Source organism: Anomaloglossus baeobatrachus, chromosome 5, assembly GCF_048569485.1.
Source record: "Anomaloglossus baeobatrachus isolate aAnoBae1 chromosome 5, aAnoBae1.hap1, whole genome shotgun sequence".
NCBI classification, from domain to species: domain Eukaryota; kingdom Metazoa; phylum Chordata; class Amphibia; order Anura; family Aromobatidae; genus Anomaloglossus; species Anomaloglossus baeobatrachus.
In genome coordinates this window covers 51,517,211-51,661,389 of record NC_134357.1, presented here as the reverse complement: position 1 = coordinate 51,661,389, position 144,179 = coordinate 51,517,211, and the positions used below count along the sequence as shown (strand labels likewise).

Here is a 144,179-nt window from a genome sequence, read left to right as displayed (position 1 = left end):
TGATGAAAATGTTCACAGTGTTCCATGGTACAGTGCCTTGCGAAAGTATTTGGCCCCTTTGAATTTTTCAACCTTTTCCCACATTTCAGACTTCAAAAACATAGAATGTAAATTTTATGGTGAAGAATCAACAAGTGGGACACAATTGTGAAATTGAACGAAATTTATTGCTTATTTTAAACTTTTATAAAAAATAATAAACTGAAAATTGGGGCGTGCAAAATTATTCGGCCCCTTTAGGTTAATACTTTGCAGCGCCACCTTTTGCTGCGGTTACAGCTGCAGTCGCTTGGGGTATGTGTCCATCAGTTTTGCACATCGAGAGACTGAAATTCTCGCCCATTTTTCCTTTGTAAACAGCTGGAGCTGAGTGAGGTTGGATGGAGGCGTTTGTGAACAGCAGTTTTCAGCTCTTTCCACAGATTCTTAATTGGATTCAGGTCTGGACTGTGACTTGGCCATTCTAACACCTGGATATGTCTATTTGTGAACCATTCCATTGTAGATTTTGCTTTATGTTTGGGATCATTGTCTTGTTGAAAGACAAATCTCCGTCCCAGTGTCAGGTCTTTTGCAGACTCCAACAGGTTTTCTTCAAGAATGATCCTGTATTTGGCTCCATCCATCTTCCCATCAATTTTAACCATCTTCCCTGTCCTTGTTGAAGAAAAGCAGGCCCAAACCATGATGCTGCCACCACCATGTTTGACAGTGGGGATGGTGTGTTCAGGGTGATGAGCTGTTTTACTTTTACGCCAAACCTATCGTTTGGCATTGTGTCCAAATAGTTTGATTTTGGTTTCATCTGACCAGAGTACCTTCTTCCACATGTTTGGTGTGTCTCCCAGGTGGCCTGTGGCAAACTTTAAACAACACTTTTTATGGATATCTTTAAGAAACGGCTTTCTTCTTGCCACTCTTCCATAAAGGCCAGATTTGTGCAGTGTATGACTGATTGTTGTCCTATGGACAGACTCTCCCACCTCAGCTGTAGATCTCTGCAGTTCATCCAGAGTGATCATGGGCCTCTTGGCTGCATCTCTGATCAGTCTTCTCCTTGTTTGAGATGAAATTTTCGAGGGACGGCCGGGTCTTCGTAGATTTGCAGTGGTATGATACTCCTTTCTTTTAATATGATAGCTAGCAAAGTGCTTCTTGGGATGTTTAAAGTTGAGGAAATCTTTTTGTAACCAAATATGACTTTAAACGTCTCCACAACAGTATCACGGACCTGCCTGTTGTGTTCCTTGGTCTTCATGATGCTATCTGCGCATTAAACAGAACACTGAGACTATCACAGAGCAGGTGCATTTATACGGAGACTTGATTACACACAGGGGCATTATATTTATCATCAGTCATTTAGGACAACATTGGATCATTCAGAAATCCTCAATGAACTTCTGGACTGAGTTTACTGCACTGAAAGTAAAGGGGATGAATAATATTGCACGCCCCAATTTTCAGTTTATTCTTTTTTACAAAAGTTAAAAATAAGCAATAAATTTTGTTCAACTTCACAATTGTGTCCCACTTGTTGATTCTTCACCATTACATTAAAATTTTTATCTTTATGTTTGAAGCCTGAAATATGGGAAAAGATTGAAAAATTCAAGGTGGCTGAATACTTTCGCAAGGCACTGTATGTCTGATGTCTTGGAAAAATGCTTGCAGCTCCTCCTGACTGATAACTTTCAACAATGAGTTCCCTTGCTGTGTTGTAAGCTGTTTACAGACCATGGCTTTTGTTGTAAAATGCAAATAAAAGTTATCTGGCAGATCCCCTTTGTCCCCCAAATCATTAGCATGTGTTTATTTTTGTGTTAACACCCTGCTGAACGAGCCCTTTGCACAGCAGAAATGATTGCAGTATATGGCAAAAAGGTTAAAGGGAAACTGACAACTGATACATGCTGGCTGATCCACGGGCAGCATGTATTAGACACTGGCTGCATTATTTCAGTCATATATGTTTAACTTTGAAACACTGCAGCATTTCAGAGAAAAGCATAAAATATATTTTAACAGCCGCCCAGGACACTAGGGACAGGAAGGTCCCGGGTGGTTTCTCCCTTCCTGCCAACAGTAACTGACAGGTCTATCCCTGGGTACACTTGTAGGGAGAGACCTATTACTCCAGGGCAGCCAGCGGGCGGGGAGAAGTCACCAGGTATCCCCCTGTCTAACTAGTCTCTTGTGCAGCTTACTACCTAGTAATTAAACTATTTTTCTCTGAAAAACCGCAGTGTTTCAGAGTTAAATAAAAATTGAATTTATGCAGCAAACGTCTGATACTTGCTGCCGTGCATCAGACAGCATGTGTCAGCCATCATGTTGACTTAAAAAATCAGTTTCCAAAATGCTAACTAGTCAAGGGTACTGTCATGATTCTTGCACGGCTTTGCCGTTCCTGAGCCGGTGCATGTATCCTGCCTCCAGGAGGGGCCTGTTTGTTCTGGCCTCGTTCCGGGGGTCACACCGCCATATCTTGGTGCTGCTGCCTCCGGGACACTGCCACTGATATTTCCGGCTCTGCTGTGTGCTCCGTTCCTGTGAAACGTTCTCTAGATCTTGTCCTTCTACCTGATACTGTTTGTCCTGACGTCCGCTCCCATTGCCTGACCTGACCTCTGTTCCCTCGACCTGACCTGACCTCCATTTCCCTGGCCTGTCCTCATCTCCGTTCCTCCTGCCCATCCGTACCTCCGTCTTTCCTACCCATCATTTTTTCCATACCTCCCTGTCCTCTGGTCTCCTGTCCTGTTCTGTGTTCCCCACGTCCTCTCCTGTGCTTACTTGCTCTTCGGGTTCCGACCTCGGCTCTGTTCTTTGACTTTGGCTTGTTTACTCCTCAATACCGATGTGACATCCCGGCACTGAGACACTGACTGATCGACCATCCCTGCTCTTGTTAGCGACCTCTAGTGGGCATCTGTCTAACTATACTCAGGAGTTCTTTTCCTACCAGAGTCCCTGCGCCACCTAGTGGTAGCTTCACAGGTACATTGATTTCGCCAAACTAGAAAGTCCAGTAATAATGTTACTGCACACCTGTGGTTGTGACAATATGATTTGCAAGAGCCTTTCTCACTGCTGGCTCTCCGCAAGTCTTGCGCAGTTGTCACGGGCGGAGGAGGGGACGCTGCGCTCACCCACTGCTTGGGTCCGGCTGCTGTTGCTCGGTGGTGGCTCGAGCGGTGGGCCGGATCCCGGGGACTCAAGCGGCGTTCCTCGCCCGTGAGTGAAAGGGGGGCTTGGTGTGTGGTTTGGGGAGATATTGTCCGTGACGCCACCCACGGTTGTGGTGAAGTTGTGACACCACCGCTGCTCTGGACGGGGATCCCGGGATCGATGACAGGGAGCAGCTTGGATGTTGGTTCTCCCCTCCGTGGGTAGGGGGTTGGTTGTCCCGGGGCCCCGGTGAGGGTTTTAGGGATGGCAGGCGGGTTACAGAATCTGGTGAGGTGCAGGGTCACGGGGGCAGCGCTGTGCCGCACGGCACGGTGGTACTCACTCAGCCAGTAATTCACACAGAGTCTCTGGTCAAACAAACGGCTGGATGGACAGGTCCCACAGGCGGCTGCGGTTGTTCTCCTCCCTGCAGGTTGATGGTGACTGCCTTTCCCTGCACCTGTGTTGTGTTTACGGTTCCAATGGCTTCCCACCGGTAACCCGCTCCCCAGCTTGGATGGATGCTGAAGGATCCCCTTTTGCCCGCAGGCTCTGGCCCTGGGAACTGTAGCCTTGGCGGTGACTGTGTTTCCCTCTACGGTGTGAGCTGTTGCCTTCAATCGGGTCTTGGCTGCTGGGAAACACCGGAGGTTCCCTTCGCTAACAGATTTGACCGGTTTTACGGCGACTCCTAGCCTGGTCGGGGTTCGTAAGCCCTGCCGGATGGTGCTGGCTTCTCTTTGCTCCCCGATCCGGTACTGTCGGGCCACCGCTCGTCCCCGGTCCTTACGGTTCACTCCAATCAGCCTCTCCTGCAGACAGTCACCACCGTCTGCCAACCTTGCTGTATGTCCGGGCCACACACCCGGACACGGTCAGTCTCCTCTACTACCACTTCACTCTCCAAAACTCAACTGAAACTCTTCCCGCCTCCAGGACTGTGAACTCCTCGGTGGGCGGGACCAACCGCCTGGTCCACCCCCTGGTGTGGACATCAGCCCCTGGAGGAAGGCAACAAGGGTTTGTGTTTGACTTCGGTGTGCCTAGCCGGGGTGTAGGGTGTGTTGGTGTAGTACCTGTGACGACCTGGCTTGTCCAGGGCAACACACATGCGTGTCACTGTCATCATTCCATGGCAATGCATAGTGAAGTGCATAGTTGAGGTGTACAGAGAGCCAACAAATCATGCTATCACACAAAGAGAAGCGCAGTAACATGATTACTGGGATGACTAATCTGTGGAAACCAATGACCCCTTGACTAGTGAGAAACGAATCCATAGGCACTTATTATTCAAAATACGGAAGAGTCTAGTGCATGCTGCGATTTGTTTTTAAAACTGTCACCTTTATAGCCCCATTGAATATTACTGGTTCCTGTCATGTCTGTTTGAGGTTGAGTTTTTTCACGGACAGCACCGTAAATACGATTGTGTGAGCGTATGCAAAATTTTAGGACTAGGACTAGTTGTTTCATAGAGGATGAAGAGTCACCTTTTTATCAAAAATATGCCACTGCTGTGGCCAAGAAACACTGATGTAGAAAGTGTGGGAACAGTAGTGGATGGGGTCTAAAAATATCTACTGGGTTCTTCCATTAAGGCCCCTTTCACATGTCAGTGATTCTGGGACGTTTGTGCTTTTTTTAAAACGTACCAGAATCACTGACATACGCAGACCCATTATAATGAATGGGTCTGCTCACACGTCAGTGATTTTTCACTGCACGTGTCTCCGTGCGGCGTACCCGCGTGTGCGTGATTGCCGCACGGAGACATGTCCATTTTTTTTCTGGCATCACTGATGTTCCACGGACCACGCAGTGGTGTGGTCCGTGAAACACGTGCCAGAAAAAAACGTGCTTTTAAAATAAAAAAACATTTTAACTCACCCGGCGTCCAGCGATGTCCTCTGCAGCCCGTGCAGCCTGCTGCTTCTGAGCCGGCTCATTATTGTCACGCATATTCATTATGCGCGACACAGCCGACCCGGAAGCAGCTGCTGCGGGGGTCACCGCCGGCCGGATGCTGCACCGCGGGAGCGATCAGCACCATGGACAGCAGGAGCGCGCACAGGTGAGTTGTTTTCTAAGTGCAATCACGGGCCACGGAGAACGGAGCCCGGATTGCACTTAGACAACCCATGTGTGCCGTGATCACGGCACACGGAGGGACATGTGCGTGTTTTACACGCCACTGAAAAACGTCACTGTTTTTCACTGACGTGTGAAACGGGCCTGAAGTGAATACTTTTTCTAAAGATCTCTTTATCTATTCTAGTGTATACAGGGACAGTTAGGCAGGGATTAGCAATATACACCCAGAACTGCTCGTGGTTCTGGGTGCATATTGTACCTGACAGGTTCCCCTTAAAAAATCTGATGATTTTACATTGATGGCCTCTGCACTTTGTGTTAGGCCTCCTTCACATGGCTGTGTTTTCTGGTACATCCATTGATGTACATCCATTTCTATCACAGATACTACAGATACCCATTATAACCTATAGGGCTGCTCACGTTTGTTTTTTTCACGGATGACAAAAGCCAATCTAAAACTATGGGTCCATAAAAAACACATACAGCACATATATGGCATCCATCTGCTGTATGTGCTTGATATTGAAAGTATAGTAGAAGTTTTGTAATATATTTTTCTTTAGTCAAACCGGAAAAACATGGCTGGCACATGAATGACACATTGATGACACACTGATGACACCAGTACCGGTTTTACAAGTATGCTTTTATATGCATGTGTGAAGGGTGCCTTAGTTTATGTGCACACGATTAGGACCCGCTGTGTCTTGGACGCGGTGGGTCCTGACCTGAGGAGCCGCGAGTCTCCTCTGCAAAAAACTGTAGCTGCTTGTGTGACGCCCTGGACTAGTCAGGTCGTCCCAGGTAGTCACACACACACACACCACCCCCCTCCCCGAGTAGGTGACAGCAGCCAACCAAGAAACCCTTGTCACCACCCTCCAGGTTTGATGTCCACACCAGGGGGCAGAGCCAGGCGGTTGGCTCCACCCACTGAGGAGTTCAAAGGCATGGAGGCGGGAAAGACATAAGTTCAGACAAGTCTAGAGCAGTCTAGAGAGTAGCCTTGACAGTGAAGGAGGGAGGATGAGTTCAAGGACAGACCTGTGACCAGGCCTGCCAAGAGTCTACTCAGGTGGCTGGGTCGGAGCCCAGTCATCTTTGGCAAGGAGGCAGACGGGGGAGGCCGCCTGCAGGTGCTAAGATTACAGCGAGTAGAACCGTAGGGACCGGGGTCGGGCAGTGGCCCGCCGGTACCGAACCAGGGAACCGATTGGAAACCGGAGCACCAGGAGGGGTACTCAGACCCAGTACAAAGCCCCGAACTGACAGGGCCGAGTCAAATTAACTGATTGAGAACTGGACTTTAGGACCTATCCCACACAAGACCCGTTAGAAGACAACAGCCCAACCATACAGGGCAAAGCCACCGCCAAGGCATAGAGACCCAAAGGGCCAGCGTCTGCGGGCAAACAGGGCTCTTCCAACAGCCAGCAAGCCGGGGAGCGGACTACCGTTGCTTAGGCATAGGAGTAAAACGTTCATATAAAAGGTGCAGGAGAAAGGTGGAAACTACCAACCCGTTCCGGGAAAAGCTGCAGCCGGCTGCGGGCCCCGTTCATCATCCCGTTTGGTTTACCAGAGACTCCAGTGTATTGTGTCATAGTGAGTACACCAGTGCCTTCGGGCCGCGCACAGCGCCGTACCACTTCAGCATACACCCGCACCCGCTCCCACGCCTCAGCACCTCCCTCGGGCCCCCGGGACCATCGCTCCTCTACCCACGGAGGGGTCAACACCAAGCTGCGCAACACCATCCCCGGCAGTCCGCCCAGCTGAGGAGGAGAGCGCTACCCGGAAGAAGACCCAGAAGGCGAGGCAGGCCGTTCCCGGGTCTCGGGCCTCGGCTGAGGTCCCGCGGGGAGGCCGCTGCAAGGCAGCAGCGCTGGCCGCGATGCAGCGGGGTTCCCCCCAGAGGGTGACGGTCGTGGCCGCCACCGGGGAACTCCAGCTGAGCCAGACCCCCACCCGTAGAGACCCCAGGCACACAGACGCCCCATATTGGGAGCGGCAGCCAAACCAACTGGGCCGGGAGATCCAGGCCTGTGAGAGGAGGAAAGCAGAGATCCTGGCCTGCACAATCCGGGAGAAAGACAACCTGCGGAGTGCTACTTACCGGGTGCGGGGCCCGACCTTCCAAGGCCAAGTCCGCCGGTTTGACCCCCAGCATGGATGGGGGTTCATCTTCGAACCGGGCCTGGAGGCCGAAGTGTTTGTTTCCCAACGGGACGTCAACTCCCACCTCCCGTTGGGTCATCCGGATCGGGATCTGGTTCCAGGGGACCTGGTGACCTACACCCGGCATTGCGGGGAGAGGGGCTGGTTTGCCCTCAGTGTTGAAAGGAGGGTGCGCCAGGATGTCCCGGAGCGCTCCCAGTCCCCTCTCCCGCCGTACAGCCTTGCAGTGACCGTTGAGGCTGAATACGAAGAAAATGAAGACCAAAGTTAAAGGCAGCGGAACCCGGCTACCAAAATGATCAGTTCCCGTTGGGACCATACTGCCCTGTTTTTGCGCTCGTTTTCAAAAAGACAAGGCCAAGAACTGGCAGGCCACCCAAAAACTATTGGACTTGTAGATAACACCTTCCCTTAACCGGACTTCCGGTTTCACAGCCTCCGGAGAGGCAGACTGGAGGATGGGCCTGCAGGAAATAGATGGCCGAGGACCGCCACCACTACAACCGGTGGCCATCCTCCCAGTCAGGGATCCCCTTGGATGTGGGGCCTCTGAAAAGACAGGCAGTTGTGAAACCTGCACCCGTCACGTTGGAAAACACCTGGGCCCGTTCCTGGACTGGGGAAAAGGGATGCTGCCCACTTCTTAGGGGCAGCATCAAGGTTCAGGTTGTTTGGGTAGGTGACTGAAGGACCCGGTCTCGTTCCCGTATTAATAAAAAAATTTTTTTTTGTATTAGTAACGTTCAAGTATGTGCCTCCCGTAAAGGAAAGATCTGAAAAGTTAATATTTGAAATTTGTACAACTGTTAGTATACTTGTACTGTGTTCCCGTTTTTTATCTTTCAGAAAAGCAAAAATAAACCGGTGATGGATGGGCAGCCTGCGGATGGTCTGCATTAAACCAAGGGGGAATGTGATGCCCTGGACTAGTCAGGTCGTCCCAGGTAGTCACACACACACACCACCCCCCTCCCCGAGTAGCTGACAGCAGCCAACCAAGAAACCCTTGTCACCACCCTCCAGGTTTGATGTCCACACCAGGGGGGCGGAGCCAGGTGGTGGGCTCCACCCAACGAGGAGTTCACAGGCCTGGAGGCGGGAAAGACACAAGTTCAGACAAGTCTAGAGCAGTCTAGAGAGTAGCCTTGACAGTGGAGGAGGGAGGACAAGTTCAAGGGCAGACCTGTGACCAGGCCTGCCAAGAGTCTACTCAGGTGGCTGGGTGGGAGCCCAGTCACCTTTGGCAAGGAGGTACCCGCCTGCAGGAGCTGGGATTACAGCTGGTGGAACCGTAGGGACCGGGGTCGGACGGTGGCCCGCCGGTACCGAATCGGGGAACTGATTGGAAACCGGAGCACCAGGAGGGGTACTCATACCCAGTACAAAGCCCTGAACCAACAGGGCTGAGTCAAATCAATTGATTGAGGACTGGACTTTAGGACCTATCCCACACAAGACCCGTTAGAATACAACAGCCCAACCATACAGGGTAAAGCCACCGCCAAGGCATAGAGACCCAAAAGGCCAGCGTCTTCAGGCAAACAGGGCTCTTCTGACAGCCAGCAAGCCCGGGAGCGGACTACCGCTGCTTAGGCATAGGAGTCAAACATTCATAGAACAGGTGCAGGAGAAAGGCGGAAACCATCAACCCGGGAGAAGCTGCAGCCGGCTGTGGGCCCCGTTCATCATCCCATTTGGTTTACCGAAGACCCCAGTGTACTGTGTCATAGTGAGTACACCAGTGCCTTCGGGCCGAGCACCGCGCCGCACCGCTTCAGCATACGCCCCCACCCGCTCCCACGCCTCAGCACCTTCCTCGGGCCCCCGGGACCATCGCTCCCCTACCCACGGAGGGGTCAACACCAAGCTGCGCAACACCGTCCCCGGGAGGCCTAGTTAACGGCAGCGGTGGTGTCCATCTATTCATCACAACCCGTGGGTGGCGTCACGAGCTTACTTTCCAAACCAAACCACCGCGGCCCCGGCCGTGGAACCTCCCCGTCAAGTCCCAGCGTGAAGCGCCAACCCCCCTTGCAGAGCGACGTGACACAGGTCACGTCGAGGCTCGAGCCACCACCCACCATACGAGCACGGATCCAAGCGGCTCGGCGGTCTCAGCCGAGCCTGCGGGGCAGTACACTTGTGCCCACCATCTGAGCTCAGGCAGTGTGTTCTCCCTGCGGAGAACGCTTGCATCTTTACAGTAAATGTGACGCCCTGGACAAGCCAGGGGTCACAGGTAATGACATCACCACACCCTACACCCCGGTTAGGCACATCAAAGCTAGACCAGAAATCCTTGTTGCCTTCCCCAGGGGCTGATGTCCACACCAGGGGGTGGAGCCAGGCGGTTGGTCTCCACCCACCAAGGAGTACACAGTCCTGGAGGAGGGAGAACACAGGCAGTTAGAGGGAGAGTTCAGCTCAGGCAGAGCTTGAATGCAGAGGAGTTAGTTGGAGTTAGAGTTTGGAGGAGGAAGTGAGAGGAGTTGAGTGGTAGAGGAGCAAGTGTGAAGAGAAAAGTGACAGCAACAGAGCCTGAAGTTAGTCCGGGTGTGTGCCCCGGACGGAGACAGCAAGGTTAGCAGACGGCGGTGACCGTCTGCAGGAGTGGCCTATCGGAGGTGCCGTGAGGACCGTGGACGGGTGGTGACCCGGCGGTACCGGACCGGTACACAAGGAGAAGCCAGCACCATTGGCAGGGGCCTTTCGGATCCCGGCAAGGCTAGGAGTCGCCGTGAATTTGCCAAATCCGTCAGTGAAGGGGACCTCCGGGTTTCCAAACAACTAAGTCCCGATTGAAGGCAACAGTCCAACCGTATGAGAAAGACACCGCCACCGCCAAGGCACCAGTTTCTCAGGGCCAGCGCCTTCGGGCAAAGAGGGGCTCCTCCGGCCCATATCCAAGTCGGGGAGCGGGTTACCGGTGGGAACCCATCGCTACCAACATTACACAAGGTGCAGGGAAAGAGACAGTCACCGTTAACTACCGGGGAAAAGCAACAGCAGCCGTCCGTGGGAACCGTCTTTCCAGCCGTGTGTTTTACCGAGAACTGTGTCACCGTCTCAGGCTGAGTGAGTACCACCGTGCCGTGAGGCACAGCGCTGCCCCCCGCGACCCTGCACCTCACCAGGCCCCGCACCTGGCCTGCCATCGCTCATCCTCCACCCCATCACTGGACCCCGGGACAACCAACCCCTACCCACAAAGGGGAGAACTAACAACTCTGCTGCTCCCTGTCACCGCTCCCGGGATCCCCATACAGAGCAGCGGTGGTGTTACCAAAAATCACCACAACCGTGGGTGGCGTCACGGACAATAAATCCCCAAAATCCAAACCCCTTTTCACTCACGGGCGAGGAGCGCCGCTCGAATCCCCGGGATCCGGCCCATCGCTGGAGCCACCGAGCAGCAGTGGCCGCAGCAGCAGCAGCAGCCGGACCCGAGCAGTGGGAGAGTGCAGCGTCCCCTCCTCCACCCGCGACATAAACAATTGACATGCTGCGGCTTGGGAAGCCGCACCGCAGGTTAGTTTTCACTGCAGGAAAAACAAGCACACCGGGCAGGAGATTTCTAGAAATTCCATCAACTGTGCTTGTACTGTACAACACAGTATTTTGGACGCAGCAAAAACACACTGCATCCAAAACGGTGTGAACCCTGACCATGAACACGCACTCTAAAGGGGGCTTTACATGCAACGACATCACTACCGAGATATGGTTGGGTCACGGAATTCGTGACTTTCATCCGGCCTCGTTAGCGACGTTGTTGCGTGTGAAACGTATGAACTACCGTTAACGATCAAAATTACTCACCTAATCGTTGATCGTTGACGCTTCGTTCTAATCCCAAATATTGTTGCTGTTGCTGGATGCAGGTTGTTCGTCGTTTCTGAGGTAGCACACATCGCTACGTGTGACACCCCAGGAACAAGGAACAACACCTTACCTGCGTCCTCCGGCAACGAGGTGGGCGTGACTTTCTTTCGGCTGCTCTCAGCCCCTCCGCTTCTATCGGACGGCTGCCGTGTTACGTCGCTGTGACGCCGCACGAACCGCCCCCTTAGAAAGGAGGTGGTTAGCCGGCCACAGCGACGTCGCTAGGCAGGTAAGTCCGTGGGACGGGGCCTAGCGATGTTGTGCGCCACGGGCAGTGATTTGCCCCGACGCAAAACCGACGGGGGCGGGTGCTTTCATCAGCGACATCGCTAGCGATGACGCTGCGTGTAAAGCAGCCTTTAGGGTGTTTGACATGAAGAAGCCCCACTGACCAATACAATGCTTACTGCAGTACTATGAGCACGCAGGTGTGTGGGGCTGTGTCTTGTACTGCGGGCACTGCTTGAAATTAGAGAGGGCTGCAATTCTTTGAATGTCCTGAGATAATTTTGTGCCGTTGCTGTCTCACACCAGTGAGTGTCGGATGACTTTGTTTCCATAAATAAATATAGTAATATTTCCAAACTGTGTTATGCGTTTACTCAGATTTCTATTGTCTAATGTTACATTTTTGTGTAAAGCACAATTTAAATAGATAATTTAGGTGTGTAAACACATAGTCACACTTATTTTGCAAAAGAGAACAAAAATAATCATTATTCTTTTGAGGCTGTGAGATATTTTACCACTTTGGCATAAATAAGTTAACAAGGAGTGCAAAAAAAACCCCCCGCACTATTTATTAGACTCTGCATTTTGAAATATGTCTCCAAAGAAATGGAACTCGTGGAAAACAAATCCGCTAGAGAATGTATGCAATATAATAGAGTCTGTTTGGTTTACATTTTGTGCACGTTTTTTGAAAGAAACAAGGTGCACAACATATGTGTAAAGGGGTTTTCCATGTTAAAAAAAAGCTGCACCCAGCCAACATTGCAGGTAAAACCCATTGTATCCCTACAGCTCCAGCACCGCATCCCTGATCCTCCCAGCTGGTCTTGCTTACAGTGGTCATATCTTATATATGCTATGTGACCGATACAACCAATAAATGGCCTCAGCTGTGCGCTGATGTAGTAATGTACACTGCTGAGACCTATAATTGTCTGCAGCGGTCCCATTTTTCAACACGATACTATTTTGCTTGTAATACTATGATCAACCTGTTTAGCCTAAACATGTTATCATGGCCTGCAGCATCTCCAGACTTGTCTCCAGTTGCGCACATCTGGGACGTCAGTGGGCGGCAATTGAAAAGGGAGCTGCCAGCAGTGGATCTTGATGATTACATGCCCAAGTGTGGCTGAATATTCCTCAGACAATCATTAATAAACATTTTGATGGCAGCCAAGGTGTGTAGGTGTGGGTATTTGTCACAATGTGACTGTAGGAAAGTGATGAATAGGGGCTCCTATACTGTCCCCATGCTAGGGGTACCTAGGCTATTCCTAATCTCAGGGTTACCCCCTAATGGTGGAGATGTCTGAGTCCTGTACCTGGCTATGCTCCTGACCAGAACTGATCTGATTCTCCTCTCCCACCAGGAAAGGAATGGGAGATAGAAACACAGATTTAGACAGACAGACGAAAACCAAAACTCTGACACAGTGCACACACACAGGAACTAATAATGAGAGACTCAGGAGAAAAGCAAGAGCAGGAAGGTAGCAACAAAAAGACATCAAGGGTTAACTCTACAGCTGCATACAGCAACAAGTACTCAACCACCAGTTAGTCTGGATCACAACACATCACCAGACAAGCTAAGATAAACCACACTGTGTGCAGAATTATTAGGCAAATGAGTATTTTGATCACATGATACTTTTTATACATGTTGTCCTACTCCAAGCTGCATAGGCTGAGAGCCAACTACCAATTAGGTAAATCAGGTGATGTGCATCTCTGTAATGAGGAGGGGTGCGGTGTAATGACATCAACACCCTATATAAGGTGTGCTTAATTATTAGGCAACTTCCTCTCCTTTGGGAAAATGGGTCAGAAGAGAGATTTGACGGACTCTGAAAAGTCCAAAATTGTGAGAAGTCTTGCAGAGGGATGCAGCAGTCTTGAAATTGCTAAACTTTTGAAGCGTGATCACCGAACAATCAAGCGTTTCATGGCAAATAGCCAACAGGGTCACAAGAAGTGTGTTGGGCAAAAAAGGTGCAAAATAACTACCCATAAATTGAGGAAAATGAAGCGTGAAGCTGCCAAGATGCCATTTGCCACCAGTTTGGCCATATTTCAGAGCTGCAATGTTACTGGAGTATCAAAACTCACAAGGTGTGCCATACTCAGGGACATGGCCAAGGTAAGGAAAGCTGAAAAACCACCACCTTTGTACCAGAAACAAGATAAAAAGTCAAGACTGGGCCAAAAAATATCTTAAGACTGATTTTTTAAAGGTTTTATGGACTGATGAAATGAGAGTGACACTTGATGGGCCAGATGGATGGGCCAGAGGCTGGATGAGTGAAGGGCAGAGAGCTCCACTCCGACTCAGACGCCAGCAAGGTGGAGGTGGGGTGCTGGTATGGGCTGGTATCATCAAAGATGAACTTGTGGGACCTTTTCGGGTTGAGGATGGAGTGAAGCTCAACTCCCAGACCTACTGCCAGTTTCTGGAAGACAACTTCTTCAAGCAGTGGTACAGGAAGAAGTCGGTATTGTTGAAGAAAAACATGATTTTCATGCAGGACAATGCTCCATCACATGCATCCAACTACTCCAGAGCGTGGCTGGCCAATAAAGGTCTAAAAGATAAAAAAAAAAAACTTGGCCCCCTTGTTCACCTTATCTGAACCCCATAGAGAACCTGTGGTCCCTCATAATATGTGAGATCTACAGGGAGGGAAAACAGTACACCTCTCGGAACAGTGTCTGGAGGCTGTGGTGGCTGCTGCATGCAATGTTGATTGTAAACAGATCAAGCAACTGACAGAATCTACGGATGGTAGGCTGCTGAATGTCATCATAAAGAAAGGTGGCTATATTGGTCACTCATTTTTTGGGGTTTTGTTTTTGCATGTCAGAAATGTTTATTTCTAAATTTTGTGCAGTTATATTGGTTTACCTGGTGAAAAAAAAAAACAAGTGAGATGGGGAAATATTTGGTTTTTATTAAGTTGCCTAATAATTCTGCACAGTAATAGTTACCTTCACAAACAGATATCCTCCTAAGATAGCCAAATCTAAAAAACCCCTACTCCAACTTCCAAAAATATTATATTATTGATATTTATGAGTCTTTTGGGTTGATTGAGAACATAGTTGTTGATCAATAATAAAAAAAATCCACTAAAATACAACTTGCCTAATAATTCTGCACACGATGTATAGCAGGCACTAATGGAAGTGTCCAGCCAGGAGGGGAGAGCAGATTTGATTGGCTCCCCCACAACATGTGATCAACGATCACTACAAGCAGACCAACAGAGATTAAAGCGGGCTTTACTGGTGAAAGAACCTGCCCCCGTCGGTTGTGCGTCACGGGCAAAGCGCTGCCCGTGGCGCACAACATCGCTCGGACCCATCACACATACTTACCTGCCTAGGGACGTCGCTGTGGCCGGCAAACCGCCTCCTTTCTAAGGGGGAGGTTCGTTTAGTGTCACAGTGACGTCACTAAGCAACCACCCAATAGAAGCGGAGGGGCGGAGATGAGTGGATCGAACATCCCACCCACCTCCTTCCTTCCTCATTGCGGGCGGCCGCAGGTACGGTGTTGTTCGTCGTTCCTGCGGTGTCACACATAGCGATGTGTGCTGCCGCAGGAACGACAAACAACCTGCGTACTGCAACAGCAACGGTAATCGGGATTACAACGACTGAACAATGATCAACGATTAGGTGAGTAATTTTGATCGTTAACGGTTGTTCGTGCATTTCCCACTTAACAATATCGCTAACGAGGCCGGATGTGCGTCACGAATTCCGTGACTCCAACGACATCTCGTTAGCGATGTCGCTGTGTGTAAAGCCCCCTTTACTCTTGCTAGCTTGCCTATCAACTACCAATCTGTTGGTTGACACCAAAGTCAGCCTGGGCTGCTAACAGACCTAAAGAGAAGTTATTAGGTGGCGTATCAGAATCAGTAGTTTGAACAGATTCCGCTGCCGCCATGACAGTTGGCCGTGTTTGTAAAAACCGTCATGTGACAGTATTTCTGCACATGGTGCTTATACCTGATACTGAATAAATTGAAATGTTTCTAAAATGTTGTTTAGATTTTATTCATAATTTGCATATCATTAATGTGGCGCCCTGGACAAGCCAGGGGCCACAGGTAACTACACCACCACACCCTACACCCCGGTTAGGCACATCTAAGCCAGACACAAAAATCCTTGTTGCCTTCCCCAGGGGCTGATGTCCACACCAGGGGGTGGAGCCAGGCGGTTGGTCTCCGCCCACCGAGGAGTTCACAGTGCTGGAGGAGGGAAAAGGAACAGTGAGAGTTAAGCTAGGGAAGTGAGAGGAGAGTTGGAGTTTGGAGGAGAAAGAGAGAGGAGTTTGGACAGTGAAAGTGGAAGGAGGAAAGGAGTAGAGAGAAGAAAAGTGACAGCAAAAGAGTCTGAAGTTGGTCCGGGTGTGTGGCTCGGACAGAACAGCAAGGTTGGCAGACGGTGGTGACTGTCTGCAGTGGAGGCCGATTGGAGTCTACCGTAAGGACCGTGGACGGGTGGTGACCCGGCGGTACCGGACCGGTATACAAAGAGAAGCCAGCACCATTGGCAGGGGCCTTTCGGACCCCGGCAAGGCTAGGAGTCGCAGTGAAGTTGCCGAATCCGTTAGTGAAGGGGACCTCCGGGTTTCCAAACAGTCAAGTCCCGATAGAAGGCAACCGTCCAACCGTGAAGGGGAGATACCGCCACCGCCAAAGGCAATCCTTTCCCAGGGCCAGCGCCTGCGGGCAAAAGGGGCTCCCCCGGCTCACATCCAAGTCGGGGAGCGGGTTACCGGTGGGAACCCATCGCTACCAACATTGAACTTAGGTGCAGGGAGAGACCGTCACCACCAACCTACGGGGAAGAAGCAACCGCAGCCGTCTGGGGGACCCGTCCATCCAGCCGTGTGTTTTACCGAAAACTGTGTCATCGTCTCAGGCTGAATGAGTACCCCCGTGCCGTGCGGCACAGCGCTGCCCCTGCGACCCTGCACCTCATTAGGCCCCGCAACCCGCCTGTCATCATCCCTACCTACCCCATCACCGGGCCCCGGGACAACCAACCCCCTACCCACGGAGGGGAGAAATAACAACTCAACTGCTCCCTGTCACCACTCCCGGGATCCCCGTTCAGAGCAGCGGTGGTGTCACAAAAATCACCACAACCGTGGGTGGCGTCACGGACAATATCCCTAAAACCCAAAACCACCCCTTTTCACTCACGGGCGAGGAGCGCCGCTCGAGTCCCCGGGATCCGGCCCATCGCTCGAGCCACCGAGCAGCAGCAGCCGCAGCAGCAGCGGCAGCCGGACCCGAGCAGTGGGAGAAGCGCAGCGTCCCCTCCTCCGCCCGCGACATTAACACGTCTATCTATCCTGTGATTGCCATAATTCCATGACTTTTCCTTCCTAATGATGCAATTTCAATGTTGAGGCGTGTATTGTACAAAAAGCACATGCTTCACTAAAATCTAATTTCCATTTATTTATAATATATGAAGGGAATTTGAAATACTTAGTGGATTGAAACGTATCCACACTGATGTTTACATTTAATTATAGCATATGACTAAGCTAATTAACCTGAGTATGTAGCTGAGCACCAGAAACCAGGCTAGGGAAGACATGTCACACTGAAGAACTGGATGTAAGATAATTCTAAAACATCCAGCCCTATTTCCAGATAGAAAGGAAAAAAGATTTACAAATAATTCAATATGTTTTCTAAAACATCAATAATTTGCTTAAAGGGGTTGTCTACTACTTCCCACATCCCCTTCATGTGAACTAACTGCCATAGATAAGCACTATACTAAATAACTTGTTTTGCCAAATCCTGCTCTTTTGGGGACCTGATTTCTGCTGATGTCTTGTCAGATTCTCCCTTGGTTCCGGTACCTGAAAACTAACAGCCACATGGGTGGGCGGGGCTGCATTCAGCAGAGCTCACTCGGTTTCTGTTAATGGAGCCAGCTCTCCCTGCAGACCCAGCTCTCACTAGCATCTGTATGTATACAGCATGGTGTATATACATGTACACACACATTCTAAATGTAGATTCTGTCCTGTCTCAGAGGAGAGCTGGTGATATTGTAGAGCCTCTGAAGCCATCAGGAGCTACAAGGAACTGCATCCTGTCAACGATGCAGGGCCTACCCCAGGGACCCAGAAGATCAGTGCCGGTAACACCACAACACATATATAATCCCTGTTTTCTCCCTTCTCCGAGGACTGGTGACAGGCTAGGGTTAGACTCAATGGATGGCCACCTAGGGGTGGAACCAATCCAGTCCACTAGACGACAACCAGGGAGGAGGGGTCAGACAGTCAGTAAGTGGAAGTGAAAGGAGACAAACGTAACCGTACTGACGGTAGTGTGTAACAGTGACCTGTCAGGCACAGGCGTGTGGTTGCCGAAGGAGTTCGGTGGAGTACTCTCAGAACCATAGCACCGATGGGGTACAGAGCCCTAGGTCAGGCAAACTCCCCTGGCAGACCTGATAAAGTCTGCACGGTGTGGGGACTATCCAGGACCTCACCGACCATAAAGTCCGGGGCACCAGCAGTGACGGGAGAACTAGGGACCGGAACAGAGCACAGACCCTACAGGGTTTAAACTGTCCACCGTACGGACTAAAGACTGAAAGACAACCAGGAGGGGACCCCCAGATGTTCCAAGTCATGGAGACCCACTAACCAGAGACAGGTGCAGGCTAAAGAATTCACCAGGTTACCACACTGGCACTGGGACTATGTGGACCAGTGGTGAGGACCAGCCTTCTTCAGGTTGAAAGCCATAACAACACTGTGAGTAAAGAAACCAGTTACACTGCAATCCCTTGTGTGGCCTACCTTCTTTCCATGCCTAACACCATCACCTACCCCCTGGGGCCTAGCCCTTATTGTGGAGGGCCCAATATCCAGGCTGCCATTAACATCAGCAGAGACTGTGCAGTGGCCCCCCTTACCTGCGGGACCTCACCCATCATCGCACAAAGTAATGATGAAGGATGGAGCGGAGTGCTCCTTCTGTGCCTGCACTCGACGTCCCAGTGCAGTAGAGTGCGGTGACATCACTACTGCGCGTTGCTGAGCTGAGATTGCAGAGCGCGGGACACTGACTGGAGCAGTGGGGGAAAGAGGAGAGGTGAGGACTTGTTTGTTTTTTTTAATCAATGACTACACGGTGGCCAGAGGCCTATGGGGTGCATTAAACAGTATGGAGGTTGCTTAATACAATATGAAAGACACCTCATACATGGACTATGAGGGTGCATTATAATACATGGAGGACTACGGGGCTGCATTAAATGGTATGGGGGCTGCATAATATAATATTGAGTATTATGATGCTGCATTAAAATATATGGAGGACTATGGGGTGCAGTATAATATATGAAGGACTATGGGGAAAATTATTATACATGAAGGACTATGGGAGGTGCAATATAATAATTGGAGGACTATGGGGCTGCATTATACTACATGGAAGATTATGGGGTTGCATTCTAATTTATGAAGGGTTATGTGGGACCCATTATACTATATGGAAGGCTATCTGGGGGCCATTATAGTATTTGGAGAGCTATATATGAGGGGGGACAAAGATAAAAGCACGGGATCAGAAAGTTTTGTTCTGACGGAATGAGGCTCTTTCCCTCAGCACCCAGCTTTCCCATGCTCTGCTATACATCTTTCCCTTTGCACACAGCTTTCCCATGCTCTGATATCATGGGAAAGCTGGGTGCTGAAGGAAATATGTATATCAGAGCATGGGAAAGCTGCATGTTGAGGGAAAGAAGTATAGCAGAGCATGGGGAAGGTGCAAGCTGAGGACAAGATGGATATCATAACATATGAAAGCTGGGTGCTGATAGAAAGAGGGATTTTAGATCATGAGTGCTGAGGGAAAGAGCCAAGTGTCAGTGACACTATCCTATACCCTGAGTGTTTGTGTCATTATCCTGTACCCTGATGTAGGTGTCATTATCCCATACCCTGAGTGTCGGTGTACCGTTGGGGTGGGGGCCCAGGTTCAAACTTTGCACCAGGGTAAATCAAACTCTAGTTACTCCGCTGGTCAGTACACTACAAAAATAAGAAGTACAGATAAGTGTAGTAGACTATGCTATTCCATCTTGTGGAGTCCAAGAAAAAAAAACCATATATGTTAAAAGTATATGTTCCTTGACCTGGAAGTCTAATAGAGTGACAGATGCTATTGTATGGCTGCAAACAAAGGCATCCATTATGAGCGTTTCATGACATGTCTGTTAAATGGATGCTTATTATACCCTCATGGGTGATAAATGCTGGTGACTGATGTCAATCACTGCTACCCATAGGCTATATTGGCATAGATGAAACCTTTTGAAAGTTCCATTGTATGGATTCCATTATAGTTGATGGGTGACAGATGCCATTGTTAGGCATTCCTCACAGTCTGCAATTAACATATAATTCTGCAGAGTTTACCAACATATAAATGGAGACAAGGAACATAATGTGAACAGAGCCTAAGCTATGTCTGAATTCAACTTTACAAGTGTGTCTAATGCCTACACCAGCATCCCCGCATTGTTCTGCCCCCCTCCTCTGGCGGGGAAGTCGGGCCGCTCCATTCCCATCCCGTGCTGCTGTCTCCCGGAGGCTGTGTACTCACAGCAGGTTTCCTGGTTCTGCCTTAGGGACTCACGCACACGGCTATGCCCCTTTTCTTAAAGGATCAGCATTCCTTTAACCCAGAAGTGCCTCTCAGGTCAGCTGGGAACCTGCAGCTATTTAAGGTGCTTTCCCCTTTCAGAAGGTGTCTGGGCAACAAATCTAATTCGTGGCTAGTTCTCAGGTCTCCTAGCACTGTGCTGCTGCAGCTGCTGTTACATTGCGCTAGTTTATGTTGCTGATAACTGTTTGTGTTACAGTGTGCTGCCGCCATTATCCCTAACCTGACGCTGCTGTTACTAGCTGCCATGCCGGCCGCCAACCATGATACTTGCTGCTGCAAAGTATCTTCACCAGCTGCTGCTGCTGTATCCATCCATCCCGGTTGAAACCTCGACGGCTGCTGCTGCTCTCTATTTTCAGAGATTATGGCTCCCATTCCTCTGGAGCCAGCCGTCGCAGCACCAGTCTTCCCAAGTGTCACCCGGTCTCACACCTGCAGCGTAACACTCTCACTGTTAGAGGGTCTGTAGAAAACCAGGTGTAGGTTCCGCAGTCAAGCCCTTCTGGGTTTTCCATGTGCTGTGACCCAGTGGATTCGCTAAAACTTCTACTTGCCCGGCGAGCATAACAGTCTGCCTGACAGGTTATTTTGGATAATTTCATCTTGGCACAATATAGCCATGTAATAATTTTTTAGGGTCTAAGAATATCCGGGCATTACAATAAGTAATAAATACCACGGAAATACAAAATTAAAACATGTTTCTTTGAAGGTCATGCTGATTCTACTTTTACATGAATCACAATAGCTTCTTTCACATCATATCCTTTTTGCACGATAATTTTCAGTCTCACAGATATGAAATAACTAGCTAAGGGTAAAAAGCAACTGATATAGGAATTGGATTAGACTCTCCTTCCAGAATAAACGCCTTTGTTCTGAGAATTGTTTCCATACCGAGCCTCATCATGATATTAAACTCACAAGAATCTCACATTACAATGCACAATTATCTAAAATGAACAATAATAACCCAGAAGGAAAAGGTAGATTGAAAAAACTGCAGTACATTCACTTTCTCCTAAACCTACACAGCTTTCAACAAATTAATTACCGGAAAGAAAAATACCAAACATCATTAAATACATTGTTTATTGTGTTTACAATTTGAAGACCGTGCAGGAAATCTAGCATTAGAGTAACTTATTGTTTAAAAAAAAACAAAAAAAACCTAAAGCACTTTCATGGAAGTATTGTTTATTTTCCCCGATGACAGTATAACTGAAAAAATCATCTTTCCTTTAAGTGTGTGTCCACTAGAATTAAACACTTCACCCCTGAGCCTTTTTTCACCTTCATGACGTGGTCAATTTTTTCAATACTGACCGGTGTCACTTTATCAGGTTATAATTCTGGAACGTTTTTAATTCTGAGATTTATTTTCATGACATATAAAATTAGGATGATATTTTTTGCATTTATTTTTGAAAATATTAGATATTTGGCAAAAACTTTGAAAATTCTGCAATTTAACAATTTAAAATTTTTATTCCCTTAACTCCTTTACGATTAAGGACGGAACTGTCATTCCTGGTCACCTACTTCCGATTACCACGGGCTCCGTCAGCAAGTCCAGTAAACCTCACACATGTCTGCTGATCTGATCAGCAGAGATGTGTGGTTAACAGGCACAGGTGGATCGGAGATATACCCCTGTCAAGGAGAAATACCATAGTTTTTGGGAAATCTCCTTCTTAACAGTGAATCTCTGCTGTGATCTCAAATTAATAGTCACTGAGTGCTAGAGGAGAAATACAGACCACACAGATTATCTGGTATGAATTCCTTCTCAGTGAAGGTACACAAGAATTTTTTATAGAACAGTAATGGGTTAATCTTTTAGTAAAATTCCTAAGTATACCATTGGCTATATTAAAGCATATGTAGAAAACCTGTGACGTTTATTCATTTTTTGGGACTTCCCCTCCAGCCCCTCCTATGTTCCAAATCCATATCTTGCAGAGTTTTTGGCACGTAGTACCTCAGCCATAAATTTGTTATCAACATCTGCATTCCATTCCTTTGTATCAGTCTTCAGCTGATGACCTTGGCATAGACATACTTACAATCTCTTGTTACTTATATAGAAAAATAGCTTAGTTGTAGAAAAGGCATTGTATTTTCACAGTAGAAAAGCACATAGAAAAATATTTTGTATTCTCACACCCCCACCTGTTAACCTCTAAGATCGCACTTTCAAATACTGACAGTGGGACTTAAATGGCCAAGGTGGGGATTGCGCTATTCCCCGCCGCCATCGACCAAGGTTTAGATCTCAATCCACAGTTCAGAGAAAGGACTAAACGCTTTACTAATCACACATGGAAAGTTAAGGAGAATTTAGGGACTGCATTATTTAAACTTTCTTATAATGTGTAAGACTTATGTCATCACCACCATCTCTCAACTTGCTTGTCACAAGCTACCACTAGAGGGAGCCCCAAAACAGCTGAGTACAATTTATGAGTCACCTACAGAGACAATTAAAAAATACATTACTAGTCTGGAAAAACTTAATACTCAGGGATCTCTAGATGAACTGCAAAGTTTTCAGCAACTTGATTTTGAGAGACTGTAGAGTACGTTATTAAGTCTATGACGGGGCAAGAATTTCACAAATACCAGAGACGTCATCTCACATTTCTAGATCCACCAAGCAGTCAAAGCGATCATCTAAGTCTCTAAGTCACGCTCTTCAAAATGTTCAACTCTCAGTGAGCAGCTTATGAGAGTACGTTTGGAAGCCGAGGCTACTAAGATACAAGCTGCCTTTACGGAAAAGAAACCTGAGACGAAAGCTGAAATATGACTGGTGAACGTATATCCAAAGGGTCAACCAGAAAAAAAAACGTAAGGGTGTACGTCATGCTGGATGATAGCCACCAATTACTTTCAAGGTCAGAACTCTTGATCTGTTTAACTTAAAGGGAAATGCTTACCCTTTCACCTTATAAACTTGCAACGGTGTTACAGAGGTTTCCTGAAAAAGAGCCAGTGGTCTTATAGTAACGTCTATTGAAAACACTGTGGAGATACCCTTACCTACTCACATCGAGTACAACCAGATCCCATCGAATAGGAGAGCGATTTCCAATGCCAGCGACTGCTCTTTATCATACTCATCTGAGGACTATAGCCAACAATATACCAGACCTTGACAACAGCAGAGACATTCTATGGGTTGCACAAGGTACATCAGCAAATTAACGGACCACCTGATGCTCCATTTGCCCAACGCTTTGATCTCGGCTGGGTAATTATAGGGAATGTCTTCATAGACAAGATGAAGAGACCTAAAAAGTTTTATTCCTATAAGATTCATTACTTGCCAAATGGTCGCAGCACTAACAGTTTTCACAAAAAGTTACGGATATTTGGCTTTTGGGTGAAATTTCAGGATGCACGCTAACCTTTTCAGATGAAATGAATGTGACTTTTCTAAGCTTTTGAATGCACATGTGCAACTGTTCAATGTTTCAGTACTTTTTGCTAACAAGGAGCTTAATGCCAAAATTCACAACAGGTGTTTGATCCATGAATCGCCTAATAAATTTTAGGGTTCAATTAGAATTGGTATATAAGCAGTCCTTCTCATCAAGCTGGTCACATTTTGACATCAAGAGACAATTGTTCAACAATACCTTGCCATTGCTAGGCTTCAAGCAGGATATTCTCAGATGGAAGTGGCCCCTGAGCTTAGAGAGTCACAGAGTGTGATCACCAGGTTGCAATAGAGATACAGAGAGACTGGAAGACTAACAGAAAGGCATAGATGTGGAAGTCATTTTCCCACATCCCACACTGATGACCACTTCATTGTGAACAATGCCCTTTGGAACTGGATGATAAATGCCCCACAACTGCAAGCACATTCAAGGTAGGTGGGAGGCACTCAAGAGTCACATCAGACCATTCGAAGCGGTTTACATCAACGTGCATGGTCTGTGTGCTAGATGACCTGCAAGGATACCTGATCCTGAGGAACCTGTCTTTCCTCCTCCTCACTCATCTCCTCCAACAAGCCTTTCCATCAAACTTGATGGTTGCTCACTCACCCCAGTCTCACAAGCTCGTTGCCTTGGAGTGACCCTCGACTCTGCTCTATCCTTCAAGCCACACATCCAAGCCCTCTTCAACTCATGCCGATTACAACTCAAAAATATCTCCCGGATCCGTGCTTTCCTTAACCAAGAATCTGCAAAAACATTAGTGCATGCCCTCATCATCTCCCGCCTCGACTACTGCAACCTCCTGCTCTCTGGCCTACCTTCCAACACTCTTGCACCCCTCCAATCTATCCTAAACTCTGCAGCCCGCTTAATCCACCTCTCCCCTCGCTACTCCCCAGCCTTGCCACTCTGCCAATCCCTTCACTGGCTTCCCATCGCCCAACGACTCCAGTTCAAAACATTAACCATGTCATACAAAGCCATGCACAACCTGTCTCCTCCCTACATCTGTGACCTAGTCTCCCGGTACCTACCTGCACGCAACCTTAGATCCTCACAAGATCTTCTTCTCTGCTCCTCTCTTATCTCCTCTTCCCACAATCGTGTACAAGATTTCTCCCGTGCATCCCCCATATTCTGGAACGCTCTACCTCAGCACATCAGACTCTCCACTACCGTGGAAAGCTTCAAGAGGAACCTCAAGACCCACCTCTTCCAACAAGCCTACAACCTACAATAGCCCTGAGTCCAGTAGACCACTGCACAACCAGCTCTGTCCTCACCTATTGTACCATCACCCATTCCCTGTAGACTGTGAGCCCTCGCGAGCAGGGTCCTGTCTCCTCCTATACCAGTCTGTCTTGTACTGTTAATAATTGTTGTACGTATACCCTCTTTCACTTGTAAAGCGCCATGGAATAAATGACGCTATAATAATAAATAATAATAATCCCATCACTAAGCACAGGCGTAATTGTCTTGCTGGACAAGTGACCAGTGGGCCTCAGTGCTGTTCATTGATTAAAGTCGATTAATGCTGAGCAAAAATTATGCCTGCCAACAATGTTAGAGATGTTAAGGAGAACGCTATGCATAAGCTACTGTTTCACCAGTTGACACTTTGGTGGTGGTGGTGTTAAAGTTTTGGCAGGTGTGTCTAGTTAGTACAGAAATGCTCCATACCTTATGATTGGTACACAATTAATCCAGTCATTGCATCTCTAGATCTCTAGATCTCCGTGTGCTATCACGGATAGAACACGGAGAATAAAAGTGTGCCAATATCACGGCACACGGAGGGCCATACGCAGCTTTAACCAGTCCAAGAAAAACGTGTGTGTTTTTCACTGACGTGTGAAAGAGGCCTAAAAAACAACAAAAAAAAGGAAACTTTCTGACAATCGAGGAGTTAGGCATCTAGGAGCCTTGTCGTTTTTTAAGCAGTACTTATGGAGAATAAATTTTAGGGAAAGCTCACTGCCTCTCCAATCATATCAGCTGCTGATAATCCCATACAGAATCAATTTAGAAAGGTCTTGAACTCTGCTTTACACATGTTTTATGATGGCTGGAATAAAGTGTCACACTGCATTGTGGTTTAGCTGTTAAAGCTTATCCCCCTGGGCTTGGAAACAGCAATTTAAAACACGGTTACTAATAGTTTTTAATCCCCAACAGTTGTTTTCAATTTAAGCTTTCAGTCTATGTTCTGTGTTTATAAAGGTCAGAGACAAACACTGAATTATTCACAGACAAGGTGGATATGGAAGTAATTTTTGAGAACCTTACAAAGAGGAAAACTCGAAGAGAGAAGTTTGAAATTATTTTTGATAAATATTGACAATACAGAGTTCTAAAATCAATCAATTAACATTTTAAGAACACTTCACTTTAAGAACACTTAATTCTTTTGGGCCTAAAAGGGGTTGGAGACATTTTTTTTTTCTTACTTAAAGGGGTTTTCCCCATTAAGTTTGTTTTAAGGAATAGATGTTTGAATAAAAATAATTTCCACAATTGGATGTGTTAAAAAAAAAAAATGTTCCTGAGCGGAGATAATCTTAAATATGTGTCCCTGCTGTGTAATGGCTGTGTCTGACCGTACAGGGACATGGTCTGATCATACCATATCTCCTAGGCAGGGAGGATGCAAAAGAGTATACAGCACAGTTATTATAGCACTGGATCACAGATGATTCTTTTTGTGAAGCAAAGCAATTCCCTGCTTTTTTGAAAAAAAAAAATGTTTTTAAGAATTATTTATGATCCCATGCGATATTGTTTATATATTTTTTTTTTGGCATCCTCCCCAGCCCGGGTGATGTGGTATGATCAGACCATGTCCCTGTACTTATTGAAGAGTTTTTAAAGTAAACAGATAAGTACAAAAGAAACAAAGAAAAGGGAAAGAAGGAAGAAAGGAGGGTAATAGATGGGTAAGGATTAGGAAGGAAGGGGGTGGCAATTTCTTCAACCCATCCATACCACATTATACCACGTAGGAAATACCTGAATGCAATAATTAAAGCACCACTCCACTGTTTTTTATTTCAGTGCTAGAGTGTTGCTTTAAATCTAAGGCGGGCTTTGCACACTGCGACATCGCAGGTGCGATGTCGGTGGGGTCAAATTGAAAGTGACGCACATCCGGCATCGCATGCGACATCGTACTGTGTAAAGCCTAGATGATACGATTAACGAGCGCAAAAGCGTCGTAATCGTATCATCGGTACAGCGTCGGCGTAATTCATAATTACGCCGACGCGATGGTCCGATGTTGTTCCTCGCTCCTGCGGCAGCACACATCACTGTGTGTGAAGCCGCAGGAGCGAGGAACATCTCCTACCGGCCTCACTGCGGCTTCCGTAGGATATGCGGAAGGAAGGAGATGGGCAGGATGTTTACATCCTGCTCATCTCCGCCCCTCCGCTCCGATTGTCCGCCTGCCGTGTGACGTCGCAGTGACGCCGCACGACCCGCCCCCTTAACAAGGAGGCGGGTCGCCGGCCACAGGGACGTCGCACGTCAGGTGAGTGTGTGTGTGAAGCTGGCGTAGCGATAATTTTCGCTACGCCAGCTATCACCACATATCGCTTCTGCGACGGGGGCGGGCACTATCGCACTCGGCATCGCAGCATCGGCCCCTGCTCTTGTCCCGTGGCCCCATCTTGTGCTCGTAACTTCTGACTGGCCAGAAGTCAGAAGTTACATCACAAGCTCTAAGTGCAAGTCTACTAGAGCCAGAATGAGGCAGAACGAGGCTCTCATAGAGATGCACTTAATGTTAATAAGATAAGCAGAATTTATATGTGTATCAGTAAGAGCGTTATCTTATTAGTAGATGGAAGGCCAAGGTTAAGGGGGCTTTACACGGTAGCGATATCGCTAGCAATTTCTAGCGATAGCGACCGTGTAAGTACCCGCCCCCGTCGCGCATGCGATTGTTTGTGATCGCTGCCGTAGCGAACATTATCGCTACGGCAGCGTCACACATACTTACCTGGTCGGCGGCGTCGCTGTGACTGCCGAACAATCCCTCCTTCAAGGGGGAGGGACGTTCGGCATCACAGCAACGTCACCGCAACGTCACTAAGCGGCCGGCCAATCAAAGCAGAGGGGCAGAGATGAGCAGGACGTAACATCCCGCCCACCTCCTTCCTTCCGCATTGTGGCCGGCGGCAGGTAAGGAGACGTTCCTCGCTCCTGTGGTGTCACACATAGCGATGTGTGCTGCCGCAGGAGCGACAAACCACAACGCTAAACAACCCTTACCGATTTTTGACTTTGGGACGACCTCTCCATGGTGAACGATTTTCACCATTTTTGAGGTCGACTAAGGTCGCTGGTAAGTATTACACGCTGCGATATCGTTCATGACGCCGGATGTGCGTCACTAACAACTTGACCCCGGCGACCAAACATTAACGATATCGTAGCGTGTAAAGCCCCCTTTAGGGGAGAAAAAGAAAAAATAGAATGAGCAGGTGGGTCGGTGATTTGTGCAAGAGTTCTGTGCGCTGTATGGTGTAGTAGATGGTTTGGAGTGGTTCAGCAATGTGAGTAGAGCCTGAGAGCTGCACATGGGAAAGGAGAGGAGAGAAGGACTGCTGTGGAGAGAGTGTACAGAGTGTGGACTAGATGGTAGATGTAAAAGAAAGCAGCAGTTAGGATACAGATGAAGCAAACAGGTATGTAAAATAAATTATGCAGCACAATTGAATAAAAAGCATGGTTATTTGAATATATTGTATAGCTTACCTGTCTCTTGTCCTGTCCAACTGCCATGTTTAACTGCAGCCTATGTTACATAAATACTTTGCAACCTAAAGACACTGTTTTTGTTGCATGGAATTTGCTATTGAATGCGGACCCCTTTTCTCGCTTTTTTCAATAGATATATAGATAGATGAGTACGGTATGTCTCCTTTATTATCTTTCTGTATAGCTAGTGCTGTACTATGTTATTTTCTATCATCTCACAAACTGTCTTTTCTAGTGTCAGTCCTGTGTCACCTCCACGAGGTGCAGGCCGGGGCACACAGGAGACATTTCATCATGTTGTTTGCACAGTTAGGTGTATAAAATCATTTCCCTTCCAAAACCTGTAACCTGCAGAAAGTCCTTGTCTCCAGACACCTCATATTAATAGTAATATACTGCGCCATCTACATATCATACAGAGAAAGCCTTCATTAAACTGTCCAAGCATCACTCACCTAATGGCTCCTCTATGTGCCCGATGTCAGCGCAGACAGTCTGCTCACATACAGCCATTAGTTCTCGCTCTGTCCTATATTTTTCTTCATCATCTGATGACAGGAACACTAATGTCTTTTCTTTACACTCTGAGCTGTTATAAAGCTGCTGTAGCTTCACAACATAGATACAGCTGATAGAAAATGGTGGGAAGCATGCCTGGCAACAGCACCACTGCCTAACTCTAAATTAATGGTGGTCCTGTGCTCTAACAAGATATAGTCATTAGTAATAATTACTTTTAAGGGCTCGGACATTTTCCACTTGGTAACTGACAAATGGTTGTTTCACATTTCCTCACAGGTAACTAGGTACTAGGTAAACCTCCCTTCATATCACATGATGCAGTAGTTGGAAAATGGCGGGAAACGTTCTGAGGTAAATACAACCTCCTTACAGTGGGTACAGGAAGTATTCAGACCCCTTTACATTTTTCACTTTTTGTTTCATTGCAGCCATTTGGTAAATTGAAAAAAGTTCATTTTTTTCTCATTACACTCTGCAACATCCCCCATCTTGACAGAACAAAAAACAGAAATGTAGAAATATTTGCAAATTTAATAACTGGAGACTACTAAAGTGGCCAGCAATGAGTCCAGACCTGAATCCCATAGAACACCTGTGGAGAGATCTCAAAATGGCAGTTTGGAGAAGGCACTCTTCAAATCTTAGGGACCTGGAGCAGTTTGCCAAAGAAGAATGGTCTAAAATTCCAGGAGAGCATTGTAAGAAACTCATTGATGGTTACCGGAAGCCGTTGTTCGCAGTTATGTTGGCTAAAGGTTGTTCAACCAAGTATTAGGCTAAGGACGCCAATACTTTTGTCTAGCCCATTTTTGGAGTTTTGTGTGAAATGATCAATGATTTGATTTTTGTTTCATTCTCTTTTGTGTTTTTTCATTGCAAGCAAAATAAATGAAGATAATAATACAAAAGAATTTGAGATTGCAATCATTTTGAATAAGAAACTGAGTATTAGCTGACAGAATTGCAGGGGTGCCAATACTTTTGGCCAGCACTGTATATATATCTCAAAGATAGTGTGAATCAGTTTACATGATACGCTCCATCGATCACATCCTGGATGGAATCCCTGAAAACCGCTTCTTACCAATCCGCAGCTCTTCTTTTGATTAACCGTCTCGGTGCGACATCATCATTGCGAGGTAACATACGTGATGTCACGTCAGGCCAGCTAATTAAAAAACTAGCAGATGAGGTTAGATATGAACCATTGCTCTCAGGGCTCCAGATCAACATGCAGAGATTACTAACGACACCGGTAAACCAGGTTGTGCAAATCGATTCACACCAACTCTGCTTTTTGTTGCATTTTTTGAAAAGGAACAAAAAATGGCAATTCTGGCCTTTTCGATTTTTTTTCTTTACAGGGTTCATTAATTTTAGCTTTTCGTCGTGCAGATGTTTTCCAGACACATCGATGCTAAATATTTTTTAGGGGACTGGAACCCCTCTCCCTATAAGTGCATAATATGTTTAAAGGGCACCTGTCACCATTTTTTTGGCGTATAACCTGCCATATGGTCAGTCAATACCATAAGTAATGTACTCCACCGCAATGGTCTCCATTCCAGACGAGCCCGTAAGGTACCTTTACTTTCAAAGCGTCATGTCAAGGCTCGTCTACAGTTTGCTCATGATCACTTGGAGGACTCTGAGACAGACTGGTTCAAGGTTCTCTGGTCTGATGAGACCAAGATCGAGATCTTTGGTGCCAACCACACACGTGACGTTTGGAGACTGGATGGCACTGCATACGACCCCAAGAATACTATCCCTAGAGTCAAGTACGGTGGTGGCAGCATCATGCTGTGGGGCTGTTTCTCAGCCAAGGGGCCTGGCCATCTGGTCCGCATCCATGGGAAGATGGATAGCACGGCCTACCTTGAGATTTTGGCCAAGAACCTCCGCTCCTCCATCAAGGATCTTAAGATGGGTCGTCATTTCATCTTCCAACAATTAAACGACCCAAAGCACACAGCCAAGAAAACCAAGGCCTGGTTCAAGAGGGAAAAAATCAAGGTGTTGCAGTGGCCTAGTCAGTCTCCTGACCTTAACCCAATTGAAAACTTGTGGAAGGAGCTCAAGATTAAAGTCCACATGAGACACCCAAAGAACCTAGATAACTTGGAGAAGATCTGCATGGAGGAGTGGGCCAAGATAACTCCAGAGACCTGTGCCGGCCTGATCAGGTCTTATAAAAGACGATTATTAGCTGTTATTGCAAACAAGGGTTATTCCACAAAATATTAAACCTAGGGGTTGAATAATAATTGACCCACACTTTTATGTTGAAAATGTATTAAAATTTAACTGAGCAACATAACTTGTTGGTTTGTAAGATTTATGCATCTGTTAATAAATCCTGCTCTTGTTTGAAGTTTGCAGGCTCTGACTTATTTGCATCCATCTTATCAAACCTGCTAAATCTGCAGGGGGTTGAAGACTACTTGTAGGCACTGTATATCATTCTAACATGCTGTATATAAGAGCCCAGGCCGCTGTGAGAACATAAAAAACACTTTATAATACTTACCTAACGGTCGTGCGGTGGGCCATATGGGCGTCTCCGTACTCCGGTGCCGGCACCACCTCTTTCGGCCATCTTTGCCCTCCTTCTTACCTAGCCGCGGTGAATGACGCATCCGACGTCATCCACACTCGCCCGCATTCAGGTCCTGAGCAGGCACACTTTGATCTGCCCTGAGTAGGTCAAAGTATTGTAGTGCGCATGCGCAGGACCGGCGAGTGTGTATGACGTAGACGCGTCATGCACGCAGGCTTCAGAAAGAGGACGAAGATGGCCGAATGAGGAGGCGCCCGCACCGGAGAACAGAGACGCCCATATGGCTAACCGCGCAACCGTGTGGTAAGTATTATAAAGTGATTTTTATGTTCTCACAGCGTCCTGGGCTCTTATATACAGCATGTTAGAATACTGTATATAAGAGCCCGGTGGTGGTGGCTGCAGCTTATAGGCCAAAAAAATGGTGACAGGTTCCCTTTAATCACGTCACGATGTGTAAAAGGATTTACTGAAGCATGCATTTAGAACTCCCTTACTTCTTTTTACGCTTGTTTTAGGCATTTTTTACGTTTGCTAAAAACAGCCATACATTTGCACTATTTTTTCTCAGTTTGGTAAATGTAGTGTAAATTACATCTCCTTTTCTCATTTTTCACTCCAAAATTCTCTAGTCAATCTACAAATAATTCTGCAATAGTGTCAAATGTTACTTTTAGCCTGTAAAATCATGCAATTTAAGGTAAGCTAGGTTTTTTGAAGATGAAAAACTGTAAAAGAAGAAAAAAAATTAATGCATTTTCTTTTTAATACATTTACTATTGTTGAGTGGTTTTACGATGATTGATGTCAGCAGTTACAAGTTATAGAAAATCACGTGGCAGAAACCACATGAAGAAATCCATTTTGCTGTTGTAACATGTAGCAATTATTACCATCAAAATGAATAGAGAGAAACTGTCAAAAATCGCTATTTTAGACTAAAGTCTGTAAACATCAGAGCCTCTGTCAGAGATAAGTCACATTTGATGGGGGAAAATAGCTTTGTATGCAACAACCTAAATGCTTTGGTCTTATCTGATAGATATTGCCATAAATAGACAAAGTGCATATCCCTTTATTTAGAAATTATGTTACCTTGTACCTGAAAAATCACTTCAAAGTGTCCATCAATTTATGCCAGATGGAATCCATCCCTAGTAGCACAGACACCAAGTTGGATTACAGTAAATGGGGACGGGTCTTTGTTTTTCTACAGGAAGTGGGGATGGGTATTTGTTTCTGTACAGGAAGTGGGGGTAGGTCTTTTTTATGCACAGGAAGTGAAGGTGGGTCTTTTTTATGTGCCGGAAGTGGGGGTGGTCTTTGTTTCTCTACTGTTTCTCTACAAGAAGAGGAGGCGGAGTTTTGTTTCTGTATGAGGAAGTGGGGGAGGATCTTTGTTCCTGTATGAGGAAGTGGGGGCGGATCTTTGTTTCTGTACAGGAAGTGGGGGCGGGTCTTTGTTTATGTACAGGAAGTGGGGGGCAAGTCTTTGTTTCTGTACAGGAAGTCGGAGCGGATCTTTGTTTCTGTATAGGAAGTAGGGGCAGGTCTTTCTTTCTCTACAGCAAAAAGGGCGAATTTTTGTTTTGCAACAGGAAGTGGGGATGGGTCTTTGTTTCTCTACAGGAAATAGGGTGGGTTTTTGTTTCTCTACTGGAAGTGGGGGTGGGTCTTTATTTCTGTACAGGAAGTGGGAGTGGATCTTTATTTCTGTACAGGAAGTGGGGGTGGGTCTTTATTTCTGTACAGGAAGTGGGAGTGGGTCTTTATTTCTGTACAGGAAATGGGGGTGGGTCTTTGTTTCTGTACAGGAAGTGGGAGTGGGTCTTTATTTCTGTACAGGAAGTGGGGGTGGGTCTTTGTTTCTGTACAGGAAAAGGGGGCGCGTCTTTGTCTACAGGAAGTGGGACAATTATTTTTCGTTCTACCCCTGCTTTCTTGTTTGTCAATCTGTACTATGCATGCATAACAACGAGACTAGCTTTAAGTTAAGTGCAGGCAAGCCTTTGGCAGCTGCAATGCATGCTTAGAAGTTCCTGTACATATAGAACTAAGTGAATGATGATGAAGAGGAACTGCTGATACAAATAGCTGCCTATACAAAGTTACAGAGCATGAGAATTGGGACAATTCCTGAACATGTTACTCTGGTATGTGAACCAAAAGCAGCTTTAACTTGTTAAAGGGTTATTCACGTCTTCATAAATTATAATTATCACTGCTTATTAAATATTTTTAGCAATTCTTGAATTCTTGTTTCATTTCCAGCTTTGTCCATTAAAAAGAGACTACCGCTGGTACACATCAGAATATCTACGCTGCTTACAAGCTCTATTCTATTGAGTGGCACTAGTGATGGGCGAGCACTGAAATGCTCGGGTGCTCGATCTTTAAGTCAAGCAGGTCAGACGCTCTGAAAGGGCTCAACTCGAGTAATGGGTATAATGGAAGTCAATGATTGGGCAGTTGGGTTCTCTGCCCACTTCAGCTAGCCATAAACAGAGCGTTTCTGGGGGAAAGGAAGGGTAGGGTTTTTTATTTATTTCCCTTTGACACACTACATCCAAAAAAGTAGTTTTAACCCCAGTGAGGGCCATTCAGAGACTATGAATGGATCTCCCTGGGGTGCCTACACACATCATGCAGTAAAGTAGTAAGCCTGTGCTTTGTGTTTGATGTTTCACAGATGAAACATCAGAGCACCAGCGATATTCGACTGAGCACCCTCAATACTCGGCTGAGCTCCCGCGATACTCAGCTGAGGACCCTCGATACTCGGCCAAGCACCGTGAGTACTGAGCACCCTGTACTCGATCGAGTACCGAACAGTGAAGAGCACTTTTGCTCAACATTAAGTAGTGCTGTTTTGCCAGGATCATTGCTGCACACTGTTATCTCCAGATTCTGGTCAGCTTTCACTCAGTACAAGCTAGACAGCAGCAGTGGTCGGTCTCCTAAGCAACAAGCACTATCTGATCATGTACATCCATGAAGACGGGTGCCCTTTATGAGTATAAGGGAAGCAACATTATGCTTTTTTTAGAGGTGTTATGTGAGAAGACATGTTCATGCCCTCATCTAATATATAAAGCTGAATGTGTGTATGTGTGTGTGTGTGTGTATGTGTGTATGTATGTCCGGGATTGGCATCCACACCGTCGCAGCTACAGCCACAAAATTTTGCACACTCACACTTATGGACCCCGAGAGCGTCATAGGCTATGTTTTGAGGGGAAATTTTAACCCCGCTCTTTACAGTTATTCAACAAAAAACCTGCCTCCATTAAAGCGAATGGAGCTGGGAGCCACAGTGCAGCCAGAACTTCAAAAGAATGCGCAGCCACGCCCTTATATGGAATGTTGGCGTGTCACAATGCAACCAGGGAAAGAGAGACACAGAGCCACGCCCTTATATGGAATGTTGGTGTGTCACAATGCAGCCAGGGAAAGAGAGACACAGAGCCACGCCCTTATATGGAATGTTGGTGTGTCACAATGCAGCCAGGGAAAGAGACAGACACAGACAGGGAAAGAGGCAGACACAGACAGGGTAAGAAACAGACAGACAGGGTAAGAGACAGACAAAGAGACAGACACAGACAAAGAAACAGACTGACAAGGAAAGAGACAGACAGGGAAAGAGACAGACATGGAAAGAGACAGACAGGGAAAGTGACAGATAGATAGACAAACAGGGAAAGAGATAGATAGACAAACAGGGAAAGAGATTGAGACAGACGGAGAAAGAGACAGAGATAGTCAGGGAAAGAGACAGACAAAGAGAGAGAGACAGAGAGATATATACAGAGGGGGAGACAGACAGAGAATGGGAGAGAAACAGAGAGACTGTTACTATCCCGGGCAGCGCCGGGTGCTATGTTGTGAGGCGAAATTTTAACCCCGCGCGTTCCAATTTACCAATCAATTTTGCCCCTATCTACATAATGGGGAAAAAGTGAAACGAAAAGTGTTGGGGGCAAATTGACAGCTGCCAGATGTGAACAAGGGGGACTTAAAGAATGAGAGCGATGGCGCCAAAGAGTATATACCGTAGAGTTGCTAAGGTGGGGCCCCGACATGGGATACTCACCACACTCGGGGATATGAACACACACACACACAAAATGCACCACACACTACCACGTGCTTGAACACATATACCACCCTCAGCACACATCTCACCACACATACACCAACCTCGCCACATAATAGCCCTAAAACACACACAAGTCTGGTATTATCCTTCAAAAATAAAAATCTGATTAATAAGCAGCCAAGCTACAAGAACAACAAATGTACCACTTAGGAAATACGGCCGCTGTCAGTCACATGATCTGTCTATATGTGTATGTGTGAGCTAATATATACTGTCAGGGGGAGGGCTTTCTGTTGCCTGGAGATTTATCAGGCTGCCAATAGCAACCAATCACAGCTTAGCTTCTATTTTGCTACAGTTAATTAATCTGAGCTCTGATTGGTTAATATAGGCAACAATTTAATAATTACATTTCTATCTTATTTGTTTTGTGGTGTTTGTGTGCAGAATACATTTTTGTTAATACATTCTATTTTGTTAACAGCAGTTATTAACCCGGGCGAAGCCGGGTAGTACAGCTAGTAAACTATAAATATGAGGTCCATAGTGCTGTGCCTCAACCTTACAGTATCTGTAATTCATTGTAATGCTGGGGGGCTGCTTCTTGGTGCTCCCCCTCCCTTCTGGGACAGTACATCACATTTCAAGGGCCTTGCCTGCTCCTGGTGTCTAGTAGCTGCCAGCCCACTGATAATATCGGTTTCCATGCAGTCCAAGAACAGGGGGCACATCAATGCTTCCGTCACACCCCTACCATGCCCCCTGTTTTCTTACTACAGGGTAACAGATATTATCAGGGAGCTGGATGTTACTAATAGCATGGAGCAGGCAAGGGCCCTGATAACGTCCCAGAAGGGAGGGGGAGCACAAAGGAGCAGCTTAAACATCACACTATGGATCTCATCTTTATAATTTAAGGGCATGGATGACCATTGAAATATTTTCCCTGGAATACCCTTTTAAGTGAAAAATCTGCATTTTTTTTTCCCTTACACTAAGACCATGTACAATTGTGGAGCATTTGAAGTGGATTTTCAATGTAGACTGGTGTGGACACACACAAGACACACTCTATCAGTCACCTATTTCTCGCAGTGAGTTTTAGCCATTGCAGTGCACAGGATGAATTCCATGGAAATATCTGCAGTAAATGTATATAATGAATTTCAGTTCAGAAATCTCTACAGCTGGTTGTGAACAAAACCTGATATAAGTATATTTATTTAATTACACCTGGTGAGTCCCATATTTCCTCTATTTGATGACTGAGAAACCGGTTTCAAGCCTTGTGGACAAGCAGAGACAAACAAAAAAATGAGCAAATGTCTATAAGGGAAATACAGCCGCCCATACCTAAGGCAGTATGCTTAAGATTTGACCCTGAACTCCTTTTAGTCAGACATTAGTAATTCAATAATGGCTTCTGGAGTATTCCAGCATTTGATGACTGACGTGACACATCATGAGTCTTGTCTAATGGTGCAGAATGTCAGAAACAATAGACAAAAGTTTTTGGAAGTGACCCAGACGTATAAGCCCCCACCTAATAGCAGAAGGATGGTCATTTTCAACATGAAGTTGGTGCAGCAACTCGTCTGTACAAGTGGCTATGCCGGATACTGCAGAGACGTTAATGGCCTGTATAAATAACGAATAGCAGGTGTCCACTGGGGTGTTATAGCCCCCTTCATTTTACTCATTTTCTATGGGGCTTATCATATTTTAGTAGAAAAACACAAAGAAAGTAAACATTCCAGCTCACCAATCTGTAGGTCTAGATGTCCATTTGGGCCATTGCCCGGTATCTGTGGTTGGCTTCCACAGGTGTAGCAATTATTGAAGGGAGGAAGGGGTATAAAGAAATCCAGCACTGATGTCCATAAAAAATTGTTTTTCTTTATTTCAAATTCATCATAAAAATTAGAATGGATCTATCCTTCCAAAGGCCCTGATTACGCCTTATGCGTTTCAGAGAAAATACTCCTTACTCATAGGCAAATGCCTATGATTAAGGAGTATTTTCTCTGAAACGCGTAAGGCGTAATCAGGGCCTTTGGAAGGATTGATCCATTCTAATTTTGACTGTGTTCACACGGAAGTTTATGATTAATCTGTTTTTATTAATTTTTCACACAGTAAACAACAATATTTTAGAGAAAAAGAAAGCAAGATTAGATAAAGGATTCGTGAGAGCGGTCTCTCCCTAAACCGGCAGTCTTGCATATACCATTACATATAATAATTGAACTATACACTTGCTCTTCATATTTGCTCTATATTAACGTTTCTCCTCACGTAGCCAAGTACCAACTATTTCAGTTTCCCATTCCTTGCACTTTCGTATGTACTTCAACTACTAGGTCTTACTTCAAATTATCTCCTTTTTCTGTCTAACGAACAACCATGTCTATACTATTTTCCCATTTTTCGGTCTGAGGGGGATCCAGAGCGTAGCTCCCTAAGTTGCGGAATTTCTCACTTCCGGCCTGGACCAGGGTGGGCCCCTTCCAGTGTTATGCTTCTGATTAGGGAATATGCTCTACACCCTCGTTGTCGCTTACTGAAGATCCACGTGGATATGTTTTGCGTAGGGAGTGTAAGAAGTTTGCAATATAAGAGACAGATTCTTTAGTGTGCTTGGAGAGAGCGCTAGATGAGAAAAGTTAGGGGAGAACGATATCGGAGATGAAAGCTTAGGAGAGAAAGAGAGAAAAGAGAGGAATGTACTGAGGAATGAGAAGGAAGAGAAGTGTAAAGTAGAGAGAAAGGGAGAAGGAGAAGAGAGAGAGAGAGAAAAAAGAAAAAAGAAAAAAAAAAAAGGGGGGGGGGGAGAGGGAGAATGTGTAATTTGGGGGGGTTATAGGATGAAGGGAGGATTAGGGGGAAGGAAGGGATTGGGGATAGAGGAGGGGGGTAATGGGGTTAGGGGCATTTATGCCCCACCGGCCCCCAGGTCCACCCCTCTACTGAGCCAGTAACCTTGAGAAGTCCTGGGTTTCCTTAAACATAATCCAGGGCCGCCAAGTCCGGGTGTGGGAATCATTTGTGTCATTTTCTATTGCAGATAATTCTTCCATCAGGGCTATGTGTGAGAACTCATTAAACCACTCCCCAACGGGTGGTGTCTCCGACCTCCGCCAGTATCTGGGGATTACTGATCTAGCTGCAATCAGGCAAAACCTGAGGAGGTCTCTTTTTCGTGCCCCAATGGAGCCTGGCAACATGGAAAGGATCGCCACCTGAGGGGTGGATCTGACCTGGGTTCCTGTGATCCTTGTGTAAGCCCCGAATAACGCGATCCAGAAGGGTTTAATTTTTTCACAGTCCCACCATATGTGGGACATTGTCCCTTTTCTGTTCCACAACGCCAGCACTCGTCCGGGGACGAAGGGAAAAGTTTATGAATTTTGGTTGGGCAGAGGTACCACCGAGCCAGAATCTTGTAATTCTTTTCCTGAGCGAACCCCGCCACCGACATTTTGTGTGTAAAGAGGAAGGCTTTTTGCTTGTTCCCCTCCGAGAACTTGGTACCCAGTTCATTTTCCCATGCCTGTACATAGTTCGGGTCCGAATGGTTAGGCCGTCCGTTAAGGTGTTTATATATCACTGAGATCAGGTGGGGGGGTGGTGAATTCCCTAGAAACAAGCCCTCAAATGGTGTGAGTGACACCGGGAGAGGGCGTTGTCCCTCCACTTCCCATTTCCCCAAAAAGGACCGCAGCTGACCATACTGCAACCAAGAGAGTTTCATGGGAGGATCCTTTTCCTCCAACTGTTCCCGTGTGGGGAAGTGTGTGTCCTGTAGTAAGAGAACCACCCGGAGGTCCGAATTTGGATACCATCGTAGAAACCTCTCCCCCCCATCGCTGGAGGGAACTCCGGGTTGTTGAATATGGGGGTTAAGGAGCTAGGGGTCTTAGTTAATCCGCTGTTTCCTCTCAGTCTATCCCACAACGTCAGCGTCGCCTTCACCAATACCCCCTCGGGTTCAATGTGTAACTTATCTCTCTGTCCTACCCATGGAAGGTTCTTCAGGGGTGTCTGGGTGCAACCTTGCTCCAGTTCTACCCACTGTTTTGCATCCGCTTGGAAGTGCCAATCACATAATCTGACCAATACCGATGCTTGGTGATAAAGTTGTACATTTGGTAATCCCGCCCCCCCCCCCTCCTGTTTGTGTCTGGTGAGGGTTAAATACTTTATTCTGGGTTTTGCTTGTTTCCATATGAATTGTATAAGGGCGGTTTTCATGGACTTGAAAAAGCTTATTGGAGGGTTTATGGGGACAGCTTGGAATACATATAAGAATCTTGGGAGAATGTCCATTTTAAAGGTGTTAACCCTTCCGAACCAGGTTAGAGGTTTTTTATTGTATGCATTAAAGTCTCTAATGGTCTTATCTAGGAGATTTTGATAGTTTAATGTGTATAGTTTATTTAGATCAGTAGGTATCTGAATTCCCAGATACTTTATTGAGTGTGTCTGCCACCTGAATGGGAAATTGTTTTGGGATCTCTGGACTTCTGATACCGGCAAAGAGATGTTTAGGGCTTCCGTTTTTTTGTAGTTGACTTTGAAGTTGCTAAGATTCCCGTAACGTTCGAATTCCTTCAGGAGTGAGGGGAAGGAGATATGGGGTTCTGAAATATATAGCAATAAGTCATCTGCATACAGAGCTGTTTTATATTGTCTACCATCCAAGCTCAGACCTCGTACACTGGGGTTCTTCCTGATAGCCACTGCCAGATGCTCCATAACAATGGCATAGATTAATGGGGATAACGGGCATCCCTGTCTAGTGCCATTACCGATCCGGAAAGGGGTTGAGAAGGAGCCGTTTGCTTTGATCCGAGCTGTAGGTCCAGAATAAAGGGCCATTATTTTAGCTAGAAAACCTCCCCCCCAGATCAATCTGTTTAAGGGCCGCCTCCATAAAACCCCAGTGCACACGGTCAAAAGCCTTTTCGGCATCGATTGCCAACAGGCTCACTCCCCTCGGGCACGCCCCTGCCCTGGCGATTAGCGATATGGTTTTGCATACGTTGTCCCTCGCCTCGCGTCCCTGTACGAATCCCACCTGGTCCGAATGTATTATGTCTGGGAGTATCGGTGTCAGTCTATTGGCTAACAATTTCGCAAAGATTTTGATGTCTACATTAATCAGCGAGATTGGGCGATAATTGGATACCATCATGGGGTCTTTCTCTGGTTTGGGTATTACAACTATATGGGCCTCTAGTGATTGAGGGGCGAACCCATTGGAATATGTGACTGAGTTAAACACCTTGGTTATAAAGGGTGTGAGCCTGTCTCTAAAGGTCTTAAAGCAGGGGGGAGAACCCGTCCGGTCCAGGGCTCTTTCCACTGGGTGTATTATTGATGGCTTCCTCTACCTCCGCCTCCGTGAATTGTTCCTCAAGCTGTGCTGAAACTTCATCCCCTATTCCCGGGAGAGCTGTGTCTATCATGTATTCGTCTATCCGCCTCTGAAATTCCTGGGGATCCATGTCCGAGAATTTTCCTTTGATGTTGTATAAATTGGAGTAAAATGTTTTCGTAATGTCTAGGATTTCTACCGGGTTGTGTTCCTCTGTCCCATTTGGGTGCTTTAATCGGGGAATGTATTGAGTCTGTGTACGGGGATGAAGGAGGCGCGACATCGGGCGACCACAATGTAGTTGTATAGAGTCTTTTTGAATTGATTTTTGAATCTAAGGTAACTTAAATTTAGGATGGCTTTCAGGTCATCTCTACATTTAGTGAGTTCTATCAATGTTTCTGAGGATGGTATGCTCTTGTGTTGAGTTTCTAGTGTTTGAATTTTGGCCAGGAGTTCTGTCACCCTAGCCTCTTTTGCCTTTTTGATGCGTGCTCCCTGTTTTATAAAGGTGCCTCTCAGGACACACTTCAGTGCCTCCCACATAATGGGATACGGTGTTTCGTCCGACGTGTGTACTCAGAGGAATGAGTCAATAGAGTCCCCAATGTCCGCCACGCACGTAGGGTCCCGGAGAAAAGTGTCATTAAGTCTCCAACTCCAAGTTTGTTCCTGTCTATCCGGGGGGGACAGTTTCAGAAAAATTGGTGTGTGGTCTGACCACACAAAGTTGCCTATGGAGGTGCTTGGTCTCCACTTGAGAGCATGGTGACTTATTAAAAAAAAGTCAATCCTACTATAGGAGTTGTGGGGGTTTGAAAAGAATGTGTAGTCTTTTCCCTGGGGATTCATTATTCTCCAGATGTCCACTAGTTGTAGTCTATGTATTTCATTTTTCAGTGTCCTCAGTGATCCCTCCGGGACAGCACTCCTTCCCGATGTGGTATCCATCCCCGGGTTCAGTGTCAGATTAAAGTCCCCTCCTATCACCACCACCCTCTCAGCAAACCCGGACAATGTCTTCAGGAAGGAAATGCACGCCTTTGCTTGATTCTGGCTCGGCGAGTACCATCCCGCAATTGTATAAAGAGTTGAGTTGATTCTGATTTTTATCAGAATGAATCTGCCATTGGGGTCTGTGATTGAATCAACTACCGAGTGACCCAAATTTTTATGGATCGCTATGGAAACCCCCCTTGAACGCGATTCCGAGTAAGAGCTATGGTACCATTCGGTGTAATACCTGTCCTTAATATTAGGGATGTGACCCGTTTTAAAATGTGTTTCCTCCAGTATCAGTACCTGAATCTTTTGTTTATGCATACCATAGAGGACCTGTGATCCCTTCTGTGGGGTATTAAATCCCCGGATGTTAATGGATCCAAAGTTCAGAGATGCCATCCTCTCCGATCCTTTTCGTGTCCAGATGATATAGCTCCTGTGTGTCTATTGTCGTGTGTTGCAGGCTGGGGGGTGCGGGTAGGGAGGGAGAAGGGGCCGATAGAGAGGGAGAAAAAAAAAAAAAAAGGGGGGGGGCCGAGGGGGGGGGGAGAGAAAAAGAAGAATAAGAGAAGAGTTGTTAGATAAGTAATAGAAGGAAGAAGAAAGAGGTCAGGAAGTATTTAAGTAAACTAGGAGAATAAAGCATTTAGAAGGAAAGTAGTAGGGCGCCCTCTATTCGAGGGGTACCCCTAGAATCAAAGGCAGTAAGGAAAGAAGATTTCCTACTGTACCACGTCCCGCTGGGTAGTACTCCCTTTTTGGGTAGTGAGCTTTCCACCGAGGAGATCTCCCCCCAGACCGACAGAACCACAATCTGAAACTCAAAATATATCAACAGTTAACACCCGATCATTAGATCCACGTTATCATATACAACCAAGATTTCCCCCACTGCATGTCCAAACCCCCATCATAAAGAAGTGGTCGCTCTCCGCTATTCCTCCTCCCCCCTCCCTCTTCCCTAATTATGCTCTGGTGGCAATCGACTGCTCTCAAAGTGGGGGGGGCATATCTGTCTCCATGAGAGTTTTTTCTTCTTCGGTCATGCCGATTGCCACTGCCCCTCGATCCCCTTCTCCAGCTTGTCAGTCTGATCGTCTGCCTCCGGGAGGCATATGGGGAGTGTCCATGTGACAAAACTTGTTATTAACTTGAATAGCGGGGAGTTCTCAGCTCACATCTCTAAACTCAGTTAATATCTCCCCTTCTTCTGGGATCCCGTCTTCTTTGGGGCAGCGGGAGTGCAGGTTGTGGGGGTCCCTCTCCCAGGAGACCCGAGGGTAGCTGGGGCCAGTCCCTGATTTCCACCGGCGGCAGTCGTAAGGCATCAGTAAAGGCGTTGATTCCTCTGGGATGGCTGAGGGTGTGAATTCTCCCGTCATGGCGGACCCGTAGGCGGAATGGGAACTTCCATGTGTATGGCATATTGTGTCGCCGGAGAGTGTCCAATAGGGGTCTTAGTGCCTTCCTTTTTTGCAAAGTCCATCTAGAGAGGTCTGGGAGGATCTGAAGCTGCTTGTCTAAGTGACGGATGGAGCCAGAAACATGGGCCCGTGCCATGATGGCGCCTTTTAGTTGGTAGCGATGGACTCTGCAGATCACATCTCTGGGGTATTCTGGGTCCCTTGATTTGGGTCCTAAAGCTCTGTGGACTCTATCTAGCTCGAGGCTGGTATCCAGGGGAACCTGCAGGAGTGAATTGAATATGTGACGTGTTGTTTTATCCAGCTCACTCGGCTCAACTGATTCTGGGATTCCCCGTATTCTTATGTTATTTTGTCGCACTCTATTTTCTGCGTCGTCCATTTGATCCGCCAGGTAGTGCAGTTGGTAAAAATGGATTGACAGGTCAGAGGAGTGGGTATTCAGTGTCTATGACATGGATGTAGTAGTTGCCTCCACGGTGGTCACTCTCTCTCTCACATGCTGTATATCATCTTTTAGGGCCACCAGTTCAGCTTTATATGCATTTTCTAATTGGGCAACATAGTGCTCCATTTCCTCCCTTGATGGCATGTTTTTAATCCTATTACTTAATTCCCGGAGATCTGTCAGGGCTGCCATTCTCACAGCCCTGGGACCTTCGTTCCCCAGCTGCATCGGCTGGTCTTGGATTCCCTGTGGGGAGTAAGCATTTCCCTGGGGGAAGTCCATGTGATGACGGTGGGTTTCATCTCCCTGTTCATGGGGTCCCCTCCCCTGATTCCAGGGTATTTGTATTTCTCCTGAGGCTGGGGTTGCCCCTATGCATATTTAGACGGCGATCTGGGGGTCTCTCATCTGGACTATTGTGGGGGATGGCAGCCGTTCCCCCCTTCCTGTGCCTCCCCCTCCTTGTGATTCCCAGCCAGCTCTGACCTCCTCTTGTGCCTCTTTAGCTTCACGTTGTGACCCCTGCTCTGAGGACCCTGATTGTGACAGAACCTGGGCGCCGCCGTTATCTCTGTGCCCCGTCGGGGATCCTCCCTCCCCCTCTGCCCATGCTGTGAGGCCTGGCGCATCTCTGTCTTCTACCGCGGTGCCATCTTGGTCTCGTGGTGTGTGTCCCGGATCGTCCCCATCTCCCCTGACCTGAGCCCAGATCTCTGCCTGGCCGTCTCCTCTCTATTCCGTCGCTCCTCCGCTGTCACATGCTGGTCCGGACGTAGCTGTCAATAGTAAAAAATAGAGTCTGGCTCACTCAAATATGATTGGTGCCTCCGAGAAAAACAACTAGGTAATCAAAAATAGACTCGGGCACACAGAAAAGGTAAGAGTCTGAAACAATGCTTCTTTTGAATTTCAGTAGACTTTTTTATTGATGCAAAGGACTAGACAAAAACTCTGACGTTTCGGCCTGCACACATAGGCCTTCCTCAGAAATGGTCTGTGATACAATATTTACAGAAAAAAGAAGAACAAAATTAGAACATGTACAAGTATACATACAATAAACCAATATCATGGTGTAAGATAGTAAATGCTAGCATCAATAAGCCTATATGCACTGATACTAGAAAAACAGATAAATCACAAGAAAAAATGTCAATATCATAGAAGGTATACCGTGAACGAGGATATATCTTGTTAAGAGGAGGTTTACAATAATGAAGACCATCCTAACATAGGCAGTATGGAAAAAAAATTGGGGCATACCTATATGAGAGGTGGAAGAGCTCTGTAATTGAGTTAATGCTCAAAGAGAAAACATCATATTCGGTAAGAATGCCTAAAAATAGAAATATGTAAATAAGCAAAGCCGGCTTAAGGTGAAAAATTTAGGGAAAGAGTTGTAAGACATAAGTGCAGACACCTTTGTGGCAAGGAGTAATGAGAAATCAAGGAAGAAGAATCAACCCAGAGAGGGGAGCAGAGGAAAGGGCGGGAATTGTTATAGAACAGGAATGAGGACTAAGAGAGAGGAGGCGAGTCCAGAGAACGGTGGTAAAATAGAGATCAGGAATAAAAAGAGAAAAAGTGAAGGAAAGAAGAAGAAAAAGAAAAGAAAAAAGAAAAAAGAAAAAGGAAAAGATTGGGTGCTGCATATGCGCAAATGAAAACTGATGCTCAGGGTACCTTTGTAAACATCAAATGCTGCAGTGGGTTACACTTCAGTAGTATATAGCTACCAGCGGGGGTCAGTATTTTTAATACTACAAAGAGAGATGTATCAGTTATGTACAATGTCAAGAATCCACCGTTATAAGATGTGACTGCTTATGGAGTTTATACATACCCACTCAAAGTTTATGTGATAGCAAGACTATCAATCCGGCACATGCAGGTGCCCTTATGTGTGGTCTAAATATGTGAAGGTAGACGGAATCCACTAATGGTAGCCTTCTATAATGGAGGGATCATACCGCTGAGAGGTCAACACATACCGCTCAATGTCACTACTTAGCAAGAAGATTCACTGACTCTCTAGAAGTCGGGCCGGTGCCCAAAAATGCTCGGTACTTAATGTTAGTAATCTGTAAATATACAAACAGATATATGGTGGTAAATGTATGTCATTTGTACCAATGTCGTATAAAAAGAGGACTAGTAACATATGACCAACCTTGATCCTAATTTACAATGAAGCCAGTCAATCCTGGAGCAGGAAATACGATAAGGAAAGTAAAATAGGTTCCTATGAGGATAAAGCAAAGGGCAAGATAAAAGACCAGATGATAGCAGAAGTGATAGGAGAGGAGTGATCAGTACCTGGTGCCGGAGAAACTCCAAAATGAATGCCGGTATGTGTCCTGCCTGCGGTGCACATGGTGACCAGGAAAGAGGCCTATTTAAGGAGGGGCATGATTGGTGAGATGAATCACCTGTTTAATGAAAGCCAGGACCAGACACTAGAGCCGTTGGGGTTAAACCGTGAATATGAGGTTTTTTATTAAACATCTCATTAAATAATGATTTTCTTAATTTTCACATGTCTCTTATTCTTATACACCTTCCTGTCATTTGGCTTTTCCGTTTATTCATTAATCTTAACCTTGTGCTTCTTTCTCCTATATAGGGCTTCCCTGTATTCATACATGGGTTCTTATTTTTGTCTCTTTTTGTTTCAGGCGCTGTAAATTCTTCACCCACGAGTCCGTCACGGCACAGTTTCCCTATCAGCAACATTCACCATCTCTGGACGTCAGTGTGCCCGCGCGTGCGCGGTCTCGGCCGGCTCTCCGGCCGGTCTGCGCCTGCGCTCGGCCCACTCCCTCCGTATTTCACTTGAACACAGGGGCCGCCACTTGCGCATGCGCCGAGCGGTCCTTTGACCCCTCTGCGCATGCGTGACTGAAGCGTTCCACGTTTGCGTTTCACGCCACTTCCTGTTCCTGTCTATCAGCGGTCACATGCACGGACCGGCTGTGGCCTTTATCGGCGCCTGCGCTGAGTGATCTTCACGGTCTCTCTGCGCCGGGGCCGCTGACGTGCCACAGTCCGGTCCTGGCTTTCATTAAACAGGTGATTCATCTCACCAATCATGCCCCTCCTTAAATAGGCCTCTTTCCTGGTCACCATGTGCACCGCAGGCAGGACACATACCGGCATTCATTTTGGAGTTTCTCCGGCACCAGGTACTGATCACTCCTCTCCTATCACTTCTGCTATCATCTGGTCTTTTATCTTGCCCTTTGCTTTATCCTCATAGGAACCTATTTTACTTTCCTTATCGTATTTCCTGCTCCAGGATTGACTGGCTTCATTGTAAATTAGGATCAAGGTTGGTCATATGTTACTAGTCCTCTTTTTATACGACATTGGTACAAATGACATACATTTACCACCATATATCTGTTTGTATATTTACAGATTACTAACATTAAGTACCGAGCATTTTTGGGCACCGGCCCGACTTCTAGAGAGTCAGTGAATCTTCTTGCTAAGTAGTGACATTGAGCGGTATGTGTTGACCTCTCAGCGGTATGATCCCTCCATTATAGAAGGCTACCATTAGTGGATTCCGTCTACCTTCACATATTTAGACCACACATAAGGGCACCTGCATGTGCCGGATTGATAGTCTTGCTATCACATAAACTTTGAGTGGGTATGTATAAACTCCATAAGCAGTCACATCTTATAACGGTGGATTCTTGACATTGTACATAACTGATACATCTCTCTTTGTAGTATTAAAAATACTGACCCCCGCTGGTAGCTATATACTACTGAAGTGTAACCCACTGCAGCATTTGATGTTTACAAAGGTACCCTGAGCATCAGTTTTCATTTGCGCATATGCAGCACCCAATCTTTTCCTTTTTCTTTTTTCTTTTTTCTTTTCTTTTTCTTCTTCTTTCCTTCACTTTTTCTCTTTTTATTCCTGATCTCTATTTTACCACCGTTCTCTGGACTCGCCTCCTCTCTCTTAGTCCTCATTCCTGTTCTATAACAATTCCCGCCCTTTCCTCTGCTCCCCTCTCTGGGTTGATTCTTCTTCCTTGATTTCTCATTACTCCTTGCCACAAAGGTGTCTGCACTTATGTCTTACAACTCTTTCCCTAAATTTTTCACCTTAAGCCGGCTTTGCTTATTTACATATTTCTATTTTTAGGCATTCTTACCGAATATGATGTTTTCTCTTTGAGCATTAACTCAATTACAGAGCTCTTCCACCTCTCATATAGGTATGCCCCAATTTTTTTTCCATACTGCCTATGTTAGGATGGTCTTCATTATTGTAAACCTCCTCTTAACAAGATATATCCTCGTTCACGGTATACCTTCTATGATATTGACATTTTTTCTTGTGATTTATCTGTTTTTCTAGTATCAGTGCATATAGGCTTATTGATGCTAGCATTTACTATCTTACACCATGATATTGGTTTATTGTATGTATACTTGTACATGTTCTAATTTTGTTCTTCTTTTTTCTGTAAATATTGTATCACAGACCATTTCTGAGGAAGGCCTATGTGTGCAGGCCGAAACGTCAGAGTTTTTGTCTAGTCCTTTGCATCAATAAAAAAGTCTACTGAAATTCAAAAGAAGCATTGTTTCAGACTCTTACCTTTTCTGTGTGCCCGAGTCTATTTTTGATTACGGACGTAGCTGTCGGCGGTTGTTGTTCCTCATTCTCGCTGCCTGCCTGCATCGCCATTATGGGTCCGGATCCACGCTGATCTGCAGGGCCCGCTCCTGACATGAAGCGGGAGATGTCCTGTGATAGGGGCTCCACTGCTCTCGCCGTGCTGGTAGGTGCTTCCTTCTTTCTTTTTGCGCCAATAGGTGTTGATCTGGGTGCTGTGATACTCTGTTTTTTTTTGCTATTCTGTCGGCCCAGGCTGGGAGCTTAGCAGACGTGCGTCTCTACTCCTCCATAGCCAGCCACACGGAAGTTTATGAGGGACACCAATCCGAAAAGTTTTCCAAGCAAAAACAGCTATAGGAAACAATTCTTTTTTAAAAAGTACTTCTTTGCTTGGACTTTTTCCAGAAAAATTATTTTTTCCCTGAAGTGGCTTTTGCAGTCATTTAATATGACAGTACCTACTTTGAAGACGTTTCCTACAGAATCTGCTTCAAAAAAGTAAGATGTAGGGTTTTTTTCCCACCACATGTTTTTCCAAAATGTTTTTCAGGAAAGAGAAAAAACAATCAGAAAATTACTCATATGAACAAAGTGGATTTGGAATGGGGAGAGTTTTCAAAGTGTTTTTGAGAAGGATTTTTAAGGGAATGCTTTAAAAACAAATCATGCCTGTAAAATATTCTGTGTGAAAATAGCCTTAAGGCCGCTTTACACACTGCGATATCGTTACCGATATCGCCATCGTGCGTACCGGCCCCCATCTGTTGTGCGACACGGGAAAATCTCTGTCCGTGTCGCACAACATCGCCCAGACCCGTCACACGGACTTACCTTCCCTGCGACATCGCTGTGACCGGCGAACCACCTCCTTTCTAAGGGGGTGGTTCGTTCAGCGTCTCAGCAACGTCACAGCAGCGTCACTGAACCATCGCCCAATAGAAGCGGAGGGGCGGAGATGAGCAGGACGAACATCCCGCCCTCCTTCTTCCTTCCACATTGCGGCCGGGAGGCAGGTAATGGTGTCAAGGTAAAGGTGTCACACGGAGTGATTGTGTGCTGCCACAGGAACGAGGAACAACTTCGTTACTGCTGCAGTAACGATATTTGAGAATGGACTCCCATGTCGCCGATGAGCGATTTTGCACGTTTTTGCGACGATCCAAAATCGCTCATAGGTGTCACACGCAACGGCATCGCTACAGCGGCCGGATGTGCGTCACAAAATCCGTGACCCCAACAAGATAGCTGTAGCGATCTTGTAGCGTGTAAAACCCACTTTAGAAAACCTCCCCTAGTTTTTGGGGGTTTTTTTTGCATACACATGCATAGGTAAAATTGACACAAATACTAAAAAAAGAAAAAGTCTGTTTTTGTTTTTTTTTGCAATTCAAAATATTTTTTTTTACAAACAAATGTTGCACAGATCTTTCATGATTTTCTAATGCACTATGCACCTCTCTTGTGGGGCGTTATCATTGAGGACTGTGCCCTCTGTGTGCAGCTTCTTTGTCAGCTATTTAGTCACTTTCTGTAGAGATAGGTTAGTGGACGTAGAGATTGGCGAACCTCAGGCTCGGAGCTCGGAGTTCGGAAAATGCTGTGAAAATCAGCCAGGTGAGTATCGCTCTGTGCTGGTGCCATGAGTGGCCCATATGAGCAACATCCATCTACAAAAGAAAAAAATACATTCACCACCTCCGATCACTAATAGAGATAAGTGAACTTTACGCTTGGTGCTCAGGCTCGGAATATGATGTGAAAATCAGCCAGGTGAGTATCGCGCTGTGCTGGTGTGTCTGAGTGCTGCCCTGCATTGTTCGCACTGCAAATACTGTTTCTTTGGCTCAAATTAGGCTTACATTCATTGTGCTAAGATGTGTAGTTCACGGAGAATGAAGAAAAAAAAATAAAAGCACCACCCACACACCTACGGAAATGTTTTGCTTTTGGCCCATAGCAAAACATTTACAGAGGTGTGTGGGCAGTGTTTTTTTTTTCATTTTCCGTGAACTACACATCATAGTACACTGAATGTAAGTCTAATTTGAGCCAAGGAAACAGAACCCACAGTGCGCACAATGCAGGGCATCACTCAGACACCAGCACAGCGCGATACTCACCTGGCTGATTTTCACGTCATATTCCGAGCCCGAACCCCGAGCGCCGAGCCTAAAGTTCGCTCATCTCTATTAGTGATCAGAGGTGGTGAATGTATTTTTTTCTTTCATAGATGGATGTTGCTCATATGGGGCACTCATGGCACTAGTTATAGGGAAATTCCAGTATTTTGTATAACAAAATTGGTCTGCGATGTCCATGATATGCAGTGCTAATTTATTTTTTTTGTTTTTCATTTGCTACATATATTTGAGTCTTTTGAACTATCCTTCCTCTTCGCCTTTTTCCTTCTATTCTTCCAACTATGATGTCCTTCTCCAGTGATTGCTCCATTGTAGGCACGTCGTAGCCAAAATAGGCAAGTCGTAGCTTGGTGATCCTTGCTTCCAGTGACATGTCTGGCTTGATTTGTTCCAAAACTGATTTGTTTGTTCTTCTTGCCATCCATTATATTAATACATCCTTCTCCAGCACCACATTTCGAAAGTACTGATTCTTCTTCTGTCTGGTTGCTTTATCGTCCAGATTTCGCATCTATATTTTACTCCAAAAAAGACCAGACCAGATGTTTGCAAGAGAGCCAGAGAGAACGGTACAGGGGTCGTCTGATGACATCACCGACCTTTAATCATCAGCAAAGGAAAAGGAAGGTAGAAGGAAGGAAGGAAGATCAGGAAGCAGGTGCTTCTATGAGGTCTTGGGAGATGAGCAACTATGGATAATATTAACCCCATAAAAATGGTCCTATATTATTTTTTCCAGTGTGCTTGATCGATTTTTGGTCCGTTTGTTTTTACAATCAGTGTGCCAACTGTTTTTCTCAAACAAAAATAAATAAATTCAAATCATCTATTAACCACACAGTGAAAAAGATTTCTGTTTTGTTTATTTGTCACACTCGTCTCATTCATTTGCTTGGATGGCTGATTCAAAAATGTGAACATTTTATTTTTTGTTTTATTGTATTGTTTATTGTTTTTTTGGAGGAAAACAGTAATCTAATAAAAAATAAAACACAAAAACCACCTCACATTTGAATATATTACGCTAATTGAGACGAATGTGTCTGTGTTTAGTCTAAAAAACGGACGGTACACATACGACATAAAACAGTCACGTGTGAATGAGCTCTAAGGATTGATTTAGATATCCATATTCCGTGTTTTGCAAAGGCAGAATCTGTATCCATTATAAACTATGAGTCTGTTCACATGTCTGTTTTTTTTTGTTTTTTTTTGGGTTTTTTTTGCAGAGTCCGAAAATAAAAACAGGCATGTCAATCTGAACTAGTCCAAACAATTTTATGGGTCCTTGAAAAACTTGGGCAGCGCACGATGACATAGTTGCATTCTAGTGTCTATTTTTTTCACTAACCGTTTGCTGGGAGAAAATTGAGAAAACTCCATCCGTTTCTTTTCTGCATAAGAGAAAACCTATTTAAAGGGAACCTGTCAGGTCCAATATGTACCCAGAACCACGAGCAGTTCTGGGTGCATATTGCTAATCCCTGCCAGACAGTCCCTGTATACACTAGCATAGATAAAGTATTTCTAAAGATCTTATATCGTATGCTAATGAGTGCAGGGACTAGTCCCCTGGGCGTTACTTCCCTTGGCTAGTCACCCCCATTTGCATGTTAGTACGTCCCTGTGGTTGGGCTAACATGCTAATGAATGTGCAGTGTCAGAGGATCATCTCACTCATTGGCGTCTGACGCTGGATTTTGGCTCAGTGCGCATGAGCCTGGAGTTTGGGTCATGCGCACTACTTCAGTTTGAAGCCAGGACACGTAAACCCGGCTTCATAGTGCGCATAACTGAACTTCCGGGGGTCATGTGCACTGAGCCGAAATCCAGCGTCGGACGCCAATGGCGGATGAGAGATGAGTGAGATCATCCTGTGATGCTGCGCATTCATTAGCATGTTAGCAGGGACGTACTAACATGCAAATAGGGCTGACTAGCAAGGGAAGTAATGCCCAGTGGACTAGTCCCCGCGCTCATTAGCATACGATAAAAGATCTTTAGAAATACATTTTCTATAGATCTCTTTATCTATGCTAGAGTATACAGGGACAGTTGGGCAGGGATTAGCAATATGCACCCAGAACTGCTCGGGGTTCTGGGTGCATATTGCACCTGACAGGTTCCCTTTAATACTGATGGTAAAATCTGACAGACTGACTAAACAAGGATTCAGCAAACTGATGAATTTATCTTTTCCACAAATAAGAAATATCACAGATGTATGAATTAGATTTAATGCAGTTTGCACCTCGCTGCAAATTAAAATCCAAGTACAGACTAATCACAAGTCATTTGACCCAAACTAAGCACTCAGATAAGCAGATATGAGGCAATTGAATTTGGATCAGTCCAGTCTGTGAATCATGAGTTGCGGATTTGTGACCCAAACCCAATCCCTATATTTCTTTAACGGCCTTCAGCTTGATCTTGAGCCATGGAGACTTGATGAATGAACACTCTGTAGGAAGATCGATTTTGTGCAAGCCAAGATAGGTCCACCAGGGTCTTCTCCACTGTTATCTTGATAGTATCAAGCCATCAGGTTACTGGTCTTCCTCTTCGCCTTTTTCCTTCTATTCTTCCAACCATGATATCCTGCTCCGGTGATTGCTCTCTCTGTATGATGAGTCCAAAGTAGGCAAGTCGTAGCTTGGTGATCCTTGATTCAAGTGACATATCTTGTTTGTGGTTTTATTTGTTCCAAAATTGATTTTTTTGTTCTTTTTGCCATCCATTCTATTGATACATTCTTCTCCAGCACCACATATCGAAAGTATTGATTCATCTTCTGTCTGGTTCCTTTATCGTCAAGAGTTTGCGTATGTCACAACAGAAAAGAGAAAACCAGATATTTCCAATTAACACAAACTAAATGTCATGAAAAACTAAGGAGAATTTTACTGTATTAGGCCCCTTCACACATGCATATAAAACACGTATGTGAAAAAAATGGTACCATTGTCATCCGTGTTTCCCTCAGTGTGCCAATGTGTCATCCATGTTTTTCCGGTATGGCTAAAGAAATAAAGATATTGCAAAGCTTCTCCAATACTTTCAATGTTAAAAATGTGTCACATCCCCACCAGAGTCCGCTCCTGCAACTTCTGCTCCGATCGGCAGACGACGCCATGTTCCCACCATGGATAGTGCTGGTGATGGGAGGAGTCGGTGCACGTGGCTCTGCGGAGCACAGGCTCCGCTCATCCACTAGGCTGGGTTTCCCTAGAACCTGCAGTACCTCTGGCTGACTGTAGGTGGCGTGTGTCTTCCAGCTGAAGTTGTCAACATTCACCTGCAGCCAATGGAAAGACACCACACCCTTCTTATTCCCCCTCCTGTCATATGACCACTGCCAGAGATAGTTCTGTACTCCTGGTTCATGTGCTGTTTGTATTTTGATTCCTGTGCGCTGACCTTTGCTTGTTGTTTGACTACCCTCCTGCCTGTCGTTTTTGTACCTTGCTGCCAGTTCCGAATTTGACCTCTGCTTTGTCTCCTCACTACGCCCTTGCCTGCTGATTCTGTTCCTGTTTAGCATCTCCTGGTTTTTGACCCTGCCTGACAACCACGGACTACAGCCTACCACAGGTAGTGATCTCTGAGGCTCTGTGTAATTCCAAATCCCTGTATAGGGGTTAAAGGGTTGCAGAGTTCTTGGGGTCCTGCTTTGTGAGCGGCTTTTCTCTAGACTCCCCTTACAGCCAGTCTGAGTCTGTGGTTCCAATCAGGCGTTACAAAACGTACAGCACATGGATGGTACATAGATGCCATTTGTGTGTTGTACGTGTTTTTCACAGACCCATAGACTTGTATTGACAATTGTCACCTGTGCTGCTAGAACAAAATGGACGTTTCCGCGTGTTTTATACGCACAGACGAGCTGTATAAAAATACGGACATGTAACTAGCCCCATAGCTTCTAAAGGGTACATGTGGTATCCGTGAAAAAACGGATACAACATGTACTGGAAACATGGACAAGTGAACTAAGCCTACGCTCCCATGATGAGTAGTTGGTCAGTTTTTGATGTTGCAGAATTTGTACATTATTTCTGCACCTATTATTTAAATTAGGCTAGTTGCATCTTTTAGCCCTTTATTTTGCATCGTTTTTGTTTTGCTGTGTTTTTTTGGCTCTTTTGGTATGTCACGCCTTAAATAAAGCTGCTTTGTTTTTGATACTTGCTAGTACAGGTATTTGGCTTTTACACAACTTTATTGCTACAGTCATGTGCAGATTGCACGCTTTTTTTCGGCCCCTTTCACACACGTCTGTGATAAAAACCATTCGTTTTTTCACAGTCCGTGGTGTGGGTGCGTATATGTGTTCCGTGTGTTCAGCGTGTGCGATCTGTCATAGCACATGGACAGCAGGAACTTTTTACTCACCTGTCCCCGGCGCTGCTGTCTCCGGTGCTGCTGCTGCTTCCGGGTCCATGGTGCAGTGAATATTCATAAACATAATGAGCAGGTCCGGAAGCAAGTGACAGCAGTGTCGAACACAGCATCGCTGGAGACAGGTGAGTATAGAAAATAATTTTATTTCAAAGACACGTGCTTTCTCCGGTACAGGTCACATCAGTGTGGTCTTAGTGACACCCGTGATGCTGGAGAAAAACGGACATGTCGCCGTGTGGATCACACAGACACGCATCCATGAGAAAACACAGATGTGTGCACAGATCCATTGATTTTAATGGGTCTGCGTATGTCCGTGCCCTTGGTACGTATGAAAACGGACGTCATATGTACCGGAATCACTGACGTATGAAGGAGGCCTTAACCTCTGGATTTTCTGCACCTAATGCAATTCTGAGGACAATCTGCACATAAAACGCAAGAGAAATTGAAATGAGTAAAAAAAACAAAAAAACAAAAAAAAAAAACAAAATGGCTGAGATTGCTATAAATCCCATCCATATTAAAGCACCATATTAAAAATATATTACACTGATTTTACAGACTAGCGCAATCTTCAATCTATTTTCTTTTCTTCCGTCTTTCCAACATTCACAAGTAGTGACATCATAAAGATCAGAGATGCATATCTTCTAATTTGTAGTCATCTCGGTGCTCTCTGTTAATCTGGAGACAAAGAGCGAGACGGAATAATACATGAAGATATATTCAAATATAGTAACTGTACAAAATGCATTCCGTTTTAGCAGATTAGGTATTAGAAGAGCTTTGCATATAGAACATTTATTTTCCTTCTTGTAATCAATCCAGTTCTGCACCATCATGTGACAACGGAGATGTCCTGTGCAAAAATCCACGTGAGTTCCTGAATATTTCTGACCTCCGTACATTTCTGAAAATGTCGTCGTCTTCCTTTTTTTCTTCTATTTTGTTGCACTGATTGTATAAATTATAGCACATTACAAAAGGCCACTGAAATATATTAAAAAAAAATTTAAAATCTGATCTGTAATTGCATCCTTGGTATTTCTGATTCATCTACGTCTTAGTATTTAAAGAGGTTGTACACTACTTTGACATTGACAGCCTGTCCTTAGGATAGGTCATCAACGTCTGATCAGCCGGAGTCCAACACCCCACACCACCGCCGATCAGCTATTCTCTGTCCCAGCGACGGTCTTTAACCTCTCCCTGCTTTGCGTATATAGGTATAACTAGCCCCATTCCTTCCTGCTCACTGTTTACAAACTGGTGCAATGTCACATAAAGATGTTCAAAGGCTGTGGTGGCCAATTACTGCCTATAGTAATGTGACGACATGGACTCTGTCAGTGCCTAGCATGGGTTAAGTTTCTTAAAATTCAGCCAGACATGATGATAGTTTGTAAACAGGGGATAAGCCTCTCATTGTTTCTACAAGACTTTTAGGAGTCTAGTGTTAAAGTTCTTGTTGACTCATGTAATTGCCTTGGCCAGTGAAGGTCAGATACCCAGACAAATCAATTATGCAAACCTCCCATTGTATTGCTAGATGCCATATAACTTAGCTGTCTCTGCCAGAGACCATTACTACTAGGGATATTTTGTATATGGCTTGAAATCTAGCCAATAAGAGTCCAGTGTTATCCACCAATTGTGAAGACCCCCAATGGTCTGAATGGAGAGCTCAAGGGTATAAGAAGGAGGACTGTCCATTGCCCGGAGAGACTCATGCTACATGATACCAATCTAGGATCTGCGGATCCGATTGGCAAGCCATAACCGAACCTGGATTATAATACTACATGGACTTCAGCAACGAATGCCAGGATTCGGCTGAGATATCAAGGACTACCTAAGGAAGAAATCCAGCTTGGGACAATCCAGTCACCTGACTACAGCTTTACGGTCCTCAGCCAGCTTCCTAAATCCGGCGTTATTCAATTCTCGGTGGGTACCCGCCGAAAGCGGGGTGCTGCTGGTTTGGAGTAAGTAGCCCTGGAAGCTCTGAGGCACGGACATTCTAATCCCTGGTGAGCCAGCGGAAGGGTGAGAAATTGTTGCCGTTTACATTCTGTGGGTTTGCTGGTTATGTGTTGTTAATTGTTTGGAGATCCAATAAAGTCTAAATATTGTGATTCCCTCATCCTGTGTTGTCTGAGAAGTGTTTCGCCCACAGTTAAGGAGATCGCGCGTTCAGTTGGGATAAGCCCTGGGCCATGCGGTCTTTCTAAAGGCGGCCGGATCAGCGGACGAGAGCACCCACTGACCCCCGTGTCTCCACAAGTAACATAACCCTCTTACAATATTATTATCATCACTATCATTATGAAAGTTGCACCAGAAATACTGAGTAAATAGAAAGTGCAATATGTCAGTGTTACTGCCGTCCGATTTGCAAAAAAATCTCAAAATGTTCATCAATTCATGATTAAAACATTTAACTTTGACCAACTCCGACCCATGGAATGGATCTCCGCTGATACAGTAACACCTAATACTTGTTTTGGATTCATAGAAACAATCTAGCTGAGCCACTTTCGGCTGTTATCATAGCTTCACCTTCAGTGGTCAGAGCTTCACCCAATTATGTCTTGGTCATGAAAAACCAAAATGGAACTAATAGGGATTTTTTTTTTTAAAGTAAAAAAACCCATCTTCTTATCCTGCATGACTAATCCACTGTTTACCAGTACACAGATTAGATACACATGAATTTCACCTTCTTACACTAGCCCTACCTGTTATTTGTACGGCTATTCCGTTCGTGCAACTTTTTATTCCTTTAATATATCTTTATCTCCTCTAAGATAAATTCAACAAGACTGATACTTTGTATGTTGGTCTTGATTCAGAGCCTGCAGGATTATTATGCCTCAGATTCATCAATGGCGGACACAGACAAAAAAGGCCCCCTGTGCAAGAACAATATATCGGCCCTGTGCAGCCCAAGAACTAATAAAAATGCAAAATTGTACCTGATTTGGAGGTAGAAATGGGCCCCCTGACCTCTTGGGCCCCTGTGGAGCTGAACAGGTTGCACCAATGACGTCTCCAGCTCCAAGATTTCTTAAGAAGCTTAAGTTCCAATCACTTTCCAAAACTTTGGTTTAGGCGGCATAAAAACACCAAGAGTCTTTTTTCTCATAAAAATTGCTTCCAAAGTTCCCCTCCCACCTAAATGGCAGCTTTGAGAAAGCCCAAAAGTAAAATGGTTTGCCAGACACATTGTAACATTCACAGCACATAATTTCAGTATGTAATCTTTACCAACTACATACAAGTACATCTCAATAAATTAGAATATCCTCAAAAAGTCAATTTTTTTCAGTAATTCAATACAAAAAGGGAAACGCATATATTATATACAGTCATTACACACAGAGGGATCTATTCCTATATATTATATAGAGTCATTACACACAGAGGGATCTATTCCTATATATTATATAGAGTCATTACACACAGAGGGATCTATTTCTATATATTATAGTCATTACACACAGAGGGATCTATTCCTATATATTATATAGAGTCATTACACACAGAGGGATCTATTCCTATACATTATATAGAGTCATTACACACAGAGGGATCTATTCCTATATATTATATAGAGTCATTACACACAGAGAGATCTTTTTCAAGTGTTTATTTCTATTAATGTTGATGATTATGGCTTACAGCTAATGAAACCCCAAAAGTCATTATCTCAGAAAATTATAATAAATTACCACAAAACACCTGCAAAGGCTTGCTAAGCCTGGTTCAGTAGGCTACGCATTTATGGGGAAGACTGCTGACTTGACAGATGTCCAGAAGGCAGTCATTGACACACTCCACAAGGAGGGTAAGCCACGAAAGTTCACTGCTAAAAAAGCTGGCTGTTCACAGAGTGCTGTATCCAAGCATATTAATGGAAGGTTGCGTGGAAGGAAAAAGTGTGGTAGAAAAAGGTGCACAAGCAACCGGAATAACTACAGCCCTGAAAAGGATTGTGAAGAAAAGGCCATTCAAAAATTTGGGGGAGATTCACAAGGAGTGGACTGCTGCTGGAGTCAGTGCTTCAAGAGCCACCACACACAGACGTATCCAGGACATGGGCTACAACTGTCACACTCCTTGTGACAAGCCACTGATGGCCAATACACAACGCCAGAAGCGTCTTACCTTGGCCAAGGAGAAAAAGAACTGGACTATTGCTCAGAGGTCCAAGGTGTTGTTTTCAGATGAAAGTAAATTTTGCATTTCATTTGGAAATCGCAGTCCCAGAGTCTGGAGGAAGAGTGGAGAGGCCACAATCCAACCTGCTTGAGGTCTAGTGCGAAGTTTCCAAAATCAGTGATGGTTTGGGGAGCCATGTCATCTGCTGGTGTAGGCCCACTGTTTTTTATCAAGACCAAAGTCAGCGCAGCCGTCTACCAGGAAATTTTAGAGCACTTCATACTTCCCTCTGCCGACAAGCTTTATGGAGATGGAAATTTCATTTTCCAGCAGGACCTGGCACCTGTCCACACTGCCGAACGTACCAATACCTGGTTTAATAACCACAGTATCACTGTGCTTGATTGGCCAGGAAACTCGCCTGACCTAAACCCCATAGAGAATCTATGGAGTATTGTCAAGAGGAAGATGAGAGACACCAAATCCAACAATGCAGATGAGCTGAAGGCTGCTATCAAAGCAACCTGGGCTTACATAACACCTCATCAGTGCCACAGGCTGATCGCCTCCATGCCACGCTGCATTCATGCAGTAATTCATGCAAAAGGAGCCATGACCAAGTATTGAGTGCATTTATTGTACATACTTTTCAGTTGTAGCCTACTGAACCAGACTAAGGGACTATTTTAAATGCTAAGGAAGCCTTTCTCTTTGGTGTTTTGTGGTAATTATTTTAACTTTGAGATGATTTTTGGGTTTTCATTGGCTGTAAGCCATAATCATCAACATTACCAGAAATAAACACGTGAAATAGATCCCTCTGTGTGTAATGACTCTATACGATATATACCGCTCTGTGTGTAATGACTCTATATAATATATAGGAATAGATCCCTCTGTGTGTAATGACTATATAATATATGCATTTCCCTTTTTGTATTGAATGACAGAAATAAATTAACTTTTCGATGATATTCTAATTTAGTCAGATGCACTTGTACAGTATTTTTTTGGACTAAGATGCACTTTTTAGCAAGAAAACAAAAAACCTTGCTGAAAAGCACGTGCGTCCTTCCTGATCATAGAGTAAAGCAAGCAGCGCCACAGTTCTGTCTGCTGCAGTCCAATACTGAACTATCTGATCGGTGCAGGGCAGGAGAAAGATACCAGAATCTGCTCATCAATAAAGCTGTATGGATGCTACAGATCCTAGCTAGCTAAAGGACCTTCCAGGTTATGTGAATAGTCAGTGTTTGTGTGTGCTGATGTTGTAGCACAGCTGTGTCTGCATGAAGCAGTTGTGTGTATACATGTGAGCAGTGCAGAGTGTGTATAATTTGTATGCTATGAATCCACGTGTGTAAAATACACACACACACACACACACACACACACACACACACACACACACAGCATCTCTTATCTCTTTATTATTCCCTACTGCATTTAAGTTTGTGATATTGATAACTCCATTCTACACAAGTATAGAAGTTTTAGTCAACAGGAAATAGGTTCTATTTTCTGCTGTCTATGCTGGAGTTGTGCCTTTTAGTGACGTACAAAATATGGTACATGTAAAAAAAAAAAAAAAAAAAAAAATAATGTTCAATAACTAAGCTTTATTATTTTAATTTTTAAGAATTTTTCCTGCTCTATTTTAAGGTAGAAAAGACTTATATTCAAATAGAACCATATCTTGAATGCATTTTTATAAAACCACTGACATTGCTCGAATATTGCTACTAAATTTCTAAATAAAAAAGGACCACTAAGAGTTGCCAATCTCATTTCAAAAGAGGATTTGCCGTGGGCGGGGGCACAGACCAGGGGGGCTACTCGAGACTCTCTGATCCAGGATCGTGGATGTGGCTCGTGCAGCAGCCCGTCACCCACAACTTAATAAAGGGTATATTTACAGGGGAGAGTTTGTCAGTCACGCCACCCGTGGGTTGCGGTGATAGTTGGTGACACCGCCACTGCCTTGGTATGGGGCACCCGGGGCTGATGGAGCGGGACAGCAGGATGGTATCCCCTCCACGGGTAGGGGAGGTGCTGTCCCAGGGAACAGGTGTAGGTGGAGTGGAATGCTGGGACACAGTCTTCAGGCTGGACCGGATGATACCGGTGTACTCACTGTTTTTGAATAAGTCACAGAGTCCAAGTAGTAAACCAAGTGCCGGATGCCGGTAGCCTCCGGAGGGGTGTGCTCGGGTCCCGCACACCGGTGAACAGAACAGGGGCCCTTCCTCCTACACTCTAGTTTGGTGTCACGTGTGTTGACTAGTCCGCATGAAACAGGAAAAGTCCACTCCCGGTGTCTTTGCTGTGGGAGCTGTTGCCCGAGAGAGCTGACCCTTGGGATTTTTGCAGGCACTTGCAGACGCCTGATCCCCCACGTTGGGCTTCCGTCTCGCTCTATCTGGGCTACTAGTGGGACAAGACTTGGAATCTTGTCCCCTGCTGGCTAATTGACAAGGTGCTTGCAGCTGTTCTCACCCTGGGGTCCAGGTACCCAGACTGTGCACGACCTCCGAACCGGATTCCCGCTGTTGGCACCAGCGGGCTACAACCCTGCCCCGGTCCACTTAAGGTCTCCCACAACCGGATCTCCGTCACCTGTGGCCCTGCTCTGCCGTCTGCTATCTAGTCAGCTCAAGTAGTCCGGGAGCTAAAACCCCCGACTACCACTTCACTCCTCTCACTTCCTCTGTCTAAGCTTATTTGACTTGTTCCCTCCCCTGACACCTCAAGAGCCCTAGGTAGGCGTCACCATCTGCCTGGCCCCGCCCACTGGTGTGTCCCTATTGTCCTGGGGGGGGGGGTGACTAGGCTTTTGTGGCTGGTGTATGTACCTGTGTGTGTGGGGGGTTGTGTTGGTAGGCCAAGGAGGAGGGACTCCTGCATCCAGAAGATGGATGCAGTCTCCTGTGACAACCTGATTTTGTCAGGGCATCACAGTTTCACTCCACAGTCTTGAGGCTAGTGTCACACTTGATCACTATAGCCAGACTACAATGTCCAGTCGGTCTGCAAGTCTCCTGCCCTAAACTTCACATCTGCAAATATGTTTATGACGCTGTTAAGTTCATGTTAGGAAACCTGCGCCGATGCACACATGGTGGTTTGCACACAGACTGTGAATATATGAAACCAGTCTACAACAGTTCGCGCTGTGACAGGGATTGACAGTGAAAGTGCACCCCCCCCCCCCCAAAAAAAAACCGTCTATTAGGGAGTTTATATAGAAATTTTCAGAAGGATCAGCATACTATTTCCACCAAAATGAGAAAGATCCTTAAAAAGAAAAAGAAAAAAAAAAAAAGCGCTAGCAGGATTTTTTCAGGATGCTCAAAGTAAGTTCCCCCCACCAAAAAAAAAAAAAAAAGACAATTTGAAGTGTCCAGGCAACAATATATGTAAAACAGTAAAATCAGTTAGGAATAGAATGAAAGACAGTTTGACCCTTCACCAAGTTAAGCAGACACCCCCAAAAGAACAGCACTCAAAAGACCCCACGAGATGACACAAAGCAATAAAGGTTGCACGTGTCCGGCTCTCACATTCACACGCATTGGATAGTCCTGATAGAGTCACTCCACTCCAGAACCCATTACATTCCCAGGGGGCGTCACCTGCTACACTTGATAATAGTGGAATGTGGAAAAGACCAACTGAATCGCCAAAAGGCCTGAAACAGGAGAGCAAAGGCTTTGGTCGGACTTGGGTCATGAGTATACAGTGGAACCTTGGATTAAGAGTAACTTGGTTGGAGAGCTTTTTGCAAGACAAGTAAAGCTTTCTAAAAGTTTGTAACTTGGTTTAAGAGCAATGATTTGCAATAAGAGCAAATACTCACCGTGCACACTTCTGGTTCCATCCTTTCACCGCGCTCTGACCTGCTCTGGAGGTAACTTTCTGTACATATATACTGTATACTGTACACAGTATATACTATATAGCATATCTATCAATTTCCATTTGTGGATACAGTATTGTACTTGCTTATTAACCAATTGCTTATACTGTACCTCCCGCACACCAACAATTCTATTATAAGCGAACATGCAGTTTAATTTTTTTATATGGTTGTACTGTACAGTATGTTGTATTAGTCACTGTAATAATTATATATGAATACAGGACATTATTTTGCATTACTGTAATAAGTTTGTATAAATACAGTAAATATTTTTGGGTTGTGGAACGAATTGTCTGCGTTTCAATTATTTCCTATGGGAAAATTGGCTTTGATATAAGAGTAACTTGGTTGAAGAGCGCACTCCCGGAACCAATTATGCTCGTAATCCAAGGTTCCACTGTATTTGAATAAATATTGACTTTTTTTCAAGAATTAAAGTATCATATTTTTTCGGATTATAAGAGGCACATTTCCTCCCTCTGGGTTGGGGTACGATATGTGCGTCTGACATTCTGAAAATGGCAGCGGTGCAGGCTTTAAATAATGGTGCCTGGAGACTCGGCTCAAGATCTCATCTGCGCAAACACTGCCTCCGGCCCCCATTGAGCTCCCTGAAGCGGACTTAAAGGGGTTATCTGGCTTATTTTGACTTTTTTTTTTATCATTTCCCTATTGGGCTACATTGGGGCAGGTAAGTAGATAGTGACCACTTACCTGCCCTGCTCTCAGCCCCTCTTCCCCGCCTCAGAGTGGTCATGTGACCGCTCCTGCCGCGATTTTGCTGCTTCTGGTCACTTCATGTCAACATGGGCAGGACCATGTTGACATGCAAATCTGGGATCAGCATGTTGCAGCCCTACTGGGCGGCACACTGCGTGGAGTCCCTACACCCTCCCACGGCACTGCTGTGAGGTTTGTGAGCTGAGGGGAGGAGCCTGGCGGCAGCTGCCGCGGTGTCACCGCCAGCACCGGGGCCCCTGCTCAGGATCGCACATTCAAATGTATCTGCATCATAGATGCCGATACATTTGAAAGCACTGATGAAAGGGAGCGCAGCGCTGCTTCTCATCACTGCCCGTGCAGTCTGTGTCCCGCTGCCTGCCAGCCCCGTGGCTGCCCACACTGCAGTATCAGCAGTTTCCACACAGCACTGCAGTATCAGCAGTTTCTCACACTGCAGTGTGGGCAGCCGCAGGGATAATGAGCGCTGCTGTCAGGAGGTTAGATGAGAACATTGTGGCTGCGGGGAAGGAGGGTGCTGCGGTGGAGCGGGTCATCGGGGGCACGAGCAGGCTGCAACAGCGCCTGCCATGACCACATGGGCCCGCTCATTACATATGCACGCCCATCCTCCCGCACCATCTTTCAGCGGTGAAGCCGGCGCTGACAGGTGGGCGGGGTGAGCATAATTAACAGCCGACGCGCATGATCACCCCTGGCAACTGCAGCCTAGAGTGATCATGTGTGGCTGTATTCACTGCTCCCTGTGCATCATTATCAGCGCGGAGTGCAGTGAATCAGTGTGCTCACCCGTCACCGTGTGTGGAGCAGTCCCCCTGCAGCATCGCGATGTCTTCCAGTCTGTGCCGGTCAGCTGATCTGTGTAGAGAGCGGTGAGCACAGCGATGACGTCATCGCTGTGCGCGCCGCTAGTGTCCACACAGATCAGCTGACCGGCACAGACAGGAAGACATCGCGATGCTGCAGACAACGGTGACTGCTCCACTCAACGGCGCTGCAGCTGAGACAGCGAGGAAGATGATCGGTGCTGCAGGGAGTGAGGGAAGGCGAGTATAAACGTTTATTTTTTTTCTGTGCCATAGGATACAGGCCATATACCAGGATTGGGGGATATTATGAGCAGGATGGATGGGGCTATATGAGCAGGATCATATACAAGGCAGGAGGATCGTTACCAGAATGGGGTACCTTAGTAGAGAATATGGGGACATTACCCCCATAACAGTGTCAGCAGCAGATCCTCGCCCCATAACAGTGTCATGACCACATTTATTTAGTTAAAAATTTTCCTATTTGCCTCCTCTAAAACCAGGGTGAGTCTTATGGTCCGGTGCGTCTTATAGTCCGAAAAATACGGTAAACAAAGAGCTGCAGAGAATAAAGGGATAATTCAAGAGGAACAAAAGTTAGAAAACAAAAAATAACAATGTAGGGATGTTTTATATGACAATACAGCACAGATTAGCTTACCAAAATTTTTTGAGTTATGTCGGACAACTCCTTTAAGGAAAATGGCGTCCGGAGGTGGTGCGTGTGCGGATGATCGGATTATAAGACAGACCCCATATTACCCCCCCCCCATCAAATCCTAGAAGGAAGAGGGGCACTCACCTAAAATAAAATGCAATGCCCTTTATTTCATGTAGACATACGAGGCTAGGGAGAGGATGCGGGAAGCGAGGACGATGGCTGCCGTTTCAAGCTTAGAATAGTGCTTCTTCGGGTTGAGTGCCTCTCTTCCTTCTAGGATTTGGTAGACCGTACCTTTATGGCCTGTTATTGGCACCCCCTATTTTTTTTTCATGTCCCAGCTCTCTGTTCCAGCTGGTAATTTCATGCTGCGGGTATTACTCTCAGTGTAGTCTCAGTGTAGCCAGGAGTGCTGAACTCTTTTTTTTTTTTTTCCTGTCTATCAGGTGTGAATAATTATATATAGAGACAGCAGAATATAATATATAAGCCACATATCACATTACCAGTTATAGTATATCCAACCAGAGTATCGGTGCGACGGCCCCCACGAACATGGACACGTGTTTCGCAGCTACCGTGCTTTGTCCAGGAGTGAGATTTGACATAGTGGAGTGGAGTAGAGTGACATTTTCACCATAGGTGCCGTGTTCCCCATGTGAATTTTTTCCATCCATCACTTGGGTGGTCCATTCGAATGTTTTATAGATGTATAAACAATTGTTAATAAAGTTTTTTGAAGAAAAACCTTTGTAAATTATCTTGCTTTGTGTTTTGTGTTAGTGTTAATATATGATGTAGCAAGTTTTCCATTGTTGTGGTATTGGTGTTATGTGCCGTTACCCATATTACACCCCCTTTTTTTCTCTAAATTTGGGGTGAGTCTTCTAATCCAATGCATCTTACAAAATGAAAAATACGGTAGATTGTTGTTCATGTAAAAATAAGTCTTAACACATCTTTTGGAGCAAATAATATAAGAATCTGTCTTATTTTCGGGAAAACACAGTAGTTCTGAAAACAAAGATGTCCTATAATTGGGGAACGCAAGTATTTACTAAACCATGTTAGGAGAACTGGAGTGCTGTCTTCAAGGGTGTTACATTAAGGGGTACTTTGCACATTGCGATATCGCTAGCGATGCTGAGCGCGATTGTACCCGCCCCCGTTGCACATGCGATATCTTGTGATAGCTGCCGTAGCGAACATTATCGCTACGGCAGCTTCACACGCACTTACCTGGCCTGCGACGTCGCTCTGGCCGGCGACCAGCCTCCTTCCTAAGGGGGCGGATTGTGCAGAGTCACAGCGACATCACACGGCAGGCGGCCAATAGAAGCGGAGGGGCGGAGATGAGCGGGACGTAACATCCTGCCCACCTCCTTCCTTCCGCTTTGCCGGTGGAGGCAGGTAAGGAGATGTTCCTCGCTCCTGCGGTGTCACACACAGCGATGTTTGCTGCCACAGGAACGAGGAACAACATCGTATCGCCTATTGGAGCGACATTATGAAAATGACCGACGTTACACAGATCAACGATTGACGCTTTTGCGATAGTTTATTGGCGCATCTAGGCTTTACATGTTGTGACGTCGTTACCGGCACCGGATGTGCGTCACTTTCGATTTGACCCCGACGATATCGCAGTAGCAATGTCGCAGTGTGCAAAGTACCCCTTAGTCTAGGGCTAGACAACAACTACACATGTCCCTCTCTGTGCTGCTGGTACACGGCTACATAATGCAGGAGACTCGCGTTACATTGCCACCCGCAAGGAACTGTGACCAGCAAGTTACAAAAATCCAACCAGTCCTGACTTGCTTGTTACGGTAGCATCCACTCACCTATGGTGATCTAGCAGTGGCACACGGCCATCTTTGCCCATGGAACCCATGTCATTACCAAATTCACCGTCTAACCGCACTGCACTGGCAGCACAAAATGTGACATTGGAACATTTTGTGCCTTTAGGCACATATAAATTGACCATAAATATATATTAGTATAAAATAACATCCAAAAGAAAAAAAAACCCAAACTAAAAAGCATCTAAAAATAAAACTTTTTTTTACTAACTTTAGGGGGCAAAAAAAAAAAAAAAAAAAACAAACAGACACCAAACAAAAGTTTGAAAAACTTTCATTTACATTAGTGAATACATAAAATTCACATTAGGATTTACATAAAATAAAAAAAAAATCCTAAAGCCGTTTATTAAATAAATAGTTTTAAGAGTTGAAACTACAGTTTCCTTTGGTAAAGATTTCAGAAAAGAAACATTTTGTGCAGAAAGAAACTTTTGCAGTAATTTATGACTTGTTGACATAAGAACTTCATGATGCTTTTTGAGAGTTTTTTTTGTAGGTTACAATTAAATACTTTTGTCTCATAGTGTTAGGTTTCATAGCTTTAGTCTATTACCTGTAAACTACGCAGCAGCAAGATTCATTTTTTTTTTCTGTAGTTTAAAACAAAAAAAAAAAAAAAAAAGTAGAATTTTAATAAATTAAGTTTGTGGTGGTTTGCTGTTCCTACGCCCTTTCTATAAAGTAACAGAGCAGATCTATTTCTGGCTTTAATGTCCTTGAGATCCCCATATGTCAGCTCTGTGACAAGACTCCATGTCTGGGTGACGACTATCCTTCACAGATGACCAGAAAATGCATCTTGCTGTCAGAAGTGCGGCCACGGTCGGAGTCTCCAGGGGACTTCAAAGGATGTTTATAGACAGTGAAACCGGAGAACAGCTGGGCTCTGATCAGCTTATCTAAAAAAAGGAAAAAAAAATAGGTAATACAGTATATTAAACTATCACAGCAAACAAATCAATGATTGAGAACGCTCCTGGGAACAGCGACAAGGCACAGTCTATGTTCATTCCGGAACAGCAACTTTCTTATCTAAAATTCTAGATATAACATGCATAAGATGCTGAGTAGCGTTGTTAAAAGAGATGAGCAAAATTGATTTGTGATGAAATCACATTTGATAACAATTTCCAGGAAACTTCAGCTATTCTGGTGAATTTGTGCTTATTCGATACAGCAAAGTGTGGGTTAGCTAGCTGCTGAGGGCTGGGAAAGGGTTAATATTTATCACACACATACATATTTTATATATATATATATATATATATATATACACACACATACATATATTATATACATATATTATATATATATATATATATATATATATATATATATATATATATATATATATATATATATATATATATATATATATATATATATATATATATATATATATATATATATATATATATATATATATATATATACACATACATATATATATACATACATATATATATACATACATATATATATATATATATACACACACATACACATACACATATATATACATACGTGTGTGTGTGTATATACATATACACACACACATACACAAAACTATGAATTAACACATGTGGAATGAAATACTTGAAAAAGTGTGAAACAACTGAAAATATGTCTTATATTCTAGGTTCTTCAAAGTAGCCACCTTTTACTTTGATTACTGCTTTGCACACTCTTGCCATTCTCTTGATGAGCCTCAAGAGGTAGTCACCGGAAATGGTTTTCCAACAGTTTTGAAGGAGTTCCCAGAGATGCTTAGCACTTGTTGGCCTTTTTGCCTTCACTCTGCGGTCCAGCTCACCCCCAAACCATCTCGATTGGGTTCAGGTCTGGTGACTGTGGAGGCCAGGTCATCTGGTGTAGCACCCCATCACTCTCCTTCTTAGTCAAATAGCCCTTACACAGCCTGGAGGTGTGTTTGGGGTCATTGTCCAGTTGAAAAATAAATGGTCCAACTAAACGCAAACCGGATGGAATAGCACGCCGCTGCAAGATGCTGTGGTAGCCATGCTGGTTCTGTATGCCTTCAATTTTGAATAAATCCCCAACAGTGTCACCAGCAAAGCCCCCCACACCATCACACCTCCTCCTCCATGCTTCACGGTGGGAACCAGCCATGTAGAGTCCATCCGTTCACCTTTTCTACAAAGACACGGTGGTTTGATCCGAAGGTCTCAAATTTGGACTCATCAGACCAAAGCACAGATTTCCACTGGTCTAATGTCCATTCCTTGTGTTCTTTAGCCCAAACAAGTCTCTTCTGCTTGTTGCCTGTCCTTAGCAGTGGTTTCCTAGCAGCTATTTTACCATGAAGGCTGCTGCACAAAGTCTCCTCTTAAGGCCGGCTTCTCACTTGCGAGTTTCTCGCAGTAGTGCAATGCGAGAAAAGTTCGCATTGCATTCGGACACGTTATTCAATGAATGAGCTCTCATCTGCGTTTTTCTCACTCCAAATCGAACGGAGGTAAAAAAAAAAATAAATAAAAATCGCAGCAAGCTGCTATTTGAAGAGTTTCTCGTGTGTCTCTCCAATGCAACACTATGGGAGCGTGAAAAAAAAGGATGTCACACGGACCGGCATTCACACCATCCTAGGGACATCCGTTTAATACATTTATCGCATGTGTCACAAAGTACTGGAAATGAGTGAGGTCTCAATGTTGGTCAATCTCTATCTCTGTCAGTCGGTCCCTCCCTCTCGGTCTCTATTCTCTGTCGGTCTCGCTCTCTATCCATGTCAGTCTATTTCTTTCCCCCCCTCTCTCATACTCACCGATCCCCAATCATCAGCGCGACGCTGCACGGCGTTCACACTGCTCCGGCAGCTTCTCCTCTTTTGAAAATGCCGGCCGCTCATTATTCAATCTCGTATTCCCTGCTTTACCCGCCCACCGGCGCCTATGATTTGTTGCAGTCAGACACGCCCCCAAGATGAGTGACAGCTGTCTCACTGCAACCAATCACAGCTGCCGGTGGGCCGGTCTCTATCATGCATTAAAATAAATTAAAAAAAAAAAAAAAAAAAAAAAAAAAACACGGCGTGCGGTTCCCCCAATTTTAATACCAGCCAGGGTAAAGCCACACGGCTGAAGGCTGGTATTCTCAGGATGGGGAGCCCCCCAGCCTAACAATAACAGCCAGCAGCCGTCCAGAATTGCCGCATCCATTAGATGCAACAGTTCTGGGACTGTACCCGGCTCTTCCTGTTTGGTGCATTGGCAAACGGGGTAATAAGGAGTTAATGGCAGCAGCCCATAGCTGCCACTAAGTCCTAGATTAATCATTGCAGGCGTCTATGAGACACCCCCAATGATTAACCGGTATTTTACAGTTAACACACACAGTGAAAAAATCCTTTATTTGCAATAATAAACACGAACAAATACCCTTGTTCACCACTTTACTAAGCCCCAAAAACCCCTCCAGCTCTGGCGTAATCCACGGAGGTCCCACGTCGCTTCCAGCTCTGCTACATGAAGGTGACAAGAGGTGCAGAACACCACCGCCGCTCCTGACAGCTCCACACAGCAACTGGGGCGATGATGTCACTCAGGTTACTTGCGGCCACCGCTGGATCATTTAACAGTGACAGCAAGTCGCCAGAGTGACAGCGATGAGGTCACAGGTGAGTTGCGGTCTCTGGTGGAGGATCCAGCTAGCCGCGGGTAGCCTGAGTGACGGCAGTGCTAATCGCGCTGCTCATTTCAGTCACTCAGGGGATTAGCGGTCACCGGTGAGTCCTTCAAGGGTGACCGCTAATCAGGACACGACACAGAGCCGCGGTATGACAACGAAGTCGGGTGAAGTTAATCTGACTTCATTCTGATCGTGCGGCTCGGTGTCTGCTGTCTGCGACTATACAGCTCTGCTGAATGGCAGATGACATAGTAAAAAGGGATCCCATATGTATCAAACAGGCATTGCATACGCTCTGCTAGTCATTAAATAATTAAAAAAAGCATCCCACTTGCATTGCACACTGACCTAACGTGAACTAAAGTCGGCCGAGTTTTTTTTTCAGGCAAGTCGGACCGATTTTACACGCATAAATGTGTTTCCAGCCTAACAGTTGTTCTAGAGATGTGTCTGCTGCTAGAACTCTGTATGGCATTGACCGGTCTCTAATCTGAGCTGCTGTTAACCTGATTTTTGAGGCTGGTGACTGGGATAAACTTATCCTCCGCAGCAGAGGTGACTCTTTGTCTTCCTTTCCTGGGGAGGTCCTCATGTGAGTCAGTTTCTTTGTAGCGTTTGATGGTTTTTGCCACTGCACTTGGGGACACTTTCAAAGTTTTCCCAATTTTTCCAATTGACTGACCTTCATTTCTTAAAGTAATGATGGCCATTCGTTTTTCTTTACTTAATACAAATTCTATGGCAAGAAAAAAAAGCAGCTAACAATCTATTCAGTAGGACTATGAGCTGTGTATCCACCAGACTTCTGAACACCACAACTGATGGTCCGAACCCCAATTATAATGCAAGAAATCCCACTTATTAAACCTGACAGGGCACACCTGTGAAGTGAAAAACATTTCCGGTGACTACCTCTTGAAGCTCATCAAGAGAATGCCAAGAGTGTGCAAAGTAGTAATCAAAGCAAAAGGTGGCTTACTTTGAAGAACCTAGAATATAAGACATTTTCAGTTGTTTCACACTTTTTTGTTAAGTATTTCATTCCACTTGTGTTAATTCATAGTTTTGATGCCTTCAATGTGAATCTACAATTTTCAGAGTCATGAAAACTCTTTGAATGAGAAGGTGTGTCCAAACTTTGTCTGTAATGTACATACACACGTACATACAAATTATATATACATACATATACACATATATAATTCTGTGTACCAGAGATGAACGTGCTTTGGTCAGACATGACCATCATAAATAACAACCAAAGAACAAAAGCAAAAAAGACCTGGTGAAAATGCTGGTGGAAGCTGGTAAGATTGTGCAGTTATCCGCAGTGAAACGAGAACTGTATCAACATGGGCTGGAAGACCACTCTGCCAGGAACAAGCCATTACTCCAAAGATAATCAGGAAGCAAATAAAAGTAGACATATTCTGTACTGTTGTAGAAACGTGCACCGCGCCCCGTATGAGGCCTGGTCAGTGACAGACCAGAGGCAATGGCAGAGAGCTGTGGTGGAAGGAGAGTATAATCTTTATTATTTATTTCTTAACTCCTTCCCTATTCTACTTCAGGGTCTGGAAAGACCATGCCGCCTTCGTGACTGGGCAATTTTCCGTGTTCTACGTCTTAATATTTTTATCCTTTTATCCGAGACGCAACTTTTTTTTTTTTTTTCCCTTTCCTTCCTGTCGATACAGCAGTGTCAGGGCTTGTCTTTTGTGTTGTAGGACAAGGTGTACTTCTTAAATGACTACATCTATTTTAATGATGTGATGATGGAAAAAAAAAAAAAAAAAAAAAAAAGTGGAGGTGAGCAAACTGTTCGGTGCTCGGTAAATGAGTATCGAGCATCAAAATTCTCGTTACAATTACCGAGTATAATGGAAGTCCATGCAGAACGTAAGCATTTTTTTTTTTGTCCCCCGGAAGATTTTCCAGAATAATGCTCAAGATCTACATGGACTTCCAATATATTCAGTAAATGAGTCCAGAGCATCAAAATACTTGTTACAATTACCGAGCACGGAACAGTTTGCTCATCTCTATTAACTTTTTCTTTTTTTTTTAACCAATTTACGAGCAGATGTGTTTAATTAGCACGGGCAAACATGCCATTAGTGCAACCTGTGCAGTCGCATAGGGATGCTCTTCAGTTAAGGCTGCTTTACACACGATATTGCTAGCGATATAGTTAGCGATGTGACACGCCAGATCGCAGATACGATTTGCCGAGATCGCACATAGGTAGTTTTTTTTTTTGTAGCGCCGGTCACAAAACGACCTATGAGCGATCTCGGCAAATCGTATCTGCGATCTGGCGTGTCACATCGCTAACGAGATCGCTAGCAATATCGTTGTGTGTAAAGCAGCCTTTATGCATTGCAACATTGGCTGTCAGACAAGTATCGGGGAGTGCTCAAAAGGCACCGCTATCCGTGCTGTGAGTAATGACTAATTGCTACATGAACATCTGAAATGACTGAAAGCTGGCAGCTCCTGGTAGAAAAAGTTCATTTTCTCCCAGATGCTGAACTTTCAGTACTGTGGTTGGGCACCCCTATGACACTATTAACTTGCAGATTAAAGGGGCTCCATCAGCACGTGACGACTGTTCACACCAAGTACAGGCGCTTGTGCACCACAGCGTGGCCAATCAATTTTCCTCCTGCTTGTTTTCCCTCCATCTCCGCCTCTTCTCTGGCTCTATGAAGTCAGAGCCGCCAATCAAAGAAGAGGGGGAGGGTGGAGACAGAAAACAAGCAGGTGGGAAGGGGCATTTAAATATTTGGATACACCATGAAGCACTGAGAGCCTGTACTTGGTTTGAACAGTCATTCTGTGCTGACAGTCACTTTAATCGCATATCTGCAGGTTAATAGTTATCGGACCGGACATGTCCCCTTTAATGAGTTTTCAACTTGCATATGAATATGATCATGAGCTCCTGTTTGGTATAATTAGTTACTCATATGCTTCTTGTCTACAATCTTAGCAATTTTGTAACTTTGTACAGCTGTACCTAGAACAATTGTTTATATTTTGAAGGCACTGGGCGGTCACAGCTAACATTGATTTGATTTAGACTTTTCTATTGTTCATCGACTTTGCAAATTTAGTAATGGATAACAAAAAAAAAAAAAAAACAAAAAAAAAAAACAAAACTTATTTGTTAAAGCATTATCTGCCTGTGGTTGTGACAAATGCTACTGCAGCAAAAAACGGATGTTCACAGCCTGGGAACACATGGTAAACTGCACACCCGGCATGATTTCAGCTTTTTATTATAAATATATATTGAAATGTAGTCCGTATTATTTTTACATGCACAGGCGGCACGGTGGCTCAGTGGTTAGCACTGCTGTCTTGCAGCGCTGGGGTCCTGGGTTCGAATCCCACCGAGGACAACATCTGCAAGGAGTTTGTATGTTCTTCCCGTGTTTGCGTGGGTTTCCTCCGGGTACTCCGTTTCCTCCCACACTCCAAAAACATAAAAAATAGGGAATTTAGATTGTGAGCCCCAATGGGAACAGCGTTCCTGATGTATGTAAAGCGCTGCGGAATATGTTAGCGCTATATAAAAATAAAGATTTATTTTTTTTATTTTTTAAAAAGGACTTCTGAATAAGGCTTTAGAGAAGACATTCTGTGCCTATGGGCTCCTGACATGTAAATCTGCTGCAGTCTGCATCAACACATGGTAATTTGAGGTCATTCCAGAGAGAAGAAACTTTAAAAAAAAAATAAAAAAAATACAACAAATTCTTACCTTTGCAAAATTATAAAAAGATGTCAGGACAACCCTGTAACCATAAGCCCTGCTTGTAACTTTTCCGTATCGCGTCGCATAAAATATTTACACAGATAGTAAGTGACATTCATGTAGTAATGGAAAAACATTCATTTAGTAGTCACAAATTAAATTTCTGATCTATATGTAAGGGTACGTGCCCACGATCAGCTTTTGCAGTATTTTGGATGCAACGTTATTTTGATGTGTCCAAAACACTGTTCTACAGTACAAGTGTCTTCAAAACAGGAGAGAAGGGGTTAACGCCATGCATTCGCCAGAAAAGACGTAGAACTGTTAATTAATAATTATTTTATTCCATAGATATACGCGTTTCGAGGTATGGAACCTCTTCCTCAGGAAAAAAATATCAACAATACATCTTACATCTAGTGTTGATATTTTGGTCCGGAGGAAGAGGTTCCATACCTCGAAACCCATAGACCTATGGAATAAAAGAATCAATCAACAATTCTACATCTTTTCTGACGAATGAGCAGCATTAAGTCCTTCTCTCCTGCTTGGAAGACACATCCACGTGGGGCTGCGGCAGCCACCATTATCCTATGTAATGACCCTCACAACCACATTAGGTGAGTGTATATTTTTATACATTTCCCCTCTGTTTATCTGGTGAGACCCCATCAGCGCTTCTGTTTCCTAGTTATATATCATTGTACAGAATAAGCACAGTGGATGGGATTTCTGGAAATCCCGTGCCCACGGTGCGTGTACTACCCGCAGCGAAAACTGACCTGCGGTGCGGCTTTTTGTGCCGCAAGCTTGCCAATTCTTTGCTGTGGAGTTGCAAGCATTCTCCATAGGGAATTACAGCAAGGAGACCGCAGCGCCCCGAACCCTGATCAAGGGCACAGGTAGCTGCGCTCTTCTGCAGAGGAGACTCCCGACTCTGCAGTTCAGGACCTGCCGCGTCCAGGATGCAGCGGGTCCTGATCGTGGGCACGTACCCTAAAGAATGCATTTTATAAATTGTGCACATATAGGTTTATTAACATACGGTCTTAAAAATAAATTACAGCAAACAATGCCCAATTTACATTATATGTTCCCAAGCTGCGAAAATTAAAGGGAACCTTTCACTTGATTCATGCTGCTCAAACCACAGGTATAACACACTATAAAAGAAAAAGACATGGATCGCACATCCCAAAAAATACAATGATCTAAAGCCACTAGGCAAAAAATTAAATAGAACATGAGGCTCTTTTGTTACCATTCTGATCAGATTGTATTAAGCCCACTGCCACGTCACGGCAAACCTCTTGAGTGGGTCCCTAAACTGAACCTTTTTGTGCGCCACTGTGCACTGACCACTGCTGCAGCGACAAAGCGCCAGCAGGGCGGGCGATCTGGTGCCTCACAGCACCCATGCTGCAAGGCGAAGCCCCCAAGGCTCCAGGCCGCGCCGCCCCACTGACACGACACCACCACCACAGCGGCCACCACACAGCACCAGCACACAGTGAGAGGAGCTGTGCACTCACCTCCCACTGGCTCCCATATGTAGACTGGGAGCAAAAAGAAGGCTGACCCCTCTTGCAGTCTCCTGCTGATTAAAATCACCTGTGCCAAATGGGGGGAGTGCAGATCCAAGCAAAAAAAGAGGGGAATAGAATGTTGTATAACACACTATGAAGAAAAAGAAAGTTGTTGTCGCTGCAGCAGTGGTCAGTGCACAGTGGCGCACAAAAAGGTTCAGTTTAGGGACCCACTCAAGAGGTTTGCCGTGACGTGGCAGTGGGCTTAATACAATCTGATCAGAATGGTAACAAAAGAACCTCATGTTCTCTTTAATTTTTTGCCTAGCGGCTTTAGATCATTGTATTTTTTGGGATGTGCGATCCATGTCTTTTTCTTTATAGTGTGTCAAACCACAGGTATGTTCTTCTCTGAAACGCTCCATGTCAAAAAATATGGGGATCCAGCCAGGGATCATAGTCAGAGAGGTGACTAGTCTGACGCCGCTTCAACCCGGCTTGTGTCTCTGCAAAGTTTCGGGGAAAACCCATTCCTGACTGTACTTGTTCATCCCAGCTCAGTTACATGCTGCTCATAGTTTGGGCAGCATGAATCAAGTGACAGGTTCCTTTTAATGCCTGAGAAAATATATTTATATTTTATAATTTATAAGACAGACAGACACAGACAGAGAGACAGACAAACAGAGACAGACATACAACATTAAGTGGATTTTCAAAGAAAGTACACCAGCCTCATCAGGTCGAAGATCTATTTAACAATGTATGGAGTCCATATTATAAAATCTGGTGACAATTCCTTTTTAAATACTAGTCCTATAAAAGAATCTTCCCCCACTGAAGCAAACATTCATGTGGTTTCTGTCTCCCAGTTTTTCCTGCACACACACTTCTAACCACCACCCAAACATGACACATGGCATTATTATTTAAGATTCCCGTATGATGACATTGAGGAAGAGTGTGTAATCAGCAATGAGAATCAGCACAAATGTTTTTGAGTCATCTTCACAAGAAATATGTTCAGCCTCATAGTGTGCACAGTACACAATGTATATTGGCCGATGGTTTTATGGAGAAGGAAAAAAAAAAAAAGTGAATGATCGTAAAAAAATTAAAGGGAACCTTCACCAGTTTTTTAGTGTATGAGCCAATTCCACCACCTTCCTAAGCACCTATGCTGCATTCTAAAAAGTGGTATATTAAAGCCCTGCCCCCCCCTGTATATACCCCAAAAGCCTTTTGAATAGCTCCCACGCTGTATGCAAATGAAACTGGTCCGATGGGAGTCACTGCAGCGGTTCCTGTAAGCCGGTAATCGCCGTCCTCCTGATGTGATTGATGTAGATGACACGCCCTATGTTGCCCACATAGCCGGACAAAATCTTGTGCCTGCGCAGGGAGATCGCGGTTCGCTCAGGTGCACTTTGCTTTGCCCTAACTGCGTATGCATCGGCAGCAACCCAGAGCAAAGTGCGCCTGCGCAAACCGCAATCTCCCTGCGCAGGTGCAATATTATGTTCGGCTGTGAGGATGACACAGGACGAGTCATCCACATCGGGAAGACAGCGATTACTAGCGGGGAGGAGGGACAGGAGCTGCTGCAATGACGCTGACCGGTCACATTTGTAATTCTGGCCACCTCTAGCTCCCAAGATCAGCTATTCCTCGAGTAGTTCTGTCATATGGGTCTCTTACCACTTGTGGGAGCTAGTCAAAAAGGTTTTTAGGGGAATATATGGGGGGGGGGGGGGGGTCAGGGCATATGATATCCTTGGTTGAAGAATTGTACAAGGAATAAGATTTGTGCAAGAAATATTATAAAGTCACTGTATGTGGATTAGGGCATCTATATCTGTGGAGTTTCTGCACTATACCAAAAGGGGGTATTTTTTTGTATCCATTACAAACACAGCATTGCTTAATCGAAATATTTAATACTTACTCACCAATAAAGAGATATAGCTATAGATCTTTTTATTAATTCCAAATTTCGACTCCAAATAGTTGCACAATGACAAGTCAAAAGGCACAATATTGCACAACCAAAGTCTGAATATGCCTTGCCTAAAAGGTATACTCACCTAAAGTACAGCAGATTTGTTGCATGAATGTTTGTGGCTAACAATCAAAACACACAGTGTCTGCAAATTGAGGTTCTGATCCGGCATAAATCCTAGGTCATATGAAAAGGCTTGTTAAAGAGCCCCTTTTGACTTTTAGGATTGCCACCTACAATAGGTGGCACCAGAGTTTGTCTCCTTCCTCCCTGAAGAGACAATCTGAATACCTTCCAGTTGGAAACAAACATGTTGGAAGACGCCAGTCCTAGTGTATTGCAACAAACTGTGAATACACAGAAATAAAACTGATACAATCTAAAAGAAACACTAAACACACAATGTGCCACTCAGTCATTTATTTCACTCAACACTGCTAATAAAAAAAAAAAAAAAATTATATATTCACACATACACTAGATTAGATTATCAGCATTACATACATACATACACACATACACTAGATTAGATTATCAGCATTACATACATACATACACACATACACTAGATTAGATTATCAGCATTACATACATACATACACACACACATACACTAGATTAGATTATCAGCATTACATACATACATACACACATACACTAGATTAGATTATCAGCAGTACATACATACATACACACATACACTAGATTAGATTATCAGCATTACATACATACATACACACACACATACACTAGATTAGATTATCAGCATTACATACATACATACACTAGATTAGATTATCAGCATTACATACATACACACATACACTAGATTAGATTATCAGCATTACATACATACATACACACATACACTAGATTAGATTATCAGCATTACATACATACATACACACATACACTAGATTAGATTATCAGCAGTACATACATACATACACACATACACTAGATTAGATTATCAGCATTACATACATACATACACACACACATACACTAGATTAGATTATCAGCATTACATACATACATACACTAGATTAGATTATCAGCATTACATACATACACTAGATTAGATTATCAGCATTACATACATACATACACACACACATACACTAGATTAGATTATCAGCATTACATACATACATACACACACACATACACTAGATTAGATTATCAGCATTTACATACATACATACATACACTAGATTAGATTATCAGCATTACATACATACATACACTAGATAAGATTATCAGCATTAAATTCACTGGGAGACAGATTAGAAAAGGCAAAAAAAAGAGGCATTGCATTCGGAGCAGCACAAGAAGTGATTGATGACAGCACATCCAAACCACTAGGGACTAGGCAAGGACGCAATCAATATTAAAAAGGAACATAATTAGACATCCTAATCAGCAGCAGTCTGGCCCCCACCTTTTATTAACCATGACTGATCAGTTTGCTTGCCTCACTTAACCATTTTTTGGGTTCTCCCAAGAAGATAGCAATGCAATGCTAAGGCGGAGATCATAGTAAAGAACCATAAATATCCAGTTTGTCCTTGTGTGGTGCCATAGGGGGCTGATTTTTTGTTTCTAGGGAAAAATATGCCACAAATGATAGAAATGGAGGTACGCCGAGGGACTGTATGGGCTAATCACTTACTGTGTCTACTGTATTCCAAAACAATGCGACACAGATCCAATAACTGGAACGACGTTGTGGCTTGCGCATATCTGGCAGTAACCCTACCTAATGGCTGCATGGTAAATAAAAACTAAAGCCTATTTTTACACCAAGTTACTACATTGAAGCGGTTATAAGAAGAATCAAATAGACACAGTAAGATAACTATTAATACGTCTAATTATACACGTCTGCATCTTAATGAGTGAAGCAATTTCCTGTAAAATGGAGTATATGCAAATCTGTATGTGAAACACCAAAGGTGAGGTCTGTTTTCCCGACATAATCAAGGAAACAATCTGAAACAAGTTACATATACATATATGTTTCTAGGATAATAAGCAGGGTTTTAAAAACAAACAAAAAAAACGCCGCCCACCCCTCATGTATGTTGGACAGATGCATGGGTCCTTGTGGCATTTAAATCCTATCAAAGACATACACATCCCCCCTCCCTCCCAAAACCCCACATTATGCAGCAAATGTCCCCATCTTGTACTAATGCCCCCCATCCTAGGCACCTTTCAGGAATATACATATATCCCCCATCCTGGTATACATGTCACCCACCCTGGGCAAATCCTCATATCCAGGTTTTCCATTTTAGGCTTCTTCCTGACATATGTCCCCCTTCTAGGTATACACTGTATGCCCCCCATCCTAGGTCTCTTCCAGGTATACGTCACCCATCCTGGTCCCCTTCCTGATATTTAGGTTCCCCATCCTGGTACACAGTGGGTGAAATAACTACTGAACACACCACCAATTTTCTAAGTAAATATTTTTCTAAAAGGTGCTATTGACACAAATTTCTCAGATGTCTGTAACAACCCATCCAATCCACACAGACAAAGCAATCAAACCACCGATGTCCATAAATTTAGTGATGTGTAATAATGACATGACACAGGAAAAAACGCATTGAACACTAGAGGTGCAAAAAGCCATGAAAAAAGTCATGATTCCAGCTGAAATCTAGCAGTAATTAGAAAGCAATCCTGCCACTTAATGAAGAAGAAAAAAAAAATAATCAGCTGTTTCAACTGATGTCCTTTAAAAAGGAGTCTCATTACCAAGGTGCCACACAAGAAACACCTCATGATGGGTAAAACCAGTGAGCTGTCTCAAGACCTTAGCAACCTTACTGCTGCAAAACATTCTGATGGCATTGGTTACAGAAGAATTTCTAAACTACTAAACAAAAGGTTCCAGTGAGAAGTGATGGGGCCATGATCCAGAAGTGAAAGTAACAATTTCACCATAAACCGGGCATGACCCGGTGCTGCCCACAGGATTTCAGACAGGAGTGAAAATAATTATCAAGAGCCAAGGACCACTTGAGGAGAGCTACAGAAAGAAAAAGTAATGTGTTCACCATGCTCTTGCTCTAGTTATAAATGTCCCCTATCCTAGTATATATGGCCTCCCTCCTGGGTTCCTTGCTGGAGGGAAAAAAAAAACAAAAAACCCATGTTCACGCACATTTAACATTTTGCTCAACAACATTTAGACAAGACTGTGAAATACTGGGAGAAAATAGTCTGGTTAGATGAGACCAAAGTTTAACTCTTTGGATACGATAAAACACACCATGTTTGCAGGCCAAAAGGCGGCACTATACATCACCCCAAAACACCGACCAACAGCGAAGTTTGGAGAGGAAATATAGTGTGGGGCTGCTTTTCAGCATGTGGCACTGGTAAATGTCATAATTGAAGGAAGGATGATTGGACAAATATACCTAGATATGCTTTATTAAAATCTGCTGCCATCTAGAAGGATGGTGAAGGATGGATGGTGGTATGGGATGGTTATGATGGATGAAACAAGGGTGGACATTTCAGCAAGACAATGATCCCAAACACACAGCCAAGGAAACCGCCAATTAGTTTCAGAGGAAAAAAAAAAAGCTGCTAGAACGGTCCAGACAATCAAAGCTGAATCCAATAGAAAGTTTAAGGAAGGAACAAAAGCTCAGAGTTCATAGGAAAAGCCCACAGGAGCTTCAGAATTTGAAGAGTGTTTAAGAACATGATATCTGCAGTGAATTTTGGAGATGGGAACATCATGGTGTGGGGCTGTTTTTCAGTATATGGCACTGGCAAACTTCATATAATTGAAGAAAGGATTAATGAACAAATTGTACAGAGACATGCTTGATAAAAATCTGCTTCTGTCTAAAGCGGTTAGAATGGCCAAGCCAATAACCTGACCTGAATCCAATAGAAAATGTATTAAAAAGAAGTAACCCACGGAACCTTCAGGATTTGTTGAGTGTAAGAATGGGCTAAAATCCCACCTGAGCAATACATGTGACTAGTTTCTCTATACAGGAGGTGTCTTAAAAGCGGACATTACCAACAAAAGGTTTTTCTACAAAGTATTAAATCAATTTTGGTAAGCGTATTCAGGCGGACACCCAAACGTAGTCTGCTACGTCTGGGCCTGCAGAAATCGTATACACCGGAAAATGGTGCAAGACAGAGCATACGCTTGCTCTGTCTGCTCCATTATACTCCATGGCCCTGTCGGCTCATATGTCCAAAATTCGTTTTGTGGGGAGGGGCGGGATTTCGGACATCCCGCCCCTCCCCCCACAAAACGAATTTTGGACATATGCCCTGACGGAGCCACTGAAATGCAATGTGAAAGGGGCCTAATTGTGTCCAAGAAAAAAAAAAAAAAAAAAGACAAAAATGTTGCAAGAGAGATAGATAGATATCTATCTATCTATCTATTTATTAAATAGTAATTCCCTATTTAGTTTTTATTACAAAAAAAATGATGTAGGCAATACATTTCCTTTAAAAACAAATTGTCTCTCCAGTAAAGGAGACAAACTCTAGCACAGCGCCACCTATTGGAAGTAGCGATCCTAAAAGTCACAAGTGGATTTTTGACAATCCTTTGCAATATGACTCAGGATATATAAGCCAGATCAGAATCCCAATTTGCAGACACGGTGTTTCGGGGTGCTTGCCCCTCGTCAGTGCAAAGTATGGGGGTGTCTGATCTGGCTCATGAGAAAGCTATGTGGGGACCACGGGGGAACACTATTCTCCTTAAGGAGACTTTGCAAGCCAGTCTGGCTGCCAGGTAAGGGGACTTATAGCTGCAATGCCCCTAAAATTCCACGGGGGAACACTATTCTCCTTAAGGAGACTTTGCAAGCCAGTCTGGCTGCCAGGTAAGGGGACTTATAGCTGCAATGCCCCTCTGGGAAATATTCAAATTGTCTCTCCAGTAAAGGAGACAAACTCTAGCACAGCGCCACCTATTGGAAGTAGCGATCCTAAAAGTCACAAGTGGATTTTTGACAATCCTTTGCAATATGACTCAGGATATATAAGCCAGATCAGAATCCCAATTTGCAGACACGGTGTTTCGGGGTGCTTGCCCCTCGTCAGTGCAAAGTATGGGGGTGTCTGATCTGGCTCATGAGAAAGCTATGTGGGGACCACGGGGGAACACTATTCTCCTTAAGGAGACTTTGCAAGCCAGTCTGGCTGCCAGGTAAGGGGACTTATAGCTGCAATGCCCCTAAAATTCCACGGGGGAACACTATTCTCCTTAAGGAGACTTTGCAAGCCAGTCTGGCTGCCAGGTAAGGGGACTTATAGCTGCAATGCCCCTCTGGGAAATATTCAAATTGTCTCTCCAGTAAAGGAGACAAACTCTAGCACAGCGCCACCTATTGGAAGTAGCGATCCTAAAAGTCACAAGTGGATTTTTGACAATCCTTTGCAATATGACTCAGGATATATAAGCCAGATCAGAATCCCAATTTGCAGACACGGTGTTTCGGGGTGCTTGCCCCTCGTCAGTGCAAAGTATGGGGGTGTCTGATCTGGCTCATGAGAAAGCTATGTGGGGACCACGGGGGAACACTATTCTCCTTAAGGAGACTTTGCAAGCCAGTCTGGCTGCCAGGTAAGGGGACTTATAGCTGCAATGCCCCTAAAATTCCACGGGGGAACACTATTCTCCTTAAGGAGACTTTGCAAGCCAGTCTGGCTGCCAGGTAAGGGGACTTATAGCTGCAATGCCCCTCTGGGAAATATTCAAATTGTCTCTCCAGTAAAGGAGACAAACTCTAGCACAGCGCCACCTATTGGAAGTAGCGATCCTAAAAGTCACAAGTGGATTTTTGACAATCCTTTGCAATATGACTCAGGATATATAAGCCAGATCAGAATCCCAATTTGCAGACACGGTGTTTCGGGGTGCTTGCCCCTCGTCAGTGCAAAGTATGGGGGTGTCTGATCTGGCTCATGAGAAAGCTATGTGGGGACCACGGGGGAACACTATTCTCCTTAAGGAGACTTTGCAAGCCAGTCTGGCTGCCAGGTAAGGGGACTTATAGCTGCAATGCCCCTAAAATTCCACGGGGGAACACTATTCTCCTTAAGGAGACTTTGCAAGCCAGTCTGGCTGCCAGGTAAGGGGACTTATAGCTGCAATGCCCCTCTGGGAAATATTCAAATTGTCTCTCCAGTAAAGGAGACAAACTCTAGCACAGCGCCACCTATTGGAAGTAGCGATCCTAAAAGTCACAAGTGGATTTTTGACAATCCTTTGCAATATGACTCAGGATATATAAGCCAGATCAGAATCCCAATTTGCAGACACGGTGTTTCGGGGTGCTTGCCCCTCGTCAGTGCAAAGTATGGGGGTGTCTGATCTGGCTCATGAGAAAGCTATGTGGGGACCACGGGGGAACACTATTCTCCTTAAGGAGACTTTGCAAGCCAGTCTGGCTGCCAGGTAAGGGGACTTATAGCTGCAATGCCCCTAAAATTCCACGGGGGAACACTATAAACACTATATACACTTTAAAAACAATGCCTTTAATGAAAAGAAATGCTGGAGAGTCAGGCAGTGGGGGAGGGGGATGCCAGTATACTGACTATGAAGCTTCTGTGATCAATGTTTCAGTTAATTGCACTCATTAAGAAGTCACTGATGTCACAGGGCTTCAATCAAAAGGAAAAAAACAAAAACTGCACACGTTTCAGTTGGTTTCAGACAAAACAATTCATAACGGACAGATATTATATAAAGAGATTATCTGATAATAGTAAAGCCTTTAAAAAAAAAAAAAAAAAAGGGCATGTGAAGGCTTCTATGACATGATGTGTACAGAAGGAAGAGGATATCCTGATACCTATGATCTATTTGCCAAGTCATGTGCAATCATTGTTTGCCTAGTAAAATGCTTTATAAAAAAGCTGTATATGCAGAGCTATAAAATATTCTGCCATTCTCTGGGTGAGAATATCTACATATGGCACCAGACACAGCCCCTATACTAGAGCCCAATGCTCGGATGAGGAGCCGTTTAGCCAATGTATATGTCCCCCAGCTTATCTGATGGCACCATATGTAACCTTATCAGTCTTCTACTGAACCATTTTCAAAGAAGGTTTATGACCAAGTCAGAACAGAGCTTTGATGTGGTCATAATTCAGTTTACAATCTATGCCATCACATTGAGCTCATTGACAGATTCACAGTTAACTCACTCTGCCATGGACAGCACTAGGGAGACTAGAAACCAAAAGGTCAAATGAAATGAAGTAATGAAATACTATATTTGAAGCATTCTTTTTTCAAAATTTTTATATCACCATTTGCATAAAACAAAAAAAAAAAAAAAAAAAAAAAACCCTCACAATTTCTACATTGGCCACTAAGCCTTAGAGTAGACTCTTCGGGTATGTGCGCACGTTGCATTCTCTGCAGTGCAGAAAAGAACTGCACCCTCTGGCAGACTGGACACTGCGTTTGTAAAAAAAAAATAAAAAAAATATGCATCCACAACCCATGCATTTTGGATACTTTTTCCATGCGTTTTGGATGCATTTTTGCCAGTGCGTTCCCCGGCAATTCAGCTTTGCTACATGCCAGCTGACAGCAGACACAGAGTCGCGCAATGAGAATTAACTCGGGTGAACTTCACCCGACTTCATTGTCATACCGCGGCTCTGTGTCGCGTCCTGATTAGCGGTCTCCCGTCAAGGACCCAACGGTGACCGCTAATTCCCTGAGTGACTGAAGTGAGCAGCGCAATCAGCACTGTCGTCACTCAGGTTACCCGCGGCCAGCTGGAGTCCTCCACCCGAGACCGCAACTCATCTGTTACTTCAGTTACTGCGTGGAGCTGACAGAGCGGTCTAGTTTGTGACCGCTCTTGTCATGTAGCAGAGCTGAGAGCGTCGCGGGACCTCTGGATTACGCCGGACCTGGAGGGGTATTTGAGGATTTTAATAAAGTGATGAAAGAGGGTGTTTTTTTTGTCTTTTATTCCAAATAAAGGATTTTTTTGGATGTGTGTGTTTATTTTCTTTAACTTACAGGTTAATCATGGAAGGTATCTCGGGGAGACGCCTGCCATCATTAACCTAGGACTTAGTGGCAGCTATGGGCTGCTGCCATTAACTCCTTATTACCTCGATTGCCACCACACCAGTGCAATTCGGGATGAGCCGGGTAGAGTCCAGAGACTGGCTCTAAAGCATGCGTCAATTCTGGGCAGCTGCTGGCTGATATTGTTAGGCTGGGGGGCTCCCCAGAACGTGGCGCTCCCCATCCTGAGAATACCAGCCTTCAGCTGTGTGGCTTTACCCTGGCTGGTATCCAAATTGGGGGGAATGCACTTCGTTTTTCTTTTAATTATTTATTTTACTGGACGATATAGACCCGCCCACCTGCGGCTGTGATTGGTTGCAGTGAGACAGCTGTCACTCAGCGTGGGGGCGTGTCTGACTGCAACCAATCATAGGCGCCGGTGGGCAAGGAAAGCAGGGAATACCAGATTGAATAATGAGCGGCTGGCATTTTCAAAAGAAGAAAAGCCGCCGGAGCAGTGTGAATGCCGTGCAGCGCTGCGCCAGTGATCGGGGATCGGCGAGTATGAGAGAGAGGGGGAGAGACTGACCGACGGACAGAGAGAGGGACAGACAGAGAGAGACCGACCGAGACAGACAGAGCGGCCAACTGACAGAGAAAGAGACCGACCGACAGAGGGAGATTCACCGACATCCACAGACAGATTGACAGACATTGACAGAGACTGAAAAGACTTGCATTTAAAGCATGCGGAACACAACAAAAATGCAGTCCAAGTGCATTTTGGTTGTGTTCTGACCCACATCATTGATTTCAATGGGTGGAGAACGCAGCTACAACGCACAAAAGAAGGGACATGCTGCTTTTTTTTCCTGCAGCGATTTTGGGCATCCAAAACGCTTTGTTTACAAACGCAGCGTGTGCATTGATTTTTCGGCTTTCTCATAGACTTTGCTGGGGAAGCTGAGCGCATGCAATTTGGCACTGAAAACGCTGCAGTTCAAAATGCAGCGTTTTCGCGGAAAAAACGCAACGTGCGCACATAGCCCTACTTCCAGTTGCGTACCTAAAGGTCTTCAGTATTCTTAACATTCATTCTAATCCTGAAACTAATGATAACACCTCACAGTATAAGAAAGAATCCACATCCACAATAGGTGATGTCGCAGCTCACCTCATTGACAACACCTCTATGTATATATTAGATGGCACAGGATCCACAATAGGTGATGTCACAGCTCACCTCCTGAACAATGACTGATAACACCTCTATATACAGTAGATAGCACAGGATCCACCATTCACAATAGGTGATGTCAGAGCTCACCTTCTCCTCCCGTACACAGGATCCACCATTCACAATGTGATATCACAGCTCCCCTCCACCTCCTGTACAATGACAGATAACACCTATGTACAGCAGAAAACAAAGGATCCACAAAGGGTGATCTCACAGCTCACCTCCTTGACAACACCTTTATGTATATTAGATGGCAGAGGATCCATCATTCACATTGAATTAATGTCATATCTCACTTCCTTCTCTGCCCTTTGACTAGATCGGAGCAAGCCTGGGAACTGAAGACCAGTAACTCGATGGATTCATACAATCAAAGTAATGGCAAAGAAGACCCTGGTGGACCTTTCTAGGCTTGACCAGAATAGATCTTCCTACAGATCGTTCATCCATCAACTGGCCATGGCTCAAGATCAAGCATAAGGCTGTGGAACAAAAAAAAAAAAAAAAAAAAAAAAAAAAAGAAATCTATATGCGATTGATGGTGTGATGGTGGCTTGTCATCCAACACCCCCTCCGATCATCCGATTACACATGGAGCAGAGCCCTGCAGCTCTGTATATTGTTTAGTGGCTGGCTCCAAATACTAACATTTACCTCCTATTCAAGATAATGGGAGAAAATGTGACCTACATAACATTTACATTTATTCAGAAATAATTCATGTCATATTTTGAGACTTACAAATAGGAATAACGTTTGGAACACCATTCTAAGTCCGAACTGGGTGCAAAAACCTAAAAAAACATCACTATGGGGAGATAAGGTATGCACACCAGTGACTCTTGCATATAGCTATTGGATTTTTCAAGTTAGTATTCACACAGCAGTTTCTGCTATTTCATGTATTCCCCTTACATAGTCACTGGTGTGCATACCTTATCTCCCCATAGTGATTTTTTTTTAGGTTTTTGCACCCAGTTCGGACTTAGAATGGTGTTCCAAAAGTTATTCCTATTTGTTAGTATTTTTTTGTTTGTGAACCCTCCCCAACCACACCTATTGCCAATCCATATCATACGCATAAATAGCCTGGGTCTCAGCTTCCCATACACGGTAGGTTTTTTAACTGCATGAGAGGACACACACAAGCTAGGGACCCCAACGTAGAGAAATACTTTGGCGTAGTGTTGGGGCTCTATTGCATTGATCAATTCAGTAGCTAAATTTCTCTTTATTCATATGTTCATGGCAATAATGGAGATTCCATTTTTCACATTTCATTCTTACATATAGCTATTGAATTTTTCATGTCAGTATTCACACAGCAGTTTCTGCTATTTCATGTATTCCCCTTACATAGTCACTGGTGTGCATACCTTATCTCCCCATAGTGATATTTTGAGACTTATGCACAGATGTAGTTACACGCAGTACATTGCTTACATCCGCCCGCAATCTGAGCTAGTAACAGCTGATCTGGATAGGCCAAGATAATTGTATTAGAAGTTGTCTATAGATATATGCAAAAGGTTTGTCACTGTTTACATGCACTCTAGATGGCTTTTGACTCATGGCTGTCTGGCCATGGCTACCCTAGGCCTTTCCCTGGTTACCCGATATTTACCTTCGTTACCAGCGTCCGCTGCTCTCGCTGCTAGTGCCGATCCCTGCACATGTAGCTGCAGTACCCATCGTGTAATTAACCCGATGTGTACTGTAGCTAGGAGAGCAGGGAGCCAGCGCTAAGCAGTGTGCGCGGCTCCCTGCTCTCTGCACATGTAGCAGCACAGCGAAGCGTGTCGTTATGATCGCTGCTTCTGCTGTGTTTGACAGCTAAGCAGCGATCATAACAGCGACTTACAAGGTCGCTGCTACGTCACAGAAAATGGTGACGCAACAGCGACGTCGCTGTCGCTATGTGTGAACCCAGCTTTAGCCAAGGACACAAACAGCATTTATCTGCTTGAATCATTAGCCATGTTTTGAGAGCTGTCATCTCGGTGGGACAATAGTTTTGAATGCAACCTTTCCGGTCGCCCATGCCCTCCAACCCAGCACCAGTCACATCTGTATGACTGAATTCCTTGCCTAATGTTGTTCACTTAACTTCATGCTTAAAAAAAAAAAAAAGTTCTAGTTCAAATCATATCTGCAAAAGTGAATATGATTGTAACATTCTGATGACCAAAGACATTCTAATTACACTAACACCTATTGGAAAGCAGCATTGCTAAAAACATCCAGTCTTCAGTGAGGGGAACAAAAACACAAATACTAATTAAACAGGAGGGGGGAGGGGAGGAGAGGAGAGGAGAGGAGAGGAGGGGGGGAGGGGGGGGGGAGAAGAGGAGGGGGGGAGGGGGGGGGAGGAGAGGAGGGGGGGAGGGGGGGGGAGGAGAGGAGGGGGGGAGGGGGGGGAGGAGAGGAGAGGAGAGGAGGGGGGGAGGAGAGGAGAGGAGGAGGGGGGGGAGGAGAGGAGGAGGGGGGGGAGGAGAGGAGGAGGGGGGGGAGGAGAGGAGGAGGGGGGGGAGGAGAGGAGGAGGGGGGGGAGGAGAGGAGGGGAGGAGGGGAGGAGAGGAGGGGAGGAGGGGGGGAGGAGAGGAGGAGGGGGGGGAGGAGAGGAGGGGAGGAGGGGAGGAGAGGAGGGGAGGAGGGGGGGAGGAGAGGAGAGGAGGGGGGGGAGGAGAGGAGAGGAGGAGTGGGGGGGGGAGGAGAGGAGAGGAGGAGTGGGGGGGGGAGGAGAGGAGGAGGGGGGGGAGGAGAGGAGGGGAGGAGGGGAGGAGAGGAGGGGAGGAGGGGGGGAGGAGAGGAGAGGAGGAGTGGGGGGGGAAAGGAGAGGAGGAGGGGGGGGAGGAGAGGAGAGGAGGAGGGGGGGGAGGAGAGGAGGAGGGGGGGGAGGAGAGGAGGGGAGGAGGGGGGGGGAGGAGAGGAGAGGAGGAGTGGGGGGGGGGGAAGGAGAGGAGGAGGGGGGGGGAGGAGAGGAGAGGAGGAGGGGGGGGAGGAGAGGAGAGGAGGAGGGGGGGAGGAGAGGAGAGGAGGAGGGGGGGAGGAGAGGAGAGGAGGAGGGGGGGAGGAGAGGAGAGGAGGAGGGGGGGGGGAGGAGAGGAGAGGAGGAGGGGGGGGAGGAGAGGAGAGGAGGGGGGGGGGGGGAGGAGAGGAGAGGAGGAGGGGGGGGAGGAGAGGAGAGGAGGAGGGGGGGGAGGAGAGGAGGAGGGGGGGGAGGAGAGGAGGAGGGGGGGAGGAGAGGAGAGGAGGAGGGGGGGAGGAGAGGAGAGGAGGAGGGGGGGAGGAGAGGAGAGGAGGAGGGGGGGGAGGAGAGGAGGAGGGGGGGGAGGAGAGGAGAGGAGGAGGGGGGGGAGGAGAGGAGGAGGGGGGGGAGGAGAGGAGAGGAGGAGGGGGGGGGAGGAGAGGAGAGGAGGAGGGGGGGGAGGAGAGGAGAGGAGGAGGGGGGAGGAGAGGAGAGGAGAGGAGGAGGGGGGGAGGAGAGGAGAGGAGGAGGGGGGAGGAGAGGAGAGGAGGAGGGGGGGAGGAGAGGAGAGGAGGAGGGGGGGGAGGAGAGGAGGAGGGGGGGAGGAGAGGAGAGGAGGAGGGGGGGGAGGAGAGGAGAGGAGGAGGGGGGGAGGAGAGGAGAGGAGGAGGGGGTGAGGAGAGGAGGGGAGGAGGGGGTGAGGAGAGGAGGGGAGGAGGGGGGGAGGAGAGGAGAGGAGGAGGGGGGGGAGGAGAGGAGAGGAGGAGGGGGGGGAGGAGAGGAGAGGAGGAGGGGGGGGAGGAGAGGAGGGGAGGAGAGGAGGGGAGGAGAGGAGGGGAGGAGAGGAGGGGAGGAGGGGGGGAGGAGAGGAGAGGAGGAGGGGGGGAGGAGAGGAGAGGAGGAGGGGGGGAGGAGAGGAGGGGAGGAGGGGGGGAGGAGAGGAGGGGAGGAGAGGAGGAGGGGGGGGAGGAGAGGAGAGGAGGAGGGGGGGGGGGAGAGGAGAGGAGGAGGGGGGGGAGGAGAGGAGAGGAGGAGGGGGGGGAGGAGAGGAGAGGAGGAGGGGGGGGAGGAGAGGAGAGGAGGAGGGGGGGGAGGAGAGGAGGGGAGGAGGGGGGAGGAGAGGAGGGGAGGAGAGGAGGGGAGGAGGGGGGGAGGAGAGGAGAGGAGGAGGGGGGGAGGAGAGGAGAGGAGGAGGGGGGAGGAGAGGAGGAGAGGAGGGGGGGAGGAGAGGAGGAGAGGAGGGGGGGAGGAGAGGAGGAGAGGAGAGGAGGAGGGGGGGGAGGAGAGGAGAGGAGGAGGGGGGGGAGGAGAGGAGAGGAGGAGGGGGGGGAGGAGAGGAGAGGAGGAGGGGGGGGGAGGAGAGGAGAGGAGGAGGGGGGGGAGGAGAGGAGAGGAGGAGGGGGGAGGAGGGGAGGAGGGGAGGAGGGAGGAGGGAGGAGGGGAGGAGGGAGGAGGGAGGAGGGGAGGAGGGAGGAGGGGAGGAGGGAGGGAGGAGAAAAAAAAAAAATAAAAACTTGAAGTCTATGTAAGGCCCCTTTCACACATCAGTTTGATAATCCGTCGAAATGTGTAAAAAAAACGGATCCAGCGATGGATCAGTTTTTTCTCATTGACTTGTATTAGTGATGGATGGCCTCACATTACATGTGTATGACGGATCAGTCGACAAATGTGAAGGAGACAACGTCCATAGAAATGTTTTCTTATGTGCATCGAAAAAAACGGACAGCGACAGATCCGTCCTTAGTTGTAATAGAAGCCTATGGGTGCAGGACTTTTTTTTTTTTTTTTTTTTTTTTTTTTACAGGATCCGTCGCATCAGTTTTACCACAGTCTGCGAAAACAGATTGTGACTGATCCAAAAAAACCACTGGTGTGTGAAAGAGGCCTAAGAATGTACATACTACACACGTTGGCCTTCGAGATATGAGTATTTTAATGTAGCATGCGTAATTTGTGATAACATTGTGGGGTTTTTTTTACATTTGGGAGAGTTAGAGTTAATATTTGGAAGTAGCTTACAGTGGGAGGGGCTAAAATGAAGAGACAGGGACAGTTTGTCAGGATATAGGGCCTAGCATGCATTAGAATCAGACCTAAGGTCTGACTAGTGAGCAGAGCTACATGGCGTGGTTGTCCTTGACGTAAGTGGAGAGCGAGTTAGTGGATCCTGAGTAAAGCGGAGGGAACACGGATAGATCGTGGTCAATAGGAGACAGATCCTGTGTCAGGACGCCTAGCAGCACAGCCCCGAGTTTATAACTCAGAGAGGTAGCAGGTCAGGACTGAACAGAGCCTTCACCAGGAGGGAGGTCCAAGGCATCAGAAGTAACTAAGCACTGACCATATTAAAAAAAATAATCCATGTAAGAGAGAAGACGTGGAACCGCAGGTTGAGAATAGGACTTTCACTGACTGGACTGTAGTACTGAGCTGGGTGGTGGTGAAGGCAGGTGAACGGTGGAAGCAGAAACCAAGCGAATTAAGAGAAGGAAACGCTCTTCAAGCTGTGTAACCGCTATCCCCTGTACATAATCCTCACTAAGTTATCGTTGTTTAAAAAGTTTATTTTTCGAGTGGTGGTTGTCTTATTGAGCTGCTCAACATCTGGTACTGGCCAGAAGAGGTCACCGGCATCATGTGGTCTGCAAGGGTGTAGCGCCCCCATAGCATAAGTCAACACACCCAGCCAGAACCCCCACCATCATGTAAGGTGCCGAGGCGTAAGACGAGTACCTAGGTATTGTATTCTGCAGCAGCTACAGCCCCCCATATATTTAAAATAGCGGTTTGCCGAACGATGGTTTGGCCAGTAGCAATCTCATCCGACTTACCACACACAGGAGTGGTTCCCTCTGCCAAAATTGGACATATTGGATCTCTAACTCTCCCGACATCGCAGACACACTGCCGGTGGGTTCAGCAGCACCACGCGGCCCTCCACACCGGAATAAATGTTCTCCCCAACGCGGCCCTCCTCACCGGAATAAATGGGCTCCCCAACGCGGCCCTCCTCACCGGAATAAATGGGCTCCCCAACGCGGCCCTCCACACCGGAATAAATGGGCTCCCCAACGCGGCCCTCCACACCGGAATAAATGGGCTCCCCAACGCGACCCTCCACACCGGAATAAATGGGCTCCCCAACGCGGCCCTCCACACCGAATAAATGGGCTCCCCAACGCGGCCCTCCACACCGGAATAAATGGGCTCCCCAACGCGGCCCTCCACACCGGAATAAATGGGCTCCCCAACGCGGCCCTCCACACCGGAATAAATGGGCTCCCCAACGCGGCCCTCCACACCGGAATAAATGGGCTCCCCAACGCGGCCCTCCACACCGGAATAAATGGGCTCCCCAACGCGGCCCTCCACACCGGAATAAATGGGCTCCCAACGCGGCCCTCCACACCGGAATAAATGGGCTCCCCAACGCGGCCCTCCACACCGGAATAAATGGGCTCCCCAACGCGGCCCTCCACACCGGAATAAATGGGCTCCCCAACGCGGCCCTCCACACCGGAATAAATGGGCTCCCCAACGCGGCCCTCCACACCGGAATAAATGGGCTCCCCAACGCGGCCCTCCACACCGGAATAAATGGGCTCCCCAACGCGGCCCTCCACACCGGAATAAATGGGCTCCCCAACGCGGCCCTCCACACCGGAATAAATGGGCTCCCCAACGCGGCCCTCCACACCGGAATAAATGGGCCCCACGCGGCCCTCCACACCGGAATAAATGGGCCCCACGCGGCCCTCCACACCGGAATAAATGGGCCCCACGCGGCCCTCCACACCGGAATAATGGAGGCCTGGCATCGTGGGCCAAATAAAAAGTAGGGCTGAGACATCTGATCAAGGCAGACGCTGCTCCCAGACCAGCCAGAGGCCTCCAACTGCAGCTTCAACTGGATCGGCGGGCATCCTGGAAGGAGAGTATGCCCTAGTTTATTATTTTTAATCAATGCATGCTTAGAGAAAAAAAAAAAATATATATAATAATTTACTATTGGAAAAAAACCCTTTTAAGTGTGTATACCAAACAATTTAAAAATGTTAATTTATTGGAATAATCACAAGGAAATTCGATTCTCAGCAGCTCCATCTGTATTTGCTAAACATACAGAAAATGTTAACGAAGCCTTTTTAGGCATAAATGCCAGGAATCAGATGCCAGGACGGATTTTTATGCTTCTAAACAATAAGAATGAATACCTGAAAAACATGGGAGGGGGTGCGCACTGCGCGTCTATGTAAACATGTTTGTTGCACATTGCAATTACTGTAATTACACCAGGCAAAGTCCCATTCAAGTACAACAGCTAAAAAATACATAATGCAAGCAAAAAGGGCTGCACTCCAATAAGAACGTGAAATATTGCAATAGGTTGAGCATAAAAAAATGATTGGATCACATTTGAATTGAAAGGGTCTTGCTTTGAAAACTCTACAGACCCCAAAACCTAATAAATGGAGGGAAGGGGTTAAAAATAGCAGAATACATTATGCTCTTCTGCCCCAGGTCTTCTCCTGTCCTTACGTTGTCTTCACAGTACACTGGTCCAAAGCTGCGGTCTCTTCTGCCACTAAGGGTACTTTCACACTTGCGTTGTTTGGCAGCCGTCGCAATCCACCGCTTTGGGAAACAGCGCAATCCGTTAACAGATGTGTGCTGTTTCCGATTGACTTGTATTGAAGACGCATTGCGACGGATGGTCCTGCGTCGCATCTGCTGGCGGAAAGAACGCAGTATGTAGCGTTTTTCTGCGTTTTACAGAGCATCAAAAAAAAAAAAAAAAAAAACGCAATGTGCTGATTTCCATCGGCGTCCGTCGTTTTTATAATGGAAGCCTATGGTGGCGGAATCCGTCATTTGACGGATCCGTCTTCACACAACTGCACATGCTCAATTGAGTAAATTGCTGAAAAAAAAAAAAAAAAAAAAGCTACAATGGATTCCGTTGCTTTGCAGAATCCGTCGCATCAGTTGTGCCACTATATGCAACGCATCCGTTACAACCGTCACACAACGCAATGCGATGGATGCCGCAAAACGCAAGTGTGAAACAAGCATAAGGCCTTGTGTGCATGCTGCTTTTTTGGCGCAGTTTTGAGTGCAGTTTGTGGTCCTAAACTGGATGTATGACCTTCACCAGCAAAGTCTATGAGAAATCTGAAAGGCTGTGTACACATTGCTTCTTTTTTGCACGCTTTTTTGATGCATTTTGTCGGGCAGAGGGTGCATTGTTTGCTAGAGAAACAAAACTGCAGTGTACACACATACCCGAAGACAACTGAATGACCCCATGTGGTCATGTGAGGGGGAGATGGAGGAAGACGTATGTGATTGACATCATTGACCTTCATCGCCCCTCCCATGTGACATGTCATTGGCGTGAATGATGTGGGCCACCTCCCACATGACTACGTGAGGCCAATCACACTAATAACCAAAGATAGATGAGCGTTTTAACCCTTTGGGGGGGGCGCTCTTATAAAAAGGCAGCATAAATGTCAACCAGCTAGACCCCATTTTGCTCAATTTGACAAACCAAAACCCCAAAACTTTGAATTCAACAAAATCCCAATTTTTGGGGAATATAGCACAGCCGTTTGCACATCTCTAATAATAAAGTTTATGTTTATAGCGCCAACATATTCCGCAGCACTTTACAATCAGGTGGGGGCTACTGACAAAAACAAAATAGCAGATAGTTCAGCAGCTACAGTAAGAATGAGGGCCCTTCTCGCAACTTACAACCTATGGGCAAAGAGGGGGACACGAAAGGTAAAGTGTGCTTGTAATATCTAGTCCGGCCATTGTTATGGTAAATTATTGATTTCATATAAAGTTGAAGGATCCGGTCATTAGACAGTGACCTTTTAGGTGCACTTACGTGTTACTGGTTGCATTGCGGATGTGAAAACAGAAATAGGAGGGAGAAGGTTATGAATATCATTTAGAAAGCGGGACAGGGGAGGGTTAGGTTAGTAAGCTATGATAAGCTTGTCTGAAGAGATGTGTTTTTAAATGTGTGGCACCCCAGTGGTTCTGGTAGCCACAGTAGTGTTGTTCTCATCACTGGGGGCAATGCCATGCTTGAAAGCAGCGGGGAAATCTCTGCAGGTACACTAACATGCAACACCACTTCCTCTTCCGGACCAGTAGGGGGAGCGCATAACCTGTGTTGAAGGGAGCCTCTCTGGACATACTGACCTGGAGGAGGATTTAGGGAGCAACAGGAAGTGAGACTGTCAAGGGAGAAATTTGGGTGAGACTGCTAATGGAGTCTCAGTTCAGGGCAAATCCAAAAGACGGGTTCAAATTAGCTATCTGCGCAGATTAAATAACTCAGAAGCAATGACCACAGATAACGTGTTCACTCTTTTGAGCCAGTATATATAACTGTCCCGTGTATTAAAAAGATTTGTGATTATACCATGCAACAATCAACTTTGACCTTGAAGCAAGAACAGGGATCGATCATCTCACATATTACAGCTGTAAGAAAATCATAATTATAAAATTCTCTCAGTATCTTCTGGCCTGATTATCTAGTTAGCACACTCTTTCTTGTGTGAGATCACTGATAAGCATAAATACCTTCTCTGTTCATTGTTCATTCTGGCTTCATTTTCTTTGGTTAACTCCTACATCAACATACAGCTTAATATCATATTATCTGTGCAATTAATATCATTAATCTGTGCGATTGTCATACAGACAAACATATAATTATGCAACTACATCTATATTTTGATTATTTACATACACAGAAAATCTTATTACATTTGAACAATCAACCTATAGCCCAGGCTACCTTCACAAGACCTCAGAACAGTAATACAGAGCAACGAGAACGGTCGCGGTTTGAGAGCTGCTACCCAGATTTCCAAGACCAAGCGCATAAAGCGGGATGCCGGCATCCCAGGCTAGTGGGTACTAACAGTCCAGTAGTAACGCCAGAGGGCAGAAAAGTTCACCTCCTCTGGCTCATCTGAAATCCGGAGGTGAAGTGGAAAGAAAGAGCCAGGAGTCACTGCAACAGAGTGGGTCCCAGTACCGGGCTCATGCTACCGGTCAGACGGAGGACACAAACACACATAGAAGAGGGACGCTGTGCAGCTTCAGGCCACAGCAACCTACACCTGCGCACAAAAGGAGGCTTACAACTACCGGGCAGAGAGAAATCTCCCTGCTGCTTCCAGGCTGACCGGACTGCTAACTTCTGGACTACACCAGATACCAGTAAAAAGTAAAAAAGAAACTCCAGCCTGTATCATCCAGTGCTTGCCATCACCCTCAGCCCTGCACCCTTAACGTATTAGTCCATTCTACCATCATCATATCCCTGGGGCCTAGCTTCACCTGCGGAAGCAAGACCACTCTAGCTGCAGTGACATCTTCCCCCAGAGGACAGTGACAGCTGCGGCGGCTATTACCCGGCCCCCATACCGCAGGAGGTGTCACTATATCGACTTTCCTCACCGTCACCCCCATCATCTACCACCATCCTTTCCTACCATCCTCCTTTCTGCATGCCTCGGCGAAACGGAACCGGGCCAGGCTACCCAGTGACAACGCAGAGGATCTGCACCCCGATCCGGGAACGAATAGGTTAAAACACCTGCCCCGTGGGGGCACTACAAATGCATGCTTAAAAACTTGGGGGCTGGATATTAGTCGCATTTTTTGGGGTAGTGCATTCCAGAAAACCCTATACATTAGTAATACTTGTGTTACACAGTGACCACATCACCTTCTGTAGCTCAGGTAATATGTACCCGGAGCATGGCTTGCTGTGCTGCTCAGAACAATATTTTACAACGTCTAAAGTTAAAAGGGGTTGTCCACTGCTGCGGCATAATATTTATCACCTCTCCTTAGGGAGGGGTTCCTGTACAAAACCATTATAAATCTCAAGGCGAGTAGAGAAAAACAGGCTAAAAAAATAAAAGGATGAAAAGAAAGAGTAAGTGCAGCATAGATGCTGTGCTGATATATGAGCTAATGAAGATAGCAGTATACTGGTTACAAACATGATTTCCAGCCTGAATTACTGGGAGGGACACTCTTTCAAGAAAATCAATCTTTTTTTTTTTTTCTCTTTACAGATTACAGTCTCACGCGACCATACGGAAAGGTGTCCTACTATAGTCACATTTGCTAACCAAACTCCCATCTTCAAGTTAATGGAGAAAGGAGGGGGAACAAACAAACAAACGGAAACATTTTGTACAGACTTTGAAGTTTTGTGAAGTGCAGGAACGCTGGTCACTCATGAGCCTCCCTATTCAATATAAAATGCTATATGGTATGTTAAGACTTTAAAAAAAAAAAACTAAAAAAAAAAATGAAAAAAACCAAAACAAAACGCCATAAACTGTATATGGTATATGTATCAAATGCTGTTGTGAAGCATGCAATGGCTCTCATGTATTCCCTGCCAGGAGACGCCTACATGGGAGAGACCGCAGTGCAAGAATGGAATTCTGCACACTGAACAATAGTCTATAATTACTTTTTGGAAATTTTCTGAAATTTGCAGTGCTAGAGCCAACATGGACCAAGGTGGTAGTTTAGTATTTTAGTCAAGGTAATTAGCAGGCTAAAGAGACTTATAAACATGTTATTAACTTTGGACACAGCCCCCACCCTGTCAGCAGATAAAGGGCGGCAGGCGTTGCCCAGGGCAAATTTACATTACCACAAAATCTTAAAAAAAAATAAATAAAATTATATATTATATTAATATATATAGATATATTATGTTATATTATATGTATATATACCACACATACACACTACATAGAAAAAGACAAGAAATAGACAAGCAAATAATGTTTAACGGAGAAATAATTTTCAAAAGTCTACATATTTTCATTATAGAGTGAGCACCACGCACGCACAGGCATCCCCACACGTACACATTATAGCGGCTATAAATGAGGTCATTAATGGCTGTTGGAGGAATGCCGCACTGCATTGAATCCACTTGGGCAAGATATCAAGATTCGCTGCTGAAAGCTCCATATGGAATTACCTACCAATGACAGCCCCAGCTGTGCTCCAGGACAGAAGCCTCCGGAGGCGCTGCAGGCCATGGGAGCACATTTAGGTCATGCAGGTTACTCCATCATAGCAAGATCAACATGTGGCCAGGAGAACAGCTCCTGGGACACTTTCATGTTCCCTTAATAAGAGGTCCTCTTCATAGTGTTGCCTATGTGGTCTCCATTAGAGATGAAACTGTTCCATCGAGGCTCTGTTAGCTGGCATGATTATATTATATTATTATTATTATTATTATTAATAATAATAAGTTAATAAAAAAAAAAAAAAAAGAAAAAAAAAAGGGGAAAGCAGGCAAGTTATACTTACCGGTCTCCACTGCTTCCGGGTCCGCTCATACTACTTCTGGGGCATGTTATTATCCTTCATGCATATGTACAGCTTCCCTCACCCACCAGCAGTTGCCACATCTCTGATTGGTTGTAGCCAGACGCGCCCCCCACCCCTGTGTGACAACGGCCCCAAAAGTAGCATTAGACCCACACCGGAGACTCGGTAAGTATAATGTGCTTGCTCCGATCCCCCTATCCCTTCTACCACCATTTCAAAGCGCCGGATTCTGGTCCCCATAGACTTATATGGAGACTAGCGTACAGCCAAGTATCCGGCATAAATCCTGAGCCCGAATTGGGTTGGTTTTTTTTTTGTTTTTTTTTTTTTATAAAAAAAGCTGTTGGACTGCCAATCCCAGGCATCTGTGAGTCTGCCCATCACTAACTGAGGCAGCCTACATAGTCTAAACATGCTACCATGTCCCTCAGTATCTCCAAACGTGTCTCCAATAAAGAACTTACCGTATTTTTCGCTTTATAAGACGCACCCCCAAATTTGGTGAAGGAAAAGAGAATTTTTTTTTTTTTTAATGTTAAATGGGGTCCATCTTATAATGCCAGTGTCCCTCTAACAAAATTATATAGGGTATATGTCCCTCATAGCCCCCTATCCTAAAATTAGCCCCCTTAATCTGGATATGGCCCCCTTATATTGAATATAGCCCCCTTGTGATGGCCACACGTTCCCCTGTGTGCTGCCTATGGCCCCCTAAGGATTGCATACATTCCCCCTGTGCTGCCTTTGGCCCCCCTATGGATTGCATACATTCCCTGTGCTGCCTATGGCCCCCCTATGGATTGCACACGTTCCCCTGTGTCAGATATCGCCCCCCATAGTGCTGCCCATGGCCCCTATATAGATCGCACAAGTCCCCCTGTGTTAGATATCGCCCCCCATAGTGCTGCCCATGGCCCCTATAGATCGCACAAGTCCCCCCTGTGTCAGATATCGCCCCCATAGTGCTGCCCATGGCCCCTATAGATCGCACAAGTCCCCCTGTGTCAGATATGGCCCCTAGGCTGCTGCCCATAGTAAAATAAAACCCTCTTTCCTTACCTCCTCCAGCGCTGAGCTCCCTCCGTGCTTCTGTTCTTCCACTTCCTGGTTCTCAGTGCGGTCATGTGATCGGCACAGCAGGCTGAGCTCTCTGCCTGCCTGATCACAGTGGAAGCAGGGACACAGGGAGAAACGCTGGAGGGGGTAAGTAAAGCTTTTTTATTTTAGAATGAGCAGCAGCCTGGGGGCCAAATCTAACACAGGGGGGGCATGTGCCATCACAGGGGGGGTGCAGGCTGCTCATATAATATGCACCGCTGCCCCAGCCCCTCACTGCGTGCGATTTCAGCACCACCGGAGATGGACAGCGGCTGTGCATATTATATGAGCTGGAGCAGGAGATCAAACGCTGCCTCCGTATATATATATATATATATATATATATATATATATATATATATATATATATATATATATATATTACAACCCCCCCTATATTCGGCTTATAAGACGCACCCCCTACTTTCCTAAGGCCTCAGTACCACTTGCGCATAGCCTTCGATGCGAGAGCATCAGAAGTGATATATGCTAATGGCCCTCTGCTGCGTCAGCCGATTGTCATGCGACTGTGATGCAATCTTGTGATTGCGTCACAGCTGCGGAGAAGAGGGAGGGAGGACTTTCTCCCCATCTCCTCTGCTGCCTGTCTCTGTGTACATCGCTCTGCAGTCGGACGACATGTGAGTGTAGTGCGATGTTTCACACGCACCCATAAACTTGTATGGGTGCGTGTGAGCAGAGACTCTTTGCCATACGCAGCATGCTGCAATTCTTTTCTCATGCCAAGATAGCGTGAGAAATCAATCGCAGATGGACACTGCCCCATAGTTTTGCACTACAGTGAGAGCAATCCAATGTTTATCACATTGCACTCGTCTGTGCAAAACGCAAGTGGAACCGAGGCCTAAGGCAGAAATCTGAGTCAGACTCTGATTCTTAGTCAAATCAACATAGGGCGTTTCTGACTTATGAAAGCCCTGTGTGAACGTATGCGGGTACATCAACAGTGAATCAAATTTTCAGTCGGAAAAATATGCAGAGGAGTACAGTAGCAGCAAATTGGTGGAGTCTTACAGCAGATCTGTCGTGAGATTTCACAATACAAGCTGCACGTATTATATTGTTCTCTTCTACCTGTAAAGAATAGGGTTTTTTCCTCCAGTTCTTCCAAGAGCCATAACCTATTTTTCTGGTCACATGAAGGCTTGTTCTTTTTTTTTTGCGGGACGAGTTTTATACTTTTGAACAGGGCTGTGGAGTCGGTAAGCCAAACCTTCGACTCCGACTCCGACTCCTCAAATTCTCTTGCACCGACTCCGGCTCCGGCTCCGACTCCGGCTCCTACATATATTGCTTAGTTAGGTGAAAAATTTATTGTAGTACATGAATATGTGTATGTGAACATCAGACATTTAATAATTTTTATGATACGATAATCAAGATATTTGGATAGAAACATAAAATACTATTTATTGGAATACAACTTTAGAACACAAAAAACTGTAATAAATTGTAAATATGTAATACACTATGTAATATACAGTAGATTACATATATATCTTGTGTGTGTATATACAGCTGTGTGTATATATATATATAATATATATATATACTATATATAAATATATATATATATATATATACTATATATATTACATATTTACAATTTATTAGTTTTTTGTGTTCTAAAGTTGTATTCCAATAAATATTTTATGTTCTATCCAAATATCTTGATTATTGTATCATAAAAACAATTAAATGGTCTGATGTTCACATTGTACTTACAATAAATTTTTCACTTAAATATAAGCATTATACTAAATGTTATTATTTAGTAAAATATTCAGCACATTCTGCATTGCACTCCTGTCCCCAATTTATTATATATTTTAGGAGTCGGAGTCGGTGCATTTTATACCGACTCCGACTCCACCAAAATGAGCTCCGACTCCGACTCCACGACTCCGACTCCGACTCCACAGCCCTGCTTTTGAATAACACATTCATTTTTATCAGGTGATACACTAGAAAGCAGGAAAAAAAATTCCAAGTGTGTTGAAATGACAAAAAAAAGGTTTTGGATTTTTTTTAATTTTTTTTTTTTGTTGTTTAAAATTTAAAAAAAGGGAACCTGTCGTGCAATATGTACCCAAACCACAAGCAGTTCTAGGTGCATATTGCTAATCCCTGCATTTAGTAGCATAAAGAGATCTTTAGATTAAGTATTTCTCAAGACCCCTTTATGATATGCTAATGAGTGAAGGGACTAGTCACAAGGGCGTTGGTTCCTGCGCTCATTCCGCCCTCTTATGTTACTACACACAGAGACGTCCTTACATGCTTTTTCAATGCAGGCTTCACCAGCGGTCCTGCGCGTACCTGTGTCCGCTGTTACCATTGAACTAAAGTTCCGACACTTCCGGTCATGCGCAGTAGACCTCTCTGAAGCTGGGACGCGTACACCTGTCTGCAAGCTGCGCATGATAGGGAGTGCTGTGACTTCAGATCAGTGGTGACAGCGGACACAGATACGTACATCACGGCTGGTGACGTATAATTGAGTAGCATGTTAGTACGTCCCCTGTGGGCGTGCTAACATGCTAAGAGGACAGAATGAGTGCAGGAACTAACGCCCTTGTGCTCATTAGCATATCATAAAGGATCTAAAGATCGCCATCTATGATACCAGATACAGGGGACAGTTAGGCAGGGATTAGTAATATACACCCAGAACTGCTCGTGGTTCTCGGTGCATATTGGACCCGACAGGTTCCCTTTAACTCGTTCACTATATGGTAAAGCTGACCTGGCAATATGATTCTCCAGGTGAGTATGATCAAGCAGGTATTAAATATACATAGTTTATTTTACTTTTTCTAATTTAAAGTGGTGGTAATTTTTTTTTTTGCTTGTGTCGTGATTTTCCGAGACCTGTAACGCTTCAGTTTCAGAACCTGGAGCTGTGTTAAGGATTTTTTTCTTGTGTCCTGAGCTGACTGTTTTAATTATACCCGTTTTTGGTGTAGATATGAGGTTTTGATCACCTCTTATTTCAATGTTGCAGCAACAAAAAAAAAAACAAAAAAAAAAACGAATTCTGCGGTTTTGGTTTTTTTTTTTCTCGTTATACTGTCTGATTGGCATAATTTTATATTTTGATAGATCGTAATTTTACTAATTCAGCGGTACTAAATGTGTCCTTTTTAATTGTTTTATTGTTAATGTGGGAAAAGGAGGGGGGGGGGGGGGATTTGAACTTTTTTTTTTTTTTTTTAACCTTTTACTGTATTTACTAGTCCCCTTAGGGGACCAGAGGCTGCTATGTACAGTGAAGGCTGGCTTTCATTGGAATGTTGAAAGACACGCGAGGTCTTTATCAGAGGCCCGGCAGTCATGGATGGCAACCCATCAGCGTGCCGCGATCATGTAATGAGCATGCTGGAATAACACACTCCCACCGGTGTGCATTAAGTGCCATTATCAGAGATTGACAGTGGCATTCAACAAGTTAACAGCAGCTCCACCCATGGCTGTTAAAGGCACATGATGGCTGATTACATAAGCAATAATCTGCTGGGAAAGATGTGGGCTCTGTATGCGAGCCTGCATCAAAGTCAGGGACATGACCTTTGATGTAACTGAGCGTCAAAGGTCGTCAGTTTTCCAACGAACAAAGTGATTAAGAAAAATGTCCCTGTGCCAAGATAATCTTCTTTATGTGTCCCTGCTGTGTGCTGTGTAATGGATGTGGTCTGACTGTACAGGAAAATGGTCTGATCCTACCACAGCGCCTGGATCAGGGAGGAAGTAAAAAAGACCGCACGGCGCGGGCAGGCGACAAGACCGCACGGCGCGGGCAGGCGACAAGACCGCACGGCGCGGGCAGGCGACAAGACAGCACGGCGCGGGCAGGCGACAAGACAGCACGGCGCGGGCAGGCGACAAGACAGCACGGCGCGGGCAGGCGACAAGACAGCACAGCGCGGGCAGGCGACAAGACAGCACAGCAGCGGGCAGGCGACAAGACAGCACAGCGCGGGCAGGCGACAAGACAGCACAGCGCGGGCAGGCGACAAGACAGCACAGCGCGGGCAGGCGACAAGACAGCACAGCGCGGGCCAGGCGCAGTCCAAGACAGCACAGCGCGGGCAGGCGACAAGACAGCACAGCGCGGGCTTGCAAATTATTCTTTAAGGCAAAAACAGGCAGGGAAATGTTTTACTTCACAAAAAGAATCAGCTATGACCCCGTGCTGTCCTGCCTATATTCGCTCTTTTCCATCCTCCCTGGCTGTCACGCTAAGTACAGAGAAATACCCCAGCACATGGCAAAAGGGGAGAGAAGAGAGAGCCTGTGTTTTAGGTAAGGGGGAGATGGTGACCACTGATCAAGCCAATTGCTCGGCCCTGGGATCCCTCACCGCTCTATTTAAGTTCCGCACCTATGCTCCGAGCTGGATACCTGGCCCTAGGCTGACCAGGATCTGGGTCCTTGGTAGGGAGCGGATGAGTGCTTAGTCAACCCCACGAAACTCTAAAGAAGACACAGGTATAACAACCAGGGAAGGAAACCACAACTTGTCTCCAGACACCTCAGGAAGAGGAACTTCAAACAAAAATCAGGTTACACCAGACGAATGCGAACTGACTGCTTGCACTGAAGACTTATTAAAGGGAACCCGTCACCAGTTTTTTGCCCAATAAGCTGCGGCAACCACCAGTATGCTCTTATATACAGCATTCTAACATGCTGTATATAATAGCCCAGGCCGCTGTGTACAACATAAAAACACTTTGGATGTGGCTCAGATGGGCGTCTTCAGTCTCTGGTGCTGGCGCCGCCTCTTTCGGCCATCTTTGTCGCCGCCTCTGTCCTTCTTGAAGCCGCGGTGCATGACGCGTCGGACGTATACAATACAATACAATACATACTCGCTGGCATTCAGGTCCAGAGCAGGCACACTTTTGATCTGCCCTGAGCAGGGCAGATCAAAGTATTGTAGTGCGCATACGCGGGACCAGTGAGTGTGTATGACGTAGACGGGTCATGCACACAGGCTTCAGAAGAACAAAAATGGCCGAAAGTGGCGGCAGCGGCACCTGAGGACGAAGACGCCCATCTAAGCGACCGGTTTAGGTGAGTATTATAAAAGTGCTTATGTTGTACACAGTGGCCTGGGCTCTTATATACAGCATGTTAGAATGCTGTATATAAGAGCCCACTGGTGGTGGCCACGGCTTATAGGGTAAAAAACTGGTGACAGGTTCCTTTTAAGAGTCTCCAGCACGGAGTATGGAAAAATGATGATACATATAAACACCAAGGCAGTGCTGATGAAAAGCAGCTGAAAGGGTGAGGAACTCTGCAGGGTCCTAAAGGGGAGTGGATGAAAGCAGAGGAGATACATAAAATACCAAAAACATCAAGCAGAAAAAAAAAAAAAAAAAAAAAAAAGGGTCGGTGAGCAGTTTGCACAGTCAACTGCTGCAACCTATTGCCGGACACTACATGACTGTCACCCATGCCACTGGCCCAGGAGATGTGGTATGATCAGATATGGCCATTACACAGCACACAGGAGGGGCATGTATAAAACATTATTTCAGCACAGGAGAACATTTTTTTTTTTTAAATAATTTATGGAACATATTTGTATCCCAAGATCTAGTGATTAAAATTAACTTTGTTAGTGAGAAAACCTCTTTAACCATATCTTGTACTGACTTTTTCCACTCATTCACATATGCGACATAAATATGACAAGTAGTGAACCCTAGAAAACATGACCTTTTGAGAAGAAAATAAATATAAAAAAAAAAAAAATAAAATTTGCTGAGCAGCCACAAGTGCGACATTTTCATAGACCTTCCCTGGTTATAAGCTATTTTAGTTGCACAGCGGTCCCACGAGTGCCCCTCACTCTGCACTGCTGTGTCAGTAAGGCTCATGTTTATGTCAAATACTTGACATTCTACCATGCTCCTGAAAATTCTGCTTACAAATTTGCAATTTTTTTTTTTTTTTTTTTTTTATAAAGTAAGTACCTAAAATAAAATGTTACAAATGTCCTAAATATAGTCATCTGTAAGGAAAGCTTTGATTTCCTGCAGCACCAAAAATAAAAAGATGCATGCAGACAACAGATTACAGAATTAAGCAAGTGACATCTTTTTAGAATTTGGCCGTCTGTTTAGATTTCCATAAGGTGTCTTTACTTACTTGCCAAGGAAGTTACGTTTCACACTGCAGCAAAAGTTCCCTAATTTCTGGAGTCAGGTGACTGGTAGCCTTGGCAGCTTCTGTAATAGCTTTTCGGTAGACCCCTTTTTTCTTCCGGTTGAACCTCAGTTTGAAAAATTCAGAGAAAGAAGAAAGTTTGGAAACAGATAAACTAGAGGTTGTTGGAGAACCAAACCATGAGACGGTAGCCTCTTGCCAAGACGGATCACCATTTTCTTTTTGGTTCACATTAATACTTAGAATTCGTGCAGGCCACCATGGAAAGCCATGAACTTTCCCCCACACTATATCTCCCACTGAAATAGTCTTTCCTTCTACAGTGATACAATTGGATACGCTTTTAGAATGTAGTCTAACCGTAAGCGGTGGCACAGTTTTCTGTTCATCTTTAGACGACGAAACCGAAATATCATCACCGGGCAGAATATCACAAAAATTCATCTGGTTTAACTCCAAGCAAGAAGGTTTTGACTCATCCAAACTGTCGTTACTGCACAATGACACGCTAGAAGAATCCGCTTTCCTTTTGCGAAAACTGCCAAGTAGATTTAAGTTAGCTCCTTCTTGGTTTAGTGGGAACCCTTTAAAATCCTCATCTTCTCCCGAGCTTCCCAAGGAGACATCATGATAACTTCGTTCTGCAGTGTCGTCCATATAAAAAGCAGAAGAATCAGTCTCAGATTCTCGGCTACTTTGAAGGACGTTTATCTCATCAATTAGCTCAGATTTATAGATTGAAACACTCTGTCCATCACTAATCCTTTGGGGCTTTAGTCTGATTTTGGGTGGGGGAACATCTACATTGGAATGCAAAGGCTTAGTCAGCTTTAACTTTGGAATGGAAGCCACCTGACTATTCGTTGATCTGTCCATCAAGCGTTTAGGAGTTTGACAACAGTCTACATCTTTTGTCATCTCAAGGTCCCCGCTTCCATTTTCTTGAGCTTTATTTGGACAGAAAGGCTCGACGGAGCCATGTACACGGGAAGGAATCTTTACTACTTCCCCTTTACCTTGTGGTGTACTGTAAGAGATCTTAATGACTGGACTCCTATGCACCAAGTCTTTAGTGGGACTCTTATGTACCAAGTCTCTAGAGGCACTGATTTCCTCCCTCCTCTCCTTTCCAGTCTTCTTCTCGTCGGGATCTGACTCAACCTTGTGGCGTTCTTTATCCTCATTATGAAGCCTCCTACTACTTCTAGAGTTTTGCTTATCTTTAGGAGCCTCCTCTGAATTTAACGTGTTTTTGCATTTCTCGCAAAGGACCTGCCTAGGCCGTAGCCTTATCGTACTCATTATGAGCCGACCAGGGTCTCTGTTTCTTGACATTCGCCGTTTTGTCCTTTTAATATTGCAAGGTGGAGGCTGAGGAACCCACTGATTGTATGAGTGCCTCAACCATAAAGGAGGGGGGAAAGGAGCACCTTCAAAGTACGGAGGATAAGGTGGCGCAGTCCCAGGAGGTGGAAGGAGTGGCGGAACTTGATCAGTGTTACTTGTTACAGGGAGACCAGTGTCTTGATTCGGGGTTTCGGATACAGGATGTATAAAATTGGCATCCCCAAGAATACTGTTACAGGAACTATTGCACGGTGGGTCGTCATTTTTTGAAGCAGAAGCTGGTGGCACACAGAACAATCCAGACCTAGTGGGACAAACAAAAGAACAGTGTGATCTGTTGAGCCAGACAAATACTAATTTTTGTATTATTTTACATACTGTAATATAGGCTTGATGAAAATAGCATATCAATGTGGTATTTTGAAGGGAACGAGCTGCATGAAGCTGATGCGTCGAAAATACCAGAGCTTGGTTTAAATTGATATTTTCTGTGATTCCCCTCCCCCCCCATTTAGGCTATGTGCGCACGTTGCGTACAGTCACTGCAGAAATTTCTGCAGCGATCTGAAGAGCACACGTGCGCTTCAAATCGCTGCAGAAAATGTCCGTAGTGAAAAAAAAAAAAAAAAAAAGCCGATTCCATGCGCTCTGCCTGCAGCTCCTGCCATAGACAGAGCAGGAGCTGCCGGCAAAGCGCACGGAAGTAGTGACATGTCACTTCTTAGAACGCGCGTTTCGGGCAGCAGCCGAAGCGCTGCGCTCTAAGGCTATGTGCGCACGTTGCGTAAATACATGCAGTTACGCTGCGCTTTGTAGCGCAGCGTAACTGCATGCGTCCTGCGTCCCCTGCACAGTCTATGGAGATTGTGCAGAGGCCGTGCGCATGTGGCGTCTTAGAGCGCAGCGCTTCGGCTGTTGCCCGAAGCGCTGCGTTCTAGAAGTGACATGTCACTTCTTCCGTGCGCTTTGCCGGCAGCTCCTGCTCTGTCTATGGCAGGAGCTGCAGGCAGAGCGCATGGAATCGGCTTTTTTTTTTTTTTCTCTACGGACATTTTCTGCAGCGATTTGAAGCGCACATGTGCTCTTCAGATCGCTGCAGAAAATTCTGCAGTGACTGTACGCAGCGTGCGCACATAGCCTAAGACGCCACGTGCGCACGGCTCCTGCATAATCTTCATAGATTATGCAGGGGATGCAGGACGCATGCAGCTACGCTGCGCTACAAAGCGCAGCGTAACTGCATGTAATTACGCAACGTGTGCAGATAGCCTTACAGCACATAAGCCATGCAAACAATGTGACCTGATCAAACCATGGGAGCCCTTATCCTTACTTTACATGCATACTAAAGAAATAGCAGTGGAATTACAAGCTACTCCCGTCGCTTTTTTTTTTTTTTCTGAATATGCCGACTTCATTAAGTTAATTTTTTTCAGATGTAACAATATAATAATAAAAATATAATAAAAATAATATGATAATAGTAAAAATAATATAACATATATATATATATATATATATATATATATATACATACACACACATATACATACATACATATATATATACACACATATATACACATATATTACACACATACACACACATATATATATATATATATATATATATATATATATATATATATATATATATATATATATATATATATATATATATATATAAATAATATAATTAAGCCCTATTCATATGTTTCTGCCAGAGCCGATTTTTGTTTGTTCATGTTACTCTGCCCCTTTTTTTCAGGAGCCATAACTTTTTTTTTTTTTCCCCATCGATATAGTTGTCTTTTTTATAACTACAAGTAGCAGTTTGCTAGTTCACCACAGGGCTGTGGAGTCGGAGTCGGAGTCGTGGAGTCGGAGTCTGAGTCGGAGCTCATTTTGGTGGAGTCGGAGTCGGAGTCGGTATAAAATGCACCGACTCCGACTCCTAAAATATATAATAAATTGGGGACAGGAGTGCAATGCAGAATGTGCTGAATATTTTACTAAATAATAACATTTAGTATAATGCTTATATTTAAGTGAAAAATGTATTGTAGTACAATGTGAACATCAGACATTTAATTGTTTTTATGATACAATAATCAATATATTTGGATAGAACATAAAATATTTATTGGAATACAACTTTAGAACACAAAAAACTGTAATAAATTGTAAATATGTAATACACTATGTAATATACAGTAGATTACATATATATCTTGTGTGTGTATATACACTGTATATACATATATATATATATACAGTGTATATACACACACAAGATATATATGTAATCTACTGTATATTACATAGTGTATTACATATTTACAATTTATTACAGTTTTTTGTGTTCTAAAGTTGTATTCCAATAAATATATTTTATGTTCTATCCAAATATCTTGATTATTGTATCATAAAAATTATTAAATGTCTGATGTTCACATACACATATTCATGTACTACAATAAATTTTTCACCTAACTATAAGCAATATATGTAGGAGTCGGAGCCGGAGTCGGAGTCGGAGCCGGAGTCGGAGTCGGTGCAAGAGAATTTGAGGAGTCGGAGTCGGAGTCGGAGTCGAAGGTTTGGCTTACCGACTCCACAGCCCTGGTTCACCATTCATTTTAACATTCAATAAATATACAAATATCCATAACTCAAAAAAGTAGGTATTAGGAAAATTCCACCCTACAAAGCACACCCTGAAAACCAGAAAAAAAAAAAAACAAACAACAGGAGGACAAGACGGAGTAAAGTGCAAAAATGATTTTAATTTATAATTAAGACTGGCACAAAAAGAAGTCAGCAACACAATCCCAGGGCATGTGCAACCATATGAAGGTTCAATGCAAATAGTTGTTATAGTAAGGTATAATCACATACTACACGCGACCAGAGCACAAAAGCAGTTGCTTCCAAAATACATAGAATACAGATTATTGACATGAGAAATAATTATAATCATGATCATATAAACAGAGTACATGGTAGCACGTTGCTTGAAGTAAGAAGTGCAATGTGGAAAACACAAGGTTAAAACCATAGGTATATTGCAGTGCCCTAGCAGTGTCTTCAAAAAGCTGCAGGAGTATGGGTGAAAAAAATCTGCAGATATATGAAGTACATACATACTGCACATAGCCCCCATTACACCAAGGATTAGAGTATATCGGTATCAAGAAAATGCAAAAATCAGACATAGCCCGAGGGGACAGAAGCAAGAGGGTGCCTGTTACGGTTGCTGTGGCTCTGGAGACTATGTCCGGATTTCTTGCTACTGCACATGTGCAAGCGCTGGAGACTAAGTCCTATCTTGGAGCCATTGCACATGTGCGGGTGACATCATCGCTGACACGAGGTCACATGTCTCTGACACCTTGTAAGCTGATTGGCCACTGGTCATGTGCTTGTGACGCTTTGCTCGGTGATAGGCCAGCGTGACGTCATTGCTGTTATTCTGGCAGCGGATTGGCTCTGGTGTCCTCCATCTTGGATGAGGCACAGAGTCTATACAATACCCTGACGCACGCCGCCCAGTCCTCTTGGTTCATGCATGAGGGTAGACGCCCTGTGCGCGTTCCTCTAGGCATCTCTCTGTCTATGTTAGGTGAGCGCTACCGGCAGGGTAGCGTTCTTATACCTTACAGCTTCGGCTGCGGTCCGTATCCTTACCTCTTAGTGGAGCGGACATAGGCAGGTGCCTGAGGCTGGGCCTTGTGATTCTACTCGTAGGTGGACGTTGCCGCTAGGGTAACGTTCCTTATACTGCGTCTGGCAGTTGTTCGTGTCCTCGCACACTAGGGGACCGAACAGAGGTAGGAGCTTTGTGCGGCTTACGCTGCTGTCAGTCTCCTGGCACCACTAGAGGAATGGACCTAGGTAGGTGCCATTTCACACTCACTGCTTTTGTCTCTGTGATCTTTAACAGAGACCATTCCACACACCCTCCAAGTAAGGGAGGAATTGCTTTATTTTCTAATTATATTCCTCTGTGAGTTTAACAGAGGTATTGCACTCTGCACTTGTGCTATTTTTTTTTACAGTGACACACTTATATACCCCTTATCCTCTGCCATAGTCTGCAGCAGAGTCTTTGCACGGTGGACCCTGACTGTCTGACATTCCTTTAGGTTTTATTATCAGACATCCCCCCGTAACAGTGCCCTGATTACCTAGACCCCAACGTACGTTTCATGATCTACTCACAATAAGATAATTTCATTCGGGGGGGGGGGGGGTAGATGGAACACTGCATTCACACCAGGTTTTTAAACCGCCCCTCTCATTCCGGCGTCATTGTCAGCGCAGATGCGCCAATCGGAGCCCGGAGCCCCTAGCTATCAACACCCAAATTGCAGGAAAACAGGTATTAAAAAAAAAAATTCCAACTGCAGGAAAATTACAAACACAATTCTGCTATGTTCTTTTGTGTGAAAATCTGTAGCTTTTCTTTGCGCCATCATGGGGTAGAAATGATGTTTCAGTCGCTATATATTTCAATGCTGGATAGGAGAGGAGGGGTTAATGCCGCGCTGCTGCCCAAGTAATAGACTGTTGATTTTAAATCATTTCCTCTTTATTTTACAGGTCTACGCATTTGAGGTCAAAAGCCTCCAGCAGGACAAAGGAAAAAAACAATGCATCTGGCATCTATGCGTTTGAGGCTTTAGACCTCCAAAACGCGTAGATCTGTAAAATGAAGAATTGATTAAAATCAACAGTATTACTTCTGAAACAGTGTGGCATTAACCCCGTCTCTCAGCATTGAAGGTTAACCCTTGTGGGGCTGCGGCATTATCTCAGGCTTGCATAGGGGTTGTGACTTACACAACCTCTCTAGGTGAGTGTCATTCCTTGTACATCTCCCCCGAATATCTGGTAAGACCCTATTGTGCGCTTTTTCCTCAGCCTTTTATTTAGTCGCTTTGCATTGATCATTTGAGTGGGAGGTGTCGTGATCGATCTCCTCCTTTCTCTGGCTCTATGAAGACAGAGCCCACAATCAAAATAAGAGGATAGGGTGGAGATACAGGGATAATAAGCAATTAGGAAGGTGCAGTGAAATAATTGACCCCACCATGATGCACCAAACATCTGGACTTAGTTTGAACAGTCACTCTGTGCTGACAGAGTCCCTTTAAGGGGCTATATAGCAGGGGTCAGAGCTAGCTCTGGTCGCTGCAGTTAGTGAAAAGTGCTGGCTGTATAATACAGCTGCACCTGCCATGTTTAGAGTGAGCTTAAAAAGGAACTGTAAGCACAGAATGAATGTTCAAACCCAGTACAGGTGCATCATGGTGCGGCCAAACAATAAGGGGAATCTTCCCTCCTATAGTCCCTCTCAGCTCCACCTCCCTCTTTGATTGACAGCTCTGGCTTCATAGAGCCAGAGAAGGGCAGAGATAGATTGAATGCAAGCAAGCAGGAGGGAAGGTGCACTTTGGGCCAGTCATCATGCACAGATTGCCTGTGCTTGGTTTGTACAGTCATGCTATGATAAAAGTCCCTTTAACTTTTAAAGGGAAGCAGTCACCTGTAAAAACGCTATTATCCTGCAGAGATTGGGTTAATCTGCAGGTTAATAGCATTTGAATCCTGCCCAGCATCTGCATGTCGAACCCCGCTGCAAGGAGGAAAAACTTTAATCCTCCGGCAGCGTTCGGGATCAGTCACAGAAATGGTGCTAGCGCAGGTTCAGTCACCACTCTAACTCTAAAGGCCACTTTACACGCTGCGATATCGGTATCGATATCGCTAGCGTGGGTACCCGCCCCCATCGGTTGTGCGACACGGGCAAATCGCTGCCCGTGGCGCACAATATCGCCCGGACCAGTCACACTACTTACCTGCTCTGCGACGTCGCTGTGACCAGCGAACCGCCTCCTTTCTAAGGGGGCGGTACGTGCGGCGTCACAGCAACGTCACTAAGCGGCCGCCCAATCAAAGCAGAGGGGCGGAGATAAGCGGAACGTAACATCCCGCCCACCTCCTTCCTTCCGCATTGCGGGCGGCGGCAGGTAAGATGAGGTTCCTCGTTCCTGCGGCGTCACACGGAGCGATGTGTGCTGCCGCAGGAGCAACGAACTACATCGTACACGCTGCAGCAGCGATATTTGAGAAGGGACCCCCATGTCACCGATGAGCGATTTTGCGACGATTCAAAAATCGCTCATAGGTGTCACACACAACGACATCGCTAACGCGGCCGGATGTGAGTCACAAAAATCCGTGACCCCCAACGACATCGCATTAGCGATGTCGTAGCGTGTAAAGCGGCCTTTAGGCCATGTGCGCATGTTGCGTTTTTTTCATGAGTTTCCGCAGCATTTTGAACTGCAGCGTTTTAATGCTAAATTGCATGCGTTTTGATTTCCAGGCAGAGTCTATGGAAATTAGGGCTTTCTTGTGCGCACAATGCTTTTAAAAACGCAGCGTTTTAGGTTAGTTGAGTGCAGATAGCAAAAATGAAAACTCATAGGCTTTGCTGTGGGAGCAAAGTCAGTGTGGAGCACAAAAACGCAGCCGAAAAAAGGAGCAAAAACGAAGTGCGCACATAGCCTTAGGCTATGTGCGCACATGTGCGCTCTGCACCGCACCTAAAAGGTGCGCTTCAGAGCGCAGCTGAAAAGCTCCGTTCTGAAACGCATGGTGCCGGCAGAGAACGTGCGCTCTGCATGCTGCCTCTCCCTATAGGCAGCATGCAAACCGCCTCTCCCTATAGACAGCATGCAAACCGCACGGAAGAAGTGACATGTCACTTCTTAGAACGCAGCGATTCGGGCAGCAGCCGAATCGCTGCGTGCTAATATGCCACGTGCGCACGGCTTCTGCACAATCTCCATAGACTGTGCAGGGGACGCAGGACGCATGCAGTTACGCTGCGGTGCAGAACGCAGCGTAACTGCATGCAATACACACACGTGCGCACATAGCCTTAAGCTTCCTCCACACACCCATATGTCCTATGTTTGGAAGGAGATAATTTCAGGCATTTTTTGTAATATTCTCTTTATGGAGGGTTGTTTGTTTTTTTTTCTTTTTGCATTTAACAATTTCTGTACCTACACAGTACGCAAAGAATACTGCACACAAAAAAACAAAAACAAAAAAAAACACAATACAATACTCTTTGTATATAGAGTATTCTATATTTCTCTAACATCTGGCATCTGAACGGTACAAAACCCCGCTGCCAATATAGATCCCAATGAAACGCGGTGTGTGAATCCCGCTGTATATTCAAATTGTCTCTCCAGTAAAGGAGACAAACTCTAGCACAGCGCCACCTATTGGAAGTAGCGATCCTAAAAGTCACAAGTGGATTTTTAACAATCCTTTGCAATATGACTCAGGATATATAAGCCAGATCAGAATCCCAATTTGCAGACACGGTGTTTCGGGGGTGCCTGCCCCTCGTCAGTGCAAAGTATGGGGTGTCTGATCTGGCTCATGAGAAAGCTATGTGTGGACCACGGGGGGAGACTATTCTCCTTAAGGAGACTTTGGCTATGTGCCCACGCTGCGGATTTTGCCGCGGATTTACCGCGGATTTTCCGAAAATCTGCAGCAGCGGCACTTCCAAGCCATTTCAATGGCATTTTGGAAATGCTGTGTCCATGCTGCGGATTTGCCGCGGATTTTGATCCGGAAAAATCTGCAGCATGTCAATTATTGTTGCAGATTTTGGTGCGGATTTTGGGTATAGAATGGGGGGGAAAAAAAAAAAAAAAATCCGCATCAAAATCTGCGGCAAATTCGCGGTAAATCCGCGGCAAAAAAAAGGTGCGGATTTGCCGCGAAAGTCACGGATTTTCATGCAGAAAAATCCGCAGGTACATTCTACCGTGGACACAGCCTTTGCTGTATATTCTGTAATGTCCGGCACTGGAGGTAATTGAGCAAACACAGAGGACAGGGGATCATTTGCAGGCAGCCTGCCACCCCTCCCCCACGTCACCGTGCAAGGCTTACATTCATTAAAGCTGATTATACCCAAGGCCTTGCCAGCTGCTTTTTTTTTTTTTTTTTTTTTTTTTTTTTATCTTCCTCTGTCCTGATCACCTCTATATCAATTCACCACCAGCCCAAACTTTTATGCCCAGAATCTAATTGACAAGAGAATTTGAGAAAAAAAAAAAAAAAGGTAGCCTAAACAGAGGTTGGCATTGAAAACCTAAACTAAAGCCATCATACATCCGCCTTCAGCGATTCCTCCATTGTCTGGCCGGCTCCTCATACCCTACATGGCAATGTATTACACACATATCCGAAGTATTATAAATCTGGGAGAAATAAGCATTTATCTGTGCTTCCTTATATAGCACAATGCCAGGGGAAGGATAAACTTTCCAAAAAAAAATGACTGCAAAATCAGATGCACCTTTTTTTTTTTCCCCTCCTTTCTTAACCTAACCACACGTGACCCACAGTCGGAGAATGAAGCACATATTCAATTACCTTAAAGGGCTCAATATCGTTAATAAGAATGTTGGAAAATCTTATTATTCTAATTTCCTTTTTCCATTTTATTAGAAGATGGAAGTTTATTGATCGCCCAAAGGAAAGTGAATGGCAGCAGGCGCGAGCATCAAGAACGTATTATCTGCGTATTTATGGCACCCGATGCCCACATCACTGCCTCTTAGGCCCCTTTCAAACATCAGGTTGTTTTTTTACATTAGCCGCAATCCGTCGAATTTTGGAAAAAACGGATCCGGCGACTAATGCCGCTGGATCCGTATTTTTCTATATTTATATATTTTCTCATTGACTTGTATTAGCGACGGATGGCGTCAGGTTTCATCAGTCGTTCGATGGATCCGTCAAATTGTTTGTCCGTCGGATGGAGACGACGTCCACAGTAACGTTTGTGTATGTCGAAAAAACGGATCCGTCAACGTCCGTCGTTTGGTAGAATGGAAGCCTATGGGCGCAGGATCCGTCGTCATTGTCAAATGAAGGAATCCGGCCGCAGATCTGTTTTTTTAACTGAGCATGCTCAGATGGGGTGTAAAAACACTGTTGGGCTGAAAAATACTGATGCGACGGATTCATTTTTTTTTTATTTTTTTTTTTTTTTTACATTTCTGTCGCATCAGTTTTTCCACAATCTGAGAAAACGGATCCCTTGAGAAAACGGATTGTGACTGATGGCAAAAAAAAAAACTGGTGTGAAAGGGGCCTTAGGGTGTACAGGCATTATTGAGGGTGCTGTGCACAAAGACCACACATTAGAACAGGGGTCAGGAACCTATGGCTCGAGAGCCAGATGTTTCTCTTTTGATGGCTGTATCTGTCTCACAGAAAAATCTTTAAATAAAAAAAAAAAAAAAAAAAATACAATTTTTCTGGTTTCAAGATGCACTATATTTCCCCCCAAACTGGGGAAATATGGGGGTGTATCTTACAAGCTGCAAATGGCTTACCGGGGAGTCAGTGATAGCGCAGAGTCGGCGATACTGCGGGCTCATGGGGTGTCGCGGTGGTGAGCCCGCAGTAGCCGATGGACTGTGGGCTGCTTTGAATCTCCTGCAGTTGACGAAATGGACTTCAAGAAAATGGCCGTGGAGATGGCACGTGCGTATAGGACTCTGCAGCCATTTTCTTGAAGTTGATCGCGTCAATTTGTGCACATGCCGTGGCCATTTTCTTGAAGATGATCTAGTCAACTGTGGGAGAGTCAAAGCAGCCCGCCGGAAGATTAATGTCACCCGCTGCCATGACACCTCACGAACCCGCAGCAGTATCACCGGCCCTCCACACACTGACCCTCTTGAGCCGCGACACTCCTTCCTCCGTGCACGCAGCATTGCCTACCCTGCCTCCTGGTACCTTCTGAGCCGCTCCACCACCGCTGCTCCCTCCTGGTGAGTATGGCTCTCACGGAATTACATTTCAAATTATGTGGCGTCCATGGCTCGCTCGGCCAATAAGGTTCCCGACCCCTGCATTGGAAGGAAACTTATATAAGGACCACAATACCAAGAACTTACAACCTCAGACACAGAAGAGGCTGAAACCTCTGATCAAGAGATCGGCCACCACACCTGGCATTACGGTCTGTGAAAAAAGCTAGTGTAAATCAGAGACCACAGTCGATAAAGAGCATTCCTCTGGTGGACCGGGCCTGCTTAAATATTATTTCTCCCATGATACAACCCCTTTTCCAATCTTGTATCTCAATGGGAGAACTATTTAAATGTTTAAGAGTATGGCTCCTTTTTTTCTCATGCATGTGTCAGCCATTCTTTTTAAAAAACAAGAATGCCGCGGAGACACCATCACATGTTTCTCAACGCTGGCAGGAAACTAGTCAGGTCTTTCACCGTGAAGGAAAAACCACGGGAAGGGCAGTCTCCAGTCAAGGAAACTGCCTATGCCAAAAAATGGTATCCATCCACAGACCGCTGTTTCGGGGTATTTGCCCCTCATCAGTGTGGAGTAGGAAACTGGCTAGTGGGAGCAATGCCTAGTAAAAGGTTACATAGGTAAGGATGGTTGACCTCGGGGAGATCAACATCCAGCACCGGAGACACCATCACGTGTTTCTCAATGCAGTGATTCTAGAACATTGCTCCCACTAGCCAGTTTCCTACTCCACACTGATGAGGGGCAAATACCCCGAAATAGCTGTCTGTGGATGGATACCATGTTTGGCATAGGTGGTCTCCTTGACTGGAGACTGCCCTTCCCGTGGTTGTTCCTTCCCGGTGAAAGACCTGGCTAGTTTCCTGCCAGCGTTGAGAAACATGTGATGGTGTGTCCGCGGCTTTCTTGTTTTGCATATTTCCCAGGGGGCATTGTTCTAGAATCACTGCGTTGAGAATCACGTGATGGTGTCTCCGCGGTGCTGGATGTTGATCTCCCTAAGGTCAACCATCCTTACCTATGTAGCCACTCTTTTTAAACAGAAGTGTCAATTTGGTCAAATTTGTGAATGAGTCAAAAGACTACACTCAGATTCCAACCTTGTTCAATCCATTACAAACATGGATATATGAATTTGGCCTAAAGGCCCGCATACACATTGGACAGATATCGGCTGATCTTGGTATACAGCCTTGGTTCCATTTGCGTTTGGCACAGACCAGTGCAATCCCATAAAACATCGGGCTGCACTAGCATCAGTGCAAAACTATGGGGCAGTGTCCATCTGCGATTGATTTCTCATGCAAATATGAATGTTGCGTTTGTCAGCGAGTCTCGGCTCACATGCACCCATACACAGGGCTGTATTTTGCCTTCGTGCTGCCCTAGGCACTTTAAGTGGTCGCGCCCCTTATTGACAACGTAAAACTGAGTTTTCGCACACGACATCTGTTTAAGGCAGATCTACTCTGTAAAACACTTTAAGGCTATGTGCGCACGTTGCGTACAGTTCACTGCAGAAATTTCTGCAGCGATCTGAAGAGCACATGTGCGCTTCTAATCGCTGCAGAAAATGTCCGTAGTGAGCGCCGATTCCATGCGCTCTGCCTGCAGCTCCTGCCATAGACAGAGCGGGAGCTGCCGGCAAAGCGCAGGAAAGAAGTGACATGTCACTTCTTTTTACGCAGCGCTTCGGCAGTAGCCGAAGCGCTGCGCTCTAAAGCGCCATGTGCGCACGGCCCCTGCACAATCTCCATAGACTGTGCAGGGGACGCAGGACGCATGCAGTTACGCTGCGCTACAAAGCGCAGCGTAACTACATGTATTTGCGCAACGTGCGCACATAGCCTAAAAAGTATCAATGAGAAACGAAGGGCACTAACCCCCCCCCCCAATGGGGATCACCACAGGCACATCAAAACATAGCATGGGTATAAAATATTTCCACCACACCATCCCCACTTATATACTGTGACTGTCACACTGACCCTAATATACTACACACTGCCCTCCCTTATAAATTATACCCACCACACCTTCCTCAATTGTGAAAATATGATCTGCACATTGTCCTCACATCATGCTGCCCCCTCCTCACAATGTCCCATGCATGCTGCCCCCTCCTCACAATGTCCCATGCATGCTGCCCCCTCCTCACAGTGTCCCATGCATGCTGCCCCCTCCTCACAGTGTCCCATGCATGCTGCCCCCTCCTCACAGTGTCCCATGCATGCTGCCCCCTCCTCACAGTGTCCCATGCATGCTGCCCCCTCCTCACAGTGTCCCATGCATGCTGCCCCCTCCTCACAGTGTCCCATGCATGCTGCCCCCTCCTCACAGTGTCCCATGCATGCTGCCCCCCTCCTCACAGTGTCCCATGCATGCTGCCCCCTCCTCACAGTGTCCCATGCATGCTGCCCCCTCCTCACAGTGTCCCATGCATGCTGCCCCCTCCTCACAGTGTCCCATGCATGCTGCCCCCTCCTCACAGTGTCCCATGCATGCTGCCCCCTCCTCACAGTGTCTCATGCATGCTGCCCCCTCCTCAGTGTCCCATGCATGCTGCCCCCTCCTCACAGTGTCCCATGCATGCTGCCCCCTCCTCACAGTGTCCCATGCATGCTGCCCCCTCCTCACAGTGTCCCATGCATGCTGCCCCCTCCTCACAGTGTCCCATGCATGCTGCCCCCTCCTCACAGTGTCTCATGCATGCTGCCCCCTCCTCACAGTGTCCCATGCATGCTGCCCCCTCCTCACAGTGTCTCATGCATGCTGCCCCCTCCTCAGTGTCCCATGCATGCTGCCCCCTCCTCACAGTGTCCCATGCATGCTGCCCCCTCCTCACAGTGTCCCATGCATGCTGCCCCCTCCTCACAGTGTCCCATGCATGCTGCCCCCTCCTCACAGTGTCCCATGCATGCTGCCCCCTCCTCACAGTGTCTCATGCATGCTGCCCCCTCCTCACAGTGTCCCATGCATGCTGCCCCCTCCTCACAGTGTCCCATGCATGCTGCCCCCTCCTCACAGTGTCCCATGCATGCTGCCCCCTCCTCACAGTGTCCCATGCATGCTGCCCCCTCCTCAGTGTCCCATGCATGCTGCCCCCTCCTCAGTGTCCCATGCATGCTGCCCCCTCCTCACAGTGTCCCATGCATGCTGCCCCCTCCTCACAGTGTCCCATGCATGCTGCCCCCTCCTCAGTGTCCCATGCATGCTGCCCCCTCCTCACAGTGTCCCGTGCATGCTGCCCCCTCCTCACAGTGTCCCGTGCATGCTGCCCCCTCCTCACAGTGTCCCGTGCATGCTGCCCCCTCCTCACAATGTCCCGTGCATGCTGCCCCCTCCTCACAATGTCCCGTGCATGCTGCCCCCTCCTCACAATGTCCCGTGCATGCTGCCCCCTCCTCACAATGTCCCGTGCATGCTGCCCCCTCCTCACAATGTCCCGTGCATGCTGCCCCCTCCTCACAGTGTCCCGTGCATGCTGCCCCCTCCTCACAGTGTCCCGTGCATGCTGCCCCCTCCTCACAGTGTCCCGTGCATGCTGCCCCCTCCTCACAGTGTCCCGTGCATGCTGCCCCCTCCTCACAGTGTCCCGTGCATGCTGCCCCCTCCTCACAGTGTCCCGTGCATGCTGCCCCTCTCCATGAGCTCCTAATGCTGCCTTCCTCTTTTCCATAATGACACCTCCATGCTGCCCCATTCATCATACTAAGACCACCACACTAACGCTTATGCTGAGACTCACACACACACACACACACACACACACACACACACACACACACACACACTACCCCACTCTTGATATTGACTCCCCCTACATTGTTCCACTCCATACTGAGCCCACACATGCTGCCCCTTTTCCATAATGAGCTCCCAATGCTGCCCCCTCTTATTCTGAGTCCTTACACTCCCCCCCCATCGATATTGTCATTGCTCTATCCCTCAACCCTTGTCCTCCGTCTCTAGCATTGGCGCCTCTCTCCCATTCCCCCAGCAGCAGCCTCTCTCCCCCCGCCTCCAGCAGCAGCCTCTCCCCCAGCATCAGCCTCTCTCCCCCCAGCCTCCCCCAGCATCAGCCTCTCTCCCCCCAGCCTCCCTCAGCATCAGCCTCCTCCAGCATCAGCCTCTCTCCTCCCAGCCTCCCCCAGCATGAGCCTCCTCCAGCATCAGCCTCTCTCCTCCCAGCCTCCCCCAGCATGAGCCTCCTCCAGCATCAGCCTCTCTCCTCCCAGCCTCCCCCAGCATCAGCCTCCTCCAGCATCAGCCTCTCTCCTCCCAGCCTCCCCCAGCATCAGCCTCCCTGCTCCCAGCATCAGCCTCCCTCCTCCCAGCCCCCCTCCTCCAAGCCTCCCCCAGCATCAGCCTCCCAGCCTCCCTGAGCATCAGCCTCCCTCCTCCAAGCCTCCCTCCTCCCAGCCTCCCCCAGCATCAGCCTCCCTCCTCCCAGCATCAGCCTCCCTCCTCCCAGCCTCCCCCAGCATCAGCCTCCCTCCTCCCAGCCTCCCCCAGCATCAGCCACCCTCCTCCCAGCCTCCCCCAGCATCAGCCTCCCTTTTCCCAGCCTCCCCCAGCATCAGCCTCCCCCAGCATCAGCCTCCCAGCCTCCCCCAGCATCAGCCTCCCGCCTCCCCCAGCATCAGCCTCCCGCCTCCCAGCCTCCCCCAGCATCAGCCTCTCTCCTCCCAGCCTCCCACAGCATCAGCCTCTCTCCTCCCAGCCTCCCACAGCATCAGCCTCTCTCCTCCCAGCCTCCCACAGCATCAGCCTCTCTCCTCCCAGCCTCCCACAGCATCAGCCTCTCTCCTCCCAGCCTCCCACAGCATCAGCCTCTCTCCTCCCAGCCTCCCACAGCATCAGCCTCTCTCCTCCCAGCCTCCCACAGCATCAGCCTCTCTCCTCCCAGCCTCCCCCAGCATCAGCCTCTCTCCTCCCAGCCTCCCCCAGCATCAGCCTCTCTCCTCCCAGCCTCCCCCAGCATCAGCCTCCCTCCTCCCAGCCTCCCCCAGCATCAGCCTCCCCCAGCATCAGCCTCCCCCAGCATCAGCCTCCCCCAGCATCAGCCTCCCCCAGCATCAGCCTCCCCCAGCATCAGCCTCCCCCAGCATCAGCCTCCCCCAGCATCAGCCTCCCCCAGCATCAGCCTCCCCCAGCATCAGCCTCCCCCAGCATCAGCCTCCCCCAGCATCAGCCTCCCCCAGCATCAGCCTCCCGCCTCCCCCAGCATCAGCCTCCCGCCTCCCCCAGCATCAGCCTCCCGCCTCCCCCAGCATCAGCCTCTCTCCTCCCAGCCTCCCCCAGCATCAGCCTCCCTCCTCCCAGCCTCCCCCAGCATCAGCCTCCCTCCTCCCAGCCTCCCCCAGCATCAGCCTCCCTCCTCCCCCAGCATCAGCCTCCCGCCTCCCCCAGCATCAGCCTCTCGCCTCCCCCAGCATCAGCCTCTCGCCTCCCCCAGCATCAGCCTCTCGCCTCCCCCAGCATCAGCCTCTCGCCTCCCAGCCTCCCCCAGCATCAGCCTCCCTCCTCCCAGCCTCCTCCAGCATCAGCCTCCCTCCTCCCAGCCTCCCCCAGCATCAGCCTCCCTCCTCCCCCAGCATCAGCCTCTCGCCTCCCCCAGCATCAGCCTCTCGCCTCCCCCAGCATCAGCCTCTCGCCTCCCCCAGCATCCCCCAGCATCAGCCTCTCGCCTCCCCCAGCATCCCCCAGCATCAGCCTCTCGCCTCCCCCAGCATCCCCCAGCATCAGCCTCTCGCCTCCCCCAGCATCCCCCAGCATCAGCCTCTCGCCTCCCCCAGCATCCCCCAGCATCAGCCTCCCTCCTCCCCCAGCATCAGCCTCTCGCCTCCCCCAGCATCAGCCTCTCGCCTCCCCCAGCATCAGCCTCTCGCCTCCCCCAGCATCCCCCAGCATCAGCCTCTCGCCTCCCCCAGCATCCCCCAGCATCAGCCTCTCGCCTCCCCCAGCATCCCCCAGCATCAGCCTCTCGCCTCCCCCAGCATCCCCCAGCATCAGCCTCTCGCCTCCCCCAGCATCCCCCAGCATCAGCCTCTCGCCTCCCCCAGCATCCCCCAGCATCAGCCTCCCTCCTCCCAGCCTCCCCCAGCATCAGCCTCCCTCCTCCCAGCCTCCCTCCTCCCAGCCTCCCCCAGCATCAGCCTCCCTCCTCCCAGCCTCCCCCAGCATCAGCCTCCCTCCTCCCAGCCTCCCCCAGCATCAGCCTCCCTCCTCCCAGCCTCCCCCAGCATCAGCCTCCCTCCTCCCAGCCTCCCCCAGCATCAGCCTCCCTCCTCCCAGCCTCCCCCAGCATCAGCCTCCCTCCTCCCAGCCTCCCCCAGCATCAGCCTCCCTCCTCCCAGCCTCCCCCAGCATCAGCCTCCCTCCTCCCAGCCTCCCCCAGCATCAGCCTCCCTTCTCCCAGCCTCCCCCAGCATCAGCCTCCCTCCTCATCAGCCTCCCTCCTCCAAGCCTCCCTCCTCCAAGCCTCCCCAAGCATCAGCCTCCCTCCTCCCAGCCTCCCTCAGCATCAGCCTCCCTCCTCCAAGCCTCACCTTCCCCCTCCCAGCCTCCCCCAGCATCAGCCTCTCTCCTCCCAGCCTCCCCCAGCCTCAGCCTCCCTCCTCCCAGCCTCCCCCAGCATCAGCCTCCCTCCTCCCAGCCTCAGCCTCCCTCCTCCAAGCCTCCCTCAGCATCAGCTTCCCTCCTCCAAGCCTAACCCTCCCAGCTTCCCCCAGCATCAGCCTCTCTCCTCCCAGCCTCCCCCAGCATCAGCCTCCCTCCTCCCCCAGCATCAGCCTCCCTCCTCCCAGCCTCCCCCAGCATCAGCCTCTCTCCTCCCAGCCTCCCCCAGCATCAGCCTCTCTCCTCCCAGCCTCCCCCAGCATCAGCCTCCTCCAGCATCAGCCTCTCTCCTCCCAGCCTCCCCCAGCATGAGCCTCCTCCAGCATCAGCCTCTCTCCTCCCAGCCTCCCCCAGCATGAGCCTCCTCCAGCATCAGCCTCTCTCCTCCCAGCCTCCCCCAGCATCAGCCTCCCTGCTCCCAGCATCAGCCTCCCTCCTCCCAGCCCCCCTTCTCCAAGCCTCCCCCAGCATCAGCCTCCCAGCCTCCCTGAGCATCAGCCTCCCTCCTCCAAGCCTCCCCTTCCCAGCCTCCCCCAGCATCAGCCTCTCTCCCCCAGCCTCCTTCAGCATCAGCCTCCCTCAGCATCAGCCTCCCTCCTCCAAGCCTCCCCCTCCCCCTCCCAGCCTCCCCAAGCATCAGCCTCCCTCCTCATAGCCTCCCTCAGCATCAGCCTCCCTCCTCCAAGCCTCACCTTCCCCCTCCCAGCCTCCCCCAGCCTCAGCCTCCCTCCTCCCAGCCTCCCCCAGCATCAGCCTCCCTCCTCCCAGCATCAGCCTCCCTCCTCCCAGCCTCCCCCAGCATCAGCCTTCCTGCTCCCAGCCTCCCCCAGCATCAGCCTCCCTCCTCCCTCAGCATCAGCCTCCCTCCTCCAAGCCTCCCTCAGCATCAGCTTCCCTCCTCCAAGCCTCACCCTCCCAGCTTCCCCCAGCATCAGCCTCTCTCCTCCCAGCCTCCCCCAGCATCAGCCTCCCTCCTCCCTCAGCATCAGCCTCCCTCCTCCAAGCCTCCCTCAGCATCAGCTTCCCTCCTCCAAGCCTCACCCTCCCAGCCTCCCCCAGCATCAGCCTCCCTCCTCCCAGCCTCCCCCAGCATCAGCCTCCCTCCTCCCAGCCTCCCCCAGCATCAGCCTCCCTCCTCCCAGCCTCCCCCAGCATCAGCCTCCCTCCTCCCAGCCTCCCCCAGCATCAGCCTCCCTCCTCCCAGCCTCCCCCAGCATCAGCCTCCCTCCTCCCAGCCTCCCCCAGCATCAGCCTCCCTCCTCCCAGCCTCCCCCAGCATCAGCCTCCCTTCTCCCAGCCTCCCCCAGCATCAGCCTCCCTCCTCATCAGCCTCCCTCCTCCAAGCCTCCCTCCTCCCCCTCCCAGCCTCCCCAAGCATCAGCCTCCCTCCTCCCAGCCTCCCTCAGCATCAGCCTCCCTCCTCCAAGCCTCACCTTCCCCCTCCCAGCCTCCCCCAGCATCAGCCTCTCTCCTCCCAGCCTCCCCCAGCCTCAGCCTCCCTCCTCCCAGCCTCCCCCAGCATCAGCCTCCCTCCTCCCAGCCTCCCTCAGCATCAGCCTCCCTCCTCCAAGCCTCCCTCAGCATCAGCCTCCCTCCTCCAAGCCTAACCCTCCCAGCTTCCCCCAGCATCAGCCTCTCTCCTCCCAGCCTCCCCCAGCATCAGCCTCCCTCCTCCCCCAGCATCAGCCTCCCTCCTCCCAGCATCAGCCTCTCTCCCCCAGCCTCCCCCAGCATCAGCCTCCTCCAGCATCAGCCTCTCTCCTCCCAGCCTCCCCCAGCATCAGCCTCTCTCCTCCCAGCCTCCCCCAGCATCAGCCTCCCTGCTCCCAGCATCAGCCTCCCTCCTCCCAGCCCCCCCCAGCATCAGCCTCCCTGCTCCCAGCATCAGCCTCCCTCCTCCCAGCCCCCCTTCTCCAAGCCTCCCCCAGCATCAGCCTCCCAGCCTCCCTGAGCATCAGCCTCCCTCCTCCAAGCCTCCCCTTCCCAGCCTCCCCCAGCATCAGCCTCCCTCCTCCAAGCCTCCCCTTCCCAGCCTCCCCCAGCATCAGCCTCTCTCCCCCAGCCTCCCTCAGCATCAGCCTCCCTCAGCATCAGCCTCCCTCCTCCAAGCCTCCCCCTCCCCTTCCCAGCCTCCCCAAGCATCAGCCTCCCTCCTCATAGCCTCCCTCAGCATAAGCCTCCCTCCTCCCAGCATCAGCCTCCCTCCTCCCAGCCTCCCCCAGCATCAGCCTTCCTGCTCCCAGCCTCCCCCAGCATCAGCCTCCCTCAGCATCAGCCTCCCTCCTCCCTCAGCATCAGCCTCCCTCCTCCCTCAGCATCAGCCTCCCTCCTCCCTCAGCATCAGCCTCCCTCCTCCCTCAGCATCAGCCTCCCTCAGCATCAGCTTCCCGCCTCCAAGCCTCACCCTCCCAGCCTCCCCCAGCATCAGCCTCCCTCCTCCCTCAGCATCAGCCTCCCTCCTCCCTCAGCATCAGCCTCCCTCCTCCCTCAGCATCAGCCTCCCTCCTCCCTCAGCATCAGCCTCCCTCCTCCCTCAGCATCAGCCTGCCTCAGCATCAGCTTCCCGCCTCCAAGCCTCACCCTCCCAGCCTCCCCCAGCATCAGCCTCCCTCCTCCCTCAGCATCAGCCTGCCTCAGCATCAGCTTCCCTCCTCCAAGCCTCATCCTCCCAGCCTCCCCCAGCATCAGCCTCTCTCCTCCCAGCCTCCCCCAGCATCAGCCTCCCCAAGCCTCAGCCTCCCTCCTCCCCCAGCCTCAGCCTCCCTCCTCCCCCAGCCTCAGCCTCCCTCCTCCAAGTCTCCCTCAGCATCAGCTTCCCTCCTCCAAGCCTCACCCTCCCCTTCCCAGCCTCCCCCAGCATCAGCCTCCCTCAGCATCAGCCTCCCCCTCCCAGCCTCCCCCCCAGCTTCAGCCTCTCTCTCCCCCCAGCCTCAGCCTCTCTATCCCCCCAGCCTCAGCCTCTCTATCCCCCCAGCCTCAGCCTCTCTATCCCCCCAGCCTCCCCCCCAGCCTCAGCCTCTCTCCCCCCAGCCTCAGCCTCCCTCTCTTCCCAGACTCCCCCCAGCCTCAGCCTCTTTCTCTTCCCAGCCTCTCTCTCTTCCCAGCCTCCCTCCAGCCTCAGCCTCTCTCTCTTCCCAGCCTCCCCCCAGTCTCAGTCTCTCTCTCTTCCCAGCCTCAGCCTCTCTCTCTTCCCAGCCTCCCCTCAGCCTCTCTCTTCCCAGCCTCTCTCTTCCCAGCCTCAGCCTCTCTCTCTTCCCAGCCTCCCCTCAGCCTCTCTCTTCCCAGCCTCTCTCTTCCCAGCCTCAGCCTCTCTCTCTCTTCCCAGCCTCCCTCTCTTCCCACCCTCCCCCAGCCTCAGCCTCTCTCCCCCCAGCCTCCCCTTGCATGATTACAGTGGACAAAAAGAGGCATCGCAATTTGCAACGATCAGCAACTAACCTGTAAGGAGCCCATACATTCTAGGCTCTGCCTCTGCCTTACCTGCTCCGGTGCCCGCCGCCCTGCTCTGGCTGGCTCCTCTTCTGGCTTGCTCCAGCTGCAGACGCGTCCTCCTCCGCGGCGTGTGTCATCTGCAGCATGGGGCAGTGAGCTGACTGTCGCGCCCGCGCGCCTCTGACCCCGGAAGTGCAGGCCATGGAACTTCCGGGGTTAGTCAGCTCACTATGCCTGGCGCCCGCCATGTATTTAAATAGACAGCAGAAGTGCGCCTGTCCTCCCTCCCAACCCCCCCCCTCCCCGGAACACAGCCGAGTGTAACGGAGGGAGGGACGGGGGGCGGGGATGTAAAGAAAAAAAAAAAAAAAAAATTATATATATTTTTTTTTTTTTGCTGCCAGAAAGTGCCGCCCCCCGCAACGTGCCGCCCTAGGCACGGGACCACGGGTGCCTAGTGGCAAATACGGCCCTGCCCATACACATACCCAAGTCTATGGGTGTGTGCGAAACATTGCACTGTACTCGCATGTCATCAGAGTGCAGTGCAAGGTACACAGACAGGCAGCGGAGGAGAAGGAGAAAGTGCTCGCTCCCTCTTCTCCGCAGCTGTGATCCCAACGAAAGATAGGATCACAGTTGCAGGACCCTCGGCTCACACCCGCAGCAGAGGGTCATTAGCATATCGCTTCCGATGCTCTCGCATTGGAAGCTATACACAAGTGGAACGGAGGCCTAAAGTATATGGGGACCTTCCGAATTTTCCCAGACCGATTATAAGATATCAGGCTTTTGATTTCTCTGGGAGATAAACCTCTGGCAGTTAAATCTGGCAGCGGCTTTGTCATAGTGAAAACAGAACTCAGCCAAGCCAAAAAAAAACCTGGGTATGGGGAACACAGGAGAGACAGCGGTCAGCTGAATGAGAAGCTTTCTACACTGTATAGGGGACTAGTCATCAATTCGCGTTCCAGAAAGCTACTTTAATTTAGTGATATTGCTGATTATAAAGGGTCTAGCACAGGGTTCTTCCCCAACAAATACAAGGTTTTCAAGGATTGGATCTTGAGTAGAGTTGAGCGGACTTTCAATAATCCGGGTCCGGCGGATCACCCGCGGGTTGACAAAGAAGTCCGGATTCGATCCGGAATCTGGCCCCATATATGTCAATGGGGAATCCAAAGAGAGATCGAGAGAGAGAGAGAGAGAGAGAGATATAAAAAAAAAAAAAAAAAAAAAAAAAAAAAACACAACAACACATGATCCGGATCGTGCACCCGGAATCCCGCGTCCGGGTCGGACTCTGATCTGCCACTCAAACCGTGCGGATCCGGATTTTGACGATCTGGGTCCGCTCCACACTAATCATGAGCCATTTGTTCCTTTGTTTCCTGTACAGTACATGTAAATAGCTCCAGAGGTGTCTGATAGGGGCACAACTGGGAGGGGGCATTTGAAGTTGAGGATTGTTGATAGCTAACTTTCCTAGATTCCTTGAATCCGCAGCTGATTTTTATTTTTTTTTTTGCATAATGTGGGGATGAAATTTTATGCAAAATCATCGACCCCATTCTGAAAAGTCTGCATGGATAATTTGCTGCATATCTAACCTGTGTGCACAAACCCTGAGGCTGCTTTCACACATACGGTTTTTGCTGTGCAGCACAATCCTGCTCTTAGCAGAAAAAACGCAACCGTTTTGTTTTTTTTGCCGCCGGTTGCGTTTTTTCCGCATAGACTTTCATTAGTGCCGGATTGTGCCGCATGGCCTTGCGTTCGGTCCGGTTTTTGCCAGATGCGGCATATTTAACCCGGATGGAACGTTGCCGGGCACGTTTTTTTGTCCGGCAAAAAAAAACAAAAAACGCATCGCGCCGCATCCTTCCGATGCGGCGCTTTTTCCAATGCATGCCTATGGATGTCAGATGCGCCAAAAACCGCATCTGGTCGCCGCATGCGTTTATTTGCACTGCGTATGCTCAGTAGCGTGCCTCAACCTGCAAAAACCGGACGGGCCGCATGTAAAAACTTATGCAAAGGATGCGTTTTTTTCGCCGCATCCGTTGCATAGGTTTTAGAGCCGGATTTAGCCGCACTGCAAAAACCGGATGTGTGACAGCAGCCTAAGGCTATGTGCGCACGTGTGCGCTCTGCACCGCACCTAAAAGGTGCGCTTCAGAGCGCAGCTGAAAAGCTCCGTTCTGAAGCGCATGGTGCCAGCAGAGAACGTGCGCTCTGCATGCTGCCTCTCCCTATAGACAGCATGCAAACCGCACGGAAGAAGTGACATGTCACTTCTTAGAACGCAGCGATTCGGGCAGCAGCCGAATCGCTGCGTTCTAATATGCCACGTGCGCACGGCTCCTGCACAATCTCCATAGACTGTGCAGGGGACGCAGGACGCATGCAGTTACGCTGCGCTGCAGATCGCAGTGTAACTGCATGTAATACGCACACGTGCACACATAGCCTCAAGATGCTTCTATAGGCCCCAAATGTCATACAAGAAGTTTTTTCTTTCTAGAATATCTCCATACATAGACAGCCTGAGCCTTAACGGCAGCACATCGAGGCTGAACGGCTTTGTGCCAGTGTGCACGAGCCCCTAGGGTAATAACCAGCTGCCGGCACAGTCACTCTGCAGCTGGAGGTCATAAAAAATGGCTTCCTTCTCATCTCCTTACTCACTGTCTACAGATGATCGGAGACTTCAAGAATCATGATCTACGAAGAAACCAATTACTGTACAAAAGGAAAAAAAAAAAAAGGCTTCTTCGTTTATTATATTTTCTCACAATTGTCTTCCGAGGACATTGTGCACATTTATTGTCTGGGCACCCGATACGGAGCAACCACAGAGGCCTAACACTTGATCATCACAACACAAGTCCAACATGGGTGCAAGATAGTTTTTTGTTATATACAGCTTCCTTCTAATCTCCTTGCTCACTGGCAGGAGAAATGAAGGAAGCCATATATAAGAAGAAAAAAAAAAAAAAACCAACTATCTTGCAGCCATGCACCGGCGGTGGACAATTTGCACCTTCGCAGCTGATGAAAAAAAATTACAAGAGGTGATCATCATTGTAGTTATCTAAGCACTACATCTGTTAAAAGGCAGGAGATTTTTATTCCATTATTTACAAATACAGAAAAATATTTTCTATTTTTTTTTTCCCTCTATTTCCCTGAACATTTATACGGGGCATTTCCACTTTAAACATGTGGCTTAGGCCGCTTTCACACATCCGTTTTTTGCCGTGCGACACAATACGGCGCTCTGCAGAAAAAACGCAATCTTTTTTTTGCTGCCGTTTGCGTTTTCTCCCGCATAGACTTGCATTAGCACCGTATTGTGCCGCATGGCTGCCGGATGCGGCATATTTAGCCCATGCGGCGGCCGGATGGAACGTTGCCTGGCACGTTTTTTGGTGCGTCGAAAAAAAACGCATTGCGCCGGATCTGGCGCAATTCACAATGCAAGCCTATGGACGCCGGATGCGTTTTTTTGCACTGCACATGCTCAGTATCAAGCCGAATCAGTCAAAAAACGGACGGGCCGCATGGAAAAACTTATGCAACGGATCCGTTTTTTTTCGCCGCATCCGTTGCATATGTTTTTGAGCCGGATTGTGCCGCTCAGCACAAACCGGATGTGTGAAAACAGCCTTGGCCGATAAATTCAGCTGGGGATCCCATCGATCTTGAGAACTGGTCCCCATCTTGTTCCGCTGTGAATGGAGACCAGATTGAGCATATGCGGCTCTTTCCATTTACTTCCATGGGAGTTTCAAAAGTGGTTGAGAATGTTCGCTGTTTAACCCTTTGCATGTTACGCTGCAGTTTCTGTTGGAGGAGTACACTGGGACATCTCAAATGGATGCCAGTGTATGGGCAAAAGGTGACATTTAGTTCCCATGTTAAAGGGAACCAGTCAGGTGCAATAGGCACACAGAACCACGAGCAGTTCTGGGTGCTAACCGTTCCTTGTCTCGTAGCATAGAAAAAGAATTCCAAAAACCCTTTATGATATGCTAATGAGTGCAAGGACTAGTCACAAGGGCGTTAGTTCCTGCACTCATTCCACTCTCTTAGCATGTTAGCACTCTCACAGGGGCGTGCTAACATGCTATTAAATACATCATCAGCAGTGATGCGTGTACATGTGTCCACTATCACCGCTGATCAGAATGCCCCGCACTTCCGGTCAAGCACAGTGTGAAGCCGGGTGCACGCGTCCCAGCTTCAGAGAGGACTAGGGCACATGACTGGAAGTGCCGGGACTTATGATCAGCGGTGACAGCACACACAGGTACGCACATACCGCTGATGATGCTGCACTGAATAGCATGTTAGCATGCCCCTGTACTAACATGCTAAGAGGGCAGAATAAGCACAGGAACTAACGCCCTTGTGACTAGTCCCTGGCCTCATTAGCATATCATAAAGGATCTTTAGAAATACTTTATCTACAGATCTCTTTATCTATGCTAGAGTATAGAGGGACAGTTAGGCAGGGATTAGCAATATGTACCCAGAACTGCTCGTGGTTCTGGGTGCATATTACACCTGACAGGTTCACGTTAAAACTAAAAGTGACACCAAATACCTTATTTTTGGGGGGGTTGCATTTTGGCATGGAATAGCAGGTTGGTCTGCAGAGGCTAAAATGCACCCCTTTGTCCTCTAGATGAATACGCTCCTATAGATAGAGTGTCTGGGACTTCCCTGGCACATATAGGGCCAGAATAAAAGAAAAGTCTTCCATGTAGCAGGTGTTTGTGCTTTGTTTGTATAAAATCTCTATTGGAAATCTACTGCAAAAATGCAATTCAATTAAAGTGAATATGATATTACATAATTGCATTAATTTGCACATTTTAGGACCTGCTGAAGATTTTTACATCTACGTGAGGTCCTAAATGTTCACAATTGGCGATGCATATCCACCGTCAAATGCAAAAACTATATGTAAGGGCAAATTCACACAACTCTATTGGGCTGCAAGTGTAGCTATTCTCTTTTGTCTGTTTTTTAGGCTTTTTCGATTTCTAAAATATCAGTTCACGCTTCTTTCTTTAATTTTTTAAACAATTTTTTTTGCTTCCCATTAGGTTGTGGCTAAACGGCAACTTTGGCTGCAACACTTGTCAGGCGATGACCAAGGTATATATTGAGTGGCTCTGCTACATCACAGCACAATACAAGTGCACGGGGTCGCCATTGTGACTCCCCCACGGTGCCGCAAATGAGACAAGCAAGTTGCAAGAAGGCAAGCCTTGTCAGATTTGCTGCAACTTGCTTGTTGCAGTTTCTAGGATCACAATGCCAACCCATGCACTTATATTACTGGGCTGTATATAGCAGCAGCGGTAAAGAAAACTTGGTCGTGCAACAAGTTTTGCAGCCAAAGTCTCTGCGTAGCCTCTGACTTACGCTTAATGAAGGGGTGCAGTTATAAAAAAAAAAAAAAAAGGTCACCCAATGAAAAATACATTTTTTCATTGCAGAACTGATGCTGGGTTGGTCTGGCAATTTTTTTTCCTGCTAGATAATGCAGACAATCATACAGCTGAAAATTCCACCCGTTCCCAAGGAGCAATAATGGCGTTGTGAAGTGGTTGGGGGGAAGGGAATAAGAAACTACAGTCACTATACAGACTTGTGAATTGGCCCTTATATATGAGGATCTGAGGCGGAGAATACCCAACAGAGATATTCAATCGAAAATGTAGCAAAATTGTGGCCATTGTTACAATATTAAAAGTACAGTATTTGTAAGTTGTGGGAGGATCAACCTTCCAATATGGAAGCGCTCCGGTATCCGGGAGTAATCGATGACTTCTCGAGTGACTATACGTCCTTGACTCGTCCTATCGCAGTTCTTGGGAATCCTTGTACTGGATGACACCCAGTATGGCCGGAGAGAGCGACCACCCAGCTTTCCTTGCACCCCTAAAGCGTGACATGAGACTGCTCGCCGCAGGAGGGACGGATCCCAGAGGCGCTGAGAGATCACCCAGCTTTCCTTGCGCCCCTCAAAGTGATAAGACGGGTTGCCCCACGGGCGCTGGGTGACACCCAAGATGGCTGGAGATGGGAGATCACCCAGCTTTCCTTGCACCCCTAAAGTGTGGAATAAGACGGGTCGACCCACAAGCGCTGGGTGACTCCCAGTATGGCTGGAGAGAAGTGACTACCCAGCTTTCCTTTCACCCCTATAGTGTGATAGGAGACAGGTCACTGTAGGAGGACGTTCCCCAGGGGTGCTGGGAGACACCCAGTATGGCTGAGGAGAGACCACCCAGCTTTCCTTGCGCCCCTAAAGTGTGACAAGAGAAGGGCGAGGAGTCGCTGCAGGAGGACAGACCCCTGAAGGCGCTGGGTGATGACCAGTATCGCTGGAGATGAGCAACCACCCAGCTTTCCTTGTGCCCCTAAAGTGTGACAAGAGAAGGGTGAGGGGTCACCACAGGCAGACAGACCCCAGGTGCGCTGAGCAACACCTAGTATGGCCGAAGAAGAACGACCACTCAGCTTTTCTTGTGCCCCTAAAGCATGACAAGAGAAGGGTGAGGGGGTCACCGTAGGAGAACAGACTCCAGGGGTGCCAAGTGACTGCAGGGGTGCCAAGTGACCCTCATTGGGGCTGGAGAGGAGCGACCACCCAGCTTTCCTTGTGCCCCGAAAGTGTGACGCAGGCAAAAGGATCCTAGGAGTGCTGTGCGACACCCAGTATGCTGAGGAGAGACCACCCATCTTTCCTTGCGCCCCTAAAGTGTGACGTGAGAAGGGTCATGGGTCGCTGCAGGAGGACAGACCCCTGGGGCACTGGGTGACACCCAGTATGACTGGAGGAGAAGCCACCCAGCTTTCCTTGTTCCCCTAAAGCAGGACAAGAGAAGGGTGAGGGTTCACCGCAGGAGAACAGACCCCAGGGGTGCTGAGTGACCCTTATTGGGGCTGGAGAGGAGCGACCACCCAGCTTTCCTTGTGCCCCTAAAGCATGACAAGAGAAGGGTGAGGGTTCACCGCAGGACAGACCCCAGGGGTGCTGAGTGACACTTATTGGGGCTGGAGAGGAGCGACCACCCAGCTTTCCTTGGGCCCCTAAAGCATGACAAGGGAAGGGTGAGAGGTCACCACAGGCGGACGGACCCTAGGGTGCTGTGCGACACCCAATATGGCTGGAAAGGAGCGACCACCCAGCTTTCCTTGTGCCCCTATAGTGTGATGTGAGAAGGGTGAGGGGTCACCGCAGGAGGATGGACCCCAGGGTACTGGGTGACAACCCTTATTGGAGCTGGAATGGCAGCCATATTGGTTGTCACCCAGCTTTCCAAGAATCAGGAAGAGCTATGAAACTACTAAAGGATTGATGACAAGTTAATATCAGAGGACAAACAGAAAAGTTGCGATTTTGTGGTGGTGTGAGAGGAGTAATGGGGGCGGCAGGGTGTACTCACTTCTTGCTGCAGTCCAGCAGGACGCCGGTATACCTCCGCTCCCCGAGGCTCAGAGTCACCACCAGGGTGTCATTCACTATCTGCTCCAGCAGGACCGGTACCCGGGAGCCGACCCGCAGCTCCTGCCCGTCCTCGGCCTCCATGCTGTCTCCGGCTTCCGGCTGCCAGGGCTGGCCCTGCCCCGTCCCTGTGACCGAGGGCCTGCAGTGTGCACAGCGCCCCCCTGCCCGCTTCCGTCTGACCTCCGGCTGCACAGCACCGCGGCCGCCGCCTCCTCCGCTTCTCTGCGCTCGTGATGACGACACAACCGGCTCCCACGCCCCCTCCACTTATCCGACGCGTCTTCCTTCCCACTGGCTATTGTGACGTCACAGAGGGAGAGCAGGCTATTGTGACGTCACAGAGGGAGAGCAGGCTATTGTGACGTCACAGAGGGAGAGCAGGCTATTGTGACGTCACGGCGGGAGAGCAGGCTATTGTGACGTCACGGCGGGAGAGCAGGCTATTGTGACGTCACAATGTAGAATCCTCCATTGTGAGATGCATTGTTACATAAGAGATTACACTTTCCAATGTAGAAGTCTTTATGCTTCACATAGCGAGATCGCTACCGAAATCGCTGCTACGTCACGGTTTTTGTGACGCAACAGTGACCTCATTAGCGATCTCGCTGTGTGTGACACTGAGCAGCGATCTGGCCCCTGCTGTGAGATCGCTGCTCGTTACACACAGCGCTGGTTCGTTTTTTTTATTGTTGCTCTCCCGCTGTGACGCACAGATCGCTGTGTGTGACAGCGAGAGAGCGACGAAATGAAGCGAGCAGGGAGCAAGAGCCGGCATCTGGCAGCTGCGGTAAGCTGTAACCAGGGTAAACATCGGGTAACCAAGGTGGATATTTACCTTCGTTACCAGGCTCCGCCGCTCTCACGCTGCCAGTGCCGGCTCCCTGCTCTCTGCACATGTAGCTGCAGTACACATCGGGTTAATTAACCCGATGTGTACTGTAGCTAGGAGAGCAGGGAGCCAGTGCTAAGCAGTGTGCGCGGCTCCCTGCTCTCTGCACATGTAGCTGCAGTACACATCGGGTTAATTAACCCGATGTGTACTGTAGCAAGGAGAGCAGGGAGCCAGTGCTAAGCAGTGTGCGCGGCTCCCTGCTCTCTGCACATGTAGTGACGTTATGATCGCTGCTGCGTCTGCTGTGTTTGACAGCTAAGCAGCGATCATAATAGCGACTTACAAGGTCGCTGCTACGTCACAGAAAATGGTGACGTAACAGCGACGTCGCTGTCGCTATGTGTGAACCCAGCCTTATTCCTTCTCCCTTTGTTATGTATGTGTCTATAGACCGCCTCAGTTCTTTTCTACCCTTGCCCACAGTTTTTAAGGCTTTGTGCCCATGAGGAGTTTTTTTTACGCTGCGTATTTTCCCCGCGCAGCATCTTACAGTTCAAGCACAGTGGATGGGATTCATAGAAATCTGGCACCCTTCATGTTGCTTTTTTTCTCCATGTAACCTGACCTGCGGGGCCATGAGTCTCCTCTACAAGAAACCGCAGCTGCTTGTACCCACGATGACGGTTCGGGCAGTTGCGGTCTCTCTCTTCTGTTCTCCGCAGAAAACAATTGACATACTGCGGCTCGGAAAGTCGCATCGCAGGTCAGTGTTTGCTGCAGAACAAACAAGCACAGTGGGCAGGAGATATATAGAAATCCCATTCACTATGTTTGTACTGTACAATCCAGAGTTTTGGACGCAGCTGAAGCATGCTGTGTACGAAACGCTGTGAGAACTGATCGTGGGCACGCAGCCTATTAGTGACAGACTGGTACATAGGGGAGAAACCCCTCCCCGACCCTTCCCCTTCGGACTTAAGGGTACTTTACACACAACGACATCGCTAATGATATATCGACGGGGTCACGGTGTTAGTGACGCACATCTGGTGCTGTTAGCGATATCGTTGTGTGTGACTAAAAGGAGCGACGATCAACGATCGCAAAAACGTCGAAAATCGTTGATAGTTGACACGTCGCTCCTTTTCATAATATCGTTGGTGGTGCATGCCGCTGGTTGTTCGTCGTTCCTGCGGCAGCACACATCGCTATGTGTGACACCGCAGGAACGACGAACATCTCCTTACCTGCGTCCACCGGAAATGAGGAAGGAAGGAGGTGGGCGGCATGTTCCGGCCGCTCATCTCCGCCCCTCCTCTGCTATTGGGCAGCCGCTTTGTGACGCCGCAGTGACGTCGAACGAACCGCCCCCTTAAAGGAGAGAATGTTCGGTGTCTCCAGCGACGTCGCTAAGCAGGTATGTGCGTGTGACGCTGCCGTAGCGATATTGTTCGCTACGGCAGCGATCATCTCCATGACGAAACAGCGACAGGGGCGGTTGCTATCGCGCACAACATCGCTAGATATCGCTAGGGATGTCGCAGCGTGTAAAGCACCCTTTACACTCATTTTGGGGGGGTTTCCATAGCCAAAACTCATTAAAAAGCATTAATTCACACATGAAGTTATAGGAAAGACATATACATGCTGCACCTAAAAGACCACCAAATACTCATCATGGGAATGTTGTCTAAGTAAATAAAGGGTATTTGCGTTTTATCGCATTTTTAACGCTGCAATTTTTCTCTCTCGGTATGTGCACACATTCAGTATTTGTTGAGTCTTTACCTAAGTATTAAAGCCACGTACACGCATTGAGTATTTGGCTAGTGTTTTTACCTCAGTATTAAAGCCACGTGCACACGTTGAGTATTTGGCTAGTGTTTTTACCTCAGTAAGAAAGCCATGTGCACACGTTGAGTATTTGGCTAGTGTTTTTACCTCAGTAAGAAAGCCACGTGCACACGTTGAGTATTTGGCTAGTGTTTTTACCTCAGTATTAAAGCCACGTGCACACGTTGAGTATTTGGCTAGTGTTTTTACCTCAGTATTAAAGCCACGTGCACACGTTGAGTATTTGGCTAGTGTTTTTACCTCAGTAAGAAAGCCACGTGCACACGTTGAGTATTTGGCTAGTGTTTTTACCTCAGTATTAAAGCCACGTGCACACGTTGAGTATTTGGCTAGTGTTTTTACCTCAGTATTAAAGCCACGTGCACACGTTGAGTATTTGGCTAGTGTTTTTACCTCAGTAAGAAAGCCACGTGCACACGTTGAGTATTTGGCTAGTGTTTTTACCTCAGTATTAAAGCCACGTGCACACGTTGAGTATTTGGCTAGTGTTTTTACCTCAGTATTAAAGCCACGTGCACACGTTGAGTATTTGGCTAGTGTTTTTACCTCAGTATTAGGGCTGCTTCTCACTTGCGAGTTTCTCGCAGTAGAGCAATGGGAGAAAATCTCGCATTGGAATCGGACACATGTTAGTGAATGATTCAGCTCGCATTTGCGATTTTTTTTCTCAGTCCAAATCGGACTGAGAAAAAAATCGCAGCACACTGCTTTTTTGTGAGTTTTTACTGCGAGTCTCTCCGATGCAAGTCTATGGGAGCGTGTAAATAATCGGATGTCACGGAACGGCACTCACACCATCCTAGTGACATCTGATTTTCTAAATACATTTCTCGCATGTTTCCTAAAACACTGGAAACGAGCGATGTCTCACAATGTCTGTCAATCACTATTCTCTGTCAGTCGGGCTCTCCCTCTCGGTCTCTATTCTCTCTCTGTCGGTCGGTTTGTCGGTCGGTCACTATCTCTGTCCCTCTCTCTCTGTCCATGTCGGTCTATCCCTCTCCCCCCCTCTCTCATACTCACCGATCCCCGATCACCGGCGCAACGCTGCACGGCGTTCACACTGCTCCGGCGGTGTCTCCTCTTTTGAAAAAGCCGGCCGCTCATTATTTAATCTCGTATTCCCTGCTTTACCCGCCCACCGGCACCTATGATTGGTTGCAGTCAGACACGCCCCCACGCTGAGTGACAGCTGTCTCACTGCAACCAATCACAGCAGCCGGTGGGCGTGTCTATGCTGTGCAGTAAAATAAATAAATAATTAAAAAAAACGGCGTGCGGTCTCCCCCCAATTTTAATTCCAGCCAGATAAAGCCATACGGCTGAAGGCTGGTATTCTCAGGATGGGGAGCTCCACGTTATGGGGAGCCCCCCAGCCTAACAATATCAGCCATTATTAAAAAGAGAAGACCTCGCATCACCTCCCGCAGGTGCTCAGGAGAAAAAAATGGATAAGACTGTGTAAGGACTCCGGCACACTAACTATTACCCATGGAGACACAGAGGAAAAAAGGAAGAAACGTAGAGTTGATGTCAAAATCCTTTTCTTTTTATTTTGTAGTGAGAAAATGTGCAAATTGTGCTGTACAAAGTCCGCCAGATTACAACGTTTCGGCCGATTTGGCCTTCTTCAGGTCAGACAGGCTTAAGGATAACAGGACACAGAGTAGGTAGGTGTATGCAGGACACTGTAGTTCAACCAGATGTTGGATTACTGTGTACGTCAAGATGTATGGGATAACCAATTTCAGGTTGCACTATGGGTGGAGGGTGATACTGTCATAGAAAACGCATCAAATCCAATTATGGTAAATAAGCGACAGTGTGATGATTCAGAGTCATACACAGGGAGTCTGGATTACACCAGAACCGATACCTCAATGATCTTCTGTATATGGATAAACCTCTGGCGTAGTCGAGGGTCTAGGATTGCCTGAGATGATGTGTAAAGGCCAGCAGTAAGGAGCCACAGTATGGTCAGAAAAATGGAGGGTGATGAGGCAGTTAGGTGTTGGTCCAGGTAACTACCCGACTAAAACTCCAATGATTTTGGTCTGGATGAGGGTCCCTGGGATACAATTGTAGGAGTTCAGGTAGCATGTGCCTGTGTGCATGGGGAAGTAAACCGCACGTCCTGTAGGTCACACCTACAGCTTGTAGCTAAAATCAGGAGTGGGTGATAAATACAGAAGTGGTGCCCGTGTTCCTATTATACTTTTCCTCTGATTGTTCCACTCCTGGTTTTGGCTACAAATACTGAGGTAAAAAACTCACCAAATACTCAACGTGTGAATGTGGCCCGAGAGACAAAAACTGCAGGGTTAAAAATGTGATAAAAACGCAAGTAACCTATTTTACTCAGGCTACATTCCCATTGCTGAGGTTTTGCTGTTGCAGAATTTCTGCCCCATTTTTTAACCTAATATGTAAACTAGGTTACTTCCATTTTTATCACTTTTTTGACGCTGCGGTTTTCGTCTCTTCCTGTTGTGTCGTGCTTTAACCCCTTAACGACTGAGGGCAGTAATATTACATCCCTGCGGTCATCGTGATAATCCCCACTGGCTGCTGTGGGCAGCTGGGGGGATCCGCACACATGTCAGCTGATTTGTACAGCTGACATGTGTCTCGCAGGTATGAGTAAAATCCCTATCCACCCGTACCTGTTAACCCCTTAAATAGCACTGTCAAGATGTGATAGCGCCATTTTAACGGCGATCGCGGTAATCGCATACTCCCAAGGTTGTCATGGTAGCACAGGGTCATGACTCCTGTAGCTCATATGACACAGGTCCTGTAACCAGCAGCCGAGTACTGCCTGTTAGAGGAGATGATAATTTCTCCCGATCTGAGCGATGCTGCTCTGATCGGGAGACATAAATGAGCGATCAGACTGCTGATCCTTATAGTCCCATAGGGGCACTAGTAAAATAAAAAAAAAAAGTTTTGAAAAATTAAAAAAAATAAATAAAAAACCTAAAAGTTCAAATCCCCTTTTGCCTCATTGAAAATTAAAATGTTAAATAAAAAATATACACACATTTGGTATCGCCACGTTCAGAAATGTCCGATCTATCAAAATATAAAATCAATTAATCGATCAGTAAACGGCGTAGCTGCAAAAAAATTCCAAACGCCAAAATTACGTTTTTGGTTGCTGCAAATTTTGCAATAACAGGCAATCAAAATATAGCATCGGCGCAAAAATGGTACTAAATTACTAACATCAGCCCGAGACGCAAATAATAAGCTGTCACTGAGCCATAGATCCCGAAAAATTAAAACGCAACGGGTCGCGGAAAATGGCGCAAAATGTACGCCACTTTTTTCGTACAAACTTCTGATTTTGTTTAACCCCTTAGATAAAAGTAAACCTATACATGTTTGGTGTCTACAAACTCGCACCAACCTGAGGCATCATCCCAACACAATCAGTGTTACCATATAGTGAACACAGTGAATAAAATATCTCAAAAACTATAGTGCAATCGCACATATTTTGCATTTTTTCCGCATTTGGAATTTTTTTGCTGTTTTCAAGTACACTATATGGTAAAAGTTATGGTTTCATTTAAAAATACAACTCCGCAAAAAACAAGCCCTCACATGACCATACAAACTGAAAATTAAAAAAGTTACGGCTCTTGGAAGAAGGAAAGCGAAAAAAAATGGAAAGCGCAAAATAGGACAGTCGTGAATGGGGTTAAATTAAGCTGCTTTGTTTTTTTTACTGTCTGGTATTTGGCATGTGGGGATCACATGAATTTTCAATGTTTTTCCACTATGAACATGCACTAAAAACACCTGCATTTTTTTTATATGTGGATTTCCCACATCTAATGCAGGTCTATGGAGAAAAATCTGCAAATAAAATGCATCCACCATGCCTTTGAGGCAAACTTACGTGGCTGAAATGAGCTGCGTGCATGCGCGAGACTTACATTAGCTGGCGGTGACACCGGCTTGTGGAAATTTTGTTCTCACGCCCACAGGGGAGTGATAACATGGAAAAAGGGCCGACTAGTCTTTGGAGACAGCGCCTCTACGATTAGTCAAGGCCATAATTAGCATAGGAACAAGGAGGTTTATAAGTCGTGTTTTTAAACTTTAATATTAGGGAAAAGCGTTATACAGGGCTGGTTAGGCAGGGAATTTTGTCATACAGATGTGAATGCTGCTGGGTTGAAGGGCAGAGGGGACTGGACAGCTTCCCTTTAAAAGAGGTTGTTCCTCTTTCTTTGAATCGTGGCAGGATGTCTAGCTTTTGAGGATCTTTTGGTCTACTTCACTTTGTCAGGCAGGTCCTATTTAAGTGATCTCTTGATGAAGAACAGGTGTGGCTGTAATCAGGCCTGGGTGTGGCTAGTAAAATTGAACTCAGCTTCCCAAAATTGTGATAAACCACAGTTAATTTGTGTTTTAAAGGGAGGTGGCAATCACTTTTTCATACAAGGCTCTGTAAGTTTGGATTTTTTTTCCCCTTAATAATAAAGATCTTCATTTATGAACTGCATTTTGTGTTATCATTGTTTAAGATTTAAATTTGTTTGGTGATCTGAAACATTTAGGTGTGACAAATAAGAAATCAGGAAGGGGGAAAACACTTCTTTGTTTATTTATTTTTTTATGGTTAATCCACATGGATATTTGCTATTCTTGCGTTTCTAGAAAATCTGCAGAATGTCCATTTCTGTGTCCTTTTTGTTGTAGATTTTGCGAATCCATTTCAATGAGGACCCTAAATCCACACGTATCTCAATAAATTAGAATATCATAAAAAAGGTACGGTAATTTACCGTATTTCATTAATTCAATACAAAAAGGGAAACACATATATTATATAGAGTCATTACACATAGAGGAATCTATTCCTATATATTATATAGAGTCATTACACACAGAGTGATCTATTCCTATATATTATATAGAGTCATTACACACAGAGGAATCTGTTCCTATATATTATATAGAGTCATTACACACAGAGGGATTTATTTCTATATATTATATAGAGTCATTACACACAGAGGGATCTATTCCTATATATTATATAGAGTCATTACACACAGAGAAATCCATTCCTATATATTATATAGAGTCAATATACACAGAGGGATCTATTCCTATATATTATATAGTCATTACACACAGAGGAATCTATTCCTATATATTATATAGAGTCATTAGACACAGAGTGATCTATTCCTATATATTATATAGAGTCATTACACACAGAGGGATCTATTCCTATATATTATATAGAGTCATCACACACAGAGGGATCTATTCCTATATATTATATAGAGTCATTAGACACAGAGTGATCTATTCCTCTGTATTATATAGTCATTACACACAGAGGAATCTATTCCTATATATTATATAGAGTCATTACACACAGAGTGATCTATTTCTATATATTATATAGAGTCATTACACACAGAGGGATCTATTTCTATATATTATATAGAGTCATTACACACAGAGGGATCTATTCCTATATATTATATAGAGTCATTACACACAGA

At 46.6% G+C, this 144,179-nt stretch overlaps 1 protein-coding gene across 1 annotated transcript; it reads right to left on the bottom strand.

The window, feature by feature from the left end:
* Positions 1-67,524: 67,524 nt before the first annotated feature.
* PWWP2B (PWWP domain containing 2B) lies at positions 67,525-136,256 on the bottom strand. The gene is made up of 3 exons (XM_075352260.1): positions 135,901-136,256; positions 107,136-108,804; positions 67,525-68,169 (listed from the first exon to the last, which is right to left on the bottom strand). The coding sequence occupies exons 1-2, from the start codon at positions 136,041-136,043 to the stop codon at positions 107,148-107,150; spliced, it is 1,800 nt and encodes a 599-aa protein (XP_075208375.1). The 5' UTR covers positions 136,044-136,256; the 3' UTR covers positions 67,525-68,169; positions 107,136-107,147.
* Between the last annotated feature and the right edge of the window lie 7,923 nt (positions 136,257-144,179).

What these genes read in the sequence shown, in the direction of transcription:
- PWWP2B (XM_075352260.1), bottom strand. Translation starts at nt 136,043, where the DNA reads ATGGAGGCCGAGGACGGGCAGGAGCTGCGGGTCGGCTCCCGGGTACCG. An exon ending in CTGCTGGACTGCAGCAAGAA is followed by an intron (nt 108,805 to 135,900) that starts GTGAGTACACCC and finishes TTGTCCCACTAG; the next exon opens with GTCTGGATTGTTCTGTGTGC.